Source organism: Equus asinus, chromosome 9 (genome assembly GCF_041296235.1).
Source record: "Equus asinus isolate D_3611 breed Donkey chromosome 9, EquAss-T2T_v2, whole genome shotgun sequence".
NCBI classification, from domain to species: domain Eukaryota; kingdom Metazoa; phylum Chordata; class Mammalia; order Perissodactyla; family Equidae; genus Equus; species Equus asinus.
This window is the reverse complement of record NC_091798.1, coordinates 20,277,682-20,421,860: the sequence shown is the minus strand read 5'-3', so window position 1 is coordinate 20,421,860 and position 144,179 is coordinate 20,277,682. Positions and strand designations below refer to the sequence as shown.

The window sequence follows — 144,179 nt, the reverse complement described above, 5'->3', positions numbered from 1 at the left end:
CATACAATTTGAGGTTGTGTGGGGTGTCTGTATGATGTCTCTTTGGTCATATGATGCAATTCTTGAAGGTAAAACTATGTATTATACTTATTTATTATTCCTAACAGAGATACTTAGTGATTTATAGATACTTAATAAAGGCTATTTTTTGAATATGGATGAAAACGTGTTAAAAATCCTATCATCCCTCTATCTCCCCTCCCCTCCATAGACCTAGTCCTCTTATGCTAAATGCAGATTGTGTGTGGCTACACAGAGGCCTTCAGATCTTCAGCCCATAGAAGGAAAGTGTGGTAACTGTAATTCACAAGATGCTTCTTTCCTTCTGTGGAGCTTGGAATAGAAGTGTGGAGGAGGGAAATTCCACAAACGATCACAGATGTATTATTTGCAGATTAGCTAACATATGGCATGTTTAATTGTGGTTCTAAAACAGCAGCCAGACTAAAACTGATGGCTCATTTTTAAAGTTGCAAGTTACAGAGCCTTTTATGCATCATTTGAAAATGTCAGTGTTTTGGCTTTTTTTTTGAGGAAGATTAGCCCTGAGCTAACTACTGCCAATCCTCCTCTTTTAGCTGAGGAAAACTGGCCCTGAGCTAACATCCATGCCCATCTTCCTCTACTTTGTACGTGGGACACCTACCACAGCATGGCTTTTTGCCAAGCGGTGCTTGTCCACACCAGGATCTGAATGGGCGAACCCTGGGGCTGCGGAGAAGCGGAACGTGCGAACTTAACTGCTGTGCCACCAGCCAGATCTGAGTGTTTTGGTTTTGACTCTATCCAAATTACCTAAAGCATTTTTCATAGTTTAAAGATTGAATTGGAAATTCCAAAATAGTTGAAAGTTTAGGGAAGTAAAAAGAGATTTTTAAAAATGGGTTGACTTTTCATTTATATGGCAAAAGCATAATCACCTTCTTTTTCTCCTCCTTCACTTTGAGCAAAACCACAAGATATGAAATAAAAGTGCATTGCTAGAACATGAAATTTATAATCTTCTTTGACGTTCATCTTGAACAATAAAAAGAAACATGGAAATTTAAAAGAAAGAAAAGATCAACACTGAAATTCCAGAAAACCATGGTTCAGAATCCACCCCTAAATTGGTGTGTTTGGACAGTGACGAGTCCTTCCTAGTCTTGGTTACACTTTACTATGGTTTATTGTAATTAGTGAGATGGAAATTTCAGGACTCCCTTATGACAGAGTGGACAAAAGTTTCACATGACGCCTACGCTTTATCAATTACAATCGCCTGTTTTATTTCTACAGATACTCTTAGAGCTTTTGAAACTCTTCTTGAAAGTTGACATCTTCAATTTTCTGAGAATTCATGGACTTTACAGCTGGCGCTGCATTTCCTTGAGGGAAGGGAATAATGATTTACAATCTTTCCCTCCAAGACTCCATCAGGCTCTGCTACACTGCAATTTCATTGCTTAAACTGTGGGTCCATAGGAAGATCCAGTTACGACTTCTGTGTTATAGCATTTTAAATCCCTATGAACCAAGTTTCCCCCTTATATATTTATGGACATACATTTGTCAAAAGAGCAAGTGATGGCACTGGCCTGGTGGCGCAGCGGTTAAGTGCGCACGTTCTGCTTCAGCAGCCTGGGGTTTGCTGGTTCAGATCCCGGGTGCGGACATGGCACCGCTTGGCAGGCCATGCCGTGGTAGGCGTCCCACATATAAAGTGGAGGAAGATGGGCACAGACGTTAGCTCAGGGCCAGTCTTCCTCAGCAAAAAGAGGACGATTGGCGGCAGATGTTAGCTCAGGGCTGATCTTCCTCAAAAAATAGAAAAAAAGAAAAAAAGAGCAAGTGGGTAATACTCCTAACCAAAAGAGACTTTAATGAAAAGGAGGGTGAATATCACTCATCTTCTCTCAGGACAGATATGCAACCAATCTTTCATAAAATGTAAAGTGGTACTTTGGCTTAAGGACTTTATCCTTATTTATTAGTATACTCATTTTTTTGTAGAAAAGAACAAAATATATGTTGCTATTGTAACTGAATGTTTGTGTACCCCCCGAATTCATATGTTGAAGGCCTAACTGCCAGTGTGGCTGTATTTGAAGATGCGGCCTCTAAAGAAGTAATAAGGTTAAATGAGGTCATGGCGTGGGACCCTGAGTTGATAGGATTAGTGTCCTTGTAAGAAGAGATCCAGGAAAGCTCACTCTCTCTTCCAGCTCACCGAGAGGAAAGGCCACTGAGGACAAAGTGGCTGTTTTCAGACAGGTTCTCACCAGAAACTGACCCTGTGGGATCTTTATCAGGGACTTCCAGCCTCCAGAACCGTGAGAAACTACTTTTCTGTTGTTTAAGCGGCTCAGCCTGTGTTATTTCATTATGGCAGCACAAGCGGACTAAGACATTTTCCAACGCCAAGTAACCTTAGACTACTGATAAAAGGCATGGGAGGATTGACAATCATGAGAAGTATCTTCTGAAAGATTATTTTTATTTTGCTGGTTTATTATTAAGTGATATGACTATGGTGTTCTTAGTTCGTCTTTTTCTTTGAAAGTCATTTTGGGAAAAAATGCAAACCAGAATATTGCAAAATTACAAACCAAGTGAAAGTTATTATCTGTAAAACTGAAAGAATTCTCATGAATTTCCATCATCATTCTATGTTATCTGTAAGTTATCTAAGATTGTTGCATAAGTGACCTGAGATTGATTATATTTCTGATTTTTATTATAACCTATGTTTTGTTTTATTTTTACCTTTTGTTATGATGTATTTTGCCCACATAAACATGCATCAAATATGAATATGGAATTACATAATTCATATTTAATTACAAAGTGAACATTCGTCCATCCACTGTCAGGAAATGTAATATTGAAGACTCCTTAGGAGGCCCTCAGTGCCCTCCCCCAATCAAATCATCCTTCTATCACTAGAGCGAATCACTCCCCTGAATTCTGTGATATTCATTTCTATTCTGAGCGTGTGCCACTCCCCTCCAACCCCACTGTCTTCTTCTTGGGACATTGGCGAATCTGTGTCTCTTTGGCATTAAAAAATCCAGGAAATTCCATTTAGCCCTTCAGAGGCATTATCCTACAAAAACAGAAACCAGTTTAAGAGACAAAGTGTTTATTTGGGATCAAGGAATTGTAATTCAAGGAGCACAGATTCAGGTAGAAACCCAAATAGTGTCTCAGTCACAGGAGAGGAGCTCAGGATTTTTATGGGAAAAAAGGAGGATGAAGTGAGTTGTAGTAAAGAAGAGTTCATAAGGCTTGGTTTGTACTTCATAGATTGGCTTGAGATCTGGTCATCAGGCAAAAGGCTAGGTTTGTACTTCATTGATTGGTTAGTGATTCGATCATCAGCAAAGTTCAGTTCCATCAGTCCTTACAGACAGGGTATTCTTGCTCTTACAGACTTCTTGGAATGTTGGTGGTTTGGTGCAATTTGGGAGATACAGAAAAGAAGATGTGCAAGACAATTCTTCTGAAATGGCTACTCCAGCTGTACTTTATTTTATTTTATTTTTTTTTGCGAAAGATTAGCCCTGAGCTAACTGCTGCCAATCCTCTTCTTTTTGCTTAGGGAGACTGGCTCTGAGCTAACATCCGTGCCCATCTTCCTCTACTTTATATGTGGGTTGCCTACCACAGCATGGCTTGACAAGAGGTGCCATGTCCAGACCTGGGATCCAAACTGGCGAACCCAGGGCCGCCAGAGCGGAATGTGCACACCTAACCGCTGTGCCACTGGGCTGGCCCCCTCGCTGTATTTTAATATGGCTCTACTAGACATCTTTCACAGAGGTTTTGAGCTTAGCTCTTTAGCCTCTTCCCCTACACGGTTTCAACATTTGGCAAATGTCTTAAGAGGGAGAAATATTGAGAGTTTGAGGCAGGCCTCAATTGATTATTTGTCTCCTAAGCATAGTGAGGATGCCGGAGAATTCCCTCTGTTCTTTGGTCCTCGTTCCCCATGCTCCCATGCAGCCTCCAATGCAGAATGCCCTGCAGAAAATTAGGCATGAATTTTAAACTCCACGATTTTCCAGTTTGTCACTACAGCCCCACACTCTTACTGAATCTTTTCTAATTTCCAACATGAAAGAGCCATCTGTTGGGATAAACCAGAGCCTCAACCTAAGCCCAGAATTAACACAATCTCCCATGGCCAGCTGGCGTTTATCCACTCATCTCAGAAAGATTTTCCCCTCTCTGAGCTTTATTTGTCCTCATCGCATCCCCATCTTCGTTGCATTGCATTTGTCCTCTAGTGCCTTTAAAAATATACTATTTGTAGTACATTCAGCTTTATCTTGTTGACACAGTAAGAGCTTGGACTCTTGCAACTATATTCTGCTTAGAAGTAGAAATCTGACAGAAATTTTGTAAACAAATTTTATCACAACTTTTATAGTTAGCTACTTTAAAAAAATATCAAATGTACTTAATTTCATCAATTTGTTTTTCTGAATCTGTTGCTATCAGGGGATTTCTGTTTTAATCTCTTAATTTGGTGGATTATGTTAATTTTCCACAGTTAAACTGCCTCGTTTACCTTCTGTAATGCCTGTAACTTTATTATTATTTATTTTAAGTTGTTGGTTTTAGTTTGCTATTATTTTGTTAGAATATTGCTACATTGTAAAGAAACTTGAAATATGTAGACGTATATACATATATATACTTATTATATCAATGAAAATGTATATGAAGCCAGTATAGCCTTGATATAAAACCCCAAAATAGAATAGCATGAAGAATTTATACATATATTTTTCATACATATGAAAAAGAAAAACATACATTTATATTCGTGTATATATATTTTTTTTCAAAAGGAAATATGAAAAAGTGAATATACATGTATATATTTCTTTTTCACGCTATCCTATTTTGGAGTTTTTGTTTCAAGCCCATGTTAGTTTCATAAAAACAGCTGAGGGTTTGTCTTTCTTTTATATTATCTGGAAGCATTTTTCTTTAATTAGAAAATATTTCTTTTGTAAAAAATTGATAGGAACTACCAGTAAAGTCAATTGAGCCAGGAGTTTCCTTTATAGAAGATGTTTCACTAGTTTTCAATTTTATCAATGGCTGCACAATAATTTATGTAATCTATTTCTCTTCTTCTTTTTTTTTTCTTTTTTTGAGGAAGATTAGCCTTGAGCTAACTGCTGCCAATCCTCCTCTTTTTGCTGAGGAAGACTGGCCCTGAGCTAACATCTTGCCCATCTTCCTCTACTTTATATGTGGGACGCCTATCACAACATGGCATGCAAAGCGGTGCCATGTCCCTACCCAGGATCTGAACCACGAACCTCGGGCCACCGAAGCAGAATGTGCACCACCGAGCCGGCCCCTAATCTGTTTCTTCTTGAACAAGGTTTGCTAACTGGTATTTTAAATTATTTTGTCCATATCCTTTAACTTTGAAATTTATGAGCAGAAAATTATTTATATTATCCTGTTATTACGTTATTTTAATATCTACAGCTTCTTTAACTGAATTGCCTTTTTTATTCCTGTCATTAGCTATTTGAGCTTCTATTTTTTTCATGCATTTTTTCTCTTTCTCACTTTATGAAATTAATCAGAGATTATTTATTATTCCACTTATATTAGCTGGAATTCACTCTTAGAAGCCAAAACATTAGAAATATGCATAGATGTATACAGCATAGAATATATAGAATTTGTATTATCTATATATTAATTATATGTATTATCTAATCATAATTATATGTATTATATAATACGGAATATATATTATTATATTCTCTATATATTCTAATGTTAAACCACCTTCCTTGCTTTCCCATGATTCCTGTAACTTACTTATTATCTGTTTTATGTTGTTAGCTTTGTGTGTGCATGCCCATGAGTGCGTGCGTGTGTGTGTGTGTGTTTACAGGAATTTTGTGTTATGCAATTACACGAGCTGGTTAAACAGTGAGGATGTTGTCTTTGCATCTTGCACTGGAGCTTTAAGTTTGCAGAGTAGGAAGTCAGGAAGGGAATATGGATGTATAAGAGAATGCAGACAAACTGGAACCCACAAACATGAAGTGGAACCTACAAGGATGAGCTGGGGAGCGTGTGAGTTTCTCCAGTCACTCCCTGCCTTCAAATTTGATGATATGGATGTCCTGCAGGAGAAGTCAGCACTCTTCATCATAGACCTAAACACACATTTTACTCAGCAATTGGAAAAGCTGAGGAAAGAGGGTGAAGGGGAAATGAAGAGTGGAGGCAGCTGCAGACTAGCTTTAACCCATATCCATGAGGTGAGCCAGCAAATATGCAACTTGTGTAAGTTGCAAGTGTCCCTGATAGCTTAATCTTGGATATGACAGACCCTCACTTCACTATACTCTGTTTATTAGAAGAGAATCCCTAGGTCCAGCTCACACTCAAGGAAAGGGGATAACATACCAGGAGGCAGAGATTATTGGAGGCATCTTAGAGGCTGCCTATCACATTTTTTCTTTTACAAAAGTGCAAGGCCAAGGAAACCAAATCTCAAATCTCAAGATGAGCAAATGCCCTCAGATCATGAGGAAATACAAACATTTGCTATGTTTTCAGATCTTAAAAGTTTTAAAATATATGTTATCCAATGTTTTATTTCTCTTCTAATAGCAGTGTAAATTTTCCAAGTATACACAGATATTTACATGACGTTAATAATAATGATAACAGAAGGAAAAAGGAAAGGAAAAATAATTATTTTTATTCATTACAGTTTCTATATCTATTCTTAAAAGATCTTTTTTGGCTCAGGCCAATATTCCATATCTCTATCTAGAGAATCTTCTGTGAAGATTTGCCACATATTCCAGGCAGTAGAGACTAAACTCTAAAAATGTCTGTGTGACTGACATCAAGCAGGCTACAGCTTTCTTCCTTTATCTTTTCTCTTCTAAATACTTCATAAAGGAAATTTTGAAGCGCAATCTCAGCTGTCCTACTTTAAAATGCCAAAAGCATAACAGTAGCAAGTAATCTCTGTGAATACATTGGAGCCCTAGTGAAAGAAATAGAGATGGTCAAATGCTATCTAAATTATTTCTATAGAAAAATAATCACTTTTATTTTTCTATAGAAAATAAATAATTCTAAAAGTTATACACCACATTTCATCACCTTACTATAAAAAAATGTCAGTTAAACATATTCGGGAATATGTGTGGCACCCATAGAGAGACTCCATCCAATACTTCAAGACGTGTGTAACTTTCACTCAAATTTACCAACAAGATTAATTAGAAGGTTGTGAAATATATTCTGTAACCTACTGTCTTTTATTTCAGAAAGTATTAGAAAGAAGACTTGGTGTAAAATCACCAGACCTATGAAATACTTTGTTCAAAAGGTGAACTTTTTATTTTGCAGCCGCTTTATTGTTCTCAAAAGGACATGACGAATTCTTATGCATCAACATGTGTGCATACACCTACCAAATGATATCTTCTTCCCAGCATTTTCTCAAGAGGGAGCAAAATTCACTTAGGCTGTCATTGTGTCATCTCCAAAGGAATGATTCTAATTTTAGTGGCCGTCTATTAGTATGGGTCTGAATTAACTTAGGATTGCTACAACCTGACATTAACGCCTCAAGGTTCAATGGGCTTGAGACTGTCCTCAAGGTCTTGAAGAATTTGTATAAAAATCCTTTCAGGTCATTTATTTTGCCTAGAGCCAAACGGAGTTGCATATGCTAATTTCTACATGTAATGCTCTCTATTTCTGGGTGTCATTTCTTTTTTTTTTTTTAAGATTTTATTTTTCCTTTTTCTCCCAAAGCCCCTCAGTACATAGTTGTGTATTTTTAGTTGTGGGTCCTTCTAGTTGTGGCAGGTGGGACGCCACCTCAGCATGGCTTGATGAGTGGTGCCATGTTTGAGCCCAGGATTTGAACTGGCGAAACCCTTGGACGCCAAAGCAGAGCTCGTGAACTTAACCACTCGGCCATGGGACTGGCCTCCTTGGTGTCATTTCTTATTTCCTGAAATTTTCTTCTGAAACTGATCAGGTCAAGAATTTTCTATGGAAAGCATCAGCTCGCTGTTTCTATTGGTTTGTCTTTAAGAGCATCTTTTAGTTTGTATGTATGTTTCAAGTTTTAAAGAATAATAGATTCTTATTGCAGACTAAGAAATAAAAGATATTAGGAAACAGAAAAAATACAGAACTTTAATTCTTAAAAACTCACTCATGATTCTCCATTCATGAAGAATAATTTTTAACAATTTGATGTTTTCACCTCTGGATGCACGTATACACAAGTTAAGCATGTATACATATATATACCATATTGTAAATTCTCTTTTGCAGCCAGCTTATTTATCCCTGTTAGTTATACATAGTAAGTCACCTTAAGGAGTAGTAAATATTTTCATTTACTCTTATTTTTAATAGCCACGTAATATTTAATTACATGGGAATGACGTAACCAATCTAGTAGTGTTGCATGGTTAAGTTATGCCTCTGTCATTTTTGAGGAATAATTTCACTGGATACAGAATTCTAGGTTGTTTTTTTTTTTTTCTTTAAATGTTTAATTTCACTTTCATCTTACTTGCATAGTTTCTGAAAAGAAGTTTGATATAATTTTTGTTCTTGTTTCTCAATAGATAGTGTTTTTTCCTCTGGTTTCTTTCAATGTTTTCCCTTTGTCTTTAACTTGCTCCATTTTGAAGATGATATGATGAAGTGTAGATTTTTTGGTGTTTTCCCTACCTAGTTTTCTCTAGGCTTCCTTGATATGTAGTTTGATGTCTGTCATTAATTTTGGAAAATTTTCAGTTATTATTACTTCAAATACTTCTGTTTCTTTCTCTTTTCTCTTCCTAGTATTCCAGTTACACACGTTATATCTTTTGAAATTGCCCCACAGTTCTTGGTTGTTCATTTTTTTTTCTTAAGTGATTCCTTTTTATTTTTGCACTTCAATTTCGGAAATTTCTATTGACCTGTGTGCAAGCTCACTGACTCATTCCTTAGCTATGTTGACTCTACTGATGAGTCCATGAAAGGCATTCTTTAAAAAAATGATTTTTATCTATATCATTTCCTTCTGATTCCTTTTTGAGTCTCCACCTCTCTGCTTACATTACTCATCTATTACTGAATGTTCTACTTTTTCTATGGAACTTTTAGTGTATTAATCACAGGGTATTTCAAGCTCCCTGTTTGATACTGCCAACATTTTTGTCACATATGAGTCTGGTTCTGATGATTCCTATCTACTCAGACTGTATTTCTATTACCTTTTAGCATGCTTTGTAATTTTTTGTTAAAATACAGACATTTTGTATCAGGTAATAGGAACTGAAGTAAATAGGCCTTTTGTGTGAAGATTTATGGTAATTTGGCTAGGAGTTGGGTTTATTTAGGCTTTGCTGTAGCTACAGTTGACAGAGGCTTTGAATTTCTCGAGTGTCCTTGTTTTTGTCTATCCTTGTTCACACTTATCCTCTAGCCACTTATTAAAATTGCCATTTAAATGTTTCTACAAATTTATGACTTCAGTAGCTTCTCCTCCAGGCAGGCAGATCTCAGTTATGTCTCTGTGATTTCCAGGTAGCAGTTTGCCCTGTGACTTTAATTCTATGATGGATCCTGGAAAAACTGTTGATTTTTAATTTGTCCTGATTTTTCTTGTTCTAAGGATGGGAGTGACAGCTTCCAACTCTTTGTATATTCAAGCTGAAATTAGAAGTACTGTGCCATACACATTTAATATGATAACTGGTATAGTTGCACTTAAGTATACTATTTTTCCTGTATGTTATGTTTTCCCTTCTTTTTTTGTCACCCTTCTTTGGACAAATTATGTATTTTAATTATCCCATTTTATTCCTTTATTAGCTTTTTACACACATTTTCTTTTGTTATTAATTTTATTCTTTTACTGGTTACTCTATAGATTAAAATATTCATCCTAGATTTATTACGTGCTTGATTGAATTAGGTCATCACCACTTCGCAAAGAATAAAAGAAACTTATAACACTTTCTCTTCATTTACCCCCTCTTATCCATTAAAACTATGATTTTTAATATATTGTAAATTTCACAAAATATTATTTTTCTTTTATTAAATAGTTCAAATTCATTTGTATTTATTATCATGTTTACCTTTTCAGTCTTTTTCTTTTTTCCTTGAAATTCTATGCTCCCACTTGGGACCATTTTTCTTTAACCTGAAGAAGTCTCTTTTGCTAGCTTTTGTAGATTAGCCCTGCTGGCAATAAATTATTAAAATATATTAACTTTTTGTCTTAAAATAAATTTTCTTTCACTTTAATTTCTCAAGAATATTTTTTCTGTATAGAATTCAGAGTTGGCAGTGTTTTTCTTTTCTTTTAGCCATTTGAAGATTCTTTTTGGGCTCTCATAGATTTTGTGTAAAAGTTCACCGTCAGTCTTATTTTTCCTTCCTTTTGTTTATGTATTTTTATCTGGCTGCATTTAAGATGTCCACTTTTTAACTATCACGTGCTTAAGTGTCATTTCTTTGTATTTATTTTGTATGGGATTGCTGAATTTCCTGAATCTATGGGTTGATTTTTTCATCATGTGAGGAAAATTATTGGACATTATCTATTTAAATATTATTTATGCTCTAGTATTACTCTTCTCTTTTTTTAGGAACTCTAATTACAAGTGTATTATACATTTTGACTGTGCCTCATATGTTTCTTAGTCATTTTTTTAAACCTTTGTTCTCTTTGTATTCCAGTTTAAAACTTTTCTATTAATTTTTTTTTTAATGTGCATTGGGCATCATTGACAATACATGGTTGATATATATTATGCTACCTTCCTCCAAGGAGCATTCAATTATAATCTGCCAGGCAGTTAAATTACAGGCAAATCACGTTGATCATGTCAAACTTTGGTTTTAGGCTTTTTTGGGTGTCTATTTCATTTTGTCTCTTAAAAGTAGGGCATGATCCTTAATCCTAGTCTATGCCTTTCCTGGAGGTCTCTGTAGCTGGGCTGAGACTTCAAGTTCTAGACAGAACATCACTTTTCAACACTTTGTTATAAAATAGGTTTTGTGTTAGATGATTTTGCCCAACTGTTAATGGCTAACATGTTCTGAGCACATTTAAGGTAGGCGAGGCTATGCTATGATGTTTGGTAGATTAGATGCATTAAATGCATTTCTTACGTACAATAATTTTCAACTTACAGTGGGTGTATTGAGATGTAGCTCCATGAAGGCTAAGTTGAGGAAGATCTGGATAGCTTAGGAGCTAGTAAAGAAGCCAAGAAGGGTGACTTTGGAAGTTCCTTCTCTGCTTCCTTCTCTCTATGGCCGTGTTTCCCAAATCACAGCTATCTGGGCAGTCCTCAACCCCAACTCTATGTCCTCTCCTGTTGAGACCACTGCTCTGTACTTGAAACCTGTGTTCCTGCACCACATTTTAGAAGAGAGGTTCACAAGAATTTTTAGTGGGGGTGGAGGTTGTAGTTTGCTGACCCTTGTTTTACAACATGCTCTCAGGGTAAAAGCCAAAGTAAAAGTGGAGTTGAACTCCTATGTATCCCTCCTCTCAATAATTTCACCTGCCATCTAGAATACACAAAAGAGGAAATGACTGGTTTTTGAAAATATCAGCTTTTATAGTTTTTTATTTTTAACAATGAGATGGTCTGATGACGGCTACTCCATCTTTGTCATAACCAGTAGTCTTCCCTTCTTATTTCCACATGAAGTTTATAAAGAAATTATAAGGGAAAATAAATATCATTTACACTGTAATGCTAAATTTCCTCTGCTGACCTCAAAGGAAGAGATGAGGCATAAAGTTTGGAGAGAGTGGGGGATAGGAATGAAGGCAAAAGAAGAAAAGGGGTCAAGGGAATCTTTATATATTGTTTTGCTTCAACCAAAGAAGTTATATGTAGTCTCAAAAAGTGGACAGGTAAGGGAATAGCAAGTCTTTTTGCTTAGAGCTTTGTAATTTGGTTTGAGTAATTTCTCACTTGATTAACACAAATCTTAGATATACTTTGATCAGAGGAAAATAAAAATATCTCAGAGCAATATATAATTAATTTAAAGTCTGCTTGAAGTCTGAAATTCTCTGAACTATTCCCCATTTCCATTAGCATGTATAATTAAGAGGTACTCAATTGGTAGAGGCTGTTATATTCTTTGGATCTTTTTTGTAAAAGAGTATTGATGTTTAAGAACACATAAAAAGATGCCTTCTGAGAGTGTTGTGGTCTAAGGCTTAAATAATAATGTTACTTGAGAAGAAAAATGATTTAATAGAGTTTTAAATTTAAAGCTCAAATATCTTAGCATATAAATTATTTTCTTTCAGGAGAATGTTTTCCAAACCCAAAGAAAAGTAAATAAGTGATATTTTTTCCTAAGTTTCTAGAAACAATTGGAGAAAATCCCCACAAAACTTAAGTAGAGGCAATTCTTATTTCTCAAGGTCAAACAGGCATTCGTATTCTGACTTAATTCAGCTCACATCCTTTTCTCCACTCTGAAGCGATGTTTGTGGATGCTAAAAATAAAGCCAAGTCATTTGTATTTACCAGCATTGCATTTGTAAAATCTACAAACCTATCACAAGTAAATGTCCTTGATTTATCATTTACCTCTAGTGAGCTCAATCCAATATGAAATAAGAACACCAAATTGGCACAAAGAGACATTCCTTGCTGTGACAGCCTGAAGTGTATTCATGCAGAAGAAAGCTTTGAAATATTTCCAAAATATAGATGGTTAAATTGCCTCTAAGAAGAAAGCATTTAAAAATCTCCATAAGTATAGTGTCAACTCCTTACTTGTCATATAACTGATATTCCCATTCTAAATATAAACTCTGACATGTAGAATTAAAGACTAAAGAACATTGAGGAAAATTCTGTTTGACATTTTGATGACCTATGGAAAAGTGAACTCACTTTGTACAGAAGGAACCCCATAGATTCCTAATAAAAATCCTTAGAGCTACCTCTTATTGAGTACTTAATACGATGTCATATGCTTTACCTGGGTTATCTGTTTTACCTCATCCCAATATGTTGTAAAGTATTATCTCCATTATGTAGCAAGTGAAACTGTGACCCAAGATGGTTAGGTGATTTGTCACAATTCTGAGAGCTAGTCAGCATCAAAATGATGTTTACCCCAATGTTTACTCGGATCCAAAGCTGGGATCTCAGTGCCTTTGCCATTGTGCTTTTGAGCTAATATGAGAGTTATGAAAATTTAGTTCAATAAGTTTTTTCACTGGACAGTAAAATTATAAGCTCAGAGAGAGCGAGACCTCTTCTAATCTACATCCACCTCCATATGGTGTTCATTTTCATTATTTTATTCACTTATTTAACACACATTTATTGAGTGAGGATCCCCTGGGTATTAGAAATATAAAACAAGACAGACAAAATTCCTGCCTTTTGAAAATCACATCCTAGTAAGGAAGACTGACGATGTGCATAATAAAAAAAATAAGCAAATAAGATGAGATGATTTCTAATAATGATAAGTGCTATGGAAATTATGAAATATGATAGAAATGGAATGAAATTTAGCTAGCATGGTCAAGGGAGACCTTTTTTGTGGAAGTAACATGGAGTTGATAAAACACACAACTCACCTTCAACATTTTGAAGCCTGAATTTCTTTTCTTTTTTTTTTGAGGAAGATTTGCCCTGAGCTAACATCTGTTTCCAATCTTCCTCTTTTTTTGTATGTGAGCCACTGCCACAGCATGGCCACTGACAGAGTAGTGGTGTGGGTTTGCAACTGGGAACTGAACCTGGGCCGTCAAAGTAGAGCATGCTGAACTTAACCACTAGGCCACCAGGGCTGGCCCAAAGCCTGAATTTCATACCTATCAAGTCTTGAGTTTGGTTAATTCAAATTCAGATTTGCTCCCTATTTCTTTAATATTGCTTTAGAGAAAGAGTCAAGGAGCTCCCCATCCTTCTGTTGCTAATATTCTTCTTTTTTAATCACAGATATTTCTTTATAGTAAGAAGATGTTCTTGAAAAGAATAATTGGCTCCTGTGACAGTATAACTTTGAAGAAAAAGTGATTATTTTTTCCATTGCTGTTCCTTACCATTTCAAAGGGCCTCTGTTGCCATTGTTAGTCTTGTTGAGTATAGCAAAGCTAATAGCAAAAAGAGAGTGATCTGCTTAGGGGAAGGGGTGTGTCAATTCATGTGATGGTGATGAGTTTCTTTCTTCCTTATTACTTTAAGAAAAGCATTAACCAACCAGACCAATGGGAGAAATGTAGTCAGAATACCCAATAGTCATTTGGGCACTATGGTTCCTTCATTTTCGTGAATTGGGTAACTGTTCACAGCTTGTATGAACCACACACTTTCCTACTGTTTACCTTAGAGTATAACATAAAAGAATTCAGGCTAAAAATAAAAATAAAACAGCACAAAGTCCCCATTACCATGATAATATATTGCTGTATTTATTGCCTGCCCACTTTACTAATGTAACATCTGAGTTAAATTTTTATTTGTAATGTTTCCTTATATCTTCAAATAAAAACTCTGTAGAGGCAGTTAGAAATTTGCCTTACACTGGGGGAAATGTACCACAGACAACAAAGACTTTAAAAATATTCTTTGTTTGGAGGACGAGATACCCAATGCCTATACTAAAACTCGGAAATGTATTGTAAATTGTAATTACATATCGTTTTACTATGGTCAAACTATAACTAAACTAATATTTATATTCTTATTACCAAAAAGATACAGTACATTTTTTCTTTTGCTTCCTATTAATTGAAGTGATGTAATCTCTAAAGGCCAGAGTAGAACCATCTGCTCTCTTTGCTTCCTTTAATTATTCTGTGTTAGCTTTGACAAGGTGTTATTGGAGAGTTATTGCAAAGCATTTTACTTCACTGGAGCTTATGCCTTATTGTGTAAGCATGGCCAAACCTGAATTCTCTGTGGTTTGTGTACATGGTTTTGAAATAACTATATTTCCAAACAATGCTCAAAATCTGTGAAAGAGACAAGGTATAACAGGTGCCGTATACAATGAATGATTGCTGAAGGCAAGATTTGGTAAACAAAATTCCTTTATTGTTAACTCCTTTAGATCTTGTCTGAACAATCATTATGTCTTCCTGAATTTTTGGTCCACAGATGTTCAGTCCTCTGTTTCTCTAGCACTCTGTTTGTCAGGTCCATTAGGGATGGTTATTTGAAGAATAAATATTTCCTGTTTTCTCCCACTTGCTGTCTCCTTGTAACAGTGTTATATAGTGATGCTTTCTTCTCCTAGAATCTTCAAGTGTGACTTCATTTGCCTACCGAGTGACTACAGTTAATTTATTCAATTACCTGAGATCCCCAGAATAATTCAAGGTCTCATCAGCATTTATATGAATACTTACCTGCTCATACCCTACCTCTCCCCTCCCACAACACATACGTGAAGACTAGAGTATTTCCAATGAGGCATAGGCAAACCAGATAGCTTGACGTACATGTAACTGAACAATTTACTCAGAATTGTCTTCTGTATCTCTGAACTTGTATCCCTCTACCTTGCAGGAAAAAGAAGAAAAAAGTGCACAAATTCACAAACGATGTTGAAGTAAAGACACTGTGAATCTCAACCGTGTAAATATAGTGGGATGTTATGGTATTTATTTAAATATTTTCATTATTATGGGAAATAACATTTTTCTGCAACTTCCAGTTATGGGAAATTATGAATTTTATTATTATTTAAGTAAACTGAAATTGATACTTTCTATTAACTTGCAGCCCCAAATAGCCTGATACTATATCTCAAACACTATCAGCGGTAATGTGGTCATGTAAATCGTTGTAATGTTTTTTGAATAATTACCGGCAAGTAACTAAAAACTTTAACATGTAACCTCCTTTGACCCAAACATGAATAACAGAAATCTATCCTATGGAAATAAAGTATAAAACCATATATAAATATAATTGTTCATTGTAACTTCTCAGTTGTGATTTTTTTAATGCTTTTGATTGGATCATGAGCATGGTTGTATAAATGCCCACTTGTCCATCCCTCATCAGTTGAGGTCTTCCAGCTGTACCAACTACCATTAGGCAGAAAGCATTACCTTTCTTTTGTCTGAATTCTATATATGGGTTGAAAGTTTTACACTTAAAATTAATATTTACTCATAATGAATGTAGATTTTATGTTTTATAATGACAAGATGGACCTTTAACTCCTTCAACAAGGAAATATTGTGTTGTATCATGCTGTTTTATGAGCCTCAGAGAGTCATTCCTCTCTTCTTTTAAGGGAAATAGAGATGCTAAGAAAGGAAATGACTTACATAATACCTACAAATCTTTCGTTAAAATATTAGGAAATTATGACTTGAGAATCAGCATATTTTCTAATATGATAAGACTCTTTCCCTCCACCACTACCTATTTATACCTAAGATTATGAAAATGGTTTTCAAATATGTAGATATTTTGAAACATTGCTTAAGTAATTCTAGAAAATAAAAATATTTTAAAATAAGCATTTATTTAGATTAGGGCCTAGCATAATGCCTATCATTTAGTATATCACATAATATATTTAATCAAAGAAAGAAGAACAGAAGGCAGACGTACTCTTAACTTATATTAATTATAATGTATTTCAGCCATAATTGAATCATTAATTCATTTAAAAATATATCTATGACTAAAAACACACAAATAAACTTTGCATATATTCATCTTTTTAAAGATCATTTTAAATATATTTGAAAGTGGGAGTTTTTAAAGCAAATGGAAAGATTTTGATCTTCCTATTGCTTATAATTATAATATAATTATATATAATATAATTAATAATATATAATTATAATATAATTAATGATTATATTAATTATAGATTGTGATTTTCTCATATTAAGTATACATACTGGTTAACTTTGCATTTTCATTTCTTGTTTTGTGTCTTTTGATATTTAGGGCATTTTTAATGACCAATAATTGAATACATCTCAATCATTATATATGACACATTCTTTAATCAAATTAACAAAGAAAGGTTATACATATATAATAGGAAGTTAGCTCCCTTGCACTTATAATTATTTATGTATGAATATTTCTTGAGGAATGTGTGTTGATGAATGTAAATGTTTTCTAAATGAGGGGATGAGGATTATGTACTTAATCACTGATTAGAAACTACAAGGTTTATGTACTTATCTACTGATTAGAGACTGTAAAATGGTAATCTTAATACCTCTTTCAAAGATCATAAGTAGATAATATCAAATGTCAGTGACAGTGTTGAACTACTGGAGAATATGGCTGGTGGGAGAGTAGACTGATGTAATGACATAAAAAAATAATTTAGTAATAGCTGAAAAGATTGAATTTGTACATGCTCTGAGGCCCAGTAATTTCATTCCTAAGTATATGCCCTACATATTATCAATCCTTGTCTAAGTCTAAGTGCACCAGAAGAAATATTTAAGAATATTTATAGAGAATAATTTGTAATTGAAAAACAGTGAATAATCCAAATAACCACTAACATTTGAAAAGGTAAATAATTTGTGATATATTAACTCAATAGACTATTCAACAACAGCGGAAACAATTATATTATAGCTACATAAAATAGCATGGATGAATCACTAGATGTAAATTGAGTAAAAAGAAAAGTGAAGGATAATATACAGTATAATTCTATTAAGATCTATTTCAAAATAAGCAGGCAATTTTTAGGGATATAACCAAATGCAACTAAAAAAAGCACAAGAACAATAAAATCAATATAGTGACTCCTCAGAGAAGGTAGAGAAGGAGATAGGATTGGGTACACAAGGAACTTTAGGCTAGTGATAATAATCTTTTAATTAAACTGAATGTTGTGCCCACCGGGCATCACTGTAACTTTATTCTTTATCTCTTACATATATTTTGTGAATATTCTTTTGTATCTACTGAATATTTAACTCAAAAATCATTTAATGAAGAATAATAGGAAATTGTATAATATTTGTGTTTAAAATAGGTATTTATTTTGAGTAAATAAAAATTCAACCCCCCAAAAAATTTAAAAGGAGATAAAACAAAACAAACAGTATTACTTGGGATTCCTGGCATTAGCTACTCTCATTACCTATTTGTCATCATGTTTTGGTGGAGGTAAGGACTCCTATCTCTGGATCTTATTTCTGGCATATACTTTATTTAAAAAAAACTGATAAGAACTAGAATTGCTATTATTTTGACTCTCACAGAAGCCAGGTTCTTAGCCAAGTTTAAGTCCATATTTTCTTGGGGGTAGATCTGCATGTGTGTGTGTGTGTGTGTGTGTTTGTTCACGTGCTCACGCCACACACATGCAAGGCACTGAGACCAGGTCAACATTTTCATCCATTTTTATTTTTAGGATCTATGAAGTATGTTTGATGAATTGAATGGAACCTGATTGTTTGATGATATATCACTATCATTACATTGTGAATTGTCCATCACAAGGGAAGTGAAAGCTATCGGGCCCCCAAAAAGAGTTGTGGGAAGTAGAAAGTAGCACAGTCAACTCACACAGCTTTCTCCTTCCTGTATTACATGTCAAATGCCCAAGGTCCACCTCTCTACTTCTTCAACATCCCATGTCTAGTCAAGGCTGGAGGTTTAACCAATGCTTAGTGCTTTAACTACCATAAAGTTGATTCTACCTAACGCAAGTTCTATAAAATATGTTTTCAAGGGAAAATAAGTTTGGGAAATATATTGTCAAACAAAGGTAATAGATTTCATTGCTACAGAAATGTTTAAAGGTTGTAGAACGCTAAACTGCATTTTGATTCTCATCTAAGTGGGAGACATCGTACACATTTCTCCTCAAATTCATTTGATTGTGATGTTTCTTCTCCTTTGGAGGATCATCTCATGGGATTAGTGATTTGCGTAATAGACTTTGAGAAATGCTGCTAAAAGTTATCTATTCTATTCCCTATTTTTTCCTAAAAAGGTATAGTAATTAGAGAATTTAGGATACACCAACAGAATATTAGATTATAGAGTGGCAGAATCGGCAGAGAAGCAAACTGCAGTGAAATTTTGAATATACATTTACTCTCTAAAATGTTAGAAAAATATTTTATAAAAGCATACATTTTATCATTGGTAGACAAATATTTTGTCTATAAACATTTTGTCTGTTGATCTCTTATATGAAACATTTTGTCTACTGATCTCTTAAGGTGCTATTAAAGACTCCCTTTTACTTTAATATTTCCTATTCATCCTATTTTACTTTTACCCCCGGATCTAGACCCTAAAAAATTAATCCGGCCCCCAGAGTTAAAAAAAATAAAATAAAAACAGAAGTCTTTGGATAGATTCCCCTTCTCTTTAATCAGGCCAAATAATTTTCACTTTAAATATAGAAATGTGTCTCACTCAAGTTTTTCTACAAATATCAAGTGATTCACATGCTTGGTTGTTTTTAGATTCTTAGTCCTCATAACAGAATAAGATCAAGAGGTGAGAAAAGTCAGGTGAACATTCTGAATGGAATGGAATAAAAAATTATTTAACACTCCATGTGGAACTATGTTTTATTTAAGTGTGAAATTGGGAGAAAAATAACCTATCATGCTGTTATTATTGCCTTACGGGTTTTCAGAATTTTCAAAGTTACTTCACACATGCCAATTTCCTCCACAACTTTATCAACTGTGCATATATAGAATTGTTACTTGTGTTTCTGTATAATGGATTAGAAGTGTGCAAGACACAGCGAATTTAGATGCCGTGTATAAAGTCACAGGGGATACCACGACATTCATAAAATGAGAGTTACATTAAATGAAGAATAAGAAGTGATTCCAGATTTAAAACTGTTGGATTCTATACTGTGATGATGTTCCTTCTAGTCACAACTTTCTTCCAGTAGCATCAAGGAGATATGGCAACAGGGAACACAACCAGGGTCATATCTCAGGAATAGTCTTGATACTTGATACTAACCACATTTACCACCTTGATTAACTTCTAAATCAGCCATTCATCTTTGGGTCAAATGTGGTAGAATGTACTGACTCACCTGGAGTTCACTTCTTGTATACCACATGCCTGGGTATGAGAAGAAGGATATTATAGTGCCGTGGTCTACAATAGAAGAAGGTAGAATCCTGACTGTTACTAGTATATAAACCAAAATAAAATGGCATTCAGAGCCTAGATAGATTAAACAAATTAAAAAACATATACAAAATAAGGCAAATAATGGAATGCCTGATTCCATAATTCCTGGTCCATTGATTGGGTGAGATTTATACTCTTGTAGAAATGGAAAACCATCACTCAAATTGGCCCCTCTGTATTTATTGAGCATCAGTACAAGCTTGTGCTCTGAAGTCTACAGAAAATGAAGTTTGGTGTAATGTCAGCTCTTGTGTAAACTTTAACTGGCAAGCATATTTGATAATGACTCTTGCAACTTCCACATGGATTGTTTAGACACATGAACACAAGATAATAAGGTGTTGAGCTTAAAGTATCAGCCAAAGTGTAGAAAAATATAGGGGAATGACACATCTCCATTCCTTATCTTGTGGAGAGACTGCTTTGCAGACTGTGGACTGGAAGTGAAGCTTTGGCTGTAAAGTGTACCTCTTAAAAAGATTGGGTGGACTTTGGCACCGCAAAACTGTAGGATGGTAAATTCCAATATTTTCATATGTTTATGTGTTTCTTAATGATTGCTCCCATCATATAAAACAGGAAGCCATATCTCAGACAGGTTAAGTAAACTAAACAAGATTAAAACACTGGAAATGACAAATCCAAAATTCCAATTCAAAGGTTTCTGATTCCAGCACCCAACGTCTTAAGCACTAAGGCATGTTGTCCCTAAAGAAATTAAAAGCATCATTTAGTGTAGAAGAAATGTTTTCTGGAACTCTGAAATAACATTAGTGTAATCTACCTTATGTGGAAAGCCAGTTTGCTATCACTCTCACATTTATCTCACCATCAAGGACAAAGTCATCCATATGTGGATGTGAAATTCAGAATGCTGGGATTCTTTTATACCTGTGAGATCTGAGGCAAGTCATATACCCCTTTCAGAACTGCTTCCTTTTTCTTATAATCGGAAGACTGGAGCAGATGATTCCTAAAGTTTCTTTCAGATTAAACACTGTTCGAAATTCCATCACAATTTTCCCTTTATGCCTAAGAATATCATTTTAAAATTCTTCTAACACAACATTCTTTTGCAAAATAAGATCATACTATAAATAACTAAATAACTAAATAAAATTATATTGACATTAAGACTCTCTTACCTAAATATTATAGATCTACCTTATTTATTTCAAATGTTGTATAGTACTCCAAAGAACTCCATGGTATGCCATAATGCACCATTTATTTAGTTATGTATCTATGTAAGGGCACTTCTTTTATTTTTAGAGTTTTTCTTTTTGTTTTTTGCTTTTATAAGTAAGATTACAAGATTCCTAGTGTTGTTAGCTGACACGAAAAGAGGTGAACATTTGTTTATTTACAGTTATTTGTTGATGATTATCCCAAAATATTGCAATGATTTACATCTCTTACTGGCAGTGTTTGAAATATTATCAGTCTACTTTGGGCTTCAACTAACAGAACACGTAAATTTTTGTTTATTTAAACAATAATAAAATTTATTATCTTGCATAACTCTAAGTTCAGAGGATGAAAAGGATAATCTTTAGGTTTCTTTCCCCTCCTGCTAGCCTGTCCTCATATAACTCTCCAAGGCAATTGCAAGAGCCTGCAGCTCTTCAGTTCATTCTAGACCTGACACCATCCAGAGGCAGAAATGGACGTCTTGATCTACTTTCTAAATAGTGTGCAAATCTTCTGCAGAATTTTATCAGCAGATTTCTCCTCTTATCTCACTGGCCTGAATTGTGTCAGAAATTGATGCTTAAACCAATCACTGGAAACAGATTGATTCATCAGGATTCAAACCAGGAATTGGAGTTAGGGTCAGCATATTCTGCAGCGTACGGGTATGCCAAGAAGGGTGGAGAGCTGAACAAAATTGATTGTTTTCAGAAATAAACAAGTAATTGGTTGTGGTTAGGCGACCAACAATGTCTGCCACAGACATTGTTGGTCTTGAGGGCAGAGGTTGCACCAATCTGCTGGACATAATGGTATCACATGATTGTTTTAATATGAATTTCCATGGCTACTAGTGTGGTTAAATCATTTTTCCTGTATTTATTGGCCTTTTGTAATTCCTATTCTGTTAACTTTCTGTTATATCCTTTTCTCATTATTCTGCTGGGATGAAATTATTGTCAGTTATAGGAGCTCTTTGCAGAATAATTTATTAACACATTTTGAGTCAATTTTTTTTAAATTCATAGTCTGTGGGTTGATTTTGGTTTCATTTACAGTTCACTTTTGTCATGAAGAAAGTTTCTATTTCCCACTCCCCTTTATGGATTCTGGATTTTTGTTTTATTTAAGAAGCCATATGTATAAAAATATTTTCCTGTGACTATTCAAGTAAAACATAGTGCATTTATTTATTGACTTTGATATTTTCTGATATAAAAGTATTATGATAAAAGTTGCAGTTAGGCATGCACTTAGAATAAATGAGGCAAAAGAAAGCAGTATTTGATAAGGACTCAATGAGGCTTTCCTTCCTTGAGACCCATCTCGATATAAATATGTCCTCTATGCTGCTAGTACTTCTCATTGCAACTTATTTAGTTTGTCTAAGGTACTTATTACAAGTGATTAGTTTATATTTATTAGTGTATGCTTTTCTGTTTAGTATCTATCTTATCAACTAGAAAATAAGCTCAAAGAAGGAAAAGACCAGTCCTGCCTTATTCACTGTCATATCCTCAGGACACCTAGAGCACATTGCTTGGCACACAGAGGTTTTCAATAGCATATATTAAATGAATTAATTAACTTAAAGAGAATTAGAGGAGTATCTCATGAGGAAAGAGGATATGAAGACTCTGAGCCCTGAGTTGTCAAACAAGTTAGAAAAAAGAACTATTACTCTGGAAAGGCCATTTCTAAGACTGATTGCTGCCAAATTCCAACAATTTGGCAGTGTTGATCAAGAGCCAAGAATTGTAAAAATACTTGTGTCCTTTGACTCAATAATTCATTGTCAAGAAATGATCCCAGGGAACTAAGTAGAGAGGCAATCAAAGGTTTACACGCAAGACTATACTTACAGTGTATATACTTACAGTATATATCATGGGTGTTTGGGGAAAATGTAGATGCACAACAAAAGAGGGCTTGTTAAAAAAAAGAAAGACTTGGAAGACAAAAAAAGATGAAATATTATGTAGTCATCACAATTAGGATTTCAAAGAATATGTAATGACCAAGCAAATAGCTGGCATTAAATGGGGAATTTCAATGATTTTTGTTTTCTTTTTTATAATTTTTATTTTTCCCAAATATTCCACCTGAAACATGGATTCCTTTTACAATTACCAAAAAGTGACTATCATAAAAAGTACAAAGACTTACATTTTTCAGAAATAATTTTGGCACAGTCAATATTTTCTAAGGAGTGAATTATACTTAATTATTTTACAGCAGCCACTCCTACAACTAGAAATTCAGTTCACCAGAACTTCATCTGCTCCCAATGAGTGATATCATTTCACACATAGTGACTGAGATCAATTCTTTTGTCACTCTATTTCTAATACTTGTATCTAATGAATGAGAGAAAGAAGACCTCTAAAAGCAAACATGCCAATTAGAACATTTTACTTTTTTACATTACTTTCCTGCAAGATATTCCCAACAGTTCCAGGAGACTGAAAATAATTATTTATTATATTTTTGTTCCTATTTTTCTCATTTTTGTTTGCACAAAGTAAAGGAAAGAAAAACAGTAGATAGACTTGACAAGATTTGTGCATGTTGGTCCAAACAATAGAGGAAAGCCTTCCTAGTGTAAACGTCTAATCAGAACTGGATCCAGCTCCTTTTATTCTGGCCCTCAAAAATTCTCTCTCTAGTTAGCTTTCCCTATTTACTTCTCTTGTTTAGGAATTTAAAGCAACAATAATCTTTGGCACTTGTTGATCTCTTTGTGTGGAGATAAATGACCTAAAGAAGCATGGAGGCAGTTATACAAATAGAGTTTACGTTTTTCATTGAAAGGGGCACAGCCAATATGTAATGAAATATACAATTTTCAAAAAGAAAATAGAATTAAAAATTTGAAAGATCATAAGTGCACTAACCTTTCAGTTATCTGGGTCAGAGACTTAGAATTTAGCACCCTATTAAACAGTGTAGTGTCCATTAAGCACCAAAACATTTGACTGAAAGCTTTTGCAAGTAGATATCTTTCTAAGGTGTATTTAAAGAATTTCTGACAAAGTATACAGAGTACTAAAGGATACTTAGGATAAAAAAACACGATGATTCTGCTTAACCTTACAACTTCCATTTACTCAATGTATAGAAGATATGCATAAATTAAATTAAAAATACAGAGTGTTTTGACTTGAAGTTTTTCTTCAGGATCTAGCTCTAGCCACAATTTAGAGGGTGGAGGAGGAAAGGAAGAAGGGGGAGCTGGCATGGGTAGCAGAGGCTCTGAAAGAATTTCTTCTAGTAGCATGGAATAGTGGTTAAGAGACATAGACTCTGGCATCAAGATCTAGTTTTCAGGCCATACTCTGCCACTTATTAGTTGTGCTACTTTAGCAAGATAATTTAAACTCTTTAAATCTCAGTTTTCCATTTCTCAGTGAAATTGGCATAACACTACTCCATATCAAGGACGGGTTCTGCAGATTAAATGAGATAATACACATGAACCAGCTAACCTAGTGCTTGGCACAGAATATTCACTAATTCCTTCTCTGAGGCAGCCAATATCCTAAGGGTCCATGCCAGTGACTATTTCTCTACTTTATGACCCTGTCCTCTGGCCATAGTTGATTTAACAAGGGCGTATATCTTACGCATACAGGTCCAATTATTGTCCCTCTCAGAAACGTGATTTTTAGAATGGAGAGAAACCCAGAAAGATTGGAAAGCTGTTGCCTGCTTCTATTGCCCTTTTATTATGTGATGTTTGGCAGTCACTTAGCAAATTTCCAGATTTCAAGTCATTTCTTAGTAAAATGAAGAAGTTGGATTGGATTATTTGTCACTAGGACCCATTCAACAAATAATCATGTATAGTTCCATTTAAGAACAACACTATATGGTTTATAATTCTTTTTCTTTAATTATAGGGATAATAAGTTCTCAATTTTGCATGTAAGGCAAAACATGGGAATAATTTTAAAAACCTTGAAAATACCAAAATTGCCCATGAAATTTATTTTATTAAACAATAAAGTGACATTAGACCTGGTAGAATGCTCACACTGTGAGTGGCATTTCGAAAATGAAGACAAATAAGGCAATAAAGGATTCACTTACTTCACCTTCTGCTTCCTCTTGGGTAGATGTTTAATAATCATGGGGAAAATCAGCTGGTCTCTACTCTCTCTTCTTTGAGCTTTCACTGTCTGGCTCTTGAGTTTGTACTCGCTCTCTTATCTGTACTTTTCACCCACCGTGATTACCATTCTCCGTAACTCCATAGCATCATGGCATATGCATATGTCCATATCTCTCTCATGAACCTACACACCGTAGGTGGTTATAAATGCTTGTTGAAACAATAGTCAAATTAAAAAAATTAAATGTTATATGTTTACAGTGAGACTCAAAAGTCTAATGTAAAACTATCTAAGTAACAAATATGTTTTATATAAATATATTGTAATAGTAATATAATAGTGAATACTTACTGCTAAGATATTGCTGGTTATGTGTCTGGCACTATGTTAAGTACTTGACTGGGATTATCTTATTTTACTCATAATGACCTATGAACTAGTTACAAGTATTACCTACATTTTACACATGGGAAAACCAAGGCTCAGAGAGGTTAAATAATAGGCATTAAAATATAATTAACATCAAACTAGTAAATTTTCAGCCAATATCCAATCAGTCTAATTCTGACAGCTGCAATATATTCCTTCTAAGTATCTGTCCACCATCCATCTCTCTGTCTCATCTATCAATAACCCATAACTTCATTAAAATCATATAACGCATACCTTGTTAATACTGCTTGCGTATTTAGCAAAATATCACCAACATGTTCCCTGTCACTAAATACTTTAAAATAGTCTTAAGGAAACATATATATTTTCCCATTTTTATTATCTTATCTCTTTCATCAAATGTGTACTGTGATATTTTTAATTCCCTATTACTTAACCTGTGCCTCAACGCAAATTAATCTCTAGCTTCCTAAGCAACTCAAGAAGAATGATATTTTACTCAAGAATTATTCATAAAGTAAATCAAATGTGGCCTTGAATTTAATTATGCATTCATTAATCAAGTATGCTAAAAGAAAAAAAGTTCCATTTAAGTAACTACATATCACATTAGAGTTCGAATTTTCTAGGAATTTTTTATTCGTTTAAAGACTGAAAGCCAAAGTCTGAGATAAAATGATAAATGACTTCATAGGTCTTTCCCCAGGCAGCTGGAGATGACAAGGTTAATATGGTCTAAAGGAAAATGAAAAATCTTTGAAAGCATGGATTTTTATGTTAGAAAAGAACATTCTGTTTTTCGTTTTTCTTTGCTCATACTAAAATCTTTATGCTAGCTTAGTTGAAATGAACAAATTTTTCTCAAGTAGAAATAAAACTTATAATCACTGCTTAAATTTCTGTAGACTTAAGCTATACAAAGTACTTTTAGGAAAGTGACTAGAATAAAATAGTTGTTTGTCAGTTGGGTAATTACCTGGGTAGAATCAAGAATCCAAGAAAGAAATAAAAGAAGATTATCTGAAAGGAAGAGTAGGAGGTTGAGGACATCACCAACTCAATGGTTCACAGCAAGTTCTATCATTAAACTAAACTCTTAGCTAATCAAAACCACCTAATTGAATACTCCCCCCCCCCACCATCATGCCTTGCAATAATAAGCACTCTTTTCTTCTGCATCCCCAGTATCATAAATGATAACTGGAGTACTGCAATATTGAAGAGTTAAGTGTCAGGTCGCAACATAAAGTAAGTCATCCTTTGAAGACTGGATTAGATAAATAGGAAACAGTCTCATATATTGAGGAGTATTCAATAAGAAGAACTGAAACACAAATACTTCTTGGCCAAAATCTTCACGTCTGTCTTAAACTATGAACTGAAGTTGTTTTCATGGAGTGGGTGGGAAGATGAGGTCTGGAAGGTAGGAAATCTGTATTTCCCATCCTGGCTCTCTTTTTAATCAGTTGGGTGACTTTGGATCAGTCATTAAACCTCTCTGGGCCTAATTTCTCTTCTTTTGTACAAAGAGAAGTTTTGGTCAGATATTTTCTAAAGTCGATTTCAAGTCTGACATTATATTCAATAACTTTTTCGTTGAGTAATTAATGTGATATTGATTAGCGGAAATGTGGAGAAAGTAACAAAAATATTAAGCTATCTAATTTCTCAAAAATAACATCAACAAAGTACAGTAATTTCAAGAAGTTTTAGTTGATAGTCTATTCAATATCAAATCCGCATAACCGGTCATGTGTAGTCTCTTAGAATGCTAAAAAATATTTCACCGTCTTAAATCTTTTTCCAAAATGTACATACAGTACCCAGAAAGTGGAAACCAGGTTGCTTTCCTCATGAATCTGTGTGGGGCTGGAGGACAAAAATCATGGATTACTCACCTATAAAACCCCATCACCTGGCACAGTGTCTGACACCTTAGCCAACAATTAACAGTATTTGTTAAATGAGTGAATGAATTGATAAACCGACTTGAAAACATACTGGCTTGTCTAGTTTTCTGGAGTATTAGGTTCAAAAGATTTTCTATTAAGAATAGGATACAAGCAAATAGGAATAAATTTCATAAATAAGTGAAGTAAGTAACTACTAACGTGAACTGAGGAGTTAATTATTGTTGTAACCTTGTGTAACCATCACCACCATCCATCTCCAGAACTCATTTCATCTTGTAAAACTGAAACTCATTGTCCATTAAACAATATTCCCCATTCTTCCCTCAGCCCTGCCTTGGCAATTCTGTCTCTGTGAATTTGACTGCTCTGGGGACCTCATGTAAGAAGAATCATGCAGTATTTGTCTTTTTGTGACGGGCATATTTCACTTAGTATAATTCCCTCAAGTTTCATCCATGTTGTTTCATATGTTAGAATTTCCTTTCTTTTTAAGGCTAACTGATACTCTGTAATAAGTATCTATCACATTTTTCTTATTCATTTATCTGTTGGTGCACACTGGGATTGCTTCCACTTTTTAGCTATTGTGAATTCTTCCCCTCATTTTAAGCCACAGGTTTGGAGTTTAAGAGAACCACTCAAAGAGAATAACGTGTTCTTGGAGAATCTGGAGGACACAGGGATCTGCACATGACTCAGAACTGTAACGGTCTAAAGGCAAGAGAGGCTATGACTAGAGCTCTCTGGTAACAGAAGAAGATACTCGGTGCATTGGAAACATTCTGCACTTTCAGAGGTTGGCAACAAAATTGTGTTTTTCATGAGTCAGATGTAGCTCTCAGGAAAGAGGGTTGACTGTGGGCCATCTTGGAAGATTCCACATGAAGTACTTCTGATCAGTACAAAGACACTGAGATCTACCTAGAGATGCAGAAATTGAGGGAGATCATCACCACCTCTCAGATGCATTGTCTGCACCAGAAAACTTCCGTTGGTGGCCTTTAGTTGGTATCCCTTAGAAACTCTCCAAAGTGCCTCATAAGAGAGAAACAGTATTTGTGTATCCAAGGCCTGGACACCAGATTATAATATACCAGTCAAATGATATCTTTTCTCTCCCCACCCTTGGTCTAGACATGTTTGTGTGTGTGGATGTGTGCAGGTGTTTCTGTGTTACAGACAGAGTGAGGCAAGTTATAGCAGAAAAAACCAGAAATGTCAAGTAGTCTTCCTGTTCTCTTTTCAGTTTTCTTATTTTGAAGTAAATGTTTTAATCGGAATGTTTTAAATCGGAAAGTGTTTAGAGTTTATGTTAAGTTCAATTGCATATGTTAATACCTGTTAAATATCTGTTCATTTATTTAGCTGACAGCACCAGGAAAAGCTGTGAGATATGCCTGGGGTTTCATGTGGAAAAAAGAACTAGTCCACAGAGAGACTTGAAATGAGTCTTTGTGAGACAGATGTTACAAGAGCCTATGACTTAGATATTTTGGGTTTGTTGTTCTGGAAGACTCCTAAGTGAAGGGATCTGCTAGGCAGTTAGATATTTGTTTATGAAACATAGAAGAGTGTTGGAAAGAGGCTTACTTTATGTTGTAATGAGAGTGAGAATGGTAGAAAATTGTCACTAAACTCTGGTCTTGAGCAGGGCAAGAAATGTGTTTAAATGCAACTTTGTTTAAATGATGCCTAGATTGAGGCCTGGTAACTTCTAGGTACTAATAAACTTTGATGATTGTGGTTAAGTAATAGAAAAATACATAATAATAATAGATAATATGCATTGAACATTTAATATAGGCCAGGAATTGTATAAATCGTTGACTTGTGTTAACTCATATAATCCACACAGCTCTGTGAACTCAGTATTATTAATAGCCCATATGCAGATGAGACAGATGTAAAAAATCTTTATCAATTGTGACCCAGGCATGTAGTAAAATTTCTGGTAAGACTTAAATGGTGGATTAATTTTTCTTGCAGAAACCTCTCACTTTTTGACAAAGGCAGTAGAAATTTTTACATACTTTCTGTAAGTTTAAAGAAGCCATGTTTTCTTTCAAGTATTAATTTGAGATGCTGAAATTAGCTTCCTCAGTAAAATAGCCTGATGATTTTAAACTGAAATTCTCCCTACAGTCTAGTAGATTCGTGTTGTATTTTCTAAGTTTTCTCATCAGTTTTCTCCTGATGCAAACTGTGGCAAATAAATTGTGATGGTTGCAATACTGATTTTATTTATATTTGTGCTTTTTACCACAATTAATTTTTTTAAAGGAAATCAATCATTTAAGACCTTATTCACCTTTCAACTGAACCAAAAAAAAAGGGAAATTAATTTAAATATAAATCAAGAATGCCATAAATTAGCATTATAGTCATTTGCCGTTATTTTCATTTATCCTTTATTTCCCCTGTAGTTAAAAATCCTCTTTTATGGGGCACTTGAAGAAATTCTGAAACCAGTAGGGGAGAAATTCACACTGCAGTTCTGGCCCTGTCTGTCCCACCAGTCCCATTCGCTGTGTCACACTAAATGACACTCCTGTGATTCCAAAGTCTAAAAGAATGTCCCTGGGAGGCATATCGTTAGCAATGAGAGACATTAGCCTCAGAAGAGTCTATTCTACGCCCCAATTTCCTAGAATATCTAAGAATCATTACAAGATAATTCACAGCGTTGATCAAGTTCTTACATCATGTGCCATACTGAGTAAATGTCGAGAACGCCTGCGATTTTCAGACCATAGTCTTGACATCAAAAAAAAATGATACCGAGATTTTAAAAGAATGACCAAGTTGGTATTCATACATTGTTATTGCAAATGTAAACTGACACAACATTTCTGGAGCATATTTCATATGATTCAACTTTCAGTTTTCAAAAAATATTCGACGAGCATGTGTTATGTGCCAGGCCCTCTTCTAGGTGCTGGGGAAAGCGCATTGGATAAAGCAAGTAAATGCTCTGTTGTCATGGTGTACTGATGCTCTTACATGATTGCAGGAGCATTACAAGAGGATGCAGATGGAAGGGGAGATGCCACTTGAGGCCCAGACTTCAGAACTTACACAACTGTACATTCTATTAGACAAAACAAATCTTAAGACCAGCCCAAATTCAAGCATGGGAAAATAGACTCTACCTTCGAATCTGACTCATCTAATACCTGAGCAATGAGGTACTTTGACTTTTCCATGAGATATAAGAAGACTAAGATTGACATAACTAAGTCAAACTTTTTTTTCAGTTTACTTTAGTGCAGTAATATGGACATTGACCCCATTGATGTCATGCTGTGATTAAAGGAGCTACCTTATTTGGAGGAACTATAGATATCTCCTTCTACCTCACTTCAAGGAAATGACATTCGAGTTATAGGTCACTGAAAACTAGAACTAGAAAGATCCATGAATATCACCTGTATAATCCATCAATTTATTCATGAGACGATAAGACTCAGAGAAATGAAATAATTTCCCCAGTCACAGAGTCAAAGACAAAACCAAGACTTCTTACTCTGGACTGTATGTTCTTTGTATTGTATCATGTTACCTCCAAAGTTTTATTACAGCTGATGATTAGAGAAGTAAATTAATAACTATGTTATCTTTTATCACCATCATGTTATTCAGCAACTGTGTACAATCGTGCTTAAGAGTTCAATTTCTTAAATCTGATTGCCTGGGTTTAAATGTGCTCGGCCAAGGACTATGTAATGAACTATACAGGTTATCTTGGGCACGTAGTTTAGCTTCCCTAAAATCTTAATCTTCCCATATGGAAAACTTTGATGATAATAGTACTCATCTTGTAGTTTTTTTATGAGGATAAAATAAAGCTTTCCACACAGCAGTGTGCTTGGCATAAATTATGCTTATTGATAAGGATAATACTTATTTTATCAATACGATTTTTAAATTAAGGTGAAATTAACATACAGTGAAATGCTCAGATCTTAAGTGTACAATTTGATGCATTTTATCAGTAGATAAGCCTATGTAATAACCTCCTTAATCAAAAAATAGAATGTTTCCTTCATCCCAGCAATTTCTCTTGTGCCTCAACCAGTCAATCAGCACCCATTAAAGGCAATCTCTGTTCTGATTTTAATCACATAGACTTCTTTTGCTGCCCTTAAAGATGATATAAATGGAATCATACAATATGTACTTTTTTTGCCTGGCTTCTTTTACTTAACATAATATTTTTGAGATTTAACCATGTTCTTGCATGTTTGTATGTATATGTATGCATTTATATATTCATATCTGTGTATGTATGCACTTATACATATTTATATGAATAAGTTGCTCGTAAGATTATTGCTAAATAATGTATTTTCCCATTTTATAAATATACCATGGGATCTGATTATCCATTCTATTGAGGATATTTGGATTATTTCAAATTCGAATAGATCTTCTACATTATTCTTGTATAGGGTTTTTGGGGAACACATATTTTTACTTTTCTGTAATAAATATCTTAAAGTAGAATCACTTGGTCATATGGTAAGTGAATGTTAACATTGTAAAAAGCTGCCAAAATCTTTCGCAAATTATTGTACCATTTTGCATTCTCACCAGAAAGTAGTATGAGTTTTGATTGCTCTATACCCTCAAAAAATTTGGTATTGTCAGATTTGTTAATATGAACAGATGTCACTGTGGCTTTAATTCTCATTTCCTTAGTGAATGCTGCTGATAAAAACCTGTTCATGTACTTATTAGATACACATATAACTTTTTTCATTGTGTCCGTTCAAATATTTTGACCATTTTTATTGGGTTGTTTGCATTTTCGTTATTGAGATACAAGATTTCTTCATGTGAGTTCGATACAAGTTCTTTGTTAGATAATTCCATTGTAGATATTTTCTCCCTGTACGTGACTTGCCTTTATCATTTTTTAAGTAGAGTCTTTATTTTTGATTTTTATCAAGTCTAATTTATCAATGTCACATTTTATGCTTAATACTTTTCATGTTTTCTCTAGGAAATTTTTGCCTACCCCAAAGTCTTGAAGATATTCTATTCCCTTCTAAAAATTCATAATTTTAGCATTTGCTTGTGTGATAAAATAAGAGGCGAAGGTTACTTTTCAAAATAATTTACCTCTTTATTCCAACATCATTGATTTAAAATATTAATCTTTCCCACTTTGAAATGCCTCACCTTTACTGAAAGTCAGATGAATGTATATATGTAGGACTCTCCAACTGATTCTTTTTTCCAGCCTTTCAAGTCGGAAGCTTAGATCACTGATTTTAGTCTTTCTTCTTCTCTATGTATTTACGGCTGTAAAATTTCCTTGAAGTCCCGCTTTAGTTCCACGAAACAAATTTTGATATGTTGTATTTTCACTTTCATTTGTTTTGAAACAAATATGATTTCTTCTTTGATCTATATATTATTTAGAAGTATGCTGTTTAATTTTCAAAATCTTTGAAATTTTTCTACTTATTTTATATTACTGATTTCTCATTGAATTCTATTGTGGTAAGAGAACAACACTGTAAGTTTTCAAAAACTTTGAAATGTATTGAGGCTTATTTTATGAATAATTGAAAGGTATGTACATTTTGCGGTTTACTCTGCAATTATTGGGTATAGTGTTCTATAAACGTTAAATCAGAGGACTTTTAATACCTCCAACTATGATTGTGGGATGTATTTATTTCTCCTGTTGTTTCAGTTTTTGTTTCATTTATTTTGAAGCTTTATTATGAGGTACGTAAAACTTTACGACATTTATGTCTTCTGGGTGGATCGATCCTTTTGTTATTATAAGAAATACCACTTTATGTCTCATAATACTCCTTGTATTCTCAAACACATTCGCTCCTTGCATTTCAGCCACCATTTTGCTCTTTGTGTTCTATTTGCCCCATTATTTTCCCCTCTGTTCTGCCTTCTTTTGCCTTTATGAAATATTTTTTGGTAGTTGATTTTAATTTCTCTAATGAATTTTAGTGATATATTTTTATATTATTTTTAGTGGTGCTTCAAGGATTGCCATATTCATCTTTAACTTATCAAAGTCTATTTACAGTTGCTATTATATCAGTTTATGAAATAGACAAGAAACTTGCAACAGTATAATTTTATTTAACCCCAACTCTGGGATACATTTTGCTTTGTTGGCATATATTTTATACGTGATATAAACTCCAAAGTGTATTGTAGAATATTTGCATTATGAAGCCAGGTGCCTTTTAAAGCAATCAAGGTAAAATACATATATTTTTTCTCACATATTAATCATTTTCAGGCCTCTTCACTCATCATAGATCTGGGTTTATCTGGTATCACTTTCCCTCAGCCTGAAGACTTGACTTTAGCATTATTTTTCTCTCTGCTCTGCTGGTGACAAATTTTCTCAGCCTTCATTTATTTGAAAATGGATGTGGAATTCTATGTATACATTTTCTTTCAGCACTTTAAAGATGTCATCCACAGCTACCTGACCTCAGTTCTTTGGATCAGTCAATCATCATTGTGGTATTAGCCTCTAGCCATTGTAATGTTCTATTTTTCTGTGGATACTTTTGAAATTTTCATTTAATCATTAGCTTTTAGACATGTGACTACAAAGTTCCCAGATGTAGCTTTCCTTGTGTTTACCCTGCTTGGGATCCACTGAGTTTCTTAGACTTATATGTCATATTTTTCACCAACTTTGGGAATTTTTTTTGGCCATTATTACCTTAAATGTTTCTGCTTTATTCTTTCTTTCTTATCCTTTTACACTATTTATCAGGAGGGTTGATATTGTCTCACAGTTTCCAGTAGCTCTTTTAATTTTTTTCAATATTTTTCTCTGTGATTATTACATTGGATTGCTTTTGTTGGTCTATCTTCAAGTTTACTGATCGTTTCTTCTACTGCTCTTCTGCAATTGCCAATCTGCTATTAAAACTCATGCATGTATTTTTCCTTTCAAACATTATAAATTTTTTTTTAAAGATTTTTTTACTTTTTTCCTTTTTCTCCCCAAAGCCCCCCAGTACATAGTTGTATATTCTTCGTTGTGGGTCCTTCTAGTTGTGGTACGTGGGACGCCGCCTCAGCGTGGTTTGACGAGCGGTGCCATGTCCACGCCCAGGATTGGAACCAATGAAACACTGGGCCGCCTGCAGCGGAGCACGCAAACTTAACCACTCGGCCACGGGGCCAGCCCCTCAAACATTATAAATTTTAGTTCTAGAATTTTCTATTTTGCTGTTTTTAAAATAGTTTCCATTTCTCTGCTGAGAGTCCCACTGTACACTCATTGACCGTAAAATCATCATGACCATGTTTTCCTTTATGTCTCAAACTATTTAAAATTGTAAATTGAATGTCTTTATTTACTAATTGCATCTCAGGTTTGGTTGGTTTATATTGATCACTATTTTTTAAATATGTGTCGTAGTATCTTGTATTTTGAATGCCTTACTTTTTTTTTATTACCACATATCAGATAATTTGTATATTATTGACATCCTGATTTTTAATACTCCTTGAAGAATGTTGATTTTTGTTCTAATAGGAGTTAAATTATTGACAAATCACATTGATCTTGAGCAGAATTAGTTTTCTACTACTTTTGGCTTTGTTTCAGCTTTGTCCTCAGACTTAGAGCAAATCCTTAGTCCTAGAACAGAGAAGGCTTGTGATCCTTCTAGAGTTTTAAAGGAAGGTCTGAAGTATTTATCAAGACCCTCTAACTTGGTGGGATTCAAAATCCAAACTCCCTGCAGTGAGTGATAGCTGAAATATTGGTTCAACCTTTCCAGCCTTTCAGTTTTGCTTTTCTTCCAGGCTTCTTGGTGTCTTTTTCACCCAAAAGCAAACACCTAAGGGAAGTTTGCATACAGATTTGGAGTCTTACTTCTCTGTTGTTATTTTATTTCTATGATTTCCCCCTCAATATAAGCTAGTTTGGCAGCCCCACACTCTCCTCTTAAACCTCAAAACAATAAGGTTGCTATCTTCTCCTGATTCTAACCATCCTGCACCTCTGGGATGGAGGGTTTTCCTGGGATGTGGGATTTTTCCATGCTAAAACCAGGGGAGTTCCAGGCAAACAGGAAAAAGTCAGCAATCCTTTAAGTGTACTCAGGGGAAAAGCTATGTAATCTTAGATCTCATCCACTTCAACTTCCTCTTTCTATGGTCAAATCTTCACCACTTTCTGTCTGCTTTCAGGAATTTTCCAGTACTTTGCATAGCTGTTTATTTAAAATTTTGCCCTCCAGTTATAATTGTTACCTGCAGGATGGTTAACCTCCTTCATCATTACCAGAACCAGAACCTAAGTAATATATTTTAATTCCTCAGAAATTAAGATATTTGGTATCAACAACCAAACTGGTCCAACTTCTGACCTCATAATTCATTTCTGGGCATAGCATTATAACGATAATAATAGAATGTCAAATTAAAAGTAAAAATAAAATTTTATTCAGAGAAAATTAACCTGCAAAACAATTCTCCAATATGTTGACAGTGGCCTGTTTGAATGAGAGGATGAAGATGGTAGTTTTTCTTCTTTCTATTTTTTAATAATTTTAAATTTTAACATAGATATATGCATATATATACATATACTATTTACAATGAAAATATAAGCATCATATTTATCAAATCATGGTTATTTAAATATTTATTATAAATGCATCTTCTTAAAAATGGGCAAGAATGAATATAAAAGATTATTACTAAAAAAAATTACTAGATGAGATCTCTTACAAATACCAGTGAATACAGTATGTGTTGCAAAATCTTAGAAAATATATTAAAATAATTTAATTTCAGAGAGCAACCACTAGATAGGAAAGATCTATAAAGGAAAACTGAAACCTACTATCCAAGAATAGCACAGTTAAAATTGTACCCAGATACTATAAATAGTAAAAGTTCCTCTGTGCATTCTCTTAATATGCTGAGAGGTATTCTGTTATTGAAATAGGTGATAACTTATAGGGATCATTAGGATACTGATAAGGAATCAGTGTATAAATTACTACTCTGTAAATGTGATAGCATTCTTTCTCGCAGCTTCAATATGCTTGTCACTAAACTAAAGGGAAGAAACTCACATTGGAAAATTGGGACTGTTCCATATGGTAAAAGACGGACTTGTCGCATCAGTTTTTTACAAGGTATGAACCAATATTTGCAACCTAATGGCCTGCATATCTGTTTGGTTTGACATCCTTTGTGTTTTAAAACTAGGACATTTCTCATAATTTTATTTCCGTTTCTTCTGGCAACTCTGACTGGAACAGAGCAGTGGGAAGTCCATTCAGATGGGCTGTGGTCACTCCAGTGTGCATGGTTTTTACCACTTTACAGATTCACAGCCAGGCCTTTTCTTCCACTTGTCTCACTTGCTTAGTTTTAGTAGGCACCTGAGATGTAAGCCTCTGCCTACAAAAATATGATAGAATATCTTCACTAAAAATGAATATACAGCTATTAAAAACCTAGGCTCTTTTTGTGAAAAACTGTAAATATAAGGAGGGGCCAAGTGCCTCACAGTGCAGCAAGGAACAAGAGAATTACAAAGAGAGGGATTTACATTTGTTCTGCCACTAGTTTAATCACAATGGAATGAAGTCATTTGACTGCTACACGTGAATGTTGTTGTTTTAATTGGATTTTGTTCAAATGCCATGAAATAACTGCCTGAAGCAGAGTTCTAAGAGCATGCACATTTGCAGGTGTGTCTGTCAGGCCTTTTTTGCTTCATCATCAGAATGTGTCTCCTCAGCCTCTGTCTTCTCACTGTTTCTCTTGGGTATATTTTAGGGTTGGAGATGGTATGGACCTACTCATCTCATGTTATATTTCTATGCCTCCTGGACTCCTTACTCAAGTTCCCTACCTAGAAGACTTTTTTCTTGTAGAAAAGGCACTGGTTTTGCAATGACTCCCTGCTAAGTTCCAGGAAGGTGTCTGATTGGTCGTCTTCATCTGTACCTCTATTCGAACATCTTTGCTGTGGCCCTTACTCTACAGAAACCTTGAAACCCTCCTCCACTTTATTCTCCGTGATGAGTGAATGGGGTTTCCTCTGTGGCAGATGAACTAGGTTGGCAAAGAGGGATATCTCCCAAGTATCAGTATCCATGGTAACATTCTAGGCAAGAGGGAAGCATACTAACACTACTCATCCACCCCAGAAATTTTCAAGATAATCACGAGGCAGAACAAAAAAAAAAGTCAATCCCACACAGCAGACAAAAATCCCTTTATATTGTTAAATATCCTCTTAACCCTCCCCCTTTGTCCAACCTTCCTTTAAAAAGCAGCCTCCTATTTTGTGGTCTACACTCTTTACTCAGGCAGCTATTGCCATACATTTACATTCTTCAACTTTCAAGTAGTTTGTGTCTACATTTTCGCTGGGGATGGAGAGCAGAAAAAGGAGTAGTGAATCCTGGGGAGCACAGAATTTCTTAATTTCTTTTAATTCTTTCAGTATTTCTCCCTTCATTCAAATTGAAAATCCACCAAATCTGTTTTCCTATAGGATGGCTTACAGAGAAACAGTCTCTCCTCCCCCACTCTCTGCTCCCCTCCCCCACATTGTAATAATGATTTCCAAGACTGCATGATTTTAAATAAGGATTCTTGGCAGAACTGAGGAGATACACTTCTGTCGTTGGTGACACAGTTTATGGGATTGCTAAAGCATCTCTTGTCCCCACGAAAGCCAGTCCTTGCATGCTGTGTGTGCCGTGAAGGGTTAAAAAGCGCTGGAAAGACACCACGCATGTGTTAATTCGTGCTGCAGCAGCGTGCATCACTTCCACTTTGACCTCATAGTTAACCTGCGTGATAGCTGATCACGCAGAAATTCTAGTGATTTTTCTATTTCTTTTAAATACACACACGCACACACACACGCGCGTACACACACACAGCCCGGCCCCCTCTAAAGAAAGAATCAAAACAAAGCAAGCAAACAAACCTAAGTCGATGGACCTGGGGGAGTATGTGTGAGTGTGAGGGAAATGAGTATGTGTGCGCGCGTTTCTCTCTCCCTTATTTGTCTCGGTATGCGTCTCTCCCTGTACCCTCCCCCTGCCTCAATTATATTATTCTCCCAGACTTGGAAGCTGCTCCCTGAACTGACGCTTTGATGGTATCTGCAAGCGTTTGTGCTGATCTTATTTCTGTTCCCTGAATATTAATTCCTGAAGCTGGTAGCAATACAGCTCCCCAGTGACAAGCCCTACTAGAGGCAGGTGGGGGGAGCCACCATCAGATCATAAGCATAATAATAATACAAAGGGGAGGGCTTCTGCAACCAAGAGGCAAGAGGCAGAGGAAGAAAAAAAAAAGCAATGAGTTCGACAAATATATGGAGCACAGGAAGCTCAGTCTACTCGACTCCTGTATTTTCACAGAAAATGACGGTGTGGATTCTGCTCCTGCTGTCGCTCTACCCGGGGTAAGATGGGCTGTTTTCGGTGTCGTTTTGTTTCGGAGAGGTGGGGGAAGGGGTGGGGATGTGGAACTACGGAGACCACCCGGATTTAGAGCACTCTTCTAGGATTTGGGGCTTTAGAATTTAGGGGAATGTGAATATAGGCGGCGGGAAAGGGAGGGAGGAATGACGAAGGTCACTTTCGTTTATTTATTAATTTATTGGAATTTATTTATTTGTTTTGTTTTAGAGTGGAAAAGCTAACGTCATAAAGACTTTGTGTTTTGGGATAGCATTTTGATGTTACTGCAATCTGTTGTCGAGGTGGGCTGTGTTGATACATGCCGGCATTTAAGGCCGTATTGGAGGCGTTTGGGGTGGGGGTCTGGAGGAGAAAACTGCAGATGGGGTCCTGGCGCACACCCAGGAGATATGTGTGTGGGAGGAGGGATTCTGTTCCTGTACACCAAAGTACTGCTTGCTCCTGCACCTGGGCATTCTTACGATCAGTCACCCAGGTTTTCTATCCAGCCCCATTGACCTGGCAGCAGCCTCTCTGATGGGAAAACATGCTTCAGCACCAGGGACAGCAGTCCTGACTAGGGCCAAAGGGAAAGAGGCTTGTCTGACCTCACAGGACATCTCTAAATCTACACAGGACATCCATATAGTGCAGACAGAAGGTCGACAGAGCCAAGGGGGCACTAATGATGTCTGGGGACCTTGCTCTGATTATCTTTACTCCCTTCTTGAGATGGTAGGGGGACTACTGGGCAGGGGTGGAGAATGTAGTTGATGAATGCATGGAGGAATATATGTCTGGAAAAGAGTTGGCCTTCCTGCAGTGTTGATAGATATGCTGAACCAGGTGAATGTGATGCCCAAATTTTGAAATTATGGATTAATGTCTTACCACCTTGCTGCACTGAATAGAAAAGATGGGAAAGGGGGGGGCGATGGTTTCCCCAAAACCCTGAGCAGGTATGTGCTCTGAAGTGCTTTGCACCTAAATTTTCTTGAACTTTCTTGCACCAAAAGTGTCAGGGGAATATCCTTTCACGTATTGTTCACCATTTAACAACCCACCTAAATAACATCCCCACACACTCATCCTTTCAGGATTTCCAGCCAGGACCAAAGGCAGGTTAGAGGTCCTCTATTTACATTACTTACACTCTTCTATGCTGTCATTTTGAAATAAAACTCCACAAGAATTACCTCAAATCTGCCCCCCCCCAAAAAAAGGAAAAGAAAAACTAGCTACAAAAGAAATCAAGCCATTTCCCTAAGGTTTTCATGGGAGTTGACACCACTCTTTTAAGTAGTAGGTGTAACACAGGGAGCTAAAAGGGATGGTGGTTAAACTATTATTTATTTTATTGAAAATTTCTAGTTAACTTTTTGGGTCCTTCATTCTCTAGGGTAGGTAATGAGAAATGTAGATTTCTGATACTGAAGAAACCCAGGCAAAACAAGGAGTGAAGCCTCTTTTTGGGGTTTCTAAGCAGAGAGAGGGCCTGCGTAACTCTCACAGCACTTTTCATACCATTCTCCTTTACTATAAAAATAAAGTGTATTTTCATTAAGAGTATAAGATTAAGTAGCTTTCTCAGAAGAAGGGAGGGCCTTTCACTGGAAATGGTTTATGTGCCATATATTTTAGTGGAATCCTGGAAAAACAATTTTTTCTATTCAAAATTTGCACGCATATTTTTCTATTAAATGTTGTGTGTATCTCTTAATTTGTTTTCGAAATTAGAGGGTTGATAGTTACTTTTTGGATAGAAAATATTCTCATGTTTCTACCATTTATGAAACCTGTGGATTAAAATCAAGACAAGTCATAGGGAAATACATCTTTCCTTCCTACTCACATCCATGTTAGTAAATAACTTTATAACTAAATAGATGAGGATAATCTTATGTATTTTGTCTCCAGTGGTCTTATTTTAACCAAAAAATGTGTAATTTTATTCATAATATTTTCATATTTAAGATGTCTTCTTGTTGCAATAGCTCCACTATTTCTTTCCCAATATTATAAAAAGTAAAACTTAGTGATATATTTTAATTTTCAATTCTTAGCATAGTAGCCTAGATGAGCTGTTTAAATAGCTCTAAATGATGGGATTATGTGTCATGTAAACTCTTCAATAGGAGGATTTTTACATTTTCTCAATAATGACTGAGAATGGAGTCAGTGCAATTTGGTGCAGAGAATGTGATCAGAGTTTCACTTTGCTGCAACCCCATAAAAAAGCCATTTGGATGGCTGAATAGCGCTGGATGGAAACAGAAGCTCTGATCTCTGAAGCTGATCCTAAAGAAGGACAATGAGTACTGAAAAAATATGGAGTACTAGGAACCAATTTGATGGAGGCTTTTTGGGTAAACAGTGACAGTAGTACCAACTAGAAAGTTGAAGGGAAATTTTAAAGATAATATTTTGATTTGCGTAACTCCAAAGAGTAAGTTCTCCCCCTCATTAAATTGATTAAATTCATTAGATTGTGTCTACACAAAAGTAAAACCAGGAGGAATTTAAAGCATTGGGGTGAGGATGTTAATAGCTAATATTTCTTCTTATGTGAAATAGTTAATTTCTGAAACTCAAAATGATCTAAGATGTCGTAAGAATGACCTGGAGAACTTGCTAAAATGGAGATTCCTGAAGCATACACTGAGAGATTCTGAATTGTTATGTCTGAGGTGGAATACTCACTTTCAACAAGTACCCTAGATCACACATTGAAGAAAAGTGGCATATGCTTTACTGATTTCCAAAAGTTTATTCACCACCATATATAATGTTTACAAGTGCTTTGATTATTACCACTTCAACTGAGCACAATGAGCCAATTTTATATACAGCATTTTCTATTTGAATGTAAATCACTGAGTGTATTATACAAACCATAAAGGATAAGAAATAACTATACAGAATTTTAATAAACTCACTTCATTATGAGAAAACATTGATTGAAAACATAAAACTTGCATACGTACATGAATGTGTGTGTAACTGTGCTCACAAACTGTATGGACAGACTATATACACTCCATGCACAAATATTCATATATACAGGTTTTAAAACAAATTTCACTATCTTATAAACTCTGTTGATGTAACTACATTCCATCTTAGAGTAGAAATACCCTAAGAAGAAGAAAGAAATTGGGATACAATAGAAAATTATTTAGAGTAAATAGGAACAAGAGCTAGAGTTAAGGATGTTTTTATTTCTATTAGAATAAAAGAAGACTTTATAATATACTTAGAGTGGCAAGGAATTATCTTTCAAGGATAAGTTGAACAGGGATGAATTTGATTGAATTTTCGATAATTAATGTAACTCTTACTTTGAAGTGCCACTACTGAATTTTTTAAAAGAAAATTGAATTAAAGATTTGTAAATATTTTCTGTGCCGGAATAGAAATGCTTCAGGTGACTTTTCCTATGAGCTCCTAAAATTTTGCATCCCATAACTAATTTTTTCATAGTTTTTAACTTTAACAGGCTATGACCATGCATGTAGAGGGAGTATTGTAATTCTTCACTATAACTCTCTTTATTTACAGAATTAATCTCTATAGACAAGCTTGTTACGTCCTATCTTTTCCACCTGGTGTTACTTAGAAAAAATCATTTTCTCAGCATATTTTATGGCTTGGTTGTAGACATAACATTTCAAACAGTCTACCCTGAGATAAACATCTACCTTAAAAAAAAAGAAAAGAAATACTTATCACCCAGTATTTTTCAGAATTCAGCTGCCCACCACCTTCTAAACAAAACATCTGGATTGTAGGCAGGAATTGAAAAATTGACTTTTAATTTAAATAATTAGTTACATAAATGTGTCTCTGATATCTTGCATTCAGTTTAGAAGAGTTAATCATCTCAAAACAATTGAATTGCAAAGTATTTAATGGTAGAAGTCTCTCTTATACACATTTTAAAATTTGTTTCATGTCAAGGATTTCTGTTCAAATTGAAAGTTACGACCGACTTTAGAGACTTTATCTTTGTTGTAAATATTATGTTACTAGGGCCAGGGCTATTTCTCACTGTCACAATTTCCTAGCAACTCCAAGATAGACTTTCCACAGTTTAAGTACAAGTAGGCTTTATTGGAATGACGCATACTTGTGATTGAAGGGGAGCAAAATTTGACATGCCAAAATATGCCTCTTTGCCATAAGGATTATTTTAGGCTGATTATTTTTAAGACAGCAGACACAGGAAAAACTCTGAAAAGTAAATATAGAAGATACCCTTTTGTAAGAGGCATTTACATTTATAATGGAAATCTCCATTTGTAAGGGTGTCTTCCTCTCAGTACCAGGAAGAGAAGGATGACTAAATCTCTAGAAATTTATCAATGGAGGAGGCAGAGACTTAAATCTGCAGAGCAACTTTACCCTTGTTTACGGTTCTTTGCCTGATAATCTCCCATAACTGGGTCCCCCCACCTCCACATCTTATTTTGTCTTTAGCTAGTGATGGCCTTTAGGGTGGTGGGTTGGGCCATTTCAGGGAGTTACTCAGTTTTCCTGGGTCTCTCCTGTGTGTACAGGAGGAATACGTGTTATTAAACTTCTGTTTGTTTTTCTCTTAATTTTTTTATTATAGGGTGTCTCAGCCAAGAACCTAGAAAGGTAAAGGAAAACTACCTTTTCCTCCCCTACATAGTTCTCCAAAGTACTTCTGCTAAAGTCACTGATCACAGAAGATTGGTTAAAAGTTATAATCAGCACAGTTCAGAAATTATTTGACGACCATGGGTGTCAGCACAATTTAAATACTTAAAGATTCAGAATTTCCAGTGGGATGGACATTCCAGATGTGATACCCTATTCAGGTAGATGTGGAGAGAATAATTCATCTCTCTGTCACTGGGTTATAAGAGATCTATACGACATCTTCAAAGTCAGAAACCAAATAGTCACAACCTAGTATCAATTTCAGATTTTCACATCTAATTGTGTCATGTGCATATAAACATGGAACCAAATTTTTATGTATAAATATTAATAAATAATATATATTTCAATTAATAAAGGTTATATCTTAATTATATAAAATAAATTTTAATTAGTTAATATATAATTAATATATATTGTGTGCACACAATTTTACTAAAATCTGTGAAGTAGTTATTGTCAATCACGTTTGACAGACTTAGAAATCAAGATTATAGAGAGATTAAATGACTGGCTTAAAAAAGCAGATAATTAGAAGTAATATAAAATAATGATAATTATGTATGTGGCTAGAGATAGAGGTAGATGTATAACAATGAATCAACATATATATATATATAAAATAAATGTGTGTATATGTATACATATACTCCCCATCCTGGGCTTCCTGTCCTATGTCCCTTGGTGGTGCCCTCCAGGAACCATGGTGCAGCTCTCACTCCACTCAGCAGCACTAACTAACTGGGATCCCTGACAGAGTTATCAGCGAGGTCACTGTGAGTCCTACCCGTGACCTGCCAACAGTGTTGCTCCAACGGGAGCTTTCTCCTTTCTGTGGCCCCCACCACTCAGCATTTACCCAGTGCTTATCACTTTGTCCCAGAGCCCTTCTCCCCACGTAGGGCCTCAGAAAGCCTGTTTCTTCCCTGTCTTTTCTTCTGGGCCATAGCCACTCTTATCTCAGTATGTCTTTTTCTAAAGATGCCCTTTTTGTGTAAATAAATTTGGAGTTTTCTCTCAAAAAATATTTAAAAATATGTATACGTACACATCATAAAGATAACTGGTTATATTTTATATCTATCACTAATTATCTTCTGAAGTTTTGGACCAGTTTCATCCCATCAATGTGCTTTCTTATAAGTGTACTAACTAGTCTTGATTATCTATAAGATATTTATTACTCGAATTTTTATAATTATTTGAGTCTATCTTCAGATAATGGAATCTAGAACAGACATCTTGCATCCAATCTGCCCTCTGAAGAAATTAAAATATTCATTCTGTATAGCAGCACGGTTTGAGATGCTCAGTTGCCATCAATCACACCATTATTAAATTTATCTTATCTCGATTGAAAGCTCTAAATAAAAATGCTCAGAAATAATCTGCTATTCAGTTGTTTTATGAGTTTAAGAACATGTTAAATAACATTATTTAGACCCTCAACCAAAATTATGTTTAGAAAATATATTTTCTTAATGGTTATGTCTGCATAAATAGAGCAGAGTTTAATCTACAATTCAGTCGTTACCCAGCAATTTAACTACTGCGTGTCATCTCATTTTCAGAGATCCTGCCTTCCATTGAGCAAGTTTACAGAATATCTTGCTCAACATCACCCTGCAGTTTTCCCACAAAAATCCTTAGAAAAGTGAGAGATAAAATTCAGGCAACTATACTGAATATCAAAGTAGAAATAATATTACTACTTCAATATCTGGATATCTTTATCCTCAATACATAGACATCTAACGTTGACGTTTTTAATTATCTCAATCATACAAGAAACTGCTTGGTTAACTTGGGCATGTGATAACTTAATATCGAGTTTTAATTTCTAGAGGAAGAGGAACTTATAATTTCTAGAAATCGGGGCTTTAATTTTTCTGAGAATGTTTGCATGCACATTCTTATTCTCTCTATAGCCTTATGAGTTAGATGAGGAAGATAATATTTTATCCTTCTGATGGCTGTAAAAAATGAGATATGGAGAGGTTAAGGGACTTACTCAAGGCTCCTTGAATATTAGCTGTCCAGCAGGATTGACTGCCCTAGTCACATTTCTAGCGCAATCTACCACATTACACAAGTATAGTCACCTTTTTCTTTCTAAAAATAGAGAAATCCTTGGATTGTTTTGAGATGTAAAAGGCCTCTTCAGTTTGCTTTACTGGAGGGTTATTTGCTATTCATTTCTTCCATATCCTAGAGAATAAATAATCTTTAAAAGGAAATAAAAAACTTCTTTTAAGTTACACATTAGTGGCTTAGAGTAAAAAGAAAATTTAACTCTAAATCACATTAAGCCCTATAGTATTATGACATGTGTGTGCAAAATACGGTACTAATTCTATATCATTATAAAAATCATTGTATAACTCTATAGATAAAGTGCCATGTAGATGCTAAATAAGTAGCACTGATATTACACTCTCCACCCATTCATAAAGAAAACCATGTGAATACCAAATAACATAATAGTGGGGAGAACAAGGAAGGCTCTTTAAGCAAAGGTCCTTTGTAATAATTGAAACCCTGCCATGAACTTGTTTGGTTGTAGAACCAAAGTATACGTAGTGAGACAAATGTATACTGAGTTCTGTAATTTATCTGGACATATTTAAATAAAATGGCCCAAACAATCTGAATATAACTTCCAATATAATCTCAAAGAAATAAATGACTGACTTATTCACGTTCTTTTTTGTAGGTTATTAGTACCTTTTTATAAGTTGCTTTTGAAAACACTTTTGAAATACATAATTGAGGGAAACAACTCTGGATACAAAAACGAACAGTATTTCAGCCAGATCTGTGGTAGGAACCAGATGTATTATTACGGGGCAACAGAAGCCACGATATCTGCCATGATGGAGTGTGAATTCTCACTGGGTGGCAGGCAATGGTCAAAGAGGTGTACAGGCAATTATTAAATTTTAACTCAGGTAAATGCGACCTAAGAAAGTCACATGGTGCTGTGAGAGACTATAACAGCATCCTAGCATGGTGAAAGAACGGGACAGAGAAACAGATCCCACCAGCCAGCTGAAACTGATCTACAATTATCTAATTGATTGGTTTCGATATTCCAACATTCTTTTCTTGGTCACTACGGTCCTTGCTGGATTTGTTGGTCTCAGTTGGAGAGGTTTTCACCCTCCAATTGAGAAAATGAATAATACTTTTTTGAAGGAGAAAAGTGGTGTAAATTTTTAAAAAGTGTTTTGAAAATGATTTTTCTTTAGTATTTTTAAAATATTATTTATGTAATAGAGGACCATATTAAGGATAATTAGCTACACGGTCATACATGATCTTATTTTAACATAGACTAAATTCACTAATCAATGGCCAGTTGATGGGTTTTTGCTCAACCCACTTCCTATCCTGTAAGTCTTCAAGTTATATGCTTGAAAATGGATCTATTTTCCTACCATCACTTGCAACTGATATTTCTTCTCTGAGTCTTTGTCAATCCAACATGAATAGGCAAATACAGTCAAATAGGGAAAAAAGAAACATGACCATCTTAAATGGTCATAAAATCATAACAGTTGTGAGCTTCAATTAATTTCAGAAATATTAAGCATGAAAACTTGGATACAATAGGATCAAGAGATACAGTGATTATTTTGGAGCTTTTTTGGAATTAAGAGCAAAATGCACTGCCAATGGCCTATAGAAATATGTACAGGAGATTTTAGTGCCTCAGTGATTTTTCGATATTGATACATTATAATCTTTTGGTAAAAGAATAGATGCTAGTAATTACATGTTAATAAATTATCAGTTGTTTCTTAAAACCTATTTTACCTATTTTCTTCCAGTATCCCCCTTCATCTTATTCTATTAGAATAAGCAAGCATTTAGTTCTTTTCAAATAATCGTCTTTCTAAAAGCAAGTTGCCCTATACTCAGGCATCTACACACAAATCTGCCACTTTTGGATAATGTCTTTTTTATCTCATAAAAGAATAATTTCCCCAATAGATGAGAGATTGAGTGAGTACATATTCTTCTTAAATTATTCCAAAATGAAAGAAGAAATAAGGCATTTTAAATTTGAGGCAGCATTCAGATATTTTCCATTTCTTGAAAGGAAAGTAGTTTTCTCTGGTATTTCTTCATAGGGAAAATTTGAAGTGATAATTTTTGGACAATAACAACAGCATCTTGATGATTTCAGGTAAAAATGATCATTTAACAAATTATCTCCTTTTAACTTTCCTTTGTTGATAGAAGTTTACATTATTTAAAAATTAGTTTTTAATAATTTTCAAAAAACACCCCTTGAATTTTTAAAAATGGATATATTTGGACTTGATTATTCTTCATTCAATTCCACAACAAATTACTTAAATGATTACTTAAATTATTTAAATAATAACTTCACAATCTTTATAAAATCATACTTCATTGATCAAGTTATTGGAAATTATAAATATTTAGTTATTTTTAGTTTATTCTACACCCACATAATTTTTATAAACTAAGTTATCTTAGGGAAGTCCCTTAAGCCTATAACTAACATTTTTTGTTATATCTATAAGACGTTTGATTGATATTGGTATATTGGAATATGTGATGTCCACTCCTAAAAATGTGGAAAATGAATGATAGAAATACAGCCATGTTTAGATATTATTATTAAGATATTTAATTTTACCCTTTGTATTATGAGATGATGCTTAAAATCTGCCTGAATTTCACAATAACTGATTTATTGAACATGCTGGACTTAGATAAGTATCATCTAGAAATTGTTTCTCTTCAAACCTCATCTGTTGAATCTCTCTTCTCCACATCTGGGTAATATCTAAGGTAAATTCCAGAACCTTTCCATTCCTCTTAGAGTTTAGAATAATTTCATTTTCAGGTATTAAATTCTCCTTGAAATTGATCCTTCAATCTCTCATTCAGTTGGAATTTTTTTCTGTTCTCTGATCAGGCCTGCCCTAAGATTTCTGCAGCCTGACACTGCTTCTTCACTTTTTTGTTAGGCTCCTTCTCTCCTCTTATTATGCTGCTTTTGGCTTTTTCAAGATTGTGGTGGAGGGAGGGAGGACAGATAAAGGAGTAGAAAGATCTTAATTTGAACTGTCTGGGTGACAGATGCATGATGCTGAGTCATTCTTTCGTGCGGGAATTGGATGAGTTCTATGGAGGTAATCCTCTTCCTCCTTTCTTCTGGGAACCTCCAGCATTGCACTACATTCCCTGATGTGGGTTATGCTGTATGATGGCTGACGTTGTACGACACTCTCTCAACTGCACTTTGAGGACACGTTCACCCTGACTCTCTGCTAGCATTGTCTTGCCAAATAGACAGTGTTTTTAAAATGATTCCAATATGACTATTTGCCTGGCATCCATTTAGCTCATGAGGAATGAATGAATGAATAAATAAATAACAAAACAGCAAAATTGCCTGTCAGATTCTGAAACTGAAGTTCTTTCTCACTCAGATTCACTGTTGGGGTTATTCAAACCACCCTGTTACCTTTAGACTTTTTCAGGAAAGAATCAGGCTGTGGTAGTCATTTGAACTGCTCAGATTCTAAAGAATGCATGTCAAATTTCCCTAAGAATTCTCTATCCACCCTGTGTTCAGAGAACACTAAGAAGCAGATATGCAAATTTTCTGTTTGGGATAGAGAGACGCATTACCTCTGTTAGTCTTCCTAGACTTAGACATCTTTGAGTGGATTTCTTGGCTTTCATTTTCAATTGCCTTGAGGTACAGGTGGAGCCAGTACCACTGTGGGAGGAAGGGAGATGACACAGCACAGCTCTTTCTATTCTTAGGCGGATAACCCTCTTCCACAAGAACTCCTCTCTCACTGAATCCCTGAACTTCTAGTATAAGGCTATAAGGTGGGTGAAGAAAAGGGAACTCAAGGCTGGTTTTTGGCCTTTTCTAGCAAGTTCTGCCTCTTCTTGGTAGTCTACCACACTTGTATTAAATGAGAGTGTAACACTTCTCAAATGTTTTTCTCAGTTCCCAAGACAGTCACGATAACAACAAAGAAAGTACATTTAATATTCTCTTCCCTATGCAATGCATTTCTCTCAGACATCCACTGGTTAGTTCACCTTCTTCAAGTCTTGCTCAGATCTCACCTTCTCAATGAGGCCTATACTGATCATTCACTGATCGGTGCAAATACCCTTAAATCCTGTACTCACCATCCCACTTATCTTCTTCTATGTTTTATCTTACCTTAGTACTCTCAGCCTTCAGTAAGGAAGTAGACAATTTTTTATTAGATTGCTTACTGGTTTATTACTTTTACTTTTTATTTCCTATCTCCCTCAGCTAGAAGGCAAGATTGATTAGAGAGAAATGCTATTTCATCCACTGATACACCCCAGGCTTTTAGAGAGGTGCCTTACCCCAAATAGATATTCAATAATTATTGTTTAATTAAATAATAAAAATTTCTTCTCCTTTTTCCTGAAATTTATCTTCTTTGAAAAAAAGAAAGAAGAAGCTTTTCATCTTTTCTACAGTATCTCATTCTAAATGCAACATATATAACTGCTGACAAGAACAAAAAAGCAAATGGGTTCTACAGTGTAGTGTGGTCCTTAAGAGCATAAGCTATGGAGCCACATTTAACCAGGATTCAAATTCCTACCCCTGCCATTTACTACTCAATGGCCCTCGGTAAACCTACTTAATTTCATTCAGCCTCAGCATCTTCATATAAAAAAAGGAAGACAATTATTCTCCATAAGATTTTTGGAGTAGTAATTATAATGCATATTAAGAACTTGGCACATGGTAAGCGTCCTTTATATATTATTGTTGCTGTTTTTATTACTACTACAGGGTCATTATTTATTTCCTGGGGATATTCCTAGAGGCATAAGTAGCCTCCCCACCCTTGTTAAACTCTACATTTGGGGAAAGCACAAGAGAGGGGTTTCTCAATAAAAATTCCCTAATTCTCCAGTTGCCTGTCTTAACTTGTGTAAGATGAGAAAATTGGATAGAGGTCCCTAAGTTTCTCGAATGCTTATATGGTTTATTCATTTTAGATCATTATCGTAAACTTGATAGTATTTCTAATACATGTGGATTAGCTCCCAGTATAACAAGAAAATATATGTTGACACATGGGACTTCTTCCTGAAGACAACTTCCCTCACTATAGCAAGGAAGGGTTTTTTCCCAGAGATAGCGTGAAACCATTGTCTTTGAGTTTCTGAGGAAAATTACTCAGCTCATTATTCAGAACAAATTCATGTATGTTGCTATTCTTTATTATTATTATTATTATTTTATTGAGGTCATGGTGGTTTATAACTTTGTGAAATTTCAGTTGTATATTATTATTTGTCACTCACCATATATATGTGCCCCTTTACTCCTTATGCCTACCTCCCAACCCCGCTCCCCTCTGGTAACCACTAATCTGTTCCATTTGTCCATGTATTTGTTTATCTTCCATATATGAGTAAAATCGTATGGTGTTTGTCTTTCTCTGTCTGGCTTATTTCACTTAACATAATACCCTCAAGTTCCGTCCATGTTGTTGCAAATGGGACTATTTTGTCTTTTTTTTATGGCCGAGTACCATTCCATTATATAGATATACCACATCTTCTTTATCCATTCATCACTAGATGGGTACTCAGGTTGCTTCCATGTCTTGGCTATTGTGAATAATGCTGCAATGAAGATAGGGGTGTATAAGTTTCTTTGAATTGTTGATTTTAAGTTCTGTGATAAATACCCAGTAGTGGAATAGCTGGGTGGTATTGTATTTCTACTTTTAATTTTTTTGGAAATCTCCATACTCTTTTCCATAGTGGCTGCAGCAGTTTGCATTCCCACCAGCCATGTATGAGGGTTCCGTTTTATCCACACCCTCTCCAACATTTGTTATTTTTCATCTTGGCAATTTATACCCATTCTAACAGGTGCAATGTGATATCTCAATGTAGTTTTGATTTTTGATTTACATTTCGCTGATGATTAGCAATGTTGAACATCTTTTCTTGTGCCTCTTGGCCATCTGTATCTTCTTTGGAAAAATGTCTGTGCATATCCTCCGCCCATTTTTTGACTGAGTTGTTTTTTTGTTGTTGAGTTGTATCAGTCTTTATATATTTTGGAGATTACCCCTTATCAAATATATGATTTGCAATTATTTTCTCCCTGTTGGTGGGTTGTCTTTTCGTTTTGTTCCTGGTTTCCTTTGCCTTGCAAAGCTCCTTAGTCTGATCAAGTCCCATTTGTTTATTTTTTCTTTGCCCAAGTAGACATGATATTTGAAAAGATCCTTTTAAGATTGATGTCAAAGAGTGTACTGCCTATATTTTCTTCTAGGAATTTCATGGTTTCACATCTTACCTTCAAGTCTTTGATCTCTTTTGAGTTAATTTTTGTGAGAACGGTCTAGGAAAATCTGTGAATGTGTGAATATCGGAAGATAGGGATCACTAGGGATAGTCGGAGGCTGATAACTAGAGTCTTGGATTTTAGCCATTATAATGGGAGGAAAGTTTTATCTATTCAGGTTTTTTGCTTTGTTTTGTTTTATTTTATTTTATTGTTGACTTGTGGGAGTACTTTATAAATTTTAGATAAAGATCCTTTGTCAAATACATGTAGGGAAAATATTTTTTCTGGTCTTTGGGTTATTTATTTACTTAGATGAGCATAATGTTTAATTAGAAAGCACAATTTGTCATTTTTTTCTATTATAATTAGTGTTTTTGTGTCCTAAGAAATTTTTGCCTTCTTCACGTTTGCAAAGACATTTTCAGATTTTTTCCTAGAGACTTCATAATTGTAACTTTTTTATTTATCTCATGATTCATCTCAAATTATCACTGTACTTGTTTAATACATGTTAGAGATTGAGATTAATTTCTGCCATACATTTATCCAATGATTTAACCCCATTTTTTGAAAATACTTCCCCATTGACTCTCCTTGGTAACTTTGTCAAAATGTTATTAACATGCATGTCTATGTCTGTTTCTGAAATCTTAAATCTGTATTCCAGTCTGTTAGTCTATTCGTTTTTGTTTTTTTTAAATTGGCACCTGAGCTAACAACTGTTGCCAATCTTTTTTTTTTCTGCTTTTTTCTCCCAAAATTCCCCCAGCACGTAGTTGTGTATTTTTAGTTGTGGGTCCTTCTAGTTGTGGCATGTGGGACGCTGCCTCAACGTGGTCTGACGAGCAATGCCATGTCCAAGCCCAGGATCCGAACCGGCAAAACCCTGGACCGCCAAAGTGGAGCTCGAGAACTTAATCGCTCGGCCACGTGGCCGGCCCCTATTTGTGTATTCTTAATGTCAGGACGATGTTACTGATCACTGTAGCTTTATGGTAAATCTTGAAACAAGGTAATGAATATGAAACACATTCATATGCGTTCTTTTGCGAGACTGATTTGTCTATTTTAAATCTTTCCTATCCTTATATACTTTAGAAAATTTGCCAGTTTATACAAAAACAAAGTGAAACAAAACAAAAATGTCCTGCTGTGTCTTTATTGAAATGGTGTTGAATATATAGATCAACTTATAAAGCATTGACATTTTCACAATTTTGAGTCTTGCAATCCATAAACAAGGTTAATCTCTCCGTTTGTTTAGGTTTCCTTTAATTCTTCTAACTTACTGTATATTTCAGTGTAGACATCTTGCATATTTTCCTTAATTTTATTCTTAAGTATTTTGTGTCTTTTATTCTAAGTTGTATATTTTAAAATTTATTTCCCAAATGTTAATTACTATAATATAGAAAAGAAATTTATTTTGTATATTAATTTTATATTCTGTGATATTAGCTCTAGCAATTATTAATTCTAACAGTTTTTGTAGATTCCTTATGATTTTTATATACAATATTGTCTTCTGCAAATAAAGACAGTTTCACTTCAGAATGACTTCTTAAAACACAAATGTGGTTACATTCTATTGTCGCATTAAAGTTTCACAATAACTCCCCTTATCTCATAAGACAAGATCCAATTGTTGTAACTAGAGTTGTAGGTAATTTAACCATATACTTGTAGTACAAAAGGGAGAAACTTTTATCGTGAAAGAGGGTATAATTATTAATAATTATGTCAGGACCACAGGTGCCAACTGGAACTTTCCCAGGCAAACTGGGCATGTGATCACTCAATATGGTCCTTCAAGATCTGATCCCTGATGACCTCTCTAGTGTCAGCTCCCGCCCCCTCAACAGACACAATTCAACTATATTTCATTAGATTCCTTCAAATACTAGTTTCATCTTCCTATCTCCTTTGCATGGACTACTTTCAGAACTTCTCACCTGTCTTCCATTTTCTTTTGAAACTTTTAGTCTTTAGTATAGAATTTTCATCAGAGAGATATTTTAGGATTTGAGGGATATTTTATTAGAAATTTTTTCTATTTTATGGTTAAAAAGGAGAGGTCATAGTGAATGATGTTTAATTAAGCTAAGTACTATTTTTGAAAGTGTGATAAAACATTCAATAGTAAAAGTTACTGTGCCTAGATTTAAAAAAATAATTCCAGACACACCATGTTATGTCACCCAAAATCTTTTATATAATAAAATAAATAGCAAATAAAATCAACTCAGTGTCCTAAAAACAACTGTTGGCACTCAGATACTCCTGACATATCCATCACAGTTGACTATGATTTTGCAGGTAGCCTTGTGGTCAACAGGCCATTAACAGAGTTTCCACAGCCCGTGAGCTGCTTTTGGTAGATCTGCTACCATTCACATCTGCAGCGCAATTTCTCTGAAGAATGAACATCAAAGTAAACTCTGTAGGGAATCTCATGGGGAAGGAGAGATTTCCTCATTCAATTTTATTCTCCTTGACTTCAGACTCAAAGTCATCTCCCAAGCAGATGTTTAAGTATCAATGAAATATCTCAGAAAAACTCAGATGTACGAATAGCACGAGATAAGACATGGGGATTACACTCTCTGATTTAGGTGATCTGAATAGTGCCCTTAATTGTTCTTTATTTTGTAAATCACATTGTATTTGACTCCTACGCACTATGTTCCCGGCACTATGCCAGATGCTGAAGATGCAGCATGGAACATTGAACATGGAACAGTGCCTGCTCTTGTGGAACTTATATGCCAGAATGAAGACATACTTTTAAAAACATAAAACTATATTATATATAATATAATTATGTATTATATATTGTAACCTTACTTTTATAAATTTACTTACAGACAATGTTTTATCTGTATATTGTGTTGTTTTCCACTTATTGCCTCTGGTTTAAGGAAATTGTTTAACCAGATACACACTTAACACTCAATCATTTTTTAAACCTACAGAGCCATATGATTCTGTCCATATTCACCTTGAAACAGGCTAACAGGGGATATCATTTGACTCTTGTTGAGATCTAAGTTGCTATGGTAACTATGTAATGAAAATAAAGACAAAGTAGACAAATATCTCCCTTATTGCCTCCTACCTTCCTACCATAAATAAATATTTATTGCTTTTCTAATCCTTGTTTGGCACTGTGCTAGCAGTTGGAGATAAAACAGTGAGAAAAACAAACATCTTCTCAATTGTCTTGGACCTTGCAGTCTAGGGACAGGTAGACAGTAAACAAATAAACAAACTTCTAATTGTGATACCTCTTGAAGAAATAACTAAAAAATGTATGTGCTGGAGAAAAGAAAAAATTTACTTTAGATAAAATGGTCAGAAAAAGCCATTCTGAGTAATGGACAAGAAGTTGAGATTCCAAGAGCATCAAAAAAAATTCTACTATGAAAAAAGATTGACAAGAAGACCTTCCCCATCACAGGTAACAGCAGATGCAAGGACCCTGAACAGAGGAAGAACTTGGTGTGATTTAGGAACTAAAAAAACACCCAGATGGCTGGAGGACAGTGAACAAGGGTGAAAAAGCCAGGATATGGGATTTGGGAGGCAGAAAGCTGCTTCCTATTGCATGGTCTTGCAGCCATAAAGTGAAGAATTCGAATTGTATTCCAGGTAAAGGTTTTGGATCAGGGGAAATGCTTCATAAAATAGTACCATCAGTTTTATTCTTAAGGAAGAAACATGCTTCTGTGATGTGGGGAATGATAAGGGTTGCAATCTACCTACTAATTATCAATTGCTTGGCAATCAACTAAATTGTTGACTTTTAGCTTCTTTAGAGTTATATATAATGTTGCTCTACATCTTGCTATGAAATCTTAGCAGGATCAAGACTTAGTTATTGATTCTGCTATTACGTCAATTGTTTGAAGCATAGTGATTATTTTATGGCATTGTTATGCAATTATTGTACTATATTTAGCTAGTGTGTTCCAACAGATATATTTTTATAAAGAGAAATTCTTTGCATCTAAGAAATAAAGGCAGTCTCTTAATTCCAAATTTATCAATGTGATTCAGGAGCATTTGCATGGCTGATTTTGAAATTTTAAGACATTGTCATAGAGCATTAACAAAAGTATACTTATTTCCTATCCATAAAATATGTTGTTGAACTTAATCTGTGAACATCACATCCAAAAGCCTGAAAGAGACACAACAATCTACGTACCAAATTAAAAAGAAACCACAGTACCATTTCATTCATAATATTTTCTTTCTTCCCAGAAGAATTTTAAAATTTTAGACTCAATTACCTCATACTCTAATATCAAGAAATTTCACAAAAATAACGTCAGAGAATATTTTGAAAAATTCAGTGATCAGGGGCTGGCCCCGTGGCCGAGTGGTTAAGTTCGTGCGCTCCGCTGCAGGCGGCCCAGTGTTTCGTTGTTTCGAATCCTGGGCGCGGACATGGCACTGCTCATCAAACCACGCTGAGGCAGCGTCCCACATGCCACAACTAGAAGGACCCACAACGAAGAATATACAACTATGTACTGGGGGGCTTTGGGGAGAAAAAGGAAAAATAAAATCTTTAAAAAAAAAAATTCAGTGATCAGTTTACAGCATAATAGCTTTGTTTTATTTTTTAGTTAACATAGAGCGAAACTGACCTTTATTGGTGTGTAGTTGTATGAATTTTAACACACGTGTAAATTCTTGTCATTCAGTGTCCTAAATCAGGATACACAATAGTTAGTTCTATCTGCCCCAAAATGCTCCCTCTTGTTACTTCATTCTAGTCATACCCTCCCCCCACCCTTAACTCCTGGCAGCACCTGGTCTGTTATTCATCACTGTAGTTTTTTCTTTTCAAGAATGTCGTATAAGTAGAATCATATCGTTCACTCAGCATAGTGCCTTTGAGGTTCATCTAAGTAACTGAGATGTCAAATAAGCACTGAAAAGAGGTTCAATATTATTAGCCATTAGGTAAATGCAAATTAAAACCACACTATGATACCACCACACAGCTATCAGAATGAATAAAATAAAAACAATGCCGGCAAGACCAAGCGCTGGTAAGGATGTGAAGCAACCGGGTCTTTCATACATTGCTAACAGGAAGAAAAATGGGGAACAATTTGGCAATTTTGTGTAAGATTCAACATACACCTAACATATTACTCAGCAATCTTCTATTTGCACAAGAGAATTGAAAATTTTTGTTCTGGAATAATAGCTTTTAAAAGAAATTATCTAGATACATTTTTTTCTGGGATGCTTACATAAAAATGATTACATTAAATTTTCCAGACAAAATGGAGGTTTCTTTTATTTTGACTTGAGAGTGCATTCTTGATTGAAATAATCAGGACCTTTTCAGTGGTAGTTCCATTGAAATGGTAGTTAGCAAGGTGATCTTCTTTGATATCACTGTTGATTATGGACCCGAGGATACTGGAAAGACTAGAAAAAGTATTGATAGGGAAGATGCTGGGAGAAGCATTGATTCCATGAGAGCCTCTTTTTGCAATTTACATTGGCTTTGCAGTTTCTTGAAAAAGGCAATAATATACTACCAAGAAAAGACAGTAGTGACCTTATTATTCCTTTAAGACACACACTTCATGATATGAATTCATTATCATTTAAAACTTTTAACTCTATTGCATGATAAGAGATCTAAATTTGTAAATATATAAATGATACAAACTGACCTTTTTCTATTATTTACACTTTTAATTTGCCTATGAGACCAGCATACTGATTTAAAACATGCTTAAACTTGGGATGAAATTAGGATGATTTCAAATTCCATTGGGACTTTTTGATTTCTACATTGTTTTGGAATTCTAAGAACAAAAATAATTTTAGACTTCCTAAAATACATGGATAGAGCACTTATGTGTGCTCATTCTCAGTATAGAAATATTTTTGTTAATATCTATTATATTTTCCTAGGCAAAAAAGTACTGAAAATAGTGTTTAGCTCATGGGAGCTGCTTGTGAATGAACATACAATTTCTGTGACCTGGAATATTCATAATTCCTAGTTACGTAAATTTACATTATATAGAGAGGAAAACGGACTATTCATATAACGGGGGTGGGGAGAATGAAGAGGAAGAAAAATGCTAGCAACAAAACTGAAAGATAAGACTTGAATCACTTTTTAAAGTGATCAACAAAACCTTGATTTTGAGAATTTGTTTTATCCGGGAAGAACAAATAATGAAAACTTAAGAGTAGCCTTCTGGAAGGGGCCATGACCACAGGGGACAGATTTGGAATTTGTATGACTTGAACTTAAAGACAACAGTACAATTTTAGAAAAGAAACAAAGAAAAAGAAAAAAAAGAAGTGAAAAAAATTTCCCAGAATTGCGGCCCCTCAGATGTATGTATATACATGTTGATAAAGCGCCTCATGAAAGTGAGAATCCCATCAGCCACCTGAACAAATTAGCTCCAAGTTTCCAAACGTCTGAATCTTCAAACAAAACTGGAATATTTCATTTCCTGCTATCACGGAACAGAACAGACTACAGGGATATGAATTTTCAATACATTTTGAACATATTTGAATATACATCTGAATACGTGTAGCTATTGCAGCAATAGAATCAGCCTTCATTTTCATACGCTGGCTCTCAGTGACCTTTAAACTGCTTTAAATCTGGGACAGTTTAACCTTTGGTTCATGGACCATGAGAAAGTACACAGAGTTTCTCCTCTCCTATCTCCTACCTTCTTATCCTGTGTGGCCTCCTTACAAGCATGTAAACAATTTTGCATGTTTATATGTATGACCTATTTTGTTAGAAGAGGGACCGTAAGTTGTACCAGTTCGTCAAAGTGCTTTATGTTCTAGAGAAATATATTCTTCTTACCACAAAAATTGAGATGTGGAAGTGAATGCAGAGGCAGATTGATAGAAATAACCTTGACATCAAGTTGGAGGTGCTGGCAGACAGAGATTAGTCATGTTCTGCTATGTGGCAATGTTTTTATTATTGCCTTGCATTGTTAAGTGTTGCCTTTTTCTAGCTGTTCAAGTATTTATTTGTCTCCTCAAATAGATGAGAGGTGTTTTGATATCAGCATTGTACTTCTTTCTGTCTGCAACTGTGCCTTGCACCAAAGTCTCAAATATGTGCTAATTAACTGAAGGATCAAGAAATCTAAATCTGTAAGGCATTGTTTCCCAACTTGGCCACCTTCAAGGTTTTTGCCACAACTAAGTGACACCTGGTCATTTATTTACTTAATGTTTTTCATAGAAGCAGTTCTTTTTAATATAATTATTTTATTTAATAAACTTAAAAAAGGTAATAAAAATCAGTTTCACTTTTCATAACAGAAAACGACTGCAAAATAAATGCAATGAAACCACAAAAATGTTATTGCACATTAATTACAGGTTATCGTCTACCAGAAGCGCTAAGCTGGATGTTGCTCTCCTTAGAAAGTAGATTAGCAAATTGGAAAACATGATTAAAGACAAATTACAAATTAACTGAGACTTTGTCCTTACTATAATTAGATGTGCTGAAAGAAAATTAAAAACAGAAAATTTTGTCTGTGTCTTTTAATGCTATGCTACATACCAGGGGCAGGTGTCCTACTCTTTGGGAAACACTGATATGGGGTGATCTTAACAGGACATAAATATTGCAGATGATGTTATTTTGAATTTCCAGTATACTTTGAAACACTAGTAAGTGATATTCGATTTGTTTGAGAGCAGTTAACAAAGTGACATTTGCTCTAAGAAAAGAAAGTCCAAGTGGCTCTGTCATGCTCTCTTGCAGGAGCTCTTAGTTCTGGTTGCAACTTAGAATTAGCTGAATACCAGAGTTTTGGTCCCATCCTGGGCCAATTAAATCAATATGCTAAGAGGTAGGCCTTCAACCCTGGTATTTTTCTTTTAAAGCCCTCTAGGGAATTTTAACCTGCAGCTAGGTAAGAATGACTGGTCTGTATCCTGTAGTGAACATTCAGCATATGCTGGACATTGTGCAGTCTTTGTGAACTACAGTCATCAGATAAATGAAGAAATATGAAGTATTTCCTTTTTGGAATATTTCTTGACAGTAAATAATTAAATCCTTCTTTGAAATTAGCTTTATGGTTTGCATGCCTTCTGTGGTTAAAATTGTTCTTGAATTTCCATAGTCAGAACATAACAAGAAATACAAACTCTGTGTGTGTTTCTGGAGTGAGGGAGAGCAGCCCCAAAAGTTGTATTGGCCTAATTTGTCACCTTGTTGTCACAGTCCAATGGCAATACAAGTAGAGTGTCCAAGTTCTGCCACCTCGTAGAAAACAATTTGCTGCATGAGCCCAGCATACTTGCAGGTTACTGCTTTTTAAATATTCCACATTAATGTATAGTGTGCAAGATGAGCTGCTTCAGTTTCCCCAACACCATTCAGGGTTTGAAGCCATAGCTTCTATTCTGTAGCAAAGTGTACACACACAGGAAATTGAGAATATTATTTATATCAATTTGTCAAAAAATCACATAAAAGTGCTTTATAAATAAAGGGATAAATTAGGAAAGTGCCAGTTTAGTACTCCTTATAATTATTATTTACAACTTAAGAATTCCTGTATTCACTGACATTTCTTTCTTACTACAATTTAGCATCAACACTTTTATTTCTATACTATCCGACAGCCATAGACAATTGAGATGACTTTGAAATTGTTTTCTTGGGTTAACCTTGGCCTCATTTCATTTTCAACCTAAAAAAAAATATTTTCAGTGTCTTTTACTTGAGTTTTCCCATGCAAGGAGTCAATAGCATTTAATGACGAGAGTGACGGCAATCATGCGGTGGCATGTTATTTAGGCAGCTCATTTTAATATTAACTGCAACTGTTACATACACACATCTGTGAAGAGAGTGAATTTTACCAAGTTAATTTTCACAAACATTGAACCTTTAAAAATAACCCATATTCTCATGGATTCATTAAATATTTTGACAAGTATTCATTGGGTGTCTGTCAGTTGTCAGGCACTTGCAAAGTTTTAGAAAACGACACTTTGGAAGAGAGAAACGTTTCTTGCCCTCAGGGACCTAATGTTCTGCTTTTAACTCTTATACCTAAATTTAATTTTTCAATTTTTTTGTTTCTGTTGTGAAGTAAAATGTATAAAAATTGCATAAGACACAAATAAGGCTCAATGAATTAGCCCAAAATCGATGTAACCACCAACCACGTATGGAATTAAATATTGCCAACATCCCAGAAAATGTCCTCATATCTCTCGTGATTTCTATCCCCTTTTTCTTTCCCCAAAGTAACCATTGTTCTAACTTTGAGCTCTATAGTTGAATTTTGCCTGTTATTGAATTTTATATAAACATAAACATACTGTATATGGGTGTACGTATAGCATCTTTTGCTCAAATTTTTGTTTTTCAAATTCATTTTGCTGTATGTAGCATTAGCTCACTAATTTAGATTATTGTATAATATTTCAGTATGTGAATATACCATATTTTATTTATCCATTCTACTGTTGGCTGGGGTTCTATTCATTTCTATTACCAGTAATGCAAGTGTGAATGTTCTTGTACGTGTCTTTGAGTAGACATGTGCATATGTTTCTTTTAGAATAAATCTAAGGACAGACTTTCTGGGCTATAGGATACCCGGGTGATCATCATTAGGAGATAATGCCAAAATGCGTACTTGCCCACAGTGTATGAGTCATAGCTGCTCCATATTCTCCCACTTTTATTTAAGAAAGGTTAAAACAAACACACAACAAAAACAACACAACAGTTAGAGTACTAACCCAGAGAAGATAGATGTCAGTGATATTCCTAGTACATGCCCTGACATTGATAGTTTTTCCCTGTTTGCATCTTCTGCCCCAGTGACTGTAGTGATTGCCTTCTCCACATTTTCCTTCCTTGTCTTCCTAAATATCCCAATATTGTGACCATATAGTCGAGCCATCTATGGGTTGAAGCTGACTTCATGGGAGTAGAGGGAGAGATAGAAAGAATCTAAGTTTTATAATACAGAGTTGAGAAGTTGATTCAAAGCACCAGGAAGCTCATCCTACATCAGGCTTTAAAATTATATATACCAGTGCCTCCCAATTTAGTCTGAATGTTCTGATACCTGCAATAAAATTCATCTTAGCTAATGAAATCCCACAGACATTTATTCGATAGAGCTCATTGGTGATTGCTAATAAAATAAACAGTTTGCATTTTAAACATTGAGATATATACATCTGATAATTGACTCAGTCAAATAAATACACTTACTGACAGCTGTTAGCCTAATATCGAAAAATTGAACTAGATATGAGCCAAGGAAGTCATTATAAGTAGGACAATTCACCGTTAGTACTGACACTTAGGGATCTACTTCCCTACCTTAACTCTACCCTCTTTGCATCTATACATTCATGTGTACAGACCTGTGCATTGAGCAACTTTCCCAACAGATTCTGCCAGTTCTCTTACATGTCCTTACTGGGAGGTATAGAATTCCACAGGCCACTGAAGGCCCTATATGAGAGAGCAACTGGTGCGCCAGTGCTCCTGCTCACTGAACACCATCACAGTGTCCCTCAAGGGCTCCTAGTCCTCCTGGACAGTACAAAGTAGAGTCCTCTCTTCCTGCTTTTGCAGTGGCTGGAGGACATCCTTTGAAATGAATTAGCTTATACGTATGCTTTGTTCCTGCAATGTGCGCTGCTTTCCAAGCCAAAAAAGAGTTTTAAGTGAAGCAGCTTATCATCTCCATTAAGTTAAACTGCAAGCTCTGCTTTTACTCCTCAGGGTGGTGAGATCAAATCACTGGTATTTGCAATGGCAAGTTTATGAAATTTGAATGTTATTAACTTTGTGCTGAAGGTGCCATACTTTTATTGAGCTCGGGCATAAACTAATTTATTTTCCTAAGGGAAAATGAGCTTGAGCAATCATTTATTTTGGATGATCTTATTTTTGGAGGAATGTACAGTAGCAGATTCTTTGGCCCCAATTCCTTTTTCAAAGCCTTGCAACATAATGGTTAAACATTTGGTTTTGGTAAACTGAAATGACTATTGGTAAATGTCATTGTTTTTCTTAATCTGTAAAATGGGAATAATTATAGGAATATCACTGTTTTAAGGATTAAGTGGGAGAACGTATGTGAAGTCTTTAAAGTTATTCCCAGCACATAGTGAATATTTAACAGTAGCTACTCTTGGTATTATTATTTATCTTAGGAAAACTAGTTAACAAAAGTATTGATTCTTTCCACAAATCTTAAACTAACCATGCACTCATGGATTTACAGTCTAGTAATGGAAAGAGACAATAAGAAAATCAATAAATATGCATTGTGACAAAAGCTCTCAAACAAGCAAGGGACTGGTTATAAGACATAAAGGGTGGAGTGGGTGACAAAGGTAGATAAAATAGTCAGGGATGGCCTCTGCGAGAACGTGCTGTTTGTGTTGAAAATTGAAAGGTAAGAAGGAATAAGCTATGTCAAATATTGGGTTTGGAGGTGGACAGAAGAAAAGACTGTAGGCAGAAAGGACGCTATAAAAGGTACTGGAATTTGGCCAGGTTCCTGGAACTCAACAGTCTCGGATAACATGGTGATATAAGGAACAACACATTCTTCTGCTATTGATGCTTCTAGAGTGTGATATTCCCACTAGACTCTGTAGCTTGATGAGAATTTGGGGTACCAGGGGATCCCTGTGAGTGCGGTAAAAGGAAGGAATAGAGATTTATGTTATGTAAACAGTGCAGATTCATGAGACAGATAATATTAACAGAGCAGAAAATCAAATGCACAGGAAGTTTTAATAGAAAGACTCCAAAGGTCTCATTTTGATGATATATATGTCTTGGGAGATGTATTTTGACACATAAATTACTCTGTATTTGACTCATTGTACCTATAAAATAAAAGTAAACGAAAACTTGCACCGACAAAATATTAGTGAAACTAATGGTACGAAGGAATGAAGTACTAATAATTTAAAAATATTTCAAGTATATAAATAATTTTTTTTATTTAACTGCTTGCCTATCTGTGTCAGAGAAAGAAAAATATATATTCTTTCTTTATGATGGCAAATACCAAGGTATTTGAAGATACTTGAACGAAAAGAAATGTTTTTATATGTCATCAAAATGCTTGCTGTTATGTTGCCCTAGGAGAACACAATGACTCGACTTTTTCCCCCCACAAAACTCAGAGCTTTATTGAATCTGTGGAAATCTGAGATACCTGAATTAAAATTTAAAATTCTTTGAACTGCATGATTAATCTTCACAATGAGAAATATCTAGAATATGTACGCAAATTCAAATATTTAGGATCTTCTACATAATTGAGAGCAACCTTTCATTGAACAATGCCTATCTAGTGTTTGTTTTGTTTTTAAAAGCCACTTTTTTCCTAAGTAAAACTCATATTTCTTTCTGATTATAACATGAACTCATTACAAGTTTGTAATCCTGCATAAATTCAAACCATGTGTAAAACTGTAAAGGTGAAAATAAAAATTAATAATCTAATTTACAACCTGGAGATTCAAAGTCAGAAGATATGAAGTAGGAAACTGGGAATCTGTGTTTTTTAAAGAGTCCACTCAACACACACACCGCCCACCCCCCCCCCCCCAAGAGTAAGCACCGCTGGCTTCTGAGATCCTTAAAATTTAATATGTGCATGAATCACTTGAAGATCTTGTTAAAATAAAGACTCTGATTCAGGATCCAGGTGGGGCCAAGGGCTTTGCATTTTTGGCAATTTCCCAGGCGATGCTCATGCTGCTGGTCCAGCTCTCTCGGTCAGACGACTTTCAATTTTTTGAAACCTTCAAAAATGAAAACTTTACAACCATTTCTGGCAGTGTCTTTCAGAAATTATCACTCAGACTACAAAAAATGTTTTTCATTATGGTAAATTCATTTAAGGGTAATTTCAATTTCAGTTTTTCCCTTTATAACATTATTTTTTAACCTAAAGGGCGCACGAAGTGGTAATTGCTTCCAAAGTCTGTTGTGTTCAGATAGGTGCCTTTAGCTAGAAGTCCAACTTCATGTCTACTCTCAGCCCACTCAACTGTTAAGCTAGTTTTCTTGAGTCATTGTCAACCTGTTTCTGCCCAGGCATTCTCAGGGAGTTCACAGTTCCACAGAACGCCTTATCAGACTTCAGTATCCCAAGAGAGCCACCTATAAACAAGGAGGTCTTGACTCCAAAGAATCCTAGAGAAAGAAGCAGCCAACACTGAATGAGAGAGGTTCTTTTTTATTTTTTTAAGACAAATCTGGAAACAATCCCAGATTATGCATTAGAAGGAATACTATTAATTTAGGCCACAGCTGGGAAACTCTAAAGAATAAAAACTTCATTTATTTATAATGTAGGGGGTCATTATTTTCCTTCCTGGAAAACATCTGTTTTTAGTTCTTCTCAGCCCATAATAGATAAAAGCCTGGAAGAAACATCTGTGGATTCAGTTTTTAGTTACGTGGTTGGAGCCGTTGTTATAAATCTATCAGTGGTCGCTTTATGGCAATAGTTATAATGGACCTGTTTTGGGGGCTATGTGTCAGGCACTGTGCTAAGCATTATCTTAACCTTGCACAAAAATATGACATGAATACTAGCATTAACTCTACTTTAAAGATGAGAACATTGTGACGTTTAGCCAGGTTAAATAACTTGTCCAAGGTCATAAAATAGTAAGTGACAGAGGCAAGGCATGGATCAAGAAAGCAGATCTGGTTCTTTCTAACTCCCAAGTGCATGCTTTTAATTTTTCTACTCTGATCTCTCTATGGCCAAGTTGGCATCGGAAGTATGACAGAATCTGTCACTGACACTTTCATGTGACATGATCTATTTGATTATTGTTTTGGCATCCAATAGATGATAACTCTAAGAGAATTATTGGTGCAATTCTGGAAAATAGTATTCCTTTTAAGCAAGTATCCCTTATCTTTTCACTAGTGTATTTTTCCTCCTTGTCTGCCAGATAACAGTACTAACAGTAATGTAGCATCATGACGCTTGGGTCATTTCTTTGTTGTATGAGGAGGGGTTAGAAACAAGCAAGCCAAATGATTTAATATGTATCCCCTTTGCTTAAAGAAACTTTAATAGGGAGCATTTGTCTAAGAGAGAGACACACATGGAGGGCAGGAGGGGAAGAGGGAGAGAATTTTTTGAAAAGGCGTTTTTGAATTAACAAATTAAATGGAGTAAAATTTCATTACAATGACATCCAAAGGGCCAATCACATTTTTTTCTCAATCAGTTATTGGGGAGATTTGGAAATTTCTTTGTCAGGGAGTGTTTTTGTTTTCTTCTTAAATTAGCAAGATTTGGGTCACAGGATTAGAACCCGATTAGGCAGAGTTCAGCAGCGCTCTAGAGAAATGACAAATTGAGGCCCAAGAGAGATTTTCTTAGCAGAGCATTGGTCTCTGCCTGCTCTGAGGCCTTTTTCTCTGAGAGCTGATTGAAGCTTTGTCCAGCCCATCCTACTGTCTATGGATGCTCTATGAAATTCAAATTTTGTTTAAAGTTTCTGTGCTAACTGATGTGCAAGGTGTAAGATTGGCTGTGCCCGGTTTTATGCAGATGTGTGGCTCAATTTTTATAATGTTTCCTGTTCATAAAGCTTTAAAGGAATGAAAAAGAGGAGATTACTCCACTTACTAAGTTGCCCATCCTCATTCTCAAACCAGATTCATCATGTAATCAGCTTTCTTCTACCATATTTAATCATCTATCTGTCTATCTACCTATTTATCTATACATACATATACACATATACATATATTTTATATATGTATATCTTGGTGAATGAGTATGCTTGAAGAAAGATGATAAATATAGGTTATTATATATACATATATATTTATGCAGGGTAATGTGGCAGTGATTTGATTTCTGACAAAATCCATTCTATACCATATATTTTGGAAAACAAATTGAAGGTGAGGATGGGGATGGATGGGAAATTTTATATTTTAAGTTTATATTTTTTAATTTCACCATAAACCACAGAAGTAACCAGTATTCACTGAATGTTGATAAAAATGAAAATGGCAGCTTTTGCAAGGTTTTGCATTGCCCCTAGATGTGGAAAATATAATCATCTTGTGTGTGGGGGGTCAGAAGAGGCTGGAACCTGGAGCGGGGGAGAGGCAACCTATAGGAATTCCAATATCCTTCCAAAGTCAGCCTTAGCCTCCAGCCTGATTGTGGGGGTTTTCTGACAGGTTTGAGCTTAGAAAACTGAATCACATGATATGTGATGTGCTTTTTGACTATTCAAATCAGGTAATTTCACTTCTACGACGGCAGTACACTAACCAGTAGAGTTAGTTTCCAGCTTAAGAACTTTTGTTGTAACAAAGAGTGGTTTAAAGTCTATAAGTCCATTTTTCTTCATAGTAACAGGTTCTTAACAATCAAAGATAAATGAACCGCCCTTGCTTTCAGTGCAAGTGAGGGGGAAAAAATACACACACACACACCCTGGGGGAAGAAGAGGCAGCCAGACTGAGCTCTCCTTAGCAGTTCAGTTGAGGGGGGAGAGGCTTGTCTGGCGGGTTGTGGGAGTGAATCTAATTATCAGTCTCTTACTTTCATTAATAGGTTGGAGCAAGTTAACTTCTCAAAGGAGGAAGAAGTAGACATTATGCCTGCATTCTTAGACTACATTATGATCATTTAAGCATTGCTTTCACAAAAATAATTTTTTTTATACCTCCTTCATGAGGTTGGGCAGGTGGACAGGAAGAACATCAACTATGGAAAGGCAAAAATAGCAGGTAAAACATGGTGTACTTATAGATGAGAAGACAGAGTATTCTGGAAAACTGGAAAGTACACTCTAATAAATTTTCATCTACATCTGTGCAATGTAGTTAGCTAGACTAACCCTCAGGTGAGAATTTTCACTGTACTCCATTGTAACCCATTCCCGTCATCTTGTTTCATTTCACCTGTTCCACCAGTGGTCTGTGAGTAAAAGTCAACTTGGATGCCGTCTATGTGTATCTTGACCAATATTTTTGTTTCTGTAGCCTCACGAGCCAAAAATCTGATGATGACTATGAAGATTATGCTTCTAACAAAACGTGGGTCTTGACTCCAAAAGTTCCTGAGGGTGATGTCACTGTCATCTTAAACAACCTTCTGGAAGGATATGACAATAAACTTCGGCCTGATATAGGAGGTATGTTAAAGTCTTTTGTGGTTTGATGTAGATAGAAACAAACATACCTACCACATTAGATGAAAACATCAGTATATTTCAATAACCAGAAAGATTTAAATAATACTTCCATTATGTGTTGTAAAAATAGATAAAGAGAGTATAAATAACATTCAGGCCTGGGAGTGGGAGGGGCATTGATAAGCTCATGATGAAGAAAGATGATTTCCAAGTAAGGCTTGAGAGCTGGAAATTCAAATTTTCCTAGATCCCCCAAACAAAGAAAAGTGACAACTTCTTTATGAAGTAACATCAAAAACAAACAAGTAAGTAATGCTAAAGAAATGATATATTGGTTACCTGTTACTGTGTAACAAATAACTGCAATATCTCAGTGGCATATGATAATGAGCATTTATTTAGCATTTTGCTGGGGACAGTCTAATCTAAGCTAAACCAGATTGGGGCTGCTCATTTAGAAAAGCTGCACTCTCATTCTACTCCTGGGATCAGCGGACTAGCTAGGAGTATCTCACGACAACGACAAAGAACAAGAGAGAAAGTAGAAGCTGAAGAGGCTTAATGCTTGGGATTAGAACTAGCACACTCAATTTTGTCCCTATATTATCAGTGAAAGCAAGTCAGATGGCCAAGCCTTAAGTTCAGAGACAGAGAAGTAGTCTTAATGAGGTAAAGGCAAGGGTGTAGATGCAGGGACTAGTGATGAGTTCAATCTACCACAGAGAATTACGGCATGGCACTTTCAAGGAAAGTGAATAAAGATGAAACAAATGTACTGTTGAGTTGAAGCCCAGAATGATATTATGTATCCTTGTTCATTAAATTTTAAATGAAAATGGAGCACATGCATTTCATCATGGATGTAATACTACATGATTTTTAACAGCAGTCCTCTTTGACAAATAGGTGTGCGTTGGGTTTCCATATGGTCTTCTCATATGATTTGATGAGTCACAGAATTCATTAAGTCATTGAGGAAGATAGATTTTGTGTTGGCTAGAGGTTTATGAGGATAAAGTGGTCATAAAAGGGATCAACGGGGTGCAATATTTCAAAATCAATTCATAATACTTGTTGCTCTTTATGTCTACTTCATGATTCTAATGCATATTTTTTCTAGGTCACTAAGTAGTTATTTTTTCTATATGGGTCAAATCAGGTTACAATGCCCAAATAGATTCCAGAGCTTGAAGGAAAAATGGTAAAATTCAGGATGTCTGAGAGAAGGATGAAGAAAATCTGAGCACTGTTTTCTTATTTGTTCATTTTTATGTAGTCTTAAAGGATAGTCAATTTCAAAACTCTACTATGCTTAGTTATTGCATTTACCTCCCCCGAAAGGAGATATTTCTTTGAAAACAAATAGCTATTTAAATGTAGTGAATTAGTCACTGGCACCAAATTAATTGGAATAAATCACTCCTCATGTAGCAAAATAAGTCTATTTCTGGAATAACAAAGACCAAAACGTTAAAATATTGTTCTTCTCCATTTGCACATATCTCTATGGTTCTCTTTACAGTGAAACCAACATTAATTCACACAGACATGTATGTGAATAGCATTGGTCCAGTGAACGCTATCAATATGGTAAGTTTATAATAGTTTGTGTATTTATTGACACATTAGAGAGGGAATGTGGTATCAGGGAAATAGCAAGGAATGTGCCAACAAAAAAAATTGGAAGGAAGAGATAATCTTTCAGATCCTTTTTTTCTCTGTTCTAATATTACTTTTTATGATTTGTTATGAGAATTAATTTGTGTAAAGTTAATTTGTATAAAATTAATTTGTGTAAAAATGCTACATTCTTATAATTCAATAATCATTGCTTACTATGAAATAAAATATAGTGTTCCACTACTTTTTAGAATATTGATGGTATGAAGAAGGTATAGTTTGCTTCAAATCAGAATTGTTTCTCAGAGGAGATTGTGCGGTAGACGTAAATAATGGTCACTTAGTTCTTGTATAACACTTTCTCTCCAAATCTGAAACAAGAAACTAGATTCAAGTCTATAATAGAGTAGAGTAGAACATACTGTAACATAACATAACATACCATTAGTGAGACTATAAGTTTAAAATAGTTTACCATGCTAACAATAAGGACACTCTGTTGAGTCAGAGAGAGAGAGAGATGAGAAACTTTAATTACTCTCAATTGAGGTGATAAAAAAGTTTACCACCACCTGCCTACTCCAGGCAAGTCAGTTTGCTTAACTTTTAAACAAATACCAACTGTTTCTTCTTTACAACTAAAATGCTCAGAATATTTAGCATTATAATGTAAATATCTAAGAAGAAGAAACTACAAATATAGTTTATTTAAACTTAGAACTTTTAATTTCAGGAATACTAGTCCCCAGAACTACTGTGCCAGGATTACAGTTTATGAAACACTGGTTTAAAGACTATTAAAGCTTTTATTTTTGTAGGTTTTCTTTTTTTTTTTTTTGCCAAAACGTAGATCAGAAATTATTTAATTACCCTATCTACTGACACATCACTAATTAGTAGACACAGAATTTCAGAGAACAGGTTCCCTTCTCATTACTTGTAGACGACAAATGTGGAACTAAATAGTAAACAAAGGGGCCTGGCTTACCCCAGTGGAAATGCAGTCAATTAGAATGAGAGGTGGCAGCCAGAGGTACAAGGAGATAACACAGAACAATGCCAACAAGGGAAAGCAAGAGGATTCTGATCTGATCCTGACAGACTGTGTGTTCTTAGGCAAATAAATAGTCTCCCTGTTTTTTCGTTTTCTTCATCATAAAATGATGTAGGTTGAGGGGATTGGACTAGAAATAATAGATGACTCCCATCCTTCAACTCTCATATTCTAAAACTGCTGTTTTTTTCCTCTAATTTTCTCATTTATAGACATGATTAAATTCATTATAAAATAATGCTAAATAACAACTAAATATGATAGTCAAATTAGAACTCAGGTGTTCTGACTCCAGGCCTAATGGTCTGAATTCACATCACACTTACTTCTCTTTGATTAAAGTCAATCACTTGCCACTTTAGTGATTATACTTGAGGGTAATCATTACAGAGTCATTTGCCATCATAGATCTTTGTGAATATGCTTTGTGATAGAGATTAGTACATAGTAAGGATTCCTCTTATTTAGAGAAAAGAACAAGAAGCGTAATAGTAAAAAATTTTTTAAAAGTTACCTTACATTGAATGTTTGCTGTCTGCCAGACACAGTGCAAAGCGCTTTATACGTATTCTCCTTTTTCCTTTTTTATCCTCACACTAACTAACAAGATAGGTTCTTTAGGATCCCTATTTATTATTAGGGAACTAAGCCTCCAGAGCTCCAGTCTAAGACTGTTTTGAGTATTATGGACTTTCTTTCACTCTATAGCAGTGGTTCTGAACCTGAGTGATTGTTTTCCTCAAGAGACATTTGGCAATGCCTGGAGATACTTTTAGTTGTCATAATTTGGGGTCAGGATGAGGGTGAGGGTTAGTGGTAATGGCATCTAGTGGGTGGAGGCTAAGAATGCTACTAAACATCCTAAAATACACAAGTCAGCACCCACAACAAAGCATAGCTGGCCCAAAATACCATGAGAAACTGTTCTATAAATACCAAATGCAAATGATTATATCAGGGCTATGATCTTTTGCTGGAATTCATTTAGACAGATCTGTTTTTTCATAAAAATATCAACTTGTCTGCAAAAGATGGATGAGTCTCCTTAGAAAAGCTTTTGCTTTCTTTTGGACTAGTCAAAGCCAAAGTAGCTTGCTTCAAATTAACAATGAGAACAAAAATGATAAGAAAGTATAAAAAACAAATGCTCTACAGTACAATCCTACTGTGTTAAAAAATGCTGTATTTCATCTTTTTCTTTAAAACAGGAATATACAATTGATATATTTTTTGCCCAAACATGGTATGACAGACGTCTGAAATTTAACAGCACCATTAAAGTCCTCCGATTGAATAGCAATATGGTGGGGAAGATCTGGATTCCAGACACTTTCTTCAGAAACTCCAAAAAGGCTGATGCACACTGGATAACCACCCCCAATAGGATGCTGAGAATTTGGAATGACGGTCGAGTGCTCTACACTTTAAGGTATTCTTTTGAAAAAGGAAAGGAGTAATTGCTGGGAATAAAACAAAGATCAGCCACACTCTCTTAAAACAAAAAGAATGAATGAAATTTCAAGCCTACATCAGGGTTGACATGTTTGATCAAGATAGTATGTAACACACAAAATTAGTTTTTCCTGCTGTTATCAATGAGGTTTTCAAAGGACTAGCCATAGGCAGAATTTATTTTCGACGACTCATGTGAAAACTCTATTTTCTCACAGGGACATGAAACTTTCTTTACCTTTGTAAGATCTCCTACTCTTTGCTCCAATCTTGGCTTTTATATGTGTGTACTGCTACTTTAAAATATGGGAACTGAAACACAGTCAGTCATCCTTGGGGCCACCAGTTCTTATGCTTGGAAATGTCTCCATTTCCAAGGAAACCATTGCTAAAGAAAAAGTTTTGATGTTGAAGTCTCCCCTACATCCTTCACTTTTTAGCTGCACAATGGCAAATACCAGGAATGAATTCCATCTCCCAGCACCCACGTCCCACTACATTGGTGTTTGACTTAGTTTATTGGCTATTTTTGGAATAAACATCTTTTGGGAAAATGTGAAGAGGGTATTGTGGGGGCCTGGAATTGGCCACCCCAAGATATGTCTCTTTGGCATGAGGATTATTTGGGGCTGGCTGCTTTTAATACACTGCACACAGGAAAGCAACTGAAAAGTAGAATTTACTTACCCTTTTGTTAAGAGACATTTACATTTGTAAGGGAAATCTCCATCTGTAAAGTTGTCTCCCTCTCTGTACCAGGAAGAAGGGAGATGCCCTTATCTCTAGAAATGGTTAATCAATGCCAAAGGCAAGGACTTAAATCTGCATTTGTTTATTGTGCTTGTCTGATAACCCCCTGTAACTGACTCCCCCCACTCCCAACATCCTCCTTTGTCGTTAGCTGAAGATGATATTTAAGGTGGGGGCTTCAGCCATTTTGGCGAGTTGCTCAGCTTGCCTGAGCCTCTCCCATGTATATATATTATAAAGCTTTGTTTAGTTTTCTCCTGCTATTCTGTCTCATGTGAGTTTAATTCCTTCTCTGGCCAGAAGAACCCTGAGAGGGTAGAGGAAATGTCTTCCTCCCCTACGGTATCTTTTATTTTCTGAACTTAAATATTAAGAAACATTTGGGAGGTTTTCTACTTAAATTATTTTATGTCATTATCTTAGTACTTCATACTTACATGCATTCACAATATTTTTATGTTGAAGTTTCTTATTGATGAGAGTATATTATTAAACGACATAATAAATAAGTACATAGAGTTAAGAATCAGACAAATCTGACTTTGGTTCTTAGCTCTATATCTTCTTATCTGTACGAAATAAGGCAACTCTCCAGAATTTCCATATACAAGACTTTGGGACAGCTATCTCGTAGCAGGGGTCTTTGTGCTAGAAGGTGTATCTCAAAGCTTTATTTGTTTAGTAATTTTGATGTTTTTACAGTCATATCTCACTTAACAATGGAGACAGGTTCTGAGAAAAGCATTGTTGGGTGATTTTGTGATTGTGCAAACATTATAGACTGTACTCAAGGGAATAAAATTTGCCACCCCAAAATGTATTCCTTTAACATGAGGCTTATTTTAAGCTGATTATTTTTGAGAAACAAGACTCAGAAAGTTTTTCTTGTTACCTCCCTTTTGACTGCTTAAAAGGATTCAAATAAAAACATCTGTCTCAGAAAGTGAGTTATCACCTTAGCATGACATGAACCAGGGGTAGACAGAAAGGAACCTAGAAAAAGTGTGTTTGTTGGGCCTCCTCTCTGTGTTCTTCTATTTCTGTGTGACCAAACATTTGTGTTCAAAATGTTTGCTCCTTTTCACCTACCTGTGAATTGCCTTCCTTCCCTTTGAAGTCTGACTTTCCCCATCCCCAACACCTATTTTTGTCTTCAGCTGAGGATGGCATTTAAGGAGAGGAGGAAGAATTGGGGGAGAATTGATGGATATTATTGGGAAAGAAGGCATCACCACTCCTATGACTCACCTCTTGCCCAAAACTCTTGTAGTGCTACAACTGAGCAAACTCTAACCTTTCATTTAATTTCTATAAAATAAAGATAATGATTCTTATCTTACAAAGTTGTTATAAGGACTAAATGGGGTGATATGTAAGGTGCTTAATGTATACACTGATATATAGTAAGCCCAGCAGATATTAAAATTATCTGTGTATACTCTAAGTAAAAATATGAATAATATGATTCTTCTAGATCTTGGTATCCTGGAACTTCCAGCTCAAGAATGATTCATGTTAAATGCCCTTGCAGCATATACTTTATGCCTTATATGACAATCAACATACAAAGTACAGCACTTTAAAATGGCTTGAAAACCTTTGTCAAAGTTTCGTCAGTTACTAGGAAAAATGACCACAATTACAAAAGAAATTCATTGCATATATTTTGTATTCATCATGGATTTCATTAAGATAGAGATAAGGTAATGACTGAAATTAGAATCTAGTGGAAATCAAAATTTGTCTGATAAATCAGAGCTCAGTCTAGCTTTTGAAATATTAAGTTGGTCACACCATCTCAAGTCTCTTTATTACTCTCATAACATGATAGTCCTTTTTTAACTTCTATTAATTTGCAGAATCACTACAATATTCAATTATGGACCCACCTCAAAAACGTCACTCATGAGATTCAATCAAAGTTTGAATGAGTTACTAATCTATATAGAGAGATGATTTTATTCTTGTTGCTTATCTTTAATGAGTTAGGAAGGGGTGTGTGTGTATGCATAGATATATATGTATGTATCTATTTTTATATCTGCAACCTATTTTGTTTTCAATTTCATAAATTCCAGTTTAATTTGGAGAAATTATAGTAATAAAATGTCAAATTTAATTATAATTTCACTTGTGAATAAAACTCATCTTTTCCTTGAAAGGGCATATAATTATTGAGTGGCAATGATTAAAATCTCCAGCTTTGGAGAAAGATAACCTTGGGTTCAAATCTCAACTGTGCCACTAGCTTTGTGACTTTGGACAGCTTCCAGTACTGTAAAGCCATAAAAACACTTACTAAATAAGAGGACACTTACTTTGCCCAGTGCCTCACAGACAACTAAGGGCTCAATGATTATTAGTTAGGTTTTAAGATCAGTAATTGCTCTATTATGCCATAGAGTAATAAATTCCCCCCAATTAAAAATTATGCTAAACTGCAAAATCTTTGAAAATAAATAAATGCTCATAAAATAACACTTTTATTACTTCAGGACTGATATCTGTACATTTTAAGAAATATAGCTAACAAATATGAGATTTTAAAAATCATCAACCCACCACCGTTACAATTGTAGAATATATTTATACATTTTCCAAGGTGGCCAACACATCTGAGATTCACTTAAATTTTCTCCCTCCTAGAATCCTAGCCCATATTGAGACCCAGAAAAGCTGTATGTTTAATAAGCACCGCAGAGGCAAACTAATTGAGACTCATTGGCAAACATTTTGCTAATATGTCTGTGTATATGTATTTAACACTTCTGGCTTGCCTTTCGATATTCTTCTGCTTCATAACATCCTATTTAATGGCTTCATAGAGTTCCATCATAAGAATGCAAACTACTTTGTTGTGAAACATAGGTATTTTTAAACTCAAATAGTAATTTAAAGCTAACAGCTAACAAATACTTGCAAACAGAGGGTTCTGCTTTAATTAGCAGATAAGTTCTGAGAATTATCAGCATTCATTTACATGAAAACAATAAATGAGCTTCAGTTCTTAAAACAGGTTGTTCTGTTAAGTAAGTTAAATATATTCACTGAGCAATCTCCTGTAAAATTAATTTACCCAAAAAACAAAATCACGTGATCATAAATTTTGAATAAATGGAGTTGAGGTCAATGAGATACTATTGTTTGGTCTGTGAAAATGAGTGGGCTACATTAAGTCTTAAATAATTTTCTCCTGGACTTGGTGGATTTCTTCAGTGAGGATTAATTTATGTTACCAATAAGAATGTGTGGTATACTCTCAAGGAACAAAAGGAAATGGTCATTAGAACTTTTGCTAATATATATTTTTAAAACCATGTCTAAAATCTTTCTATTTATGTTTCGTATCTTTCTATACAGGTTGACAATCGATGCTGAATGCCAATTACAATTGCACAACTTTCCAATGGATGAACACTCCTGCCCCTTGGAGTTCTCCAGTTGTAAGTAATACTCATTCTATATTTTGTATCCCGTCTCACCAACATCTTTCTGATTGCCTTGTCAATTAATTGGGACACTCATAGAGAATACAAAATTGCATTACGCAATGTTGTTGACTTTGAAAAGTTTGAGTTTCTTTCGACATTACACCAGCTTGTCCTTATTAAGAGTGATTCTTGCAAAAATGGATCTATTTTATCAGGAATTACAAGTAGATTTCATTGGGGTGTAAACTTTTAATAAATTGGCAGTGGTTGCCTGGAGCCCTTCATTGAGAAGGATTATGAAGCCAGGCCTGGACTCAAGGGAAAGGGGCAATGGTGGATTATACCTCCCTCTCCCTCTGTGGGCCTAGAGGAAGAGAATAGCAGTATATTTGCTGCTTATTTTCTCCCTTGACATGTCAGGACACACAGAGATCCAACAGCGTTGTTTCCGATCTTGGTATACCTGTTAAAGATAGAAGATTACCTCCTCCTCCTGGAGTTTAGTAACATCAAGAACTAGTTATCCACCAGTGAGCAAAAGACCAATTTTGAGTGTCATTTGGGTCCAGTTCAAATCCCAACTCCATCACTATAACTTGAGGAAATTACTAAATCTTTCAGTGTGTCCACATTCCCAGGTGCCCAATAAAGATTACAGACCTGCCGGACCACAATATTGTCTTGTTGATATATGTAAAATGCTTGGTATGTTATGTAACACACAATAAGATTGAATAAAAAGATCTATTATTTTTATTATTGTTACTGTCATCAGATAATAGACTATAGAAAGATCTATGATTATTCTAACACAGATTAAGCTTTAATAACCTTCACAGATGTTTCCTGCCTGAAACAAAACAAGCTTCAGTTTCCCCCAAATGTTTGCCTCTCTATGTTTTTAGCATCGGTGTTAAGTTGCTCACCTCCTCCTTATTTTTGATCTGTCAATTGTGTATGTTAGGCAAGATGAAAAACTGATTATGAAATTTAAATTTATATTTTTATAAAGATAATTTCTCAGCCAGGGAGTGAGGGAGACTCCTAAGAGCCAACTAAATCATAGTAACCATACTTTTAAAAAAAAAATCAATTATGAGAGAAGCAGTCATCTGTTTATCACTAATTAATTCCAGAGGGAACCAGAGGAAAAATATTACTGTGTATCATAGATATCGAGAAAAATTCCCACTATCAATCTTATTTCATATGTTTTACTTCATCCAACAATGGAATGTTTTTAAGTGAAAGCTTCACCAAGCTTTAGGAGATTAGATTTCTTTTCTTTTAATTTTCCAACTGGGACTACTCTCCTGAGTCAGCTAAAATTCAACAACTGGGGATTTCTGTGCTATCAGGTCACTGATTGACAACTGTCTGCTGAAACCAAACACAACTTAATACTACTTATTGCTATCAAAAAAATTTAGTCACCAATACATTCTTCGCAGAAAGATCCCCAATATCATCATTCTTTACCTCAGTTTTCACCATATCCAACACCCCCAGCCCTGCTCCATAGCAACCTGGGGATCCTTTTTCTTTTCTCTTTCTTCTTAATGAATAAACACATAACAAAGAGTAGAACCTAAAGGAAAGGAAAGGAGAAAACAAGGAATTTTATTCCAAATAGTCAATCAGCCTCCATAATGAAGACTTATCTTTACAAAGCATTATTAGTAGACAAACAGTTGAAATGATTTCTAGTTTTAAAAAATCTGTTTATCTATCTATTCAGTTATTTTACTTGAAAGAATTTATTCTACCGCTTTCTTAATAATAATGTTTATCCGTTCCACAAATATACATTGACCATCAATTCCATGAAAAAAGACCTATCATCATCCTCATTAGGAAACAAATAATTTAGAAAAAAATTAATAAATTTGTCCCGGATATCACGGCTAGGAAATGCTACTGTAACCGCTATGTTATCAGTGTAATACCTCTTTCATGAAGGCTTTTTTATTCTCTTGGCTGAACACGATTGATCCCTTCAGAATCTAAATAGCGCTCATTCATATTTTCCCCTTGACTTTTTCTACTTCCTGATTTTAATTGTAGACTTCTGTGTATATTAAAATGAAGTCCTGACAAATTGAGAGAGAGAGAATAACATAAAGAGTTGCAGTTATTTTTCCCAATCATTTTCTACTCAAAGTGCATGCCCTGGAGAAGATTTGAGTCTGTTCTCTCATTATTTTCTGCTTGTGTATGTCTCTCAAAATCTTGCCCTGTTGACTCCCCTTCACCGTGAAATGATGCCTTGCATATGTACTATTTATTAAATTTAATTATTAAATAAATTAAATAAAAATATGTACTATTTATTAAATACTATTTATTAAATACATTTTTTATATCTTACTCCAGATAATATAAAATATGCATATAGTATATATGAAACCCTGTATAGTATACCTTCTATGCAATCTAAGTGATTTTCAAGGGTAATTTTGACTTCATGATTTTTAATTTAACTTCCCATTAGGATATGATATCATTGTATTTATTTCCCCTACTGTGATGCTCTTTAGACCAGGATCCGCATCTAACTCATAACTCTTATCCCTCTCAGTACCTACCTCAGTGTCTTCTTCATAGAAAGTGGTTGCTATGTATGTTCATTTATAATAATTTTAAACATATGCTTTCCCACCTCATGGCAGATGGCTATCCACGTGAAGAAATTGTCTACCAATGGAAGCGTAGTTCTGTTGAAGTGGGTGACACAAGATCTTGGAGGCTTTATCAATTCTCCTTTGTCGGCTTGAGAAATACCACTGAAGTAGTGAAGACAACTTCTGGTAAGATGCACCTGTAAAGAATTTTGAGGGACACTTCCAGAGTTAAAATGCTGGTATATGTGATTCAGAAAGCTTTTCAATATCTGTCTACAAATGATATTCAAAAAATTAAATCAAGTGTTTTAATATACTTCTAGAGAAAATTATAATCAGTATTCTAGCATAATAGAAAAATATAAATGAATTTTATCACTTTGAAGTAAATTGGATTAAAAGTGGATTAGTAAATTATTTGCTTAATTTTTTTAAGCAAAGTGAGTAGCAATTATTCAAAATAAGATGAAAATATTTATTGTCTAGATGTATTGTTTCTTTTAGGAAATATGTGTCATAGTAGATTGAAATAGCAGCATTCAAAGTAATCATGGAGGGAGAATAAACTTTCTACAAATGCAGAAAAGTGACCTTAGTGGTTATGGACTAATTCTCCATTCAGTAATTTAATATTTTGAACTGGTTCCATCAGTGGAAAAAGACTGGACTTTGGTATTAGATAGGCCTGGGCTCAAATCTCAACTCTATCAGTTACTGGCTATCAACATCAAATAAATTACTGAATTTCTCAGGGAATTAGCTCCCCCAGATACCTAATGTGGATAAAAAAAATTGCACCCCAGACATACTGTGTGTATGAAAAAAATGCACAGACTGATACCTGGCACTTAGTGAGCACTCAATAAATAGTAGTTCTTACTAATATTAGATATAAGGCCTAATGTGGTCAAGACTTCAGGTTTTTCAAGAAAACTATAAATCTATATTTTTATATCGAATCTCATGATTTTTAACAGAAGTAATTTAATTGATTTAAAAATTCAGGTGGGCCAAGTTAAACACATTTCCAGATCCAATGTGTCTCATGGGTGGCCAGTACGAACCCTCTGCAATGCTAACTATATACTCCAGACAGAATACTCCAGCTACTCTAAAATTATGTGAAGTTTTTGTTGTTGTTGTTGTTTTGTTTTGTTTTTGAGGAAGATTAGCCCTGAGCTAACTACTGCCAGTCCTCCTCTTTTTGCTGAAGAAGTCTGGCCCCGAGCTAACATCCATGCCCATCTTCCTCTACTTTAAATGTGGGATGCCTACCACAGCATGGTGTGCCAAGCAGTGCCATGCCCACACCCGGGATCCGAACCGGCAAACCCCAGGCCGCCAAGAAGCGGAACGTGCGAACTTAACCACTGCACCACCAGGCCGGCCCCTAAAATTATGTGAATTTAAATGTTTCAATTTCAAGCAGTATCAACATTGTGTTCTGAGCTTATCATCTATTAAGGCATGTCTTTTGAGATCTATTACCATGAGTCGAGCTGCTTTCTGTTGACTGACTCACACATACCTCATTTTTTTTCCTGGAATTCGTAAGGCATATTTTTGTGTTGACTAATCTGGAATAAGGCCTCGGTCTGCTATACAGAGAGAAGCAAATTAAGGATGTACACAAAGATGGAAATTTAAGATCCTACCTTCATAAACACCATCCTCTAAATCAAAGAGCTATCTGGCCCTCATATTGGTTTCAGCATTTGTGGACTTCTAAAGACTGTCTTATTTTTGCAAAAAGAATCTGTAAGAAGGTCAAAAAAATGCCCGAGTATATTTTTGAACAGTTGCCTTCTGTTCCTTTTTTCACTAGAAATCCTGACCATCAAGAACTAGAATAGTCTTTCAGGATTACCTCAGAACTGAAATCTTCCATCTGTGAAAGGAAGAACAAGTGTAAAAATAATCTCCAATTTTGCATGCTTCCCGAATGAGAAATTGGGCATTAAGTTCTATAATATATTCATATTTCTATAATCATTCTAGCACCCTAAAACAGAAGTCACAAACTCATGACTAGCAGATCTTGTTTGGTTATTTGAGACCAGGGTGGCATGAAAACCCAATGGTGGTGAGAGAGGGGTTGGCTATACATCACAGGGCCTACGACCATTGTCTCGCTAACGTCCCATACTGAGAAGAATCTAGAGCATTTACTGCCTCTTAAGACATACTTCCAGAAGAAATGCAAAGATCTACTTACTTAAAGCATGGCAAGAAAAATTACCAAAGTGTCACCAGACTATTAATATTAATCTTCCTCAGGAAATCACAGTAAAGCTGCATTGATAAGATATTAGCTTTGATATTGAATAGCATCATTTAACTGGTCGCATCAACTCCTTTGTGTATTCTAACATGGCAGTGAGCCTCCACATTGCTCTCACTGTCCACTCCGTACTCTCACTTGTTTGTATTTTGTGTGCAGTACCATTTCAATTGCCTCTGTGAAGAGGAAGGGCTGAACTCAGACTTTACACTAACGCTGAGAGGCAGCCTGAGGCAGCCTCACTCACAAGAGTGAGAGTTGATTTGGTAATGATTGGAGGTTTCTGCTTATCTTTTGTTTGATTTCTGAGGCCATTCTTATCTTCAAAGCATAGCTCTGTAACTAGTTAATATCTATCAGGAAGTTATATTAACAACTTTCTTCTAAAGTTATCAAAGATTAAATTTATAGCCTTTTTGAATCTTAACCATTAAAATGCGTTTTTCTCCTAGACTTATAGTAAATATACCTCCTTTTGAGAAGCCTCTGTCAAAACTGGGAGAGAATATTGCCTAAAATTTGACCTAGATTACTCCATGGATTTTTAACCTTCATTCATTCAAGCCCACCTTGCATGGCTTTGTCATAGCCAAGTGGTGACTGTACTGCTGGTTCCTTAATATTTTTTCTTTAAATTGATTCATTGTTTTTAGCAAAATTATTATTATTTTTTAAAAGATTTTATTTTTTTCCTTTTTTGTCCCAAAGCCCCCCGGTACATAGTTGTATATTCTTCGTTGTGGGTCCTTCTAGTTGTGGCATGTGGGATGCTGCCTCAGCGTGGTTTGATGAGCAGTGCCATGTCTGCGCCCAGGATTCGAACCAACGAAACACTGGGCCGCCTGCAGCGGAGCACGCGAACTTAACCACTCGGCCACGGGGCCAGCCCCCCAGCAAAATTATTTTTTAAAGGAAAGTTCATATTAGCACCATAATTGAAAAACGAGAAGATTTGACATAAATAGTAGTTGATATAAAAATATAGTGAAAAACAAATGTTCCTTAAATTTTAAGTGCGTGTATTTGTACTCCCCAGACTGAGCATATAGAGAGAGAGAGAAGCAGAGATATTAGAGAAATGGGAAATTGCAAATAGCTCCAAAGTAAAACATTTCCTTGATGTAAACAGAACAGAAGGAGCATTTCACAGGAAAGAATTTTCTCACCATGAAATTCAACGCTATTTGATAATATTTGCGTCCACCACCTGAATCAACTCCTTTACCACCAGTTTTTGCATCACACTTGAGAAAAATATTGTCTCTGGGGTAGATTGAGAAGACTTGAAAAATATCTTTAATTCACAGTCAATACATCAAAACAGATTCTGGATCCATGATTTCTCCTCCAAACTAGCATCTCTTCCTGTTTGCTCTAAATCTGGTAATAGCACCATCATTGTCCCAGCGAGCCAGGAGTGAACACTCAGAGTCATGTCTCTGCCTCCCACATCTAATGAATCACGAAGGCACTTATGCCTCTGAAATATCTTGTGTAACTGTCCTCTTTTCAGTTGCCATTGCCACTGTCCTAGTTCACGATTCTATCTGTTCTCATCTGGACTGTGTTGGTGGCCTATTAAGTTATGTCCCTGCTGTCAGTCTCTCTCTTCTTCAATCTATCCCTTACACATTAATCATAAAAGCTGGCACTCACTGAGCACTAACTATATGCAGCATAGAAAGCATTTTATATAAATGTCCTACTTTAATTCTCATAATCATAGCCATATTTACTATCATCTACACTGAGGGTATCACTGCAGACGAGAAAACGGAGACTTCCAGGAGGTCATCCACATGCAGGGATCAGTTACGGGGATATAAATTCAAGTGGTTTGCTCACGGAGTTATGCTCTTAGTCACTACAGTGTTTTATTCCCACTATGGCCCAATGAATCTTCTTGAAGTGCAACTTTCATCCTGTCTCAGAAATTCAGTAAGTTCAATTAAGCACAAGCTGTTGCTGCTAATATGTAAGCACCTCATCTCAGGAACTTTCCAGCTTTGTTTTCCATAATTTCCCAGCTTGCGACAGAACTAATCTGTTAGTGTTTTTCTGAATATAACTAGGAAATCCTATACACACATTGACTCTCAGTCTCCTTTCTCTTTTGAATAGCTTCTTAACTCATCCTTACCTTCTGTATGACTTTAAGGCTTAAATAAACACCACCTTCTCAATGAGGCCTTTACTGATCTCACCTCCAAAACAACGTGGGGCAATTTTTAAGAATGTGCACTCTTGGAGTCAAGCAGCTCAAGTTTGAATACTGGCTTATATAAATTATTGAATGTATCTAAGCTCAATATCATCAATGCTGCAGGGTTGCTCTGAGGATTAAGTGACGTACTCCATTAAAAATGCTTAAAACCTTGCCTAGCACATAGAAAATACTTAGTAAGTTGAAAGCATTATTATTATTATTATTTATTATTATTATTATCATCATCATTATTCCATTAATTCCCCTCAGAGCATTTTCACTCACCTTATGAAAATGTAACTTCTTCCTTGCGTGGCTTGGCCACTTGTTTTATCCCCCCTTTTCTACCCCCTCACTCTAATAAATCACAAACTTTACAAGAGAAGCCTTCTTTTAATCATCTTTGTATCCATGATGCTTTTAGCATGGTGGCTTGCTTAGGTTTTTTGGTTAGTAGGTAATTGTAAGACTGATTGCTTGTGACAATTATATTGATAAAACTATAAATTTTCTCACAATTTAATAAGCAATGAAGAATTCTATTATATATTTTTCCATTACTCATTGTTTGAAGTCGGAGACTTCGTTCTTTCTGGTCATGTTGCCATTATCTACATGATATTTAGTATTAAGCAGAATTTCCTTCCTTCATGGTCTCATCCTGAAATGTGGGTTAGAAAAGTGGACCAATGAGTTTCTTATGGGAACCTACATTTTTGGGATCCAAATGTCATCATTCTGGATCTAAAAGAATATATCACATTCTTCCTATATTAGAAAACCATGTAAGCTTCCATATTGTCTTTAGAGATGCAAACATCAGTGTTTCGTGAAATATCTTCATAATTTTTTTTGCAAACTCATGTACATTAACTATTATGTATTTTCTTTTTGTCTTTAACTCAACTTTTTGGCTGAGATTCCATGTGCTAGTTGTGTTTTCCTGATTTTGATTACAAGAAATATATAAATATTAAAATAAAAAGTCTATGTACCACTAAATTCATTTTACTTTTCAACAGTGGCATGTGGACTACAATTTTAGAAACAACAGCTCCATGGATGAAGTCCACGTTCATTGCTTGATTTCTAAAATGTGTATAATCCACCCTCTGTCTTCAAACCTTGCCCACCATTCTCCCACCATATGCTTTATCTTCCCTGAGGTTTTCAACATATGTTGTACCTACTTCAGGTCTTTGTGCCCTGTCTTCCTTACTTAATGCCAAGCTCAAGTCCATTATATCAGTGTATATGTAATAATTCTCCAAGCAGAAAAATAATAGCTCACAACTTCCAGGTTATGTTTTCATTAAATATCTTTGGCAAACCAGGGAGACAGATATAAAACTTTGCTCATCATTGAAGTGAACTATTTTGGGGGGAAGGAAAAAGAAAATGAAAGAAGATACAACTTATTGGCAATTTTTTCACTAAAGAGGTTGAAACAAAAAAGTTTAAACACCTAAATGATAGGAGAAAAATAAGCAATTGCGGCATCTGTCCTATAGTCTCTTATTACTTTTGAGGGACAGTAAGTTGTGAGTCCATTTTAGTCAATAGAAACTTTTCAAACTACTTGAAGAAATGTAATATCTTAAAATAAATCAGTGGAAGACTGCACAGTAATAGATTTTTATTTTAATTTTAAGGTTCAACTTAGAAAAATTTACTTTGGTTTCAGGAGAGGAAAATGTATGAATTATGTAAAGAAAGCTGGGCCAGGAACAGCCATGGAGAAGTTGCTTGGCTTCTCTGGGATAAAAGTTCCTCATTTAAAAAATGAATACATTTGGGGCCAGCTCAGTGGCATAGTGGTTAAGTTCACACACTGCTTCAGTGGCCTGGGGTTTGCAGGTTCAGATCCTGGGTGTGGACCCAGCATGACTCATCAAACCATGCTATGGCAGCATCCTACATAAAACAGACGAAGTTTGGCACAGATGTTAGCTCAGGGCCAATCTTCCTTACACGCACACACAAAAAGAAGAATGCATTTGACTAGATACTTCTTTAAAAGTTCTTGTCCTTATACCTATCCATAACCTCCAATGTAACCAAGGTCACACTATAGATGTCCTAATGTAGGAGAGACTTTCTTTAGAAATTAACATTTTCCTAGAATGCTTTCCTTCATCAAGTTTTCAAAGCAAGTCAAATGCAAAGACTTTTAAACTTTTTAAACTTTTCAAATTTAAGTTCTTTAAATTTTTAATTTGGGGAAATAACTCTCCCACTTCATCTACTTAGCTATTTTGTTCTTAGTAATTGCCTTTTTTATATAGACATATATAAATATATGATGTTAACTAAAAATTGTATTTGTTATTTTCTTTCAGTTGCAATACTGCAATATTCATCTATTACATTTAAAAATCCCACATTGGAATTTTAAATTTCAAGGCTGCTGTGACATTACCTAGTGGGGAGATAGGGCTTGAAAAGTGGAGAAAAGTTGCGTAGAGAAGTCATATGAAGTCTAAAGAAATTTGTTTGGTTTCTGGGTGACACATTTCATTTCTGCTTACATCCCATAGGCAAGAACTGGTTGCGTGTTCCCATGGAGGTAAAATTGGGCTGGGAATTGTAGTTCAGTTATGTGCTAGGAAGGGACAAAGGGTTGTATGAGTTTCTAGTGTCTGTGCAACGTGCATGACATCATTTTATTTCTCCCAAGACTCTGAGAAAGATTCTATTTTTCCATTTGACAGATGAAGCAACTTAAGTTTACAAGGGCTAAGGAATTTGTTCAAAGATATGCAATGAAGTAGTAATTTATCCAGATCCTGAATTTTTACCCCATTGCCTCTCATAAACATATTAGGACAAGAGATGAATTAAATAAAAGAAAAAGCTATTCCTAAGCTTGATACGGCTAATTTTACAGAGACAATGCAGGAAATAATAACACTTAATATGATAACTATATACATGCATCAAAAAAATGTTACCCTGTAGTAATAGCAATTACATTTACATATAGCAATAATAGCAAGTTAGAAATATTTTCCCAACAATATCCTTTCATTGGTTCAAAAACATATTTACTGCTTATGAGATATTCTTGTTCACTTACTGAGCAGACCTGTGGGTCACCATCCAAATCTGACCTTAATTAAGAAACTGTTGGATCCAGTGTATTTGCATAAATTTGGTTCTCGCAGAAAAATTTCATTAGAAAGAAAACATAATGAAGGGTTTCATGACTACCATTTATAGTAATTTCAAGGATTAATATCTTATTTTGACAGTCTGTCCAAACCAACCAGGTCAAGACAACACTAATTTTTATCGAAGTTTTTGCTGTTTCCTAATTCAATTGAAAAATCCTATTTTGCTACATTTAAAAGACATGTTCATCAGTGTGACTGATGTAACTAAGAGAATCCTCCTGTCCAGTTGCTGCCCCAAACAAATGGAAAGCATTAAATGCTTTTTGAAAATATAAAAGTATCGGTGAAATGGGGAAGACTGAGTCTGTAGGCATCATGCTCTACACACAAACTTATTGAAGGTTCCTTTCACTCTATTTGATGCAATTGAATAATCCCTTCTCCTTATTTTTACATTTTCAGAAAATAATGCTATTCACCATTGCAGATATGCAAATTTAAGCATGTCAGAGACTGTAAAAGGTGGCAAATAGCAATGAGGAAAATAATGTGTTTTTTTAAAAAAATTAACTTCCCTTTCTTCAAAAGGAGGTTGTTATGAAGGTCACAGCACATTGCAATGCATAATAGCCCAGAGGAGAATTTGCTGGGCATATAAACTGGGGCTGACCAGAATTTGTCTACCATTCTCACTTGCCACTCCTATAATCTATCTCATCTAGAAAATCAAGAACAGCCAATTCTATTAGTTCATTCCAGAAGGGCAGAAATAGATCAGAAAAGCCCTAGGAAAAGGGAATTGACAAACACGTTAAACAGGACTTGGTATATCATTTTTTTGTTTACTTTTATATATGAGTATCTCTGCAGTTCAGGAAATTGACGATGCTTCACATTTGATATATAGACTACATCATAAATGTCTAATTTTTCACATTTGTCTTCCAATTTCTCCACCCCAAAATTAACTAGTCCTTGTTATACATCATCTCTCAGAATAATGGCAGAAGAAATATTAAATAGCATTTTCTTAAAATTATAATTCTTCTCCCATCCCCACAACAAACTGAATTATTTTGCCTGTAAGTGCTTCTCTATCAGCTGTATAAGATGATATCTTTATTTATGAATACTGAAGTATAATAAATAAGTGACATTCTTGATAAGACTTAAAGATGAAAGCTTCAATTTAGATAACTGGGTTTACTGGGATAGTTTCCAAACGTGATTTCTAATCTGCCTACCCTCGTGTGACTTACAGCACCTCATACCTTGATTTTATCATTACATCTATTGTTCGTGTTAAGTGGTGAAGAGTTATGTAACATAAAATGACAATGTGTAATTTATGATCTGTGTAATAGCTCCTTGTTAAAGAGATAATGCAATTGCGGACACACCAATTGAAACCTTAATGATTACATTTCCTTAGTGGGTGGTTTCTTGTTATCAGTCTCAATGACTGAGTGAAATTAGATGGAAAAATAAAATTTTAAGGCTAAATCTTGAAGATTAAGTCAACTGTAATTTTTCTTATGGGAAAATTACTCCAAAGATGTAAAGTCAGTGGTTGAAAATCGGTAGCCAGTTGTCAAACTTCAGCCTGGAGCATGGATCATTAGACATAGACAGTGTTCAATTTTATTTATTTTAGTCAACATTGAAAAATTGAGAAGTTTCATAGAAAAATCTTAAATATCTTAACACCTTAAACATCTGGATCCTCATTCGCATTTGAATGAGCAGAACTATCACCTATCTGGATAGATGAGGCACACAGTCTCTGGTTTACCAAAGTCTCTACCATTCTTGGTTGTATTTTCAAGGCTATATGTCTTTCTACTTGAATTACTGTTTCTTTATTTTGGAAAACTATGTAAATCTATATCTCTATCGAGAATCAAGGAAAATGAAAGATAATCAGTCCTCAAATGGCAGCACATATGTGTCTGTGGAAATGAAGAAGGTTCTTCTACTTTTAATAGGCAAAGAGAATTTCTACCACAAAACAGCACTCTAAGAAATGAATGTGAAACTATTACTTAACCCAGATTTGCCTAAAAATAGATAGTGAGTTGCAGAGAAGTGCCAGGACCTGGCCAATCTAGGTCTCACTTGCTTTTTATGTTCTACAATTAGATTTATTTATTATATATATCCAACATATGCAATGCATATTGATTTTAAGTTTGTTCAGTTTATCTCTACAATCCACTTTCATGGAAGATGGATTTTAAATAACCCGGAAGTCGTGAAGTTCTGTGTACATCTGCACATCTCGTCTTTTCTGTGTTTTTCTCTTTTTCAGCTCACATCTAAGCAGCTAAAAGCTGTGTTGCAATTTTCCTGCACATTGCTGATTAGCAGTCCTGCGTAGTCAATTAACACTTTTTGATATTGTACTTTTCTGAAGATTTATACGGTTATTGTTCTGTAATAAAACCCTGTTCTTCATTTTCCTTGATGAAATAAGACAGATGGCTATAGAGCAAAAAACTATGATTCCTTCTTAAGAGTTAGATTTGTGATCGTGTTACCACATAAATGAATGGCTTTGAGCATTCTTTTGGCCCTCACTTTCTTCATCCTAAAGTAAAAAATCAGACTAGATTGACTTTGAAGATCCTTTTCACTCCTAAAATGCTGCGCTGTTATTTCCTGATATTTAGCAGCTTTGTCATAAAGCAAATGTCTGGTGGGTATTTAGGTCTTCTATGTTCCCATGAATTCCTAACAGAAATTTCCTCATGTTTTCTTATTCTGTAAAACTCACAAATTAACAGATCTATTTTATCTGTCATGTGGCAACTGTGGGGCAAGAGGCCCAGGGTGTTGCCATGGAGATGGTAGGTAAGTTAGTTAGGGTCTGAAAAAATGAATTTGGCATGGGAAAAATAGGCCCACTGTGGGTGTGAGGAGCGAGGGTGGATGTAATTGAATTTACTGTGAATGAGAAATTGGGAGAGGGCAAAGATAGGACAATGGCTGTGACGTGGCTTTCAGAGAGGAGAAAGAACAGACACTTGGTGTTCTCAAACAGAAGAACATTTGCAATCAAGAGTGCATAGTATGACCTTAATGTATTATTTTATTTTAATAGCTTAATTATATAAATTTGGCTGACGTATACACTGCTGTGAACTGGCAGCCCATTGAAATTAAACTGATACTACCACCTCTGTAATAATAATAAGAATATGATGTGCTAGTATTTGTAAGTCCTTTATATACATATATATATATACCATCTCATTTACTTTTCACAGTAATTTTACAATGAGATGCTCATGTTCCAGGTGAGATTATCATGTATAACCAATCTTGTAGAGAAGTATCTAGACAGGGTAAAGACCTTGTCCAAGATCATAGAGTAAGTTACTAAACAGACACACCTGTTTCCTGCCTGGCAGGCTGAATTCTCAAACCAGTGATGACTCAAACACTAGGGCTGTTTCTGAATTCCTGTTTGCAGAAAGACTTGCCCTGGGGCTGGCCCCATGGCTGAGTGGTTAACCGAGCACTCTGCTTCACTGGCCCATGGTTCCTGGGTTTGGATGCAGGGTATGGACCTACGCCACTCATCAGCCATGCTGTGGAGGCACCCCATGTAAAAAGCAGGGAAAATTGGCACTGATGTTAGCTCAGGGCTAATCTTCCTCAAGCAAAAAAAAAAGAAGAGAAGAATTGGCAGCAGATGTTAGCTCAGGGTGAATCTTCCTCACAAAAAAAAGAAGAAAAGAAAAGAAAGACTTGCCCTTGGCCATATTTCTTTATCTAGCGTGTAATTTGTTTTCTTTTCATTATTATGGCATCTCTCCATGTGTCTATCTAATCTGTCTATCTAAAGCTGGTTGTGTACAAATATGGCAGAATTAGACTGAGGCAGAATAGCCCTCAAATCTCAGTGATTTAAAACCAAAAAAAATTTTATTGCATGTATTGCTCCTACCCACTGTGCTTTTTCATTCTGTGGCACACAATTCTCATGGCTCAAGGGGAAAATGATAAGTTTCTGCTTTGATAGGTGCAAGTCATTTGGCTCACATTCTAATTGTCAAAGAAAGTCACACACACAAGCCGGATATCCATGGTGTGGGTTCCATAATTCTCTGAAACAAAGAGCCACGAGGCTAGACATCTGTTGGGATGGACTTGGTAGAAAGAGATGGCAAATATTTTGAACTACAAAATCATACCCAAAATTTACCATTAGTATAATCCTTTATTATATCTAGCCTGCTTACCTGGCCATGTAAATAAGTATAGCTCAACATTACATGTCAAGATAAGGTACCCCCATCAAGAAAGAGGAATGACTTACCCTCAAAGAAAATAAGGCCCAGGCATGAAAATATCTCTCACTCTGAGAATTATCCTCTTGAAAAGAGACTGTTTTGGGTCAAGACTGCTTCACTTTGTCAGTGACCTCTAGCCATGCTTTCCTATTTACGTAAAACTGGCTTCAGAAGGAGCAGGTGAAAAGACACAAGAGTAACCTGAAAATGATTGTAGGATGATGGGAATTGTCACATTTTATAAACATGGGCAAGATTTCCCTTCTGTAGTACTGGGACAGCTTTATTAATTACAACAAAAAACTAGTCCACAAATATTGGTCCTGCACTAAATTCAGTTTTGCAGATATTAGACGGTGGTAACTTCTAAGAAACAATAAACCAGAATCATCCTCATGTCAGTAGGAGGAAGTAATTGTACATGATTTAATAAAGAATGGCCAGAAAATAATGAAAAGGGCAGGCTGTCTTGACTGCTGTTACTTTTTGCATGGAAAAAAATCCTTAATTTCTCTAATAGTCCTGCGGAAGAAAAGACTTGATCAAATATAGCAGTTTTACGTACAACATAAATGTTTTCTTGTGTTTAATCTTAGCAGTGAGCTGTAATTTTAATCCTTTACTCTGTGAAGTATTCTTCAAATTACTTCTGTTCTCCTGTTGTATGGATGAAGTACATGAACTATAGTGCTATCAGTAATTTAAAACATTTTCACTTGGTGAGTTATTAGTAACACTGGAATTAATCAAGAAGCATCTGTGTCCCCAAGCCACTGTTCTCTGGATACTACCTCAGACTAACTTAGTATAAAAAAGGAATATCTAGTTCGTTGGCTGACACTGAGTAAACCAGTAGTAAGAGATATTTTGGTCCTAAAAATCTGCCACTATTAATCCATACACAGATGAGTAGTGTTGATAATGATATGATTATGATGATAATGATGATGTGGATGTTAAAGCCAGCTTTTATTGGGCATTTCCCATATGCCAGGCACTGTGCTAAGCACTTTACCAAAATTATGTAAACCTGCAACAACTTTAGAAGATGGATCTTCTTTTTTATTTCCATGATCATGTAGCTGGTAAGTGGCAGAGCCAGGATTTGAACCTGTGCTCTGAGAGGGTCATACCATTCTTATTGGGTTTCATTTGTGGGAACTAGTGATTTCTTTTTTATTAAGAAAGAAGGCTATTCACACAAACAGGGGTGTGTGTATGTGTGACACATAAGGTGCCTTATGCCACTTGCATATCGTAACAACCTAATATGCTTTGTTTTTCAAGTTGATGGCAATATTCAGAGTGCTGATAACTGACTCTAATCTGATACATCTAGTTTTCTTTTTACAAAGATAAGAATGAGGAAGTAACAAGAGCGTCTTGAACAAGGCTGGTTACAATGCTTTCTATTACTAACTATGATTCAAAGGAGAACTCTGGATAAGATTACATGGGTACTATATTAGTAAAACATCACTTTTAGTAAAACTTGAAAGGAAAGAATACTTGGCTAGGGGTTAGAAGATCTGCCTTCAGTCCTAGCTGACCTTAGTAATAGGTGTAGACATCTGGGCAAGTCATTAAACCTCTTGGATCTTACTTTGCTCATTTGTAAAATGGAAGAATTATAATTCTCCTACGAGTTGCTATGAGACTTACCTGAAGTAAGCATCTGAGAATGCCTAGGAAATTGCCAGTGACTTCGGAAATAGACGACAATATGATCACCATATAATTGTGTTTTCTCCTCTTTCTCATTCCTTTCTCTAACTCTTGAAATTAAAAAAAAAAAATGTTTCTGTGTTAAAATTCCAGGCATATTTAATGACCCTGAGAAAAGACAGGCAATTTATAATTTATTGAAAGTTTGTAGAAGGTAGTGACTGATGCAGTGATCCACTCCCGCTTGCTTTGTAAGCTTCCCTTTAGACTAAAGAAGGGGAAGAAAGCTGAAATGTGTTCATAAAGGGCAGAGGCATGAGTGGGAGTGCTCTTTGAATAGCTGTCCCATGAGGTGGTTTTGGAATAAAAGTGCTTGAGGACTTGGGAAAGGGATATTAAATTGACTTGATTGATCATGACTAGCTTGGAGTGTCTAACACGCGCACACACACACGGACAATTGCTAGATGCATCAAGGGAATTCATTGTTTTCCATTCCACATGACTGACAATACTCTATGCCATATTTACATAATAAAGACCAAAAAAAATGCAAGTCAAAGAGAGCTTAGACTTACCTAGTCAAGTGCCCTTATTTTCTAGAGTAAAAAATCAAGTCCAGAGAAGTAAAATGGCTTGCCTAAGGTCTCCCAGCTAGTTTCATAGGACATGAAGCATCTAATAATTGCTTTCCAGATCTCATTCCAGCAGACCTCTCTCAAGCCTCTCTAAGTTCTATAACTCAAAAGTTTCCTTTGGCAGGTTGTCTCTCTTGCATCAGATATTGAGGTAAAATAGAATGAAGAAAAATAAAAATCAGGAGGGGAAGAATGACTGAGTTAACAAGATCACCTATTTCTACTTCTACATTTGCTGGAAGATGTTGGCATTCAATGATTTCTGAAGAATAAGCTTAGGATTTTTGATAATATTTCTAAATACAAATTATTAGTTGGAATATCAAGGAGTGGTGAAAGAAAACTAGAGCAAGAGTATTAAAACCCAGGTTCCACTCCCAGACCCGCCTCTAACTTGCTGTGCTACCTTGACCAAATCTTTTTATCCCTTTGTGCTTCTGCTTCTCTTCGGTAAGATGTGCACGGCATTAGCAGGCTTCCTTTCTCAGAGAGAGCCAAGTGAGAAAATGGAGGTGAAAATGCTTTATTACATGTTGGGAGTGCAGCACACATTCAAAGTGTCATCGCCATTGCTTTGTAATTATTTGTAAGGCCCCCTGGAGATCTGAAGTTCTAAAGTCATGCCTTGGAATTAAGACACTATATTATATATAGAGAGAGTATATATATGTAGAATATATAGAATATATATTCTATACATCAAGGAGCTATTACACAGTAATATGCATACATATACACATACACATTATATATATGGTATGTGACTATGCCAGTAACAATGAGACACGAAAAAAATCATTTATCCCAGATACAGGAGGAACAAGTCTGGGAGTGTGACTCAAGTTCCTGCTTCTCACTCCTGGGTTCCCGTGATCAGATTTTGTCATCAGGACTTAAGGAGGATGACAAGCTGATAACAATCAAGGGTATTATTAAAGCAGCACAAAAGGCAAAATTCTGACTTACTATATTTTTTTGCTATGGTGGGGGAAAAAGTGCTATTAAAAGATTAAAGGTAAATGTGGAAATGAAAGGATGAAGGGAGCTATCCTCAGAGGAAGCCAGAAGAAGATGGAGTTTAGATGGCCTCTAGAATTAATACATTTTCATCTAAAGTAATAAGAGACCTGTAGCATTTGATGTTTTGGAAGTCCCAGGGGGCCTGAGAGAGTTAAAGTCCTTTAACTTTCCTGGGAATTGAAAATTAAACTTTTAGATGAAGATGCAGGATGGAAAACATTTTGAAATTAGAATTCATGTGGGAAATTAGAAATAGATTTTAAGAGAATTATCCTCCTGTTACCATCCACAAACACAGGTTCTTTTACCTGCCACACAGGGGAGAGAGACCATAAGAAAAATTGGAATGCCAGGCTTGTGGCAAGGAAAGAGTTTATCGAAAGGCAGCCAGAGGAGGAGATAGGAGCTAGAACTCAGATCCACTCTTCAAAGGAAAAAACGTAGGGGCTTTTATTTGAGATTTTAGGCAGGGGAGGTGGAACATGTGGCCTTACTGGTTGACGCTTTCCCACTAGCCTGTGTGAGGCCTTGTGAGGCTGCTTGCAGAGAAGGGGATGGCAAGATAAGGGCATCCACAGGTGGCTATCCTTGATTGTCTGCCTCCGTGGTGGATGATAGATTCTGGTGCCAGGAAGCCAAGGAGTTGGGGTCTGAGGAGCTTCAGCTTCTTGATATCCTCTCGACATCAGTTTCCCTCTAATAAACTTCAAAGGACCTGTAACTACCCAAAACTTCATGGTGAACAAAGCGCAAGGCCACCTGTGGCTTTGACAGTTTGTAACTTCTATTGGTCTTGCGAAGTTTAGGGATACAAGATTAAATGACTAAAACGATATTTATTCAATGAATAAATTAAACATTAAAATGATACTTTTTCAGTGAATGTGACTAGAGAAGCAGGGAAAGGGGATGGGTGCTTTTGATTTTAATTCCATATATGCTGGATTTAATGTAGGGGAACTGCTATCAGGGCCCGGTATCACTTCCAGTCAAAACACTCAGTGCAGCCCCTTGCCTCTGAGTGGGGGTGCAAGGAAAATTAGGGAACTCGGCAGTGGTGCTGGTCTCTGTTCCCTCTGGGACTGAGAGAAATGAAGGCTTATTTCTCCTTGAAAACTGATAGCCTGCTTGAACATTTTTCTCTGGAAAATTGCTGTTTATTTCAAGACTTCAGAGTTACTAAATGTTGTAATAATTAATAACATGATTTAGTTATTGAAAATATGCTATGTACAACAAACTGCCATGGCAATTTATGTAAAGTATCTCTTTTAATCCCCATAAATACCTCAGAGTAGATATGGTTACTGCCATCCTTTCAGAGATTAAAAAACTGTATCTCAAGGAAATTATGTAACTAGTCCAACCCCTCACAGCCAGTAAAAGAAATAGGGAATTTGAAATCAGTTTGAACAGGCCACAAATCCCAGGTTCTTAAACATGCTGCTCTGTAGGATTCCTTACGAGGATGCCTTTGGTGAGAGGGTATACAGAAGGATAGGGATGAAGAGGAGGGGAAAAATAGTTCTACAGTTAAAGTTTACTTTAGAAACTACCGTAAATTTAGACCAGCATGCCTGGGAGGCACTTGATAAAAAGCTACTCGATTTTGCCAAAGGCAGGGTCATCAGCACTGCTTTAGTTTCTCAATCATGTTTCCTCACCGTGTGTTAAGTGATGAAAAGGAAAATTTTAAAGGTCATCTGACAGGCACCTAAATGTATCAGCTTCCTTATTTCTTAGAGGCTTATTTACTGTTGAATTTCATCATCTCTAGGAATAGTCAGAAACACATAGATTAGGGATTCATGAATTATTAATGGATAAAGCCATTCAAAAAATCTTGAATAGAAAGATGATTTCTTCACTGGTTCCTTTTAACTGGCTCAGGATTTTCATTGCTTTAAAGAAAATGTATCTCATTTTTTGGGAAAAGTTTAAAAAATCTAAAAAAGACTTTTTTGCTATTGAAATAATTGATTCCTAGTACCAATTTAGCAGTGGGTATTAATACAGCCATTTACAAATAAAAAAAAAATTGAGGCTCAGGAAGGATAAATAACTTGCCTAGGGGCACATAGCTAATGAGTGGAAAAGCAAGGATTCAGACTCGGTTCAGACTGCAAAGCCTGCCTGTATACATCTGTGCAGCGCTGCTGAACTCTACCAAAAGTGGCTGAAAGCTCTGGTTAGCTCCTCTCTGGGGTCCGCTAAGTTCAGTTCATTGGTTATTTGTTCAGGGCCGCTTATGTTCCTCCTACTAATAGGGTTCAAGATGATATATCAGACATGGTCTTTGCACTCGAGCAGCCTCCGTCCAAAGGAATGACAATGAGCTGGATCAACTGAATTTTAAATCATTTTTTCATGAATCTCCATATGACAAGGATGATGAAGCCTCTCACACAAAAATCCAGACTTTTTACTACACTGGAGCACATTAATGCATACATGCTTCAACAGCATGTCATCTGTAGTCTTTTTTTTTCTGAACGAAGAAACCACTATCCTAAAAATATCTCAAATTTTTTAAATACGTTAGTATATGTTTGGAATATAATTTGAAAGTATCAGCACAGTCATTATCCTGTTTAAGAGCTATTGTAGTTCTTAATTGTGACTGCTCCAGGGGCTTATTTTAGTGAGTTGCCTACCTCCACCCACCCCTCTTTGTGGCAGTCTGGATTCTCGCCCACGTGCCTCTGATGCCTCGTGCCTCCCAGACAGAGACTGGTGGGAGAGAGTTGTCTGCAGAGACCAACTGCCACCGCAGCACACTGAGAACTGGAGTCTGCCTGGGGAGCCTTTGCTAAAACCTCAGCCAACATGGTGTTTCCATAGCTATTCCAACTTAATGCTGAATGAGATGCTGTGTGGTTTCTGCTTGCCTCCTCCTGTCTTTTACATTCAATTTTTGGCCCATGGAAATATCAGGCATGAACTTTGCATCCAGACAATCTGATCTACCTGTAGCCCTAGATATGACAGTCATTTGATGCTGTATCCAACTTTTCAGTCCACCGTCAGTCCCTCAGGCATCCTTTCTGTGGCCTGGGAGAATATAGCAGATCATAGTCAGGGGAGTATTGAGCTCTCTTTGAGATCCATCACTCTAGCATTGCAATTTCATGTCTAAATATGAAATTATAACTACTAGAATTCTCTGTACAATGGAGATATTAGGAAGTTGCAGTCAGCACTCCAGCACTGTAGCTTTTACTAGAATAATGCATCTTTCTAGCCTAAGACGTAGTCTTGGGAGAATTCTGGATGAGGAGCCAGATAACTTGACCTCTGGCGCCATCTCTGGAAGCTGCATGGACTTGGGCAAATTTCTAGCCTATCTGAGCCACAGTTTCTATTCCTATAAATAGGGATGGAACCATTCAATTTAATCAACCAAATAGGGTCTTTATAATAATTAAATGAGATTGAGATAGGAAAATGACTTTGTAGTTACTAAGCATTATATAACTCTATAAGATCATTTATACAGCATTATACAACAAGGAAATTCTCCAGTTTAGATTAAGAATTCTCATTAAAATATGGAAGCAAAATCCAACGTTATTCTTATTGACAAAGATATCCTTCAGTTAGTTACTTTGTTCATTATTAGTATTTCCTGAGCACATATGATAAATAAAACACTGTTCCAGGGGATTTTAGATTCAAAGGTATAAGAGGCATGGATCTCACTTTCAAGAAGCTTAAAGCCTAGTTATTTTATTTATTTATTCAAATAATTATAAAACTGTAGAAGTACTTTTTACTCTCCTTATTTAATTCATTTCAAACTAGTCTACACTCTACACAGCTACCCTTTCTATTCCCTCTGTTGAAAGTACTGACTGATGTCCATGACCATTCGAACACTTGAGGTTCATGGGTTACTCTATTATGTGCCCATGAAATTCTGCTGAATTTAATATTTATCCGGAGTCAGTTGTGTTTCTGCCAAAATCTGTTTATGTATGTTGAACTACTGTTTTAATGATATATTAAATATTACATGAAGTCATATATTTAGGTGTGAGCTAATTGTGAATGATCATAAAAATAATAAATATTAAAAGAGATTTTACTCTTGATATTTTTGAAGTGGATGAAATTAGATGTGATTTATGTATGAAAGGTGACACTTTGATAACCAATTGCAAACTCTTGTTCAAAGAAAAAGAGCATAGTTTTTTTTGAAACATTGTATAAATCATATTTATTAATATCTGATAAAAGATCACTTCTAATTAGCTGACCTACCACGAGTTCATTGTATTTGATGAGAGGGCTTCTCCTTTATAAGACTAAATACAGATAAAGTCCAACTTTATTTTTATGTCCTTAGGAGCTAGCACGGGACCTGGCACATAGTAGATGCTCCATAAATGTCTGTTGTAGAATTGAAGGAAGACAGTGAGAAGAAAGAATCACGGAGATAGAAGCATATGAACAGAATCTTGAGAATAGGGAGAAATTAAGTATGATAGAGACATGGACAGAGCAGAAAAACATCAACGTGTCCTGTTGTGAGCAAAGGATTTTGACTTATTGTAATTTAAGATTTGTAGGCATATATCAGAAAATGATTAAAAATTCTGGCCTTGTACTCACAGTTGTTGGCCTTCAACAGAGACTGTGAGTATTACATCAGGAAAATTAATTCCTGTCTTGCTGAAAGATCTTGTTTGGCGTTTGAATTTCTATGTTTGTAAAATGTGGAAGAGCTAAGAATCAAAGGGTCATATAGAAGTGATGTGTGCATGCGTGGATGAATTAATGCTCTCACTGACTTTGCAATGTCTTAGTGTTACTGAAGGCAAAAGTCAGGTTTAAAAAAGCTCTTAATTTTAAATTATAAAAAGAAGATAATAGGATCTGTGGAATTGAATGAGATGAATTTAATATATATCTTTCCTTATTCCACTAGTCTAGAGCTTGAAATATTCTGCTGATTTTATAAGGTACACACACACACACACACACACACTGAGACATATGCTTATTTTAAAATCTGATAAATATGTACTTATATACTTTTAAGTAATTTTGAATTATTCAGAGTTAAAAGAAAGTTGCACTGGGTGAAATTAAGAAGGAAGTTGAATATTCAACTGCAATTCATAGATCCCATATCCTAACAACCAGAAGAGTTGGGCCTCTGCTGCAATTTGGTTTGTTTCTGTAAGGACCAAATCAAACTAAACCAAAACTAAACTAATGGGGCAACTCTTCTACAAAATGGAGTTAATATCATCTGCATTACAGGATTATCATGAGATGCAAAGGGATACACTGTGAAATAGGCTTGCCTCACAGCTGACAGAGTGAATGATGGGGTAATGTCAGTTTCTCCACTAACATCTCACTACAATTCTATGCCCTCTCCTTGAAATACTCAGCCTCTTTCTGTATGGCCAAATGACATACAACCTTCAAACCCAAGATCTAGTGACACTGTGTGCATGACATTTTCGCTGACTATTGCTGCATATGTTGTGATCTGCAACATTTTTATTGTACTTACTGTTCACCACCCTGAAGCTAAGCACTCTGTTTCTTTAATAGTTGCGCATATGTTTCTTGCCTCTCCAAATGGATTGTAAATTCCCTGAAAACACAGATGTATTAAATGACCCCTACGTGGCACAATTTTAAGTGGCTATATGGTGGAAGCTCAGTGCATACTTGGGGAATGTCTAAAGCCTAGTTGGTCACTGGTTCCTACTCAAGGAAGAATGGTCCACATTTTCCAAGTTATTTAAAGATATTTATGTTTGCTTTGTCTCAATGTAGTCTAAGTAAAATTTACTTTTAGAATCAAAATATGTGTCAGACAGGATTATTTAAGTCAAAAGTATCAGATTCAGTAGCTCAAAATATGTTTACCAAAGATCTGGCTTCTCTCTCTGTATTCCATCTTCTATCTACGGTGCTAGCTTCACCCTCGGACTCTACACAATGCCACTATCTAGATGCAACTTCTTACTTGTAGTAGTAAAATGGCTGCAGTGAGACCAGACCTCATATCTTTTCACTACGCTATCAAAGAGAGGGAGTTCCTGGTGTTACTCTTCTACTGGCTTTAAATTTGGTCAGGTTCACATCCCTGAACCAATTGCTCCAGCCATGGAGATGGGATCCTCACATTAATCCCCACCCTAGGATCTGGAGTGGGATGGGTAACACCCAAATTCAATATCTAAGAAAGGACAAGAGTACATGCTCAAGGGGAAATTAGGATACTTTGGTCAAAGAAGAAGGGAAGGAGGAGATATGGAGTAACTGACCAGTAACCATCCATGACCATGGTGCTATTTTCTTAAATATAGAGAATATTAGAATGAAATCTCAGTAATAAATAAATAAGAAAAATCAGCTTAAAATATGTTAGCACCTAATTTACCACTTCTCATTAAATATTAAGTCTAGAAGTTTAGAGCCATCTTTGGTATCAGACCTTGAGCAGAATATATTTTCTTGTTATTATTCCTTTATTGTCATTGTTCCTTTAACGATATGTTGGTGGAACTGGCCGAAGGTGGGAAACAGTGGTATTGTCGATAGCAAAATTATTGCACAACATTATTAATTAATATTTCCTGTGGTCAGTTTATGGATTAGGAATGGAAACTGAAGCCAATAACGCAGATGCAAAGCAATAAAGCTGGGTAACAGCAGATTATCAGTGCTATCTCAATCAGGATATGCTTCAGTAGCAATCACAAGGCCATGCCTAACTTCAAAGGGGGTGAATGAGCCGTTTTCTGCCATGGTCCAGAAAGGAGAATGGGAATATTTGTGAACTGCACAGAGAACCATACAAACTTAGACCAGCCACTTAGTAAAACATTTTAGGAATTAATGAAAAGAGATTTTAAAGCTGTATTTATATTACCAGTGAAGCATATTTTTCTTTCTTAATTTAGTTAGGAAAAGAGAGGATTTCTGAGCAAGGTAATACTGGTATAAAGAGTATTTTTAGAGTTAGCTCAGCCATGTTCTTATCCTGGCTCTACCACTTACTAGCCTGTCTTGGAGCAAATCACTTTAATCCTCTGGGCCTCAGTTTCCTCACCTTCAAAATGAGAGCAGTAAGACATTTTTCACAGGGATGTTGTGAAAAAAACAACTAAAATTTCTATGTAAAACACTGAGTACAATGCCAGGCAAATATTAAGTATTCAATAAACTATAGCTCTTAGAAGTCCATAGTGTCTTATCCACAGTATTCAATCTGGAGTTGCAGTATTAATTTGAAAATTAAAGTTTTTATTTCACTGTCATAATAATATGACTTGATCGCGTCTCATTTGGCAGAAAGAACTGACCTAAAAAGACAGAGCTCGCTATAGACTTTATCCCATTTAGCATGAATATTCACACATTTTCCTGCAGAAACGTTAAAGTGTTTGATTACAGCTATTGTCCCACACTCTTCTGAATTGTTCCATAACCTGTGTCATATGCATAGTGTTACTATAGTAAAAACTTTAAAAAAATGGCTTCAAAAACAAGTCTATCTCCAAGAGGTGTGGGATAACGGATTTTGTTTTTAATTAAACCTCTGCAATTGATCCAAATGATTGTGTTATCTACTCACGTCAGTCATTAAAACGACTCATAGAGACAACTGGTTCTTTTCCCCTTTGCAGCAATGAAAGGGATCTAAAAAGAGGTAGGATTGGAATCACTCAGCTGTTGCTTCATTCCAAACCTTTGTTAATTGGTCCTTTACCTGTTTGATTTTTTTAGAGCGTTGCTTCTCATTACAAGTACTCCAGCATCACTCCTGATACTGACTTGAAATGTAGATTTCGAGACCCCAGCCCATACTTGTGGAATTAGAGTCTCCAGAGGTGAGGCCTTAGAATCAGCATTGTAAACAGGATCCAAGGTGACTCTTAGGCATAATACAGTTTGAGAAGTGCTGCCTCAGATGCTAAGGACAAGCTGGCCTTCTTATTTCCTCTTGCATAAGTGATTCATTCTCACCCCAGCAAACTTCCTCCCATATTACACTGGATAATGTATTCTGTATTTCTCTTCCAAGGGTATCATTTGAAGTCCCTTCTATTGTATTTGATATGCTTCTCAATTCCCTGGTACACTTAGCTGTATCTTCTTTATTGCCGACAGTTGCCACTTGGGCTTTCTTTTTTAATTTTTTTTTTTAGGAAGATTAACCCTGAGCCAACTACTGCCACTCCTCCTCTTTTTGCTGAGGAAGACTGGCCTTGAGCTAACATCTGTGTCCATCTTCGTCTACTTTATATGCGGGATGGCTACCACAGCATGGCTTGCCAAGCGGTGGCGTGTCCACACCCAGGATCCAAACCGGCGAACCCTGGGCCGCCGAGTCAGAACATGCAAACCTAACCGCTGCACCACTGGGCCGGCCCCTGCCACTTGGGCTTTCTAAGTAGAGGTCTTGGAACAGCTCCTGGAAAAGGAGAGTGCCTTAACCTTCTTTAGAAAATTAATCCAGAGAAAGCAAGAGCAAGACCAATACTAAGGGAACTTTTGTTCTCTTTTTAGAAATGGCAGGAACGTAACAAACTGTGGTTTCTTTCTTACTACATCTGACCAAAGTTATTAAGAGTGTACGCTGAAGTAAGGGTCTCTGTGGTCAATTAGTCCTGCAAATCTTCACACGTTTCAAAGTGAGGCATCTACGTACACATTTATTTGTTACCTTAGAGTTATTAACTTCCAACTGGCTCTGGTTCTTGAGCAAACAGGAAAAACATGGCTCAGTAGTTGGGAAAATTGAGGTTTAAATGCCAAACCCACAAATGACCAGTTTGTGAGTCATTCATGTTATCTATTTTAAACAGACATTTTTTTCATCAATAAAGTGGAGAAAATAATATACAGCTCATAGTTTATTTGGATTAAATAAATAATAAAGACAGGAAAATATAGTGCTGGGCATTTTGTATTTTATTTAACAGATGACTATCTTCAGCCCATTCTAGAATTGGATTATTTTCTTAGGAAAATATCTGCAGATAGGAAATCAAGATGCGCTTGTGAGCATCCTCATACACAGCTCAAGTGAAAGGTACCTGCCCCAAGAAAATGAAACTGTTTGTTGAACTATTTGTGAATAACCTCTGTAGGTGTCAGTGACAACATAAACGGTAAAATGGGGATGACTGTGGGCCAAGGGTACAGAACTGCTTGTCCAGCTGGCTATTTATAAACTCTCTTGGGATCAACAACCTGAATGGCAAAATATAGATGACTAAACGCTAAGAAGTATATAAAACAGGAATCCTTTAAAAAATTCCAGATTCAAATTCCAAAAGTTGTTCATTTGGTCTTCTTAGACTTGAAGCCCAATCTATTCCACAGAGATGGGAAAGTTGAGGCTTAAATGAAGAAAGGCAGCACTTCCAAAACACTGGGCCAAATAGCAGCAGAGTAGGATTAAAAACAACTTGTCTTGAATATTGTTATATCCAGTGTTCTATTCACGATAGGGGTCATACCACTTGATGAAACTTTTACCATGAATGTAGAGAATTTTAAAGTATTTTATGAGTTTATTCTTTGCTTCTCCATCCACAATTTGTGATCATATACTTAAAGCCTCATTTCCATTAGTGGCATTAGAGGCACCACCAATGAAACTGAGAAAAAATACTGACAATTTATTATGGAGTCGATGAAATTCCACGAAATGGAAATGACTTCAGTTAATGACATGCCATTTTATCACCTCTTGGAACAGAAAGCCGAGAAGCCAAATAACAATTAAATAGATATTTCTGGATGCCATCTACAGACTAAAATTGCTTAATAAGGCTTTTTCAGCTTCAGCAATATTTTGCATTTTTAATTAACATTTTTATTGAAGAATAACATATATAGAGGGTCAAAACAATATGTTTTCACCTCAATGAACTTTTTACAGAGCACACACACCCATGATGCTCCTACCCAGATAAAAATATAGAAGATTACTAACAACATGAACCCTCCCTTCTTAGTGAATACCCACCTACCACTACCTTCTTCACTATTTTGTGTTTATTTTCCTAGCTAAGTTTTATCAGTTTTTTTGAAATTTGCAAGAATGGGATTATACAGAATGTATCCTTTTCAATCTGATATCTTAGAAATGGTCATTCATCCATGTTGTTGTGAGTAGCAATAGTTCATTTCTTTTCATTGATATATAATACGTAATTTCATGAACACACCACACTTACTTATTCTGTGCATGATGAACATTTTGGTTGTTTTAGTCTTTGACTACTATAAATAAAATTGCTGTAAACATTCATGCACGTCTTTTGGTTCATTTATGCATTTTTCGTGGATATATACCCATGAGTGAAATTTCTGGATCATAAAGTATGTAGATATTTAGCTTTTGTAGATACCTCTGGTTTCCCAAAGTGATTTTATCAATTTACACTCTCACTACAAGTTTCAAATACTTTACACCCTAGTCAACACTTGGGATTTCCAGTGTCCTTTTAAATTTTATTTTTTAATTTTTAGCCTTTCTGATGGACGAATGGTGGTATCTCACGGTAGGTTTAATTTCCCTTTCCCTGATGACTACTAAAATTGAGCAATTTTTCACGTGCTTATTGGTGAGTTCCTTCTTCCTCCTTGTGAAGCGCCTGCTCAAGACTTTGTGCATCTTTTTCACCTTTGTTTTTCTTATTGGCTTGTAGAAATTCTTTATATCTCCTGGATACAAGTCTTTTTATAGATACACAGGTATATGTTCTCCCATTTTCTGACTTACTACTTGATTTCTTAGCGACACCCTGTAATGAAGAGAAGTTTTTAACTTTAAAGCAGTACAGTCCTTTATTTTATCATTAGTACTTTTCATGTCTCGTTTAAGAAATCTCTGCCTACCCTAATGTCATGGAAAATTTTTCCTATGTTGTATTCTAGAGGCTTTATTTTTAGGCCTTTGATATTCACATCCATGGTCCATCTGGAATTGCTTTTGTGTAAGGTATAATGTAGTGATCAAGAAACAAATTTTACCAAATGAATATTCAATTGACTATTAGTATTTTTTGAAAAGACTATGCTTTCCACAATGCCTTTCAGAGGTAACTTTGCAATAAATTGAGAGACCAGATATATGTTTCTAAGATTAAATCTATCTGACTTTATGCCAGTGTCACGTTGTTTGAATTACTCTAGTTTATAAATATCTTGACATCTAATCATATAATTTCTTAGCTTTATTCTTTCTCTTGGTTATTATTAGTTCTTCATATTTTTATATAAACTTCAAAATAATCTTTTAAATTTAAAAAATACCTGAAATTATAATTGACACTAGACTGAACCATAAATCAATTTATGGACAACTGACATCTTTAAAATGTTGAGCCTGCCATGAACAAGGTATATACTTTCCTTTGTTTAGATCTTCTTCAATTTTTTCTTAATCACAGTTTCCAGTTTGTCTGTGTCTTTGTGTGCATATGCGCGCATATGTGTACAGGTCCTGCATATTTTTCATTAGACATCATAATAGGTAAAGAAGTAATATGACAAAGAGAAGAAAGAGAATGGGGAGAGGGAGGAGGAGGAGGAGGAGAGGAGGAAGGACAAGAAGAACAAAAACCAAGAGCATACAGAATGGAAGAACAAGAAAAAGGAAAAGATAAGAAGAAAATGCAAGCCAGTCTTGCTCATGAACTTGGGGGTGACATTGTAATCAAGGTGTTAATAAATCTACTCCAGTGTTATAAAGGATATTAAGAATATTAATTCACAGCCAAGTGGAATTTAACTCCTGGGATGCAGGGCTGCCTTAACATAATACAGTCAATCATTATATGTCAAATTCATCACAATCATAGAATAAAGAGGGAAAAGCCTACAATCATCTTTGTGGATGCAGAAAATTCATTTGGAAACTTTACTTCCCACTAATGATAAAAACTTTAGCAAACTAGGAATAGAAAGGAATTTCCTTAACATGATAAAGAGTGTCTAAATAAAAACCTACAGCCAACATTGCACATAGTGGTCAAATATTGAAGGATTCTCCACTGGAGTAAAACTTTAACAAGGTCACTAAATCAAATATCAATAGAAAAATCATTTCTATTTCTATAGGCTAGAAACGATAATTAGAAACTCATCTGAAAGCATAGGCCGTTTTCCAGATGACCTCTTCTTGGTCTGTCCTGGAACTCCATTTTTTGCTGTCATTTCACCACGAAAATGCTGAATCAACAAATGCGTCAAGGTGATGGTAATTTTCTTCTCTCTGGCATTTAGAAAGAGGTCCTGAAGCCTCATTTGTTTCCTAATGTCTTCAAACAATGTGCTTTTCTTTTTTAAAATTTTTTATCCAGCTTTTATAGTTTTATCTGATCAGGAGGTTTGGTGTGATATAAGTTTCTCCTTTATAACTTGAAGTGGAAGTCTGTAAGGTTATTTTTTCTTACTCTTACCATTATTAACATCTTCTATTGTTAATTTTTTCTTCAATTGCAGTTAACTCAAAATTAGCTTTGAATAAAAATTTGTCCTAAAGCTCTGACTCCTTTAAGCCCTAACTTTATGTTTCATAAATTTCCCGTATAATTTTCCTTGACATTTATTAAGGCAGGAAAACTGTTTGTCTCAGTCTCCGTTTTATGCCCTGGCATGGCATCTGACATACATTCTCAATAAATATTTCTGAAAAAGTTATTTTATTTCAATGATTTAAAGTGCATATTTTACATTTTAATATCTCTAAAATCAATACATATTTTAAAATCATTAGTATCTTGAACTACCTGTCAGGCAAGGAGATTCTGGCACAATCAAGAAAGTAGCAATATTAAAACACTTTCGAACATATTGAACATGATAATCACTATATATTGAAAACACAGTGCTTAGTCTTTTTAGTTCAAAGATGCCTAATTAAATGTTTGGATATTCTACACAGACTTAGCAATCGTCTTTGAGAAATGATAGAGCATAGATACAAAGTCTGAAAATCATCATTCTGATATTGCTTTCTTTCTAAATTCTGCTACTTCTTGCTTTAAACACGTATTGAAAGTCAAAGGCATATTTCTTTGGAATTATTAAAGGATGGGATATAGTCATCTTTGTTGAGCTCTTTGGAGATTTTCTATGTGTTGATGAAACTTTCCTTTACCCATTCTTCAATTATTTTGTATGATTGTGAGATTTTCATAGAATACTTGTCTACATTTAACCAGATTTTCCTATGGAATTTGATGGGCATTAACCAACAAAAAAAAAATTATGCATTTTCAACACAAATACAAAAAATCCAGTTTAACTCAATCTGTCCTGAGAGTTATATAACAAATGAAAAGGAACAAATATATGCATGAATGTTTCTGTGTTTATGTATATACAAGTGCATTTTTATAAAAATGAATAGTATCTATCATTCTTTGGGTATTTTCTATGCTTTAGGAATTGAGCTGTTTTATAAATTACTCATTTGATCATTACAATAATTATTAGGAATTGAATTATTATTCTAAAGATGAGAAACTGAGACTTAGAGAGGTTAAGAAACTTGCCTGGGGTCACTTAGTATGTGGCAACACCAGTACTTGAAAGGAGGCCTGGCTCCTAACAATGCACTCATAATCATCATGTTAATTCTTTTATTTGTGTGTGAAACATTTAAAATAATTCCCACTGTATGAGCAATATCTTCAAACTATGGTCATCATAAAATCTGGGAGAAAAGTGAATCTTTTGTGTGCACACGAGCAAAACATAGCAGTAAGCAGCAAGTCAGGCTTAGGACTAATTGGAGTTGAAGCAATGCCCAGGACAGCATAGAGAGGCCTGATAAACCAGAGAAGGCTCCCTGGAAGATAGCGTGCTTCTAAAAGAGAGGGGAGGCATTTAGGCAATGATAATAGCACAAATAAGGGTTCAGATGTAGGAAGAATCAAGCTTATTCAAGTGACTGAATGTTGAGTGTTTAAGGAGACCAATTAGTAACACCATATTTTTGTCTCTCGTCTTTAAAAACAATTGGAAAGTGAAACAAATGAGTACGTAGAAAGTGACCAAAGCATCCTTTTCGTTACTGGAAAAGCTGATATTGAAAAAATCTCACAATACACCTGTGAGAGAGTGAGATTTATAATATTAAACCACAGAAATAGAATCACTCATCTAGAAAAACCAGGATTACCCATGCCTGGAACAGCAAAGTAGAACAGGTGTGCTCTTTAGGGCTCTCACTCTCAAGAAGAAGAAAATGTTTCATTTTCTTATAGCGAAACAACTAGAGGAATCTATTGCCTGTGAGTTTTTTTCCCTCTCTCTTAATTCCTAGAATTTATACTTATTTTCTTTCAGCTGAATCTTTGTGCCAACTATATTTGATGCTGGAGTCCTTTTTAATCTTCTGGATATTCAATGTTATCTTTCTGTCTCCTTATGTATCTTCTCTGCCATTAGTGTCTATTTTTACAAATCATTTTAAATTTTGTTATGAAGGCATAAGATAATCAATGGGTATCTAGATTCTAGAGACTAAGCCATTTCCCACCAAGATTGTGGGTGACATGGGCACTGAAGAGACCTCAGTGCAAATGCAGGCAGCAGCTATACTTTAAGGCCTGATATATAAGGTTTGTTGGGGTCTTGTACACTTTTTTGGAGTTATGATTTCCAGATTTCTAGACACTTCTTGTTAATTGCAGCAAAAGTACTAAGACAAGAGGATGCCTGGACTGTCTAAGAAACAGCAAGAAGGTCAGTTTGGCTGGGAGTAGGCATCAAGCACAAGGTTATTTGGGTTTAACCAAAGTCGTGATTTTGTCAGATGAACATGATGAATGGCAATAGAGTCAAGAGAGTGCGAAACAGTGGTTGTAATAATCAACCAGCGAATTTACACAGAGTAAGGAGAAGACAATGAGGGAGTAAGGGAGAGTAAAAAGGTTATAGAAACAATGGATTGAAGATCCCTGTTAGGTCAGAAGATTTTGGAGACCAGAGTACCAGAGCGAGTTAACTAGCAACAAGAGATGTTTGGTCACGTAGAGTCATAAAATGGAGATAATAGGAAAGTGGCAGTTATTAATTTTAAAAAAATGTTGGGTATGTCATGCAAGTGAAATGGTGTTGAGGTCAACATCACTGCATCATCAAACTAGAGGAATTCAAAGAACTTACAGGACAGTCTTGTAAAGATCATACAGTGATCTTTGAAACTCAGAGAATCTGTATGAGGGGTGTCAGAGATTGTGATAGTGAGCCAGAAGTTAAAATCTTCAAGCAATCAGGGGGAAAGGATCTGGGCACATTAAGATTAGAGACGGTAGATTCAAGGCAGCTCATGTTGGTGTGGCTGATGAGGGTATGGCTGGAGATGAGGTATCTGTGGCTCCATCTTCACCCCTACAGAGGAAGAAAGGCTTTCTGGGGAAGCAGATGTTTTTCCCGGGGTGTGATCCAGTCCCCCACGCCAGTTGATCCCCAGTGATTGGAAAGGCCTAGGAAAGCCATTGTCTTAGACTAATGTGTAGATTCACTCTTGACCTCTGTTATGGGTGGATGGGATTATACCGAGTGTGAGACTCCATCTGACACTTTTAAATAGACTTGAAACTTTAGAGGAAGGCAGTTGTTATCTCAGCATGAGGTTTTCCTATTCGTCTCTGATAATGGTAATAGGAGGCCCAGGGAATGCTTCACATTGTGCTCAGGACAAATTCCAGATTCCTTTGCATGACATCCATGAACCTCAACATCTGCTTCCCCAAGCTTTTCTTCCCTACCTTCTCCCTCATTCAGTCCTACAACTCTACATTATGGCCACAAGAACTGTTTGTAGTTTCGCAAATATATCAGGCTCTCACATGCCTCAGGGAATTTACACTTGCTGTTTTCTCTACATAGAGTGTTCTTCCTGCATTCTTCACTTGGCAACCCCTATTTTTTCCTCATTACTCAGCTGAGATGAAGCAACTTCTGAGAATGTTTGCCCCCTCCCTTTATTCTCTTCTCTCATGGCCCTTATAACAGTGTAATGAATTTCCTGTTTATCTGAAGTCTCTCATTGTACACAAATGGCACTTTGTGAGCTGCAACTTTCTTGTTATTCTTCTATTTTCAGTTCCTACCACTGGGAGTGGCTTATAGTAGGTGATCGATAAACATTGGTTGCTATAAATCTATTTAATTCACGGTAGTAATTAATCTTCCTTAACTTTTTAAAATGCACAATTCCAAAGCTATTTCTCAGACATCATTACCTCTACAAACCTGCCATCATTAGAATTCAATAGTGACACTCTTAAGGAATGACAAGAGAGAAAAAAATCTTAGGTACAGACACACAAGTAATGGAAATTATGGAACCAGGACTGAAGGTCCTTGATTCATGTTAAGCATTGGTTTTAGCAAAGTTATCAAATCTCCACACACTGAGAAATCTATGTGTTTTGAAAATGAATGTCATTTCTTTGGGCACAAAAATCATCTCTTCACCATTGCCGGTACTTTAGATACTCGGGTAAATTGATTTTCCTACAAAATTAAAACTATGCTTGGAAAGAAAAGTTAAGATTATTCTAAGTTTGTATGAGGATAATTAGGCTCTATCTACTCACCTGCCTTATCTGCTTTAGGGTTTATGACTAAAGCTGAGTTTTGTAAGATTATAGGATTGTGAATTTCCTTATTTATCATGTAACTCAACCATCACTGGAAGCTCACATTTCCAGACATGAGCAACATTGAGGTTTAGCCTTAGTGGTGGATAAAGCAGTCAGTCTTCTCATTGTGTAGTTTTAGCAGCTCTGAATATGATTCTAGACCCATATATGCATAATACCAGAAATCTTAGTATTAAAACTCTTGTCCGCTGAGTAAAAGCATTGTGTCTGTAGGAATCCCCTATAAAATGCAATGCTGCTAGGAAAGGAAATCATTAGACACCTAGTCTATCATGTCTTCTTTGTACCAGATTAACTAGAAGGGAGGGGATGTGATATAGGAGACAGTTGAGTGTGGATATGAAGAAAAAGTTTCCGAGGAGTTAAGTAACTTGCCTAAAGTTATACACCCACTAAGAACTAGAGTCAGGGTGCAAATACAGATTTGATTTCACAGCCTACATTGTTTTCATTCCATAAATATGATTAGGGCACAGAGTGTAGCTCAGGGTAAGCAGGTCAGGCCGAGGCCCTGTGTGAAGTTAGCCATGGGGTGGAAAGGAGATCTTTGATCACATAGGATCAAGATGAAAAGACCAGAGAAATGGAAAACATAAGATATAAATTCAGACTTAACCATGCTTTTGCTTAGGTCCTTAGAATTAAGCAGAAAAGGGGGAAATCCTGTTTTCTAGTAACTGCTGGTCAGATTTTCTAAATGCTCTTCCTTTTCTGGGGATTAGAAAATGTGGCTACATGCCAAACCAAGTCTCTCTTCTGCTTAGGTCTCCCAAGTTCTCTTCCCTGGCTGAAATACAGTGACGAGGCATATCGATTTCAGCTCAGATTTTCATCTAGGTCATTCAACCTACATTCAGCAAGTGGCATTCTTTTACTCCTGGAGGCAGAGAGACACTGTCAGTCTCTCCCTGGAGGACAGTTGACTAAGTGTGGTGAGACTGTTCGTTGGCATCCCTTCCCTGTTTGGTTTTGTTTTACATAACCACATGCCAGAGCTCTTCAAGGAACGATGCTAGAATCTGCCCCGGCTTCCCTTCTCATGACACGTAGGAAGTGAACATCAGCACTTGCAAAATGCTGTTGCCCCAAGTTCAGCTCTCAGAAGGTAATCAATTTTCCCAAATTACAAGCTTCTCTCTTTCTTCTACCCTTTCTCTTCTGCCATATCACACATGGTAACCTACGACAGAGGACGCTGATTGCTTCCGGTTCTCTAGGAAGAAGGTGCAATGCTTTTAATGGCAAGTCCCTATGAGAAATTTCAAAGTAAGAACCAGGCTACTGGAATTTTATATTTTAGATCTGATGTTAACTAATTGTGTGGCCATGGGGATATAATTTTAATTCTCTGAGTTTCAGTTACAGTTGGATTAGGTGACCTTTGAGATTCCTTCTAGCTCTAAATAGTCTAAGATATAGACTTTCTCTTTTCCTATTAATATATCTTTTATTTGTTTTAAAGTGATAGTGGCTTAAAGGAATTATTTTAGAACTAGGAACAAAGAGAGTCTATTTATATTCTAATCTTTATTTATCAGTGTCTTTTCTTCATAAGAACAATGGCCAAACTATATAGAAGAGTGATGAGGGTTTGAGGGAAATGTTTATGTCGCTAGAATTTTCTTTGCTTCTCTACAAAAGATGAGCTACACATAAGTGTGGTGAATTTGATGTTGGGGTAGGTTACAGATTGTCCGCCAAATTACTATTTTATTTTCTGAGGAAGATGGGCCCTAAGCTAATATCTGTTGCCAATTTTCCTCTTTTTGCTTGAGGAAGATTGTCTCTGAGCCAACATGTGTGACAATCTTCCCCGATTTTGTATGTGTGATGATGCCACAGCTGGCTTGATGAGCTGTGTGTAGGTCTGCACCCAGGATCTGAACTCATGTACCTTGGCCGCCAAAGCGGAGTGCATGAACTTAGCCACTATGCCACCAGGCCAGCTCTCAATTTCCACATGATTTTAACACCACATTCCAATTAGGCTACAATTCCATTAATGCCAACATGAAATCCTCCTTGAGAAATCTCCCCTGATCAGCTGCTCAAGAAGTTGTTGCCTCAATGCTAGAAGAACAACAACGCTTGGCAAACAACATAACTCTCTAAAATTAAAGATTTGTTTTCCTTCTCATTCTTTGCAAATCATAAAAGCAGTTCTTCCACAGTAAGGATTGGTTAACTCTGAAATTTATATAGGAACTCAAGCATAAGAGTAGAGGGAGAAAATCTATTTAAATCCTTAATACATAAAACCATAGTTGAATTACAATCCATAGATTGGTTATTTAAATGACAGTATTAGTGAAAATAAAAAAACCCTCAGGTAAATTGAGAGAGCTAGCTCCTGGTGCAGGTTCTATGGCGTGAGCAGTGACCTTTGGCAAGCTTCTATGCTCCTCAGAGCTCCTCTTTCTTGCCTGTAAAATGAAGAAACTGGCCTGATCTCTAAATTTCCCTTCAGCTCTGACACTGTAGGATCAAATCCAAATTCTAATTCAGCAATGAAAGCACTGAAAACTCCCTGTGTAATGAGGCCAGAGATAGCTTGGGTTTTGGTGAGCAGATCATTACACCATTGTTCTTGATGCTGATTAGACACGGAATACCATCTGTGAAAACAAAGCAAGTGCCAACTCAAAAAAAAAGGATTTGGAGGGTCTCTGATCATCTCCTATGTCAATCCTGCAATAGCAGAAGCCAGATATGAGGCAGATACTTACATACCTTGGCTCACGTGATCCTTCTCGCAGAGCAGTTGCTCCCAGAAGCCCATTTTGCTCGAAAATACAATTCTCATCTTCTCTGTGGACAGAGAATGCTGGGCATCAACACCCCGATCTAGACTGTCCTTTATAAAATGAAACAGACAGAACATTCCACATGGCAAACAGATTGATGCTAGAATTCACTCTATAACATATAAATTGAAAACCAAGACATTCTTGAGATCTGAATCAAAATACAATCCGAAAATGGATGTGGTTGCATGCTTTTCCCAAGTCTTCATATTTTTTCCTTTGTTACACAATCAAGTCACAACAAGGGCTTTTTGGTGAACAGAAGGAGGTGATTGTGCCTACCGTGGAGTAGAGGAGGGCCAGCTGTCATCTCACCAGCCCTGAGGGGACTCTTGAGTCTGCAGAGGATCACACTTAGAGTACAAGGCGTGCTGCCCTCCAATTGAGAGGCTTCTTATCGTGGCTGCACTGTGGCCTGCTCATGCTGTATGTCTGTAACGGAGCCTTGTCGGGGAAGGAAGACAATAGACTGTTCTGCTCTTGTGTCTTTGGCCCAAAATGGGCATTACAGTGCAAAAGAAGGGTCCTGTCAGGTATACAGCTTTAGAATCTTTAGGTTTAGAACCAAAGGAGGAAGGAATGGGACTCAGCTTTTGATTTCCTGATAGGTGGAAAAAAAAAGAAGATATTTATTGTAAGATGAACTGCTCTGATATATAACTAGATTTTCAAGGTCATAAGACCTTCTGAGCTATGGGAAAACATTAGGAAAAGGAAAAAAATAATGGTAATAGTATTCAAGAACACTTATCAAGCACTTGCTATGTCTCAATCCCTATTGTAAATACTCTACAGGAATCATTCTACTTAATCCTCCTCACAACTCTATGATGTAAGATGACTATATCCCTGTTTTTCCATGTGGGAAAACCAAGACCAGAGTGGTTAAATAAACTACTGAAGGTTATACAGCGAATGAATATCAAACTAAGAAATAGCTACTTTTTATTTTTTTGTTCAATGTTTCATTCCTTTATTTTTTATAAATTTTGGAACTCCCATTGGTTAAATCTGGACATATACTTCAAATATGCATATTTAAATCACATTACTACTAGTAATTTTTAAATATTAAAATCATAGTTAACATTTGTCATAAGGTTTCCACAGATTTATTTTCTAATTCAATTAGTTATGCCTTATAAAGAAGACAAAAAGAGAACCAGAAAGGAGAAGGGGTTTACCCAAGATCACACAAGATCTTAGCCAGGCAGGAGTTAGAACCCAGATCTGCTGACTTTGAGTCCCGTGCTTTTCCCACCAAAAGATAAAAGTTCCTTATTCAGAGAAACTGACCTTTTTTTAGAACTAACTCTATGTAGTATGATATAATTTATGGAGTTTTTTTTATATTAGTAATGATTTTTGACAAATGTCTCAAAAGTTACCTTGACTATCATAAAATGCAAAGCTTTCTGAGTAAGAGAATTCCAGCAGGGGGGGAAAAGAACTTTAAAATCGAAGGCTTTGGCATAGAGCAAAGAGCAAGTGAGGTCAAGTTTTGAAGCCTCTAATTTTGCAGAGTATCCCCAGGAGTGATCTGACATCTTGGGGAACATTTTGTAATTTGACCTTTTGCAACCACTGCCTGCAGTTGCCTGAATTTGAACGTTCTTTTTCCAGCTGCATTCAAAGCCATTGTAGGAAGCTTGGTATTCTGATAACATTAGGTTTCTCAACCTCTGCGGGGTCTTTTCTTTAAGAAAATGTCAGTGCCTGGATTAGATTAATCAGGTCTGGCTTCAAATGCAATGTTATGCCAGGCCCATTGAAAGAGTGAAAACAAGAAGAAAATAAAGTGTTCCTACTAACATGCTTATTTCTCTAGGAGATATTTCTGGGTTTTGAGTTATAATCATTAATGACATTTCTTCCTTTGCCTCCTGATTTTGGAACCATTTGTGAGATACATTCTCAAATTCAACAGATAGGGTTCAGATACCTACCATCTTTATTGCTGGTGGCATTGGTTTGAGGATAAGCTTGTAGTCACATTTGGGATTCTCACTATTTCTCATCCAAGTCTAATCTTTGGTATTAACCAACTCAAAGGAGAGGTGGCTGTGCAGGATCATCATACTTGCTTAGAATAGCTGCCTGGCACCTACTGGGTACCTAAAGTAGGCACTATGTGAGAGAAAGCACTAGATTAACCCCTAAAAATTAGCCCATACCTTGACTCAGGGGAGCTTACCAAATGGATAACAGATATGTAAGAAATCATTATCTCCATCCAGTAAGAAAACACCTATGTGGTCAAGTGTCCCAATTTCACCAATCAGATAATACAAAATGAATACAGCGGGAAGAGGTCAGAATGGAATTTTTTCTTTTCAGTCCTTCTAAAATGATGGAAAATGCTATTTAACAGATCAGGAAAACAATGAGGGAAGATGGAGGAACAATGCCTCATAGAGGCGTATGTCCCACAGCAAGTCCTGCTGAATGTTTATACTATAGACTATAGCAAGAATTCTCTAAAAAACAGGTTCTACAATCATGCACGTTTAGAGAATTTTAGGTTAAAGTAGACATCTTCCATAGTGCAGAGCTGCATCTGTGCTAACGTGCGTTGCAAACCTCCAGTGGAGGAGCGTGCTATGCAGCAAAGTCAAATGTTCCCAAAGAAGCCATTATTTTTAGTATATTATCGAATCAACACTCAATGAAACACATTTTTAGACACCTTACTTTAAGTGTCCCCCCCAACTAATTTCTTCTTCTTCTTTCTTTTTCCTTCTTTTATCTCCCATCTTTTATTTTCCTCTCTTTCTTCTCCTCTTCTTTCTTCTTTTTCCTTCTTTTTTAATATTTTGATTTCTGCTGGCTTTCAAAATTTGGAAGAAATATTAAACAATGGATGAAATAAAATACAAGCTGAGAAAAAGAACAAAAATTATAATGTTAAAGGATAAAAATTATTTGTAGAAATTAAATTTATGAAGAATACTTATAAAGAATTAAAAAATGCTTATTTTGGAGTCAACAAGGCAGCATCCTTCTAATTATAATTTGAACCCATATTTCACGATTCAAATGCCCCCTAATGGTTCTAAACTACTGCGTTTGTACCTGTTAGATTACTAGAATTAATGGAAATTAATGGGAGAGCTTTGGCTTTAGAGTCAAACCTTGGTTAGATGCCTACTCCAATATCTGTGGCTGTAAAGAAATTACCACAAATTCTGGAACCTTTGTATACTAATCAGTGAAATATGTCTAACAATAGTAAAGCATAGTTTTGAATGGCATTTAGAGTGCCTAGTAGAGTCTTTGTCATATAAGAGGGACTGAAAAATGATGGAAATTATAACAAGAATTGAGCATTGCAATAACTCTATAAGGTTTCTGTGGTGGATGTTATCATCTCTGTTTCACAAGAAAAGAAACTGAGGCCCAGAGTGGCAAGTTAAAATAACTTATTAATATCAACAATTAGTTCTTAGCCATCTTGGGACAAGAACTCAGTGCAATGGATACACTCCTGTTTTTACAAATTTGTGAATGCCAAACAACTTTTCAGGAGAACAGGCTGATGGCTTCATAGTAGATGGAACGAGTGGCTGCTCATGGTTGAAGACTCCGTTTTCCAGAGACAGACCTGTGGACCAGGACTTTCCTGTGGGGAAATCTTGCTCCTTCACAGGTGACAAATAGGATTTCTACTCAATTCCTCTGTGAAGTGGAATCCTGTCCTTTCTATATCAGCATGGCAAAATATAACATACTGACCCCTTCTCTGTGGCCCTGGGATTGACAAATTAATTATAATCTCTAATTCCAGGGAGCATAAAGTCCTTCCTTACCAAGTACTTATCTATGGTTGACTGGAGGTAAAAGACTGCTCTTTTTCTTAGGATTTCTCAGATTTCCACTGACATCTCTACTAAGCCAGTCAAATTTTCTTATCAAAGTTGACAGAAACAGATATAACTACACTATGGTATGCGTTCCTTAGTGGTTTCTCCTCACCTGTCGAAAATATTTCCAGTCAGTGACTTACAGCCATGAGAGCTAAGAATGAAATATGAAGTTATGTTTTTAAATTTCTCCCACATGAGACTTCTCAAAGGGATAGATTAGGAGACTTAGTGGTGTCACAATAACGTGCTATGCAAGAAGTAACCACACATAAAAGACTATTGTGTCACCTTTGACTTAATAAGCCATGTGATATGTAAGCAGTCTGTACTTCAGAGTCCAAGTTGAACAGAAGAGGATATTTAATTTTTGTGACACAAATTTGTGAACTATATTAAAATGATGGTATTAATGGTTTTTGTGGATACATTGATGTTCACATAAAGAAAAAGAAAACTGGCTGCTTTACTCTTATTCCTGAAGGTTGCAGGCAGTCTTTTAACAAAGGCTAAAAACAGTATCACTCAACAGGAAGCTTACTTACCAATGTCAGAAAAGCTATTTTGTAAAACAACTGTCTTTAGGAAGTTGCAAGTACCACCTCCTCCATAGATTGTATCTGAAAGATTACAAAACACTTTGTTACCATTAGCACGTACGGCACAGCCTTAGCAACAGGTATGATTATCCCTGTTTTACTGGGAGAATTTAAAAACTTACTCATGTCTCTGCACCTTATTAATGTCATCAGTAGAACTTGAATCCTGGGACTGGATCCTGTGTATTTTCTGCTACCACAAACTACTCTGCACTTATGTAAAACACGTTTTAGCATCTAGTCAGATGTTGGTAGGAGTTACATTTAATTATGCTGGGAAATTGCATTCCCTTTGGATGGATCAAAGTGGCAAATGCATTCATTTGTGTCTTCAACTTTAGATTTCCAAGCCAGTTGTTTTATTTATGCAAATCCCAAGGTGAATTTACTTGCTGTATTGTTGGAATTTGATGATGGGCTCAAAATAATGAATTGCATTACAAAAGGCCACATGGAGCTAAGAATCTGTCGTAGCTCTTTCAGAGGGTGAGGAAGAGACACTGTTACACTAATGAAGAGGATTTTCCAGTAAAATAGTACAGAGAACTGAGATAGGAGCAAATACCTAGATTCCCTGTCTAGAGAAAACCACTAATCTCTGGAGGTTTTGTGAATATTGAGCTTCCTTCTGTCCAAAGCTATTCTCTGAGAGGAATGCTCTAGTTTGGTGGTTGAGTCAGACCAGCTGGTATTCCATACAAATGTTCACAATAACACTATTAGGTGTTCTAGTAAGGAAGTTGAGACTGAGAGAGTTGAGGAACTTGCCCCAAATCACACAACCTGTTTGTGAGAGCACTAGGATTTTTGAACCCAGCCAGTCTGACACCACAGTCCTTGCAGTGGACATTATTAATGTCCCCTCCTTCCATCACCTTCTCTGAGCTGATGCACTCATCCTTCAGGTGCTGCAAGGGTTGGGTGCTAACAGTCCCCTTCTCCGGAATTGCCTTTGGCCAAAATAGAGCCATTTCCACTAGGAGATGAACATCACCCCACTTCAGCCTACAGAATGCAAATTGCTGCTGCTCTTGCCTCAAGGTGGGACTAACTATGTGGTACAGTTTGTTCCAGAACCTCCCGGAAGCTCTTTTCCTTAGGTTGAAGCAAATCCATGCTTTTTTCCGCTGCCTTTTTCTGCTTCCTTCGCTCCTCTTTTCTGACAGCTAACCCCCAAGTCACTCTTGCGAGAATTCTGGACGCCAGCTCTGCTTCAAGGGAAGCTAAGTTGGAGCAGCTCCTGTTCTAAACACAATTCTGTGCTTCCTTTCCTCAGAGAAGTCAGAGGGAGTCTTTAAAAGACAAATTTATCTTGGAAAAAAATTACAAATTACACTTTTCCTTTTTCATTGTTTTTTCCCCAACTGTTATTTTGTTCTTTTTCCTCAACATGTGAACTTAAACAACAGATGAGATAAAAATGGTGACATTTTGAAATGAAAACACACCTATTAGACTTCATGTGGAAGACTACGATGGTTCTGCTTCTGCAGCGAAGCCCCTTTGTTCTCTTCCTTCACTAATTGGATCTGGCTGAGAAGCGCAAATCACCAATCGATTTTTTAATAAGCATAATGTGGCCACTCTGATGTGGCTGATTTCCCTTGCCTTCTTAATTCTTGGCAAGCTGTTAAGATTGCTAACAGCTCACCGTGACCTTATATCTGCATCTCAGGGGATTACATTCAGCAAGGGATCCAGTAAAAATATTTCCAGAGGCAACAATTTCTAAAGTAAAAGTTTAATATTTTAAAAGTCCATGTTGATCTCTGCCTTGGTCTTAAATGCTTTTGGTGTATAGTTCACCCAGGATTTTCTTCATGGTCTGCTGAACTAGAGCATTTATTCATTTAACAAATGATTGCTGAACTCTTTCTTTAAACCAGGCACTGTACCAGGTGCTGAGAATAAAATATTGAACAAAATAGGTACAGCCACTTCCTTTATTGAGTTCATGGACTAATTATAATCTAGAGTGTAATCTAACATTCACGCCAGTCATGCACTATAATTATGATCAGCTCTATGGTAGACATATGATGCTATGAGATCTCACTGAGGACATTTGATCTAATAAGGGCTTCTCTAATGATGGGATAAATTAATTGACATCTGAAGAAAGAATAGAGTTAATTAAGTAAAGATGGGGATACTAAAGTTTGAGCCAAGGGAATTAACATGTGAAAAGATCCTAAGGCAGGAGGTAGGTAGCAGGGGGCATTGAAGAAACTGCAAGAACCCCAATTGGAGCATGAAAAAATACTATTTAAGATGTGACTGGAGACATAGTCAGGGAAAAGGTCATACAAAGTCTTACAGGAAAAGTTAAAGAATTTTAATGTCTCCTGACAAAAATGGGCAATTACAGAAGAGTTTGGAGGTGTGTATATGTGTGTGACATGATCAGAGGAGCAGAGTATTCCAGAAGTTGGAGGCAACATTTGGCAAATGAGGACAAAAGAATGAGCAGAACCCCTTGGGAAAGCAGAAAGCAAATCGGATTGGGTGGGCATTAAAGAGGGAGATTATAAATGGTGTGAGATGTGGCTGGGATGATTCAGTGTGGATCAGGGCAAAATAGACTAGAATCATGGGGTAAGTAGTAAGGATTTTATACTGAGAAACTTGAAGAGAATGGCATGAGCAGAAATGCATTCTAGAAAGATTAGTTTAGATCAGCACTGTCCAACTGAGCTCTCTATGAGGAAGCAACTTTTCCATAATTGGTACTTATCACAACAGAGTGGTCACTAACCACATGTAACTATTGAGCGCTTGAAGGCGGCTTAAGCAACTGAGGAAGTGAATTTTTAAGTTTTACTTAATTTTCAACTTTACTTAAGATGGCTACCATCTTAGCACAGGCCTAGTCACAGTATGGAGTGTGTGTGCAGGGGAGGGAGGAGTGGAAGGTTGGAATGAGGAAAAGGAGTGGGAGAGGAGTTAGGAATCCCGGAGACATAGGATGCCAGGAAGAATAAAGAGAAAAATCATAGAAGCATGAAATGAAAATATTTAATTTACTTTGTCTAGGGCTTAGAGAACGTGAAGTGAATATGAGAGAGAAAGATCTAGGTTAAATTCAGATTATAGACAGCCTTTCATGCCAGGCTAAGGAGTTTGGGCCTTCTTTGCAGAGGAGCATGGATCTCTTTAAAGTTTGTGAAGAGTGGCATTATTTAATCAGAACTTTCAGAAATGTGCTTGCCAGAAACTTCATGTAATCAGACGTGTAAGATAAATTCTCACAGATATGTTTTATTGGATCCCTTGTGCCATGGCGTGATGCCACATTCATGTCTTTCTTCGCCTGAGGATTCCTGGATGGCACGGATCACACTATATGGTTTTCCCTCTCTTGACCTCAAAGGACCTAGTTGCCGGAAGAATGTTGAACATAATTCCAGAATAGTTCATGAGAGCCTGCCTGAGACACCACGGGGAATAGTGGGCAGGCGATGGATGCAGAAGCATTTGGGGGTGCCATACATGGAAGTTAGCAGCTGATTACATTTGAAAATCTTTTCTCCCCCACAATGCTCTAGACTTCTTAAGCTCAGGCACTGGGATTCTGCCCAAGGACTGAGTATTCTACTCATCCTTTTAGGCACATGGCAAAAGCTTGGTGCCAACTGAAAGGCAATATTTAAAACCACTTTTTTCTGAAGTGTTTATTCGAGATCTCTAAGAATGAAATACTTTTTTTTACATACTTCCCGAATGCCTTCCCCAAAGTTTACATCAGTGTATACCCCCGCCCAGAGTGTGCAGCTCTGCTCTTTGTCCACACCTTGTCAGTACTGGAAATTACCAGTTTATTTTTTTCCCCAAGCAGAGAGGTTAAAAGTGAAATACTATTACTTTACTGTGCATTTTACCGATTGCTACTGAAGTTGAGAATCTTTTCGTATATGTAGTATGCATGAATTGTTCATTCATTTTGGTTAGCCCAGCTAAAAATTTGGATTTCTTTTCCCAATGATCAATGGGAATTCTTTATGCATCAGTGATACTAGCCTTTGATTTTTTATTTTTTTGGAAATATTTTATTCAAGTGTGGTATTTTTGCCTTTTAAAATTATGTAAAGCATTCTTTATAATAGGAAAGTTCTAAGTTTTACATGGTAAATGTGATTTTTTTTTCCTTTGTGCCTTTGATGTTTTATGTGATGCTGACAAAGACTTTTCCATAGTAAGATTATAAAGATATTCTCCTATGTTTTTTCCTTGAGTACTTATAGTCATGCTTAAGCTTGGATCTTCAGTCCATCTTAAATTTATTTTTGTGTGTTAGGTGAGGTACAGATCTAATTTTAGAAAATAATTTCCCCAGAAGAAAATGCAGCCAATCAACTCCTGCCTGCTGATAGTCAAAGTCAACCTCATGGAATTATGCCCGAGATTCAAGGGTTTAATGAGGGGTGATAAATGTGGATTTAATACATTGTCTCATTATTTCTCTCTGTCTGCCTGAGTTGTAATCAGAGAGAAAATAATCTTGTTCCCATTTAACCCATTTAATTTACAATCACTTTGAGATTCCATAGGTCATAGTCTCCACATTTCCTAATATAGTGTTCTATGCATAGCAATGATTAAAAATATTTGTTGGGGCTGGCCCCATGGCCTCGTGGTTAAGTTCAGTGCACTCTGCTTCAGCAGCCTGGGTTTGCAGGTTTGGATCCCAGGCGCAGACCTACACCATTCATCGGCCATGCTGTAGCAGTGGCCCACATACAAAATAGAGGAAGATTGGCAGATGTTAGCTCAGGACTAATCTTCCTTTGGCTAAAAAAGAGGAAGATTGGGAATGGATGTTAGCTCATGGCAAATCTTCCTCAGCACCCCCCCCCCCCCGCCCCCGCAAAAAATTTGTTGACTTAAGTAAAGAAGAGATTAGAGAAAGGAATGTAAAGAAAAGTATAACACTAACCAAACCTTCAAAGTTAACCTAGTAGAACAATATATACTCTATTCAACTAGATTGAAGTGGACGGAGTAAGAATCATGAGAGAGGAACAAAGTGAAGTCTTAGTATTTTCACCATCCCAACAAAGTGTTTAGGATGTTTAGAGATAATATATGCAAACCATTCAGTGCTGGCACATAGTACGGCCTCATTACTGGTAACTAGAACATAATTATTTTTATCATTTCAGGTGTTCAACAGAGAGAAACACTTCTCTACCATGGAATCATTAAGTTTTTAAGAGGAGTTTCGTGCATGAAATAAGAGTCTAAATGCCCTAATAAATGTTGAATTTTAAAGCTTTCATATGGTTAACAACACAGCTAAAAAATAATAGTTGGAATTCACTGTTCTTTAATGTTGATGTTCTTTTCCTAAAACTAGACATAAGAAGATTACAAAAAATAAAGAATGGACATTAACAGGGGTTATTCAAATTATATGTCTCCTCTGTCATAGCTTGTGTCTATTGCATTCTAAATTAGGACAAAAGCAGGGACCAAACTAATTTATAAAATGCTATGACTTTAAATATCATATGTTAGGAAAAAGTCAGTAGACAGAATAAATCTGAAGTGGCTGAAATAACCCCCTTTGCCTTGGTTGGCATTTAAACCTTTGGGCCTGGGATTCACTGATGCGGCCCTTTAAGGGGATTTGAATCTATAGGCTCCTCAGCCCAAGAGTTTTTAAAAATACAAAAAGCGATGTGGCCTTAGAGATAAGACAAGCATCAGACTGTCACTGTGAAGCTGCTTTGCTATTAAATGGCCTGTTCCCAAGTTTGAATCAGTAATCTACCGGTAGAAAAGCTTTGAATTTGCTGGCAAAGATGAAAGATGCTCAGAAGCTATTACCTTAAAATAGAAATTGATAGATAAATCGGCTGTGGAAGTTTAGATTCTGACCTAAAGGGAAGTGGAGAATTGAATTGAGATAATTATCTTCTTAACCTCAGGCAAAATTAAAGTTCACCTTTAAAAGAGTCAGATCATTAATGCCGAAGTATAGATTCTAATTCACTTACATGATAAGGAGTAAAAAGAAGTTACTGAAATTGTCTAGATTTATTTAAAATATTATAATTTGTAAAGTTTCACTTAAACATGTGTTTAAAATATGCAGAAAACTCTCAAGGACTTGGAAAATAGGGAGGAAAAAGTGTCCCTGAATATTATTTTAGAGGAAAACCTCTCTGTTTCTCCTAGCTTGCATTTGCCTCTGGTATTCAAATCAAGGAAACAGGAAAAAAAAAAAAAAGATAGACATTAATAGGGATCATCTCAAATTAAATGTCTTTACTTCTCATTCATTGCCTGTATGTATTATATTCTAAATTAGAACAAAAGCAGAGACCAAACTAATTTAGAAAATGCTTTGGCTTTAAATAGCTTAAGTCCAGATAAATCAACACAGAAGAATCATAATCCCAGGGAACGAATCAAAATCTAGTTATCATCAATAAGAAATTCATAGCTTCAAGTTTTGAGGGATAATTGCTAAATAATTTGCTATGTGTTGATCTCCGAGAGGGAACTGATGTTCCAGTGGAAGCTTATTTCCCAGTTAGTGTCTGCGTCACTATCACTGCCTTAACCAGACCTGACTCAGACAAGAAACAGTACATCAATCCACCAAAGGACAGTATTGGCAGGTAGTCTTAACCCCAGTGAGGAAACACTGCAGGGTTAGGGGAGAGTTTTTATTCCCTTGAATAGGAGCCCACAAAGGGTTTTGTGTCCCAGTAGCTTGGGAGGGTGCGGAGTTAAAGCTTCAGAGTGGGAAGGAAGAACTGGACTGAATACGAATAACCCACCCTAATAAGTCAACTTTCTCTGCACGAGGCTTCTAAAGTAACTTATTTTCAAATCAGATCTAAATCAGCCAAGTAAGTAGAGAAACGCAGGCACAAAACCAAATTATTAAACTAAAACTCATGATTCAGATTTCATTCTCCATGCATTTTAGGATGAATTATAATTTAGTAAAGAAAGAAGAAGCAACATTTGGAAAGTGGTCTCATGTGTTCACCTCTCATTGCAAGAGCAGATAAAGTCTTTGAAACAGATGTTCTCTAAGAACATACAGAAAACATAAAAATATAGTAACTAGGATATGTCTCCAAGGTATCTTTTCTAAAATCAAAAATTAAAATTCTCTAAAATTTTACTTGGAATTATACAAAATGAAGGACACAAAATTTTAAAAGCAAAGCATGCATCGTGATTGTAAAAACTCGGAGACTTCACATTGTGTCACATTAAATTGTTCTCATGTATAGCTATGTGGTTATTCTTTGATTCTTTTATTACTCTACTCTCTGGATTATTTACACAAACTCCTTTTTTGTTTGTTTGTTTGTTGCTGAGGAAGATTCACCCTGGGGTAACATCTGGGCCAGTCTTCCTCTATTTTGTATATGAGTTGCTGCCACAGCATAGCGGTGGACGGGTGTTACAGTTCCGCGTCCAGAAACTGAATCCAGGCCACCGAAGTAGAATGCGCTGAACTTAACCACTAGGCCATGGGATCGATCCCACAAGCTCCCTTTTTTAACCCAAATATTCCAGAATACAGCTTCTTGATTTTTTTTTTTTTTGGAGGAAGATTAGCCCTGAGCTAACATCTGCCTCCAATCCTCTTTTTGCTGATGAAGACTGGCTCTGAGCTAACATCCGTGCCCAACTTCCTCTACTTTATATGTGGGATGCCTGCCACAGCATGGCTTGCCAAGCGGTGCCATGTCCGCACCTGGGATCCAAACCGGCAAACCCTGAGCTGCCAAAGCAGAAGGTGCGCACTCAACCGATGTGCCACCAGGCTGGCCCCAGCTTCTTGATTTTTCATTTTTTTCTTTATATTTAAACTTGTAAATGTTTTCATTCATTTGATCATTTATTCAACAAATGTTAATGAATGCCTATTTGGAATCAAATAGGATGCTAAGTACTGTAGTGCAATGACGGCTTAGAATAGACACAGTTTGTGGACCCATGCAGATAAGAAATTACTAATTGAAGTAACTGCTATGAAGGAAAACCATATGATTCAATGAAAACATGAGAAAAATATCTCAGCACAGGATTTTTGTTATAAACTGAGTAAAATAGTCATTTACTAGTGTCAACACCAGGATATTCCTCTCTAGTTTGTATGAAGAAAGGTCCTGAAAACAAGAGGAAATTGCTACAAACCTTAGGATTCATTACAGGCAACAGAGGCACAGTGTAGAAACACTATTCCTCTCCCTTCCCACCAAACAAGAGAAATTTATATTGTGTGTATTAAGTAGGCAGAGAAGGAACCATCAAAAATAACCTGAGATAAGAAAATCTGATCAATAGGCTCACAAATGTTTCCTTCTATCTAGTAGTCACATTGCTTCTAAAAGGATCAGAATTCCGTTTAGTTTGGATTTTGCCTCTTTATTTTGGTTTCTAACTCAGGTGGGTAGAAGATAGTTTTCAACATATCCCTTGTACAGAGCTCTCAATTTAAACGTGTGAACATGAGAGTTGAATATACGTTTGTGTGCAAATGCCTTACAGTTTTTGCTAAGGCGCTGTGTGGCGCTATCTCTGTTCTACGGCAGGAGATTACGTGGTCATGACTGTCTACTTTGACCTGAGCAGAAGAATGGGCTACTTCACCATCCAGACCTACATCCCCTGCACGCTCATCGTCGTCCTCTCCTGGGTGTCTTTCTGGATCAATAAGGATGCTGTTCCAGCCAGGACTTCTTTAGGTGAGACTCATTTCTTGGTGTTGTAGATCCCAAGATAAGTACCCAATATCAGTGATCTTTGCTCCCTTTTCTAAATTGATTTGCATTGAATTTAGTCAGCAATTACATAGAAATGCCATTTGTTTCATTTTAGAGAAAACTAGCATATAAAAAAAGAAAGACAATGTTTAAAGCTTCCTAATTCTGTTTTCCTTAATTACCTCAATAGGTTTTCTTCCGTAACTTTTCCTGATAAATTTCAGTTAACCAGGATATAACCAAATTTGTAATTTCAACAGAGTTTTTGGTCTTGGTCTCTGGGCAGCTATATGCTGGAGCTGCTCACACCAGTTCGTGAGAGCTGATTGCCCTTTTCCAGCGATGTGTTCAGTGATATCACATTTGTAGCTTGAAATCAGCCAAAGGGAAAGTATTAACAACATGGAAATAGACACACACTAAAGATGAGGAGCTTCTTCTTCTAGAGTCAATTGTCACACATTTACCAACATACCATTGGCTGTTGATTAATTCTAATGTGCATAATTATCATGATGATATTTGAAGACACACATACATAGTAATTGGCTCTTTATAAAAGAGCCATTGAAAGGATTATTTTTGGGAAAACACAATTACATGTGAAATTTTGGGAACCCCTCCCCTCCACTTTTAAGATTATTTGCCATTTGCTCCATCTATTGCATGTGGTGATGTTTGTCTTGGATTTTCACACATTTTTCCTCACATGAGGAAGAAGGCTCATAGAGATTATAACAAAACCGCAGACTCATAAGATCTTTGGAGTCTAGACCCACGAACAAAATTTTCATACTGACATAAAATTCCTTAAAGACTTAGCTAAGTAAGAATAGAGCTACTGAAAGATGACTTATAAAACCACAATCCTGTTTCATCAGCCATGTGAAAACTAGAACCACATCCCTTGCTCACTCTTCAGCTAGAGAGGCAGGCTCATGCAATAATAAAGAGCTTGGATTTTGAAACCTAACAAATCTGGATTTCAACCCATATGTATAATATGGTCTTGGAAATGCCCTTTAATCTCTATAGATCACAATTTCCTCACATGTAAAATATTTATCATTTCCTGTACCTAGCTTGTGGGGTTTTATTAGGTTAAATAAGGTATTCCATGCAAAGTGCACAAAACATAATGAGGCCTCAGAAATGTGAGCAGCCGTAGTCATTTTCTGACAAAATGATCTGTACCAGCTTATTAAAACCAAGGGCAGAAGCGATTACTGGGGAAAAAAAGACATCATTTGCATATTTGTCCTCTTCCAAACCTAATTTAGTCTCCCATCTGTTTCGAAATAGTTATTTTGATTTTTTCTGTTATATGTGGTACTTTATAAGTCCTATTCAACAATTATAATATCTTGTCTAAGGCTACATGCTGAATTAAACCCAAAATATGTTGAGCCTATTACTTGTCACTCTGAGTGAATGTGTTGCATTACATGTTAGGTCTGTCTCTCATATCAGAATGTAAATGTCTTTTTCACTCCCAGTATAGTCCTGGCATATAGCTGGTACCTCAATGATTATTCAAGTAATGTATGCACTTGTGAATGGATGGAACAAATGCACTGATGCATTCCAATCTACTCATCCCAAAAATATTTTAAAGAAAAGATTTCAAATCAATCTCTTCTCTTGAAGTTCAGACTCCTACTGGTTAAAATCTCTGTTATGGCCACTCGGGTAGCTCACTTCAATTATTCATTAAATGAATGCTCACTGGCAAAAGACCATGGTGGGAGGGATCAAGGTGAGTGAGCTGAGGAATGAGGAATGAGGGAGAGGCCCCTGAGCAAATAGCAGCTTAGTGTTCCTATATGATCATTGACTACAAGTCAGACATGTTCTATTTGGTTCCCATGCCTTTTCTGCTCTTCACAACTGCATGTAGACATTGCTGTAATAATAATAAAAATTACCACATTTTTCAGAGCTAAGGAAACAGAGGTGCTGCAAGGTTAAATGACTTACACAAGGTCACACAACCAGTAGGTGGTGGATCTGCACCTTAGCTAATGAGACCCAGGTTTGCTTTGGGTGTGAGGCCTTGTCGAAGGCCAGTTGTGGCGAAAGGTGGGCAGCTGGGTTGAGCAAGTTTCTCTATTTTAACTTTGCTGTCTCACTTCTCTAGATCAGTATTTCTTAAATTATACAGCACATTTAAATCACTAGGGGGCTTTGTAACATACATCTGCCTTAGTCCGCCCCCAAGAAACGCTTATTTAATTTGTTGCCAGCATGGCCTGGGGGTTAGGAGACAGAAAAGAAATTTCCCCTGTGATCCTAATGTGCAATCACATTTTAGAACACTGACCTAGATTTCACTGGGTCCAGTTACCTTTTCCAATATTTACAATCAAGAGTTAAGCCAGGTGACCTTAACCACTTGTAGATTTCAGGCTTATTGCCACAGAACAGTTAGAACCAAGTTGTTTTATGAATGAGATAAGTAGACTCACATGGCTGGGAGACTCTGGCTGCTTTCTGAGCTCAGACCACTAGAGCCTGGGGGAATCCTCATCCTGGAGTTTATAACACTTGAATATAGCTTGGTACAGAGGTGGTAGCTGGTGAGGTTTAATCATAGTATAATGAGAATGGATGAAACAATGAAATTACCGATTAGTACTTCTGACCCAAGTACTCAATTAGTACTCTGACCCAATCTGAGGTGAGGTAGCATGCCTGCAGAGCTTGCTTCATGCCAAGACTGGAGGAATTGGTAAAGGCTATGGAAGTTTTGCATCTACTGCAGGTAAGAGAAGTCTAATTTCTTTGCTTAGCAAGACTGGACTTAAAAACCACATCAAGCCATCTTGTTGGTTGGAGAATCAGTTAAAACTCCCACTTGTCCACTCATCATTGTACTCGTCCCTGTAGCTCCAGGCAGAACTTTGTAAATTTTTAGTTTATGCCGTCAAGACAATTCTGATTCCCAGCAACCCTGTGTAGAGCAGAGCAGACCTTGCCTGGTCTTTCTATACCATCCTCTCACCTTTCTGCGCTGTACTAGACAACGCTCCGCTGCTGTTCATAGGGTATTCATGGCCAATTCTTTTCAGAAGTGGGTGGCCAGGTTCTTCCTAGTATGAAAGCTCTGCTGAAATCTGTCTACCATGGGTGACCCTGCTGGTGTTTGAAATACTGATAGCATGGCTTTTAGCAGCACAGCAATATGCAGCTACCACCGTATGACAACCGACAGATGGCTCATGTGGTTCCCTGACTGGGAAATCTTACATTTATCGACACTTTACTAGGAATTGGCACTTTGTGAACATTATTTAATTTAATCTTGAGAAGAACCCTATGAGGTCCTCCCCACACCATCCCCAGTCTCTAGACGAGATACTTAAGCATTCCTAAGTTTCTGTCACGACAACATGGAAGACCCACAGACCCACATCATATCCTGAATTAGGAATCTACTGTAGCTCCCAAGTGTCTGGTGTTTCATGCCACATATTATGTACCTCTTTACAGAGAGGAAATAGAACAATGTGGTTCACGGTAAAGCATTTGAAGTCAGACTTCCTAGGCTTGTATTTCATCTCTATCACTTACTAGCTTGGATAAATTTCTTATTCTTTCTGTGCTTCATTATTTTTTTTCACCTGCAAAAAAAAAAGAATAACAGTGCTTATCTCATTGTGAGGATTTTGTGAGATAATATATAAAGTGCTTGACACAGTCCATGGCCAAAGGAAGAGATCTCTAAAAGTTAGCGACTGTTATGTGAAATTAAAACTCTCTCCCACAAGTCATCAATATGGATTCCTACTTTCAAATGTGGGTTGAGTCTCTTTGACCTTTCATATATTCACTATCCCTTGATTGTTTCATTTACTCATTCAGCAGATAATTATTGAGTCCTAGCACTACACTCGACTGAGAGGTTACTATGGACATCAAGATGGATGTCTTGTCTGTTGTTATAGAGATTATCGACTAGAAAGGGAGATGGATAATTCTGTAATCAGTAACAATAGTGTTGGAAAGGTGCAATAGCTGTAGTTTGTAACTACAGTTCCCTTTATCATCCCTCTCCTCTATTAAAACTTACTCTTTTCTGCGAAGTTATTTCAACCACCACTGATCTTGACAGTTGACTGTCTCCTGGAAATCTCTTGGTCAGCAGTAGTAGAATTGCACAGTCTTAGATGATGGAAATTTCCCCTTTTCCCTCTTCCTCATCACAAATGTAAGTCACAAAGCTGGAGATGGTAAAGGCTCAGGACTCCTGCTTTTGGAGTACAGAAAGATGCATCCAGTCATGATAGGAAATGCTGAATTTAGAATCAGAATGGTAAGAAATGAGTGGGGCTTCAAAGAGTTAGTCCAACAGATGGGAAACTGAGACCTAGACTGTTACGTTGACTTCACTTCCTACTGCTGGAGCTAGAACCTATTCAAATACTGAGTACGTGTTGCCTTTGTTATAAATAACACAGCTTTTACAGAAGGAAAGTCCCTGATCCTTCTCTGGTAGATGCATATAGGTTCTCTTAACTTTGTTCCCTGTCATTAAACAACCATTGGGAAGGCTAGTTTGGTGGGCCCTGTTGTACAATGAGACAAAGAAGGGTTTTGAAATCAGACATTTAATTCCTATGTTCAAATCCTCCTGGTACTTTACTAACTGTTCAATATGGAGCTGGTCTTTTAGCCTCATTTTCCTCAACTATAAAATCAAAATAAAAATATCTGCAATAAAGATTCAAAGAGAGACCATCCATAAAATCTTTATCACAGTACCTTGCACAACGACGTTTTCAGTAAATAATAGTTATGATGTTATTTTCATCCTATAATAGTCTTTAAAGAATGCATCAATCAGAACATGTCACTCACACACAGCTCACCTCCTCTATTTAACACCTTTAAATGACTTCTCTTTGCGCTTTGAATAAAATGCAAACTTTTTGCTTGCTCTGCATGATAGAACTTCTATCTATTTCCTCAGCATCACCTTGATACCCCTGCCCCTCCCCAGATGCTAGGTATACTAAAAATTTAAAAAAGAAGGTTTTCCTTCCTCAGCATCTGCCCTTAATTTATTTACTCTGCCAATAGTTAAAAAGTTGATTTCTTCTAATTTTTTTAAGCTTACCTTAAACCTCACCTCCTCAAAAAAGCCTTCCCTCAACATCCATCTAACTAGGTTCTCATCATCCCTGCTCTTCTCCATGGCACAGACCATAATTTGTAGTTATACTTTTCTTTATTTACTTGATTCATAATGTTCTCTCTCACTAAATTGTGGGGTACATAAGGGCAGAGACCATGTCTATTTTATTTCTCAACATATACGCAGTGCTTGTCACAGTAGCTGATACATCGTAGGCAGGCAATAAATATTTGTGTACGGAGTAAATGAATTCCAATTAAACTCCCTTTCCCATTGCTGAGGTTGCTTATCAGAAGTCACAAAACAAGTTTAGTCTCAGTAGTGACTCACTTACCCAGCTTGCTGACATGGTCACAAAATTTTTATTGTGCTTCTCTTCAGGTATCACCACTGTCCTGACAATGACTACCCTCAGCACTATTGCCCGGAAGTCCCTCCCCAAGGTCTCCTATGTCACAGCAATGGATCTCTTTGTATCTGTCTGCTTCATCTTTGTCTTCTCTGCTTTGGTGGAGTATGGCACTCTGCATTATTTTGTCAGCAACCGGAAACCAAGCAAGGACAAAGACAAAAAGAAGAAAAACCCTGTATGTATCATTTCCTATTGGGACCACTGAAATTTTTATGCAGAAAGACCACCGGTTTGTTTTGGTTTGGTCTTGCTTAGACTATCTCCAGGTTAAGCCTCAACACTGGGCTCCAAGTTGAAAAATGAATGTGTTTGTTTGGCTGGGCCATAGGGATTCATTATGATCATTAGTTACTCGAGAGAGACCTGATTCTAAGGAACATTCTTACTCTCTTCATTTCATGGGGAATATAACCATTTCTGAGAAATGCATGCATTTTTCTAGTTGCTATTATTCCAGGTCTCACTGATTTTCATCTTTCTGCCACTTTGCTATAGTTTTTTAAATTATTGATATTTTTAATTAAAATTTTCATCCAAGGCTTTCTATTAGGAAGCCACAAGATTCTTGAAGTTTCAAGGACCAACTTTTGCAAATAATTTAATGTGTGTGTGTGTTTTTGTGTGTTGCCCCCAGAGGACTTCTATTGGTTTTAAGCTAAGTGTCTCTTTTTTGTTTTTAAAAGAAATGGCTCATCTATTGTTTGAGCAAGTCACTTAGCCTCCCTGTGTCTTCATTTTTTCATATATAGAATGAGAATATATTACAAAAAATACATATCTTATGGGGCTGCTGTGAGAAATAAATGTGGTAATGGAAGTAAAAAGTATTTCATGGTACCTTAAACAATAAAAGTCCTTACCATTAATAGTTGATGATGATGGTTAATGTTGATAATTTTTATTGTTACCAACCTGGGTTGATTTTGGTGGTTTGGAAACAGAAAGGATGACTTCACTTTGCCACCAAATTTTAAGGGAGATAATGAGGCACAACTACAAATGCCTAAAGCAATTGTCTTTTATCACGGATATTGAAGAGAGCACGTAGCTACCCATTTACCCACCTAAACACAGTGTCTGGCTCATAGGACACACCATGACAGTTAAGGTCCATTACTTTTCAAGACAGGGGCAAAGGAATTCACCCTACCCTCTTAAATTTATAGCCTTTCCTGGTCTTCTGCTCTAAGGCTCATGAGGGCTATAATAGTGCATAGCAATCTGACCTAAGACCTTTGGGGACTGAATTATAATGAGGGACTTTAGCCGAGTCTAGGCTGTATCCTGTTGCATCTCCAGAAACCCCAGTGAAATTCTACAAATGGAATATGTTTATTTGAATGTAAGAATTTGTAACAGGTAAAGAAAGAAGCATGGTTATTCTTGATGGTTAATAAAAAGAAATGCTTATCTTTAATTTCCCAAATACTCCCTACGCTTTATGCAGTCCCATCCTTCCCTGTCTGTTTGCCTGTTTCTGCTTTTGCATTTTCTCTATCCTTATTTTCTTTTCCCTGTTGTATTGTGTTTTGTTTTTCCCCCCTCCTTTACTTTCCATTCCATTTCCCCCCCAAAAGATGGTTCTATTGACACTCAGCATTATTACCTGCCAGCTGTCACAAGGATGTGAGGAATGGCTTTCACACAAGCCTGAAGTATCCTTTGGAAAAAGCCCGTTGGCTCTCTCTAACAGCTGAGTGGATCATCATTGCAGAGTGGATTCTGTTGCAGAAATGGAAACACTTGGATTCTTTAATCCAGGGTCATGAACATTACAGAAGAAGAAAAGAAGGCAGAGGAAAAAGGAGATTAAAGAAAGTGACAAAATGAAATTACCTGAGAATTTCATGCATTTCCCGCTTTTAAGCCAATTAGATGATTTACCAGAACTAGCAAGAGCCCAAGCTGTGAATGAGAAGCTGAAATTTCATTTTCCTATTTAATATGCCTTTTGGTTCATGGTGTCAAGATTCATCTATTAAGGCCTATTTGATGATAATTAGAAAATAAAATCACAGTATTTCTACACAGGGAACCTGGGCAGTAAAAGTTTCCTTGCCAGTGAATAACGCTGGCTTTTGCAGTTAGACAATTGTGGATTAATTTACTGAAGATTTCACTAGCAATCACCAAATTCCATTGTCCAACTTTAGGCCGTGTACTTTATTCCAAGCTCAGAACTGTCCTTCTGTGTTTATAATTTCAGTTCATTTCACTTACTATGTTTTCAAAATGTATTTTTAATTTATCTTATTTTGTCTCTTTTTTCTTTTCTTTTTCTCTTTCTTTTAATTAAAAAAATGCGATTCTCTTTTCTGTCTACAAACCCAAAGCTTCTTCGGATGTTTTCCTTCAAGGTATAATGTTTTTGGAATGGAAATTCACTGCATGCAACTGCTAAATTTAACTATTAACGCTTACATGGTGTTTTATTTTTTTATGAGTAAACATTTAAGCATTCTACTAGAGATAAAACAGTTAAGATGGAGAAAGTTCTATAGATTTCCAGAGTTGATTCAGCAACCCTACACTAATTCACAGAGGTTTTGACCTTACATGAAGCTATAAACTCTATGAGATGTCATTAGTAAAGAGGGCCTCTTTAAACATCAAAGCCAAAGCTTACCCTCTCTTCTCAGAAGAAAATGTGATCCATTTTCACTGGGTGCACCTACCGTATACTATATATATCCTACATTCCCTTAAATTTAATTTTGTAAATCCTAATTCAAAATAGTATTGTTTTTTGATAAATAAATTTAATAATCTCCACTGGTCTGAACTCTACCTGTCAGTTCTGTAAAAATAATACTCTCTTTGAAATGTTTTAAGTTAAAATACCCATCCCTTCTTCCCAGGGGATCCAGGGGCCTTTTGGCTCCATCATGCAATATTACAAGGAGATTTCTATTCGCAGTTGAATTCTAATAGCTGATTCAGAGACATAGGATTGGTGTTTACGTTACCCTAAAACTAACTTCTCCAAATTAATATTAAATGTCATTGAGTTTTGTAACAATTTGATAATTGGTCTAGTAGTAAAGATTAGATTAGCATTCAGTTAATTGGTACTGGTTTCTTCCAAAATGCTAAAAAGAGTTTGACAGGTAGTAACATTTTTTTTCTGAATTTTCACTCACATGTAGGTAAACACTGCTAACATTCTGAAGCTTTTAGATGGTGAATGTTAGACAAAGGACTATATTCCTTTAAAACATAAGCCATACCATTGTCGTATAAACTCAGGAAACGTCTATATTTATACATATTTTAACATTTTCTATTAAAAGCTTTTAAACATTTTCTCAGTGTAATGGAGGTTACTATTTGACTATAGGTAAGCATGACACAAAATTTGATTTCAAAATTGATGCATTTTTATTTCTCTGTTCTACTCACATGCCACACCATTAAATGCCTTCATGTAACCAATCTCACATCTAATATTTACTACAATAAGATTCCATGTAGTTGTTTGATTTATATCTTTAAACTTTGAGTTCTTTTGGTGTTCAATCTTCTTGCTATAGCTCTTAGCTTGATGGTATTATTTTCAGCTGCACTGCTTAAGCTCAAAATTTGAAATCTGCAAATGTGCTCTCCTTCTGAGTTCAATTTTACCATTGTAGATCACAATGTCATAGCAATTTCCTGAGTACTCATTTTCAGATCCATCATTCACATTGGTGGCATTGTGGAGAAATAGTCTAAGATTTATCAGGAATGTTAACTCTGATCTGTGTCCTTCCCTACCCTTGTCTCAGGCCCCTACCATTGATATCCGACCAAGATCAGCAACCATTCAAATGAACAATGCCACACACCTTCAAGAGAGAGATGAAGAATATGGATATGAATGTCTCGACGGCAAGGACTGTGCCAGTTTTTTCTGCTGTTTTGAAGATTGCCGAACGGGAGCTTGGAGACACGGGAGGATACATATTCGTATTGCCAAAATGGACTCCTATGCGCGGATCTTCTTCCCCACTGCCTTCTGCTTGTTCAATCTGGTTTATTGGGTCTCCTACCTTTATCTGTGAAAAGATATGGGTTTTATTGATATGGGTCTTATTCACTAAACCTCATGGAGAGAAGATGTTCTTTCTAAGTCCACTTAAAAAATCTCCTGTGTGTTTATAATGATCTGAATTTGTTTCTATGTTCTAACCTGGTAAATTGTATTATTGTCATATTGTTTGCGCCCAACTCTCCTTTGATAAGTGTAATTTGAATTATAATGTTTGCTGTGTTTCAAACCTGCAAGGCAAAGTGAATTAGAGCAAGAACATTGAAACTAAACAAGATATTTTCCAGCTGCAGCAATTGAAATAGTGAAAGTCATGGCTATTTACAGTGGTGGTGTGCTTACTCAATTCAAAATGCAATTAGATGCAAAAGGTCCAAAACTGTACCCTATGTTCACCTGGGGTCAAGTTGTGGTATATTTCATCCCAATAGAATGTGTCCCTCATTTGAGAAAAATCACAACTCACTTCAAATATAAGAGCCTAGACTAGAAATCTATTACGCCTCTATCACAAGATAGGAAGAAAATTTCCTCCACATCACATGTACAATGATGTAAATATTTCAGTAACGTAGAATGCTTCAAGTTTAATGCATGCATCTCCTTAGAGCCAAAATAAATGGATTGAAGTTAACATCATAAAGTATTGTCTTTTATTCTATGTCTTTGGGCTGTAAAAGAATCATGAATGTCATTATAAGGGTTTGGGTTTGGAATTGGAGGGACAAAATTTCACTACCTTCTCCTTCATGCATGAAGATTCAAAAAGCTTATTTTTTTCCTTGTATGGCATATTAAAACACTTTAAGTAAAACATAGACTAGATAATCAACATTTGCCACCTCTAAAGATGCCCAGTTTCATAGAGTATAAAGTAATCGTACTTGCTTGTCGCTATTTTTTCTTCCTTTTAGGATGATAGGTCATAGCAGAACTTATTCTCCATCTCAAAATCTGCTTCTAGTGATTGTGAGTGCCTTGTGGGCAGAATCCTTGTCATTTCCTCTTTGGGTCCTCAGCACCTTGCATAGTGACTGGCACATGGTGCTCAAAATATGGTGTGAAGTGAATTGGCTTCATATGCTTCTGGTGAATCTCTCCGTGCTGGCCTGGAACCAGTGATTGATCTTTTCACGTAGGCATTGTCAAATGATATTTGATCTTGTAGAAATAAACAGAAGGATCCAAAGAATATTGGCTATTTGTATTCATTATCAAAAATTTATTATAGCCAATGTCCACACTCTTTTTAAAACAACAATTATGTCCTATATTTGTGTACAAAACTGAGTCTCCCAGGGCATAATTAGAGTTTGTGTATTATTTTTCCAGGTTTCAGGATGAGTCAGCCTTGACTCATCCACAGTTCCTCTTGAGGACATATGACAGGCATAAGCCGGATTCATACCTGAATAGCATTCAGAATGTAGTATTCTATGCCCTATGGGGAAAAAAATGTACTGATGATTAAATTTTAAAAAATGAAAGAACAAATGAATGACTTACATTCAGTTTGAGCCTAGGATTGTGGCCTCATTCAACTATACTGTAATCACATGGAAGTGGTTGTCTCAGACTTCAAACGAGGTGAATTGAGCTCCATTTTCATGTACTTATCCCGAATCCTTATTTTTCTAAAATAGTACCCTTTGTCAGTTCTTCTTGTGATAATCATTACTCTAAGTCAGAATTCAATCATAGCTAATAAAATTTTATAGATAATCTAACAAGGGTAGAAAAGGAGAGCGGCTTCGTTAAACCATGTAAAGTCATCATCAACTCATCTGGATGAATCTTGAAACACATTTAGCTGCCAATTTTACAAACCTTTATTACATCAGTGCTCTAGTATATAACTTCAAACACATGTAAATAGAATTATTTATTTTCTTGTTTTGAATTGTTAACATTAAATGTTAACTCTTTGGGAGAGTTGTTGGCAAATTTTCAACAGTGAGAAACATGTTCTTATTGTCAACTTGCAATGTATTCCATGACAGGGACACTAAAAAAAGCTAGCTTTCCAATGTGTGCATAGTATTGGCAATATGAATATATACTACATATAATCTGATTCTTAACTATCAGCTGCTCCCTGTCTATGTATCTGAAAACCTTTTCACAAAGGGAATTGCCTAATATGTGGACTTTTACAATAAAAATGCTGCATTCTAATCCATGGTGTCGTGTCAGTGGTCTGGTTGGAATTGTTTGTCTTAATATCATGACCCTCTCTTTCCTGTCTCATTCCTCAACACTGCCTTCCCTTTATGTGAGCTTTATTTGTGAAGAGCGTGATCATGTTTTGCATGGTGGTGCTACTTGCTTCAAAAGAACTAAGAGATGCATTTGGGATGTGGAGTGGAGACAGAAGGCAGAAATGTCAGGAAGTAAGTAAAGTTCAAGCCTTCTGGACCTCAAAACTTGTGGTGTGGTTAAGAATATGGACACAGCTGTCAGTCGTAATAGGGATCCCACTCTACCATTTGCCAGTTGTTTGACAATTGTCAATTCATCCTTTATAAGGCTCTATTTTATCCACTATAAACTAGGTATAATAATGCCACCCTATGTAGTGACACTCAATTAATGGTCAAGAGGTCCCTCCCTCCCTTCCAGTGCCTTCCAAGCTCTGCTGCCGTGCTTCTCCCACCTCCATCCATCAGCTTTCCTTAAAAGATCCAGCAGTAGTCACATACGCTCTAATGTGACTCTATATCATGAAATTTTATTTTTGAAGAGTATTGCTTTGCAAACCTTTTGTAAATCAAAAGTTGAAAATCTGAGTTCATTGTTGAAAAAATTTCACACATTAGCTTAGTTATTTCTAAGGCAAAGAACCCTTCTCTGTACCCCCAAAACTTAAAAACATAGGGAGCGATGCTCCAGAGACAGTGTGATATTTTCTTGAAACCCTTTGACATTCTCAAAAGAATAATGCAGCGTAATCCTTCACAGTCATCCTAATCTTCTTCTGCCTGTCATACTCTTGGCCCTTCGTGGCTTCTTACATCCGATTTAAACATCTATCTTTCACCTTCCAGACATGTAAAAAAATAGTTTTCACTTAGGTCTTGTCTTCTGTCTAAGTCAATGCCCTTATCTTTAGCTGAGTGCATATTTATTCTACGACCTTAATCCCTTATTTTAAGTCTCAATATTATTCTGACTACTAGCAACAATTTTTCTCTGTGATGAAGGTCAAATTAAATTAACCAAATGATGCAGTCTTTGGGGATTATGTCAAAAATTGCTATCTCTATGCTTTGTCACTATGGATTTTTGCCAAATGGGTAGGAGAAAGGGAGAATGACCTAGACCAATAACTCTGCTACATTTTTCAGTCCTTGTTGAATTTCCAAAGGTCACATAGCCAGTTAATGGGAAACCTGGGAGAGCCCCAGGGATGGTTCTTTCTGTGGGGCCTCATAGTGTTTCAGGATTTGGAAGTGAAATTCTGGAACACTTTATCTTTCTGTCAATGCTTTAAAGTTTGTCAAACTTGAGGATGCGTTCTTTCTTTGACTTTAACCTCACTTTGAATATTTTAATTGCAATGAGACAGAAATTTTAGAATATCTAGCAACAGAGATAAGTTGAAGGATTTTGCATTTCTTTTATTCTCTATTTAATATAATGATCGATCAACATTCAATTGCCCACTGCTTTCAGAATTCTATTTGAAAGAAGGGATCTCGAATCATCTGAAAAATTCCAGACCTGGAGTTTGTCCCTCAGGGTTTGGGACAGTAGACAACCAAAGTGTTTCCTATAGCTAGTCTCTACAAGCTCAATCTTTCTACTACATCGGGAAATTGGTGGCAGTGTTCTATTATTACTCATTCTTAAGTTAGAAATTATAAACCAATTACAAAATCCAGTCATAACATTCTTTTGCTATATTTGGGACAATAACGAAAAGTTTTTCCGTATTATTGTTTGTAAAACAAAGTGGGAAAGCAGAGACTCTTGCTCCAGATTACCTAGGTTCAAATCCTGGCCCCGTCAAGACTTATTATCCAACTTTTCTCTGTCTCAGTTTCCACATCTGAAAAATGGGGATAACAATGGTTCATAACTCATAGTTTTATTGTAAGGAATAACTGAGTTAATACCAAGGAGTGTTTGGATGTTATTAATTTTCCTCAGCACCAATGTGAAATGTCAGAAAAGAAAGGGCACAAGGCTCATAGTCTACCGTGTTTAAGAATAACGATTATCATTTTTGAAGTTAATTACTACATTTTTCCACTTTGTGGGAATGCAGTACAATATACATCTTTACTGACATTTTGCCACACTTTGGAAATGCATGTACAGAACGAAAATTCCAGAGCTAAGTATTGGTAAGTAACTATTCCTAAGTGAGAAGTGTATCGTTTAAATCACTATATGTGACACATATGAAGATACAAAGGTAGATATCTTTTAAAAGGTAAAAAAGATGATTTCCCTTAAAAATATAGAAATACCTAACTGTGTTGCTAAATAAACATAAATAACATTATCAATAAATGTGTAGTTCCATTTTTTTGCAATATAACTAAGCCAATAAATTATTTTGTAGCTAAGTTTACAAAATCCTTAATGAAAGGAACATGAGGACTCATTTTTGAGGACTCGTCCCATAAAAAAAGAAAAAAATGTCACTGAACCAGGGATAAGACTTAAAGTTACATCTTGGGATTTTCCTAATTGTTCCTATCTTGGGAGATTCAGTCTCTCCTATGTAAATGAGGGAATTTGGCCCCCTCTGCTTCTGACGTATCTTGATTCTATCACTCCTCTGCTGTTTATTATGGTCTCATGTTATTGTTTCCCGTCTAACATTCAGACTCTCCTAAACTCTGTCATATCGCCATGCAGCTGTCTTGCCTCATTTGTCCTCTTTCCTCCGTGAGTCTTCTCTGAAATACTGTCATAGGCCTAGAACGCCTTTCTCAGCCAGTGCACTGTAACAGTCCCGAAGTGAAGATTCTACCTGGTCCATGAACCCTTCCCAGTTTGACTCAAGTACAAGAGGCTATTTTCTTTTATCTCTTCCAGTACTTGGTATGATTTTTGATTAGCCCAATCCTAATGTTTACCTCAGCTAAGTACTTACATTCATCCAATCCTCTTAGTCAACAAATTTTAAATGAACAATTCTGTGACAAGAATATGATATAAATAATTCACTATCCATTTGCATCTTTAATCAGGTTGTTTATCTTCTGTCTCCCTGCTATATAAATTTTCTTCATAGTTTTTTCTATTACTTGTGCTTTTTTATGGGTCTAGAATAAGTTCCTCATAAAATAAGTTTTGGTTAAGCATCTATAAGTTCAATTCAATATAAGACTTTCAGTAAACACATATTGTGAGCCTCACATAGGGCACTGTGAGGGCAGGAAGAAATAAATTTTAGGACATTCTCTGCTTCAAAATGCCCATAATATGATAGAGGAGTCAGATAAGAATTCAATTATAATGGAGCTACACAAAGTAGCTGTAGGTAGAAGAAATTATTATTCTAAGTGTGGAGGAAACCAGGAAAAGTTTTCACTGTAATACAAAGTATTCCACTGTATGTGAGGAGGACTGCTTTAAACCTTTCTATCTACTAATGAAAACCTTGTAGAAAATTTGAAAAGTATGAAAATGCACAAAGAAAAAATATTATCCTTCATCCTTTAGTAAGAGTTAACCATTAAAAGCATCTTTTATCTTTTTCTCATTTATATTTCTCTAAATATTTAAGCAGACGATAGGTGATAGATAGATATAAGTATAGATATAGATATAGTTGTACACATAGATCTGCTTTATAGCCTGATTTTTTTCACACAATTAAGGTATGCCTATGTACATATGTAACAAACATTTCATGGCATTTTATTATTATATCACACAGCTATACCATAATTTATTTACTTGGTCCCTATTTTGAAAATTTGCGCTTTTTAAAATTTTTGTTGTTATAAATAAGGCTACAGTGAATATCCGTATATATCTCAAGGGTTATATGTATCTCCAGCTATTTCCATAGAATAAATCTCTAAAAGTGGCTTTGCTGAATAAGAGGTATAAGCCTTACCAGAGTCCTGGCAGAAATCAGAGGGTACGCTCAAAGGAATAAATGAAGAAAAATTAATGAAGAGGATATTTACAAAGATGTGGGCAAGGTTAAGGTCCACCAATAAAAGGATGGTGTAGAACCATGGATCTAACAACAGTGGGAAGCTATTATCTGAATTAGTTTCCATTGCCACTGTATCAAATTACCACAAACTTAGTGTCTCCGCATCAATTCATTATCATATCTGAAAGTTGGAAGTCTCACCGGCTAAAATAAAGGTGTCCTCTGGACTGTATTCCTTCTGGAGGATCTAAAGGAGAATTTGTTCTTTGCTTTTTCCAGATTCTAGAAGCTTCTTACATTCTTGTCTAGTGACTTTCTTCTATCTTCAAAGCCAGGAATCACATCAGTCCAACCTCTGTTTCCTCTACCATACCTCCAACTCCAGCTCTGACCTCCTGCTTCCCACTTATAAGGACTTGTGATTACACTGGGCCCACCCACACAATCCAGGACAATCTACTCAACTCCAGATCCTTAACTTAATCACATCTGCAGAGTCCCCTTTACTAAGTAAAACATCATATTCACAGGTTCCAGGCGTTAGAACATGAACATCTTCGGGGTGCCATTGTTCTGCCCACCACACTGAAAGTACAAGAGGAAAGAGCAGTAATGGAACCTAGAAAATGGTGTACAACAGAAGCCACCCAACAAGGGCTGTGGCTTTAGATGGATGATATAATCACTGCCAAAGAGTGGCCAGGCAAGGAGGGAGAGTGAGAATAAGTACCTAGAAGTCTCTTTCTCCTACCTAAAGCTTCCCATTGGTCAAACCAAATGGAAACTAGAAGGCAAGGAAACCCAGAAAGTGTGGACCAGAGAGGTCAGCCTCATGGGGCATACTGCATGGTGAGGAAGGGTGGAGAATGGGTCTTAAGAACAGATGGAAATTGTCCAGCAGATATCTCCAAAAATTAGCTCATGTAGTACATTACAGAGCCTCTTTATTTGCACCCTAGTCATTATAACTTTCTGATGATAAAGGTGAAATTTAGACCTTTTCAATTGATTCCTATTCCATGAGTAAAAGTAAGTCTTTAAAAGGAATCACACTGGAATACTAGAGACCCATATATTTTATACCATGTATTCTGCTCAACACAAACAATTTTTCAGTTGGCTTTATAACGGTCAAGCAAATGTCTTCAGAAAACTGCTTTCTGGGTTTATGTGGGTTATTAGCCACAGCCCTTGGGTGA

The 144,179-nt window shown here is 35.9% G+C and overlaps 1 protein-coding gene across 2 annotated transcripts; it reads left to right on the top strand.

The window, feature by feature from the left end:
* The first annotated feature begins 38,597 nt into the window (after positions 1-38,597).
* Positions 38,598-139,034, top strand: GABRG2 (gamma-aminobutyric acid type A receptor subunit gamma2). Of its 2 annotated transcripts, XM_014842753.3 has the most exons (10): positions 38,598-39,229; positions 68,330-68,481; positions 70,004-70,071; positions 72,364-72,584; positions 76,718-76,800; positions 79,458-79,595; positions 127,116-127,268; positions 132,802-133,007; positions 135,166-135,189; positions 136,597-139,034. In XM_014842753.3, the coding sequence occupies exons 1-10, from the start codon at positions 39,123-39,125 to the stop codon at positions 136,870-136,872; spliced, it is 1,428 nt and encodes a 475-aa protein (XP_014698239.1). In that variant the 5' UTR covers positions 38,598-39,122; the 3' UTR covers positions 136,873-139,034. The 2 variants fall into 2 exon arrangements, with proteins under 2 accessions (XP_014698239.1, XP_014698240.1); XM_014842754.3 differs by lacking the exon at positions 135,166-135,189 and having other exon boundaries at positions 38,637-39,229.
* The last annotated feature ends 5,145 nt before the right edge of the window (positions 139,035-144,179 follow it).

Bases quoted from the DNA above. Each gene is read 5' to 3' on its own strand.
- GABRG2 (XM_014842753.3), top strand. From the start codon at position 39,123: ATGAGTTCGACAAATATATGGAGCACAGGAAGCTCAGTCTACTCGACT. The intron at 70,072-72,363 runs GTAAGTTTATAA...TCTTTAAAACAG, and splicing joins CAGTGAACGCTATCAATATG to GAATATACAATTGATATATT. The intron at 72,585-76,717 runs GTATTCTTTTGA...CTTTCTATACAG, and splicing joins CGAGTGCTCTACACTTTAAG to GTTGACAATCGATGCTGAAT.